This window comes from Artibeus jamaicensis, unplaced genomic scaffold, assembly GCF_021234435.1.
Source record: "Artibeus jamaicensis isolate MK-2021 breed Jamaican fruit bat unplaced genomic scaffold, CSHL_Jam_final contig_332, whole genome shotgun sequence".
Taxonomy (NCBI): domain Eukaryota; kingdom Metazoa; phylum Chordata; class Mammalia; order Chiroptera; family Phyllostomidae; genus Artibeus; species Artibeus jamaicensis.
This window is the reverse complement of record NW_026521788.1, coordinates 21,715,959-21,857,251: the sequence shown is the minus strand read 5'-3', so window position 1 is coordinate 21,857,251 and position 141,293 is coordinate 21,715,959. Positions and strand designations below refer to the sequence as shown.

Below are 141,293 nucleotides of genomic sequence, written 5' to 3'. Positions count from 1 at the left end.
GTATACTTGAAAGAAGTGCGGTTATTTTGAGAATCGTTGTCAAGGTCAGTCAGGTGGGATCAGAGTAGCTTTTGTTCTGGGGCTGATTTTTGCCTCACTACTTGACACCTCATTAGTTACAAGCCGTTCCGCTCCGGTTGGTGAAACCATGGACTTCTCCTGGTTCTGTGTGGACTCCAGAAATTGTTCATCTCACTCCTTTTGAGTGATTCTTTCCCCAGATTTGGATAGTTTCCTTACACCCACGTGTCATCAGTACTCAGGGAATGCCCTCTGCGGATCTTTGGACCTCTCTCTGTGTGCTCCTCTCCTCCTCGGTACTTTGCCCTGCGGGTTCTAGCCACACAGCCTCCTTAAACTCCTACTTTTGTCTCCTCAACTCAGGAAGACTGATGGTTCCTCCTGTCTGTGTTTTGGCCTGGATATGCTCTCTAGGCTTAAGTGAGCTAGGGCAATTTTAGAATTCACTTCATTTGTTTCTCCTCTGTCAGGGACCACTATTCTGTGCATTCCGATAGCAACGTCTAAAACCAGGCATTTGAAAATATATTTTGTCTTGCGTTTTAGTTATTTCATGAGGGAGGGTAAATCTGGTCCCTGTTATTCCATCATGGTCAGAAGCAGCAGTCCCTACCCCAACTTCCATAGTGATCACTTCCTGATGTTACTTTGTAGTTTTATCACCCAAATGTACATCTCTAGAAACCATAGGTTAGTCTTGCCCATTAAAAAGTTATTATACCTCTTTCAAGTCTATTTAATATACAGAGTCCTTTTCCATGCTTTATTTTCATTTCCCTTTATCTGTGGAAGAACTGGACTATTTGACTTGTGGTTTCTCACGCTCTGGGTTTTGCTGGTGAATATTTGTGGTGCAGTTCAACACATTGCTCTTGTGTTTTGTATTTTCTGCAGTTGGGTAGCAGATCCGAGGTCTGGTCAGACTTGGGTTTGGTATCTTGGGCAAGATCACAGTGGTACTGTGCTCTTTCACCAGGAGGCACATAATATCTGGTTGTCTCTCTTTTTTTGATGTTAGCATTAGTGCTTAATGACAAAATGTATCAATTGACTGAGGATTGTAAAATGGTGATACTCTAATTCTTTAATTTCTTTTTCATTTGTTAGATGGAGTACCTTTATAGAGAGACACATTACCTCATTACTATTTGATTACCCATGGTACAGTTTATATGGGAAGGCAGAATAAATGATTCACTTAAGATAATGAATTGGTTTCATATCATTCTCTCAGGATGACCCATTAGTTTTTTTTAAATCAGTTTTAATATTTTAACTCATAGATTGATGGGTTTTAATCAATTGCAATTATTATCCCTTTTGAAGCTCAAATTGTCCCATTTCTGGCTTGGGGGAACTTTTTCAAGTTGGCTCTGAGTCCTTATTAACACCCTAGTAGCTTGTTAATTTCCTCTTTATCTAATGTGATAAGAGGTTCCAGGCTCATTTTGTACAAATCCTGCCTCAAACTGAAAATAGCAACTTCCCCAAAAAGCCCTAATATTTTTTGTGGAAAATGGTATTTCAAGCAATCTGAGTGCTAAGGATGATCATTCCTGTTAGGCTGTCATTGTTTTCAGGATTCTTTATGAACAGAGTTAAGATTTTATATGTGTGTTATATGTTTTATTTTAGAAGATAAAATAGCTCATGAGTTCATATTGATGCTTCCAATTCATAACCAGAGTTGAACAATTCAGTCTCTTCTATATGGCATCTTGTATCTCCTCTCTTCTACACCAAGGATTTTGATTCTTAAGGACACAAGAGATGATGGAATTAGAATAACTCATAATTACTCATTTACTTTATCCCTCCCTCACACAAAACACCCTTGGAATAATAACGATAATGTTACTACTGCTAATGTTATCACTAAAAGCAGTGAAATGCTTTTTTTGCATATCATCTCTCCATTCTACCCGCATTAAAAGGTAATTAATTGTGTCTACCTTGTTTGAGCTTCACAAGAAGCCATTGCATACTATAAATCTCTTTCTTTTAGGCCTCATTTAGTGTAATTTCTATAAATAACTACATGTTCATTACTTATCACCAGTCCTTATGTTAAATATTTCTTTAGTCATTCTGCTTGACTGGATCTCACTCATTGGTATATTTCTTAGGGAGGGCTTATGGGACCAAAATTCTCTATGTGTTTATATGTGGATAAGATTTTCTTGCCCTTTATACTTAAATGTCACTTTTAGTGCTTATAAAATCCTTGGCTCATGTTTTCTCTCTTGAGTGTCTTAAAAATTCTCCATTTGCTTCTGGAGAAATATTGGTGCAGAAATATCTTATAATAATATTGTTCTTTCTTTTATAACTCATCTACTGTTTTAACTTGATGGTCAAAGTCTTTTTCTTTTTTCTTTAAAGTTTAGTGAGTTCATTAGAATGCTTTGTGATATGGGTCATTCTGGGTTGATAATCTTAGGTGCATGGTGTGTTCTTTTAAAATATAGTTTCAAAACTTATTTTATTTCAAAAGTGCACTTTTTAATTACATTTTTTGGCACTTACTCTGTTTTCCTGTTTTAGGGTTCCTCTTTGGAGATCCCTATTACTCATACATTGAAACTTTTTAAACCTATATTCAGTATTAATTACTTTTTTCTTTAGTTTTTGTCACTTCTGAAATTTATTATTTTCTTAATAAACCTTATTTTTCATTTATTATTTTTTAATTCTCACCCGAGGATATGTTTATTAATGAGAGAGAGAGAAACATCAATGTGAGAGAGAAACATCCATCAGTTGCCTCTTATACCTGCCCTGACCTGGGATCGAACCTGCAACCTGGGTATGTGCCCTGACAGGGGATCGGAACTGCAACCTCTGGTGCATGGGATGATGCTCCAACCAAGTGAGCCACCAGGCCAGGGCGGTAAAACCTTATTTTTTTAGCATACTTTGAAGGTCACAGCAAAATTGAGTAGAAGGTACAGAGTGTCCTCACATCCCCTGCCCACTCTCCCCCATCTCCCACCCATACACACAATCCCTCTGGCACTACCAATATTCGGTACTGGAACGGTACCTCTGTTTCAACTGGTGAAACTACCTGGCACGTTGTTTTCCAAAGTCTACAATTTACACTGGGGTTCACACTTGGCATTGTGCGTTCTTGGATCTCGACAAATGTAGAATGACATGTATCCACTGTTTAGTATCATGCAGAATAAAAATATTAATATATTTGGATTGATAGCTACTATATTTATGACTATTTTTGATTTGTTGCCTTTGCTCTTTCTTCCTATTTTTTCTCTTTTTGCCTTTTGTGGCAAATTGAACATTTTATATGATTGCATTTTCTCTCCTTAGCACTCCAATTATATTTAAAAAAATTTTTTTTAATGGTTGCTCTGGACTTTGCAATATACATTCACAGCTAATCCAGGTCCACTTTAAAATAGGGCTATACAGCTTCATGGATAGTGCAAAACCTTATAATAACAAAGTAATTTTAATTTCTCCCTCCCATCCCTTATATCATTGCTGTCATTCATTTTACTTCATTATACATCAGCAAAATTTAAGCAGTTATGTATGATTATATAATTAAGTATATTGTACTATTATTGTTTTGAACAAACTGTTAGCTGGTATGTCAAGAATAAGAAGAATGGAAGTTTTTATTTCAGCTTCACTTACTCGCTCTCTGATTGATGCGTTTGCTTTCTTCCCATATGCAGACTTGAGTTCCAGACGTGTATCATTTCCCTTCTCTCTGAAGAACTTTTACCATTTCTGGCAAGGCAGGTCAACTCTCAACACATTCCCTCTTTTTTTTTGGTCTGAGCAAGTATTTCTCCTTCACTTTTGAAAGGTAATTTTTCAGGGCCCAGAAATCTAGGCTAGCATTTTTTTTTTTCTTTTTAACACTTTAAGTGTTTCACTTCACTCTCCATTTGCCTGCATGGTCTCCGAGAAGTCAGATGTAATTCTTATCTTTGCTCCTGTGTAAGTTAAATCATTTTACCCCTCTGATTTCTTTCCTGGGACTGTTTATTTATGCTCTCATCCTGCTTAGCGTTCTGTGTGCGTCCTGGGTCTGCGGTTGGAGTCTTGGGTAGAAGTAACTGCGGCAAATAGGCCTTGAGTAACGCAGCAGAGGGGTCAGGGGTGTGGGGGCAGGGAAGTGTCCCGAGGTCCATGTCTGTCTCAGTCTCTCGGTGTGCTGGTGAGCCCTTGTCCCTGAGCTGCGGCCTGGACCGTGAACTTCACCAGGGCAGTTCCCGTGCCCACTGCCGCCCTTCCCCCTCTGCCTGTTGGAAGTACGAGGGCATTTTTCTCTGCTACTCATGCTGAGGACCTTATAGGGCTCCTGGAGGTAAAACTCACGAAAGTGTGAGGTTCATCCTGGGATCAGGTCCCTCTGGAGTTAGTAACTCTCAGATGTGTCCACACGGAGCCCCCAGTGACTCATCAATCACAGTCCAGGTTTTCCGGTACATTAGGACTTGGTATGGATCTGTCAGTGTCTTCAATTTCAGTATTTCTACATTCCTTTTAGTCTTTCAGAGTCTCATTTGAAAGGTCTTTCCTCTTTCTGGGCTTTTCTTTATTCTTAATTCTTGGCTCTGTAAGTGCTAACTACTTTGATAGCTCTCCAACACCTTCAGACAAATGAAAAAGTATTTAGTCTCACTTTTATAGCTGTTTTCAGTAGAACAAAACAAGCTAGCCTCTCATTTTTAGAATGGAACCCACTTCACTGGGTTTTAATTTTGCTAAGTATTTAAATCATTTTTCTAGGATTTCTAATTGCTTATTTTAAAAAATGGTCTGACCCATTTCATACTGTCTTGTACCTTTGATATAGTTTCTGCACTTAAAATAGTTCTAAACATTTTAAGATGTTTTTTATTCTTTCAGTGTTCTATTGTCTTTGGTTCTTAGGATATTATTTCTCCTCAATGGAGCCATGTGCCTCATGTGTTCTATCGTTTTTTATTGTGAACTAGTTTTCACCAGGTGCCATTATGGTTGGAGTTCGTATGTGGTTTGTAGAAATTTTCTAACACAGAAGTTTGCATTTGCCTCTGGTAATGCCTGAGGGTTTTCACTATTTCCAGTCAATTTCACTGTTAATTTCGGGTTCGTAGGTAAAGGGGGCTTGGGAATTGCTACTAATAGTAACAGAGTTCCTTTGAGGGTAGGAAAAACTTCTGAATTAGATGGTTGTGATGCTTGCGCAACTTTATGAATAAACTAAAAACCACTGAACGGTACACTTTAAAGTGGTGTGAATTTTATTTTATGTGAGCTATACAGTACCCACTCCCCCCAAAAAAGTCCTAGTTTATATGCAACTCAGATAACATAAATTCAGACTGCACATCTCTCCAAAGGCCCAGGTGGACAACAGATTTCTTTGGTGCATTCCAGGGCCCAGAGGTTGTGTTTTTCAGCTCTTATCTTAAAGACAAAACAATTCAAGGGGTTTTATTTTAGTTCTACCCTTATACAAGCCTTAGACCTTTGTTCTTACCTTTATTGGATGTTAAAATCCCAACCCCAGGCTCTTATGTCTTAAGTTGAGTACCTCTTCCTGTCACCATAATCTTTCTTCCTTCTTACCATTCCAAATTGAATTTTCTTTTTATTTCTGGGTCTGAGCATTGTTTTCTTTTGCTCTAGAGATGTTGCTCTGAGTTAGCTAATTATTTTTAAAAGTTGGTTAATATAGCATACTATTATCCTAGCACATATATTTATTTAACACTTTCTCTTTTTTGCCATTACAAGTTACACTGCAAATAACTTTCCTGCATGCATATTCTCATGGGCCAACCCTTCTCCTTTGCTTGTAAGGTAGAGCCACATACAGGGGCTGTTGTGCCAACTGTATGTGAGTTTGAGTGTTGACAGCTGCTGCCAGACAGCTTTTCAAAAATGTTGTCGAATTCCCCACTGCCACCAGCGTGTGTGAGACAGCACTGGCCAGCTTCTCGGAGGTGGCAGCAGCCTTCTTTCAGCCTGGCATGAGGAGCAGGATTGAAGCGCCTCGCCTTGAGTCAGCTTCCACTGAGTTTGCCTGTGGTAGAGGTGGAGGACAGAGAGAGCCCCCAGTGACCCCTCAAGAGAGGAGTATTGGACACTTACAGTCAGGCAGGTGGTGATGCGGGCACCAGCCCACAGCGTCTGCTGCATTGTAGATGAGAAGCGAGACAAATTCACAGGAGACAAATTCACACAGACTACCAAGGCCTGTGGGGAGAAAGTGATGGCCCGGCCACTCTCTCAAGAAGAGAGTGCCCGACCCTTGCCTTGACAGGCTTTTATTGGGTTCAATTTGCACAGGAATTGCAAAAAATCTCATCGATCGTTGTCAGGCGGAAATGATTAAACAATAGATAACATTCAGAGAACTCAGAGGGCTTATTCTGAGTCAGGGTCAAATAATTAAAGGGCCTTAAAACTTAAAAAAAATCAACTTATTTCATGCTTGGACCCTCATCATTTAAATTGAGGTTATTAGCAAAGCAGGTTTCATAGGATTTTATACATTCTTTCTTAGGCCTGATCCCCCAAGGAACCTGCCCTTTCCAGCACAGGGCCACACCCACCTCCTGCATTGTTTCAGGCTTAAGTCAGGTAGGGGAAGTAAGGTAGCCAAGAGATTAGGAGACTTTTTGCAGACAGAATGAGGACTCAATGAGGGGCAAGGGTCCATCAGACCCTTTCTCCATAGCCCCCCAAGTTCTTCCCTGAGGGCCCCCTCATGACCGTGCTTGTCTTAGGTCATCCCTCCCTTGAGGAATCTTACCCATCATTGGCTAATAGGTCATTCATTGGGGGCCAGGCAGGATGAAATAAACTGGGCAGAGGCAGTGCTCCTGCCAGGGAGATAAGCTTTGCCTCCTTAGTGGCTTATGATCCCAAGGTCTTTTTACTGCCTTAGCTATGGGGAATTACAGCTCCTAAAACCAGGCAGGGTGGTTCCCAACAAGGTGGTTGTTTGAATAATTAATTTTGAAAAGGAGAAAGAGAAGATGAAGTTTGTGAAATAGGTCCTATCAGTTATAAAAGGTATAATTCATCTTTTAAATCATATACTTTTAAGTCACACACCTGCCCCAATGGGCCCATAAAGATCACTCCCAGGGTCCCATTGAGGGGAGTCTGCCATCTGTTCAGTTGTCCTGGAATTGCTGGAGCTTCTATTCCATTTTGTGTGGTCTTCCTCTTTGGGTCCACCTCACAATTTTTGCCCCCAAAGAGATTGACTTTGGCAAGTGGTCCATCTGGTTGAAGCTTAAGGCTTTACCTCTTAAGGATGCTGGCTTTAGTCTTCTTTCCCAACTTTTGATTGTTTTGGGATGTGACCTTTGCATGTGCTCACTTGGCCACTCCTAAATTCCACCTCTGGCTCACCTGTGATGGGTTGGAGCTGAAAAGCAGAGGCCTCTAGTCGCTGAAACTTCTGAGCATTTCTTCTGCTGTCATGGGAGATATGAGTGGGAGTTAAGGAGAAAGGTGAGTTATAAAGATGAGTGTCATTTTGAGAACACTCATATTTAAAGCTAACACTGATGTTTTTGGATACATGTAAGGAAATGGAGAGAACTGACTAATGACCAGTAAAGGAATGAGGCTGTGAGTTTTAAGAGCAGAGGGTTTATTAGGAAAAAGAGTCATATTGGGCAACATTTTGTAGCTTATTTTGATAGTGTTTAAATTAGAGGAGATGCAGTAGATGTAATATGCATAAGTGTTAGCAACACATTGCAGTGTTTGAAAATTTTGGTAGTAAAATTTAAGATGCCTTGGAATTAGAAACAGTCACATGGTTTGCAATCTGTTTCAAAGAGTGTAAATTACAAATGATATTGTTTAGTAATTGGCTGAGAACTTTAATGAGGTTGCAAAGTGAAAATTATTGTTGGAATCTATAATTTTTAAGAAAGAATGTCTTAAGAATTTTAGGAGTTTCTGGGCAGGATATTCGTGGGAGAAGAAATAATCTCAGTTCTGTCCTCACGGAAATCTTGAAGTGCTGGGTGAGCTAACCTTCCAGCAAGGTGGTGGCGGAGGTGGACAGGGCCTTATAGAAATGAGCCTTTTCTCACGCTGTGGCAGTCAGCCTGCCCAAGACCTGCCCCACAGGAGCTAACTCTGTGGTGGTTGGTGGTTTCCTACTCTAAGGTGTTATAAGGACTTAGAAAGATTTTTCTTATAAATTGTGGTTATTTGTATTCCAAAGCCTTACGGTGTATTTGATATAAATTATTACATTAATTTTCTTGAGTAACTTTTGGGATTCTTTGCCTTATTGTACTGATGTTATTTCCAGTGATAACCTCCTCCTCTCTCCACTCAATTTTGTTATTCAGGAAGAAACTACACTCTGTTTTTAATTTCCCCAGATGTGTTACTGTTTGATTGACTTTCTTTGTAATGTAGTTATCTGGTTAACCTGAGCATGTTATAGAAGGAGTTTACAAAGCTTTTTAAGATCTCGTCTTGTTCTGCTTGGGCTGCTACAGCAAAATATCTTGGGCCAGGCCCCTTAAACAGCAGATGTTTATTTCTCACAGTTCTGAAGGTTGGAAATCCAAGGTCAAGGTGATGGCAAATTTGGTTCTTGGTGAGGGCCCTCGCCCTTGCTTATAGTCATCTGCCTTCTTGCTTTCTGCTCGTATGGTACAGAGAGAGATCTGTAGTTTCTCTTCTTCCTACAAGGATGCTCCAGTCAGCAGGGGCCCCACCCTCAGGAACTCACCTAAACCTAATTTCCTCCCAAGGCCTCATCTCCAGTTACCATCCTGCTCAGACATAAAGCCTCAACACACAGATTTTGAGAGGACACAAACATTCGGTCCATAACAGATCTCATGATTCTAAATTTGATTCTAATGGAAAACACTTATTTACACATATTATCTCTATATTCTTATCTATATCTATATTTACATCTGTCTGTAGAATACATAGATATATTACGTAGCTATATATAATGAGATATCGTATACAGAGGATATGAAAAATACGTTGAAGTTGTAAAGAGGGCAATGTGGGGAACCAGGTAAATTCACCAGTGAAGTCATCTGGTTCTGGGTTTTTCCTTTGGGGAAATTTTTAAATTACTAATTTAATCTGTTTATTTGTTATAGTTATATCCAGATTTTCTATTTCTTCTTCAGTCAGTTTTGATGGCTTGTGCCTCAGGGTTTGTCCATTTAATTTAGGTTATTTAATTTGTTGGCATATGATAACTCATACTATTCCTTTATAATTAAAAAAAAACTTTTGTAAGGTTAGTAATAAAGTCTCTCTTTCATTCTGAATTTAGTAATTCGGGTTATCTCTTTTTTTCTATGTCAGTCTGGCTAAATCAACATTTTTCTTTTTTGGAAGAACAAACATTTGTTTGCAATGATGTTTCTCTATTGTTTTTCAGTTCTCTATTTTATGAACTGATGACTGAGTCTCTATTGTTTATTTCCTTGTGCCGTCTTTAGAATTAGTTTGCCTTCCTTTTCTGTTTTCTTTAGGCAAAAAATAAGTTCTTAATTTGAGGCTCTTTCCTTTGTTTTTTTAAGTATAGGCATTTGCAGCTATACATGTTTCTCTAAGCACTGCTTTAGCTGCATCCTATATATTTTGGAAAATTGTATTTTCATTTTTATTCACACAAAGTATTTTCTAATTTCCTTGTGATTTCTTCTTGACGCAGTGGTTATGTAGGAGTATGATGTTTAATTCCCTCATATTTGTTAATTTTCCAAATTGCTTTGTTATTAATTTTTTAATTTAACTTTACTGTAGTCAGAAAACATAGTTTGTATTATATCAATCTTTTAAAATTTACTGATACTCGTTTTGTGGCCTGACATGTAGAATCTATACTTAAGAATGTTCCTTGCGTACTTCAGAAGACCATGCATTCTGCTGTGTCTGGAGGGAATGCTCTGTGGGGGTCTTTTAGCTCTGCTTTGTTCACACTATGTTCAAGTGTCTGTTTTTGTGCCGACCTGCTACTTTGATTTTTTATGCATTATTGAAAGTGGGGTATCGATGTTTCTAACTGTTACTTTGTAATAGTCTGTTTTTCATTTCAATTCTGTGAGTTTTCATTTTATATATTTGGGGATCTACTGTTAGGGGCGTACCTATTTATAATTTTTATATGTTTTTGACGGAGTGATCCTCTTATCATTGTAAAATGCCCTTTTTTCTCTCTAGGAATGATTTTTGTCTTATTTTGTCTGATAGTAACAGTTTATTTTGTCTGATAGTAACATGGCCATTCTAGTTCTCTTTTGATTACTGTTTGGATGGTATAACTTTTTTCCATTCTTTTCTTTTATGCCTGTTTATGTCTTTGAATTAAAAATGTGTCCCTTGTAGATAGCATATATTTAGATTACATTTTTTACCTGTGCTGATGATCTTTGTGTTTTGATTGGCATGTTTAATTTCTTTACATTTAATGAAATTATTAACAAGGTGCTATTTACATCTTCCCTTTTGCACGTATTTCTTTCAATAATTTTTCTGTCCCTTTCACTCTTTCTTCTCTTTCTGAGGCTTCTACTCTGCATGTGTTGACATGCTCGGTGACATGGGACGTGTCCCCGAGGCCTGTTCAGTTCTATTCATTGTTTTTTTTCTTTCTTTTCCTGAGGCTGCCTAATCTCAAGGGACCTTTCTTCACTTTTTCTGACTCTGTCTTCTATATGCTTAAATCTGCTATTGAATCTCCCCACTAAATTTTTAATTTCAGTTGTATTTTTTTAATCCCAGAATATCTATGAGTTGTTTTATAATTTCTATTATTCTTTCATATTTTTAAGATTAAGATAGTTTCATATTTTCATTTAGTTCTTTAGCTGTGTTTTGCTTTAATTCTTTAAACATATCTAACATAGTGACTTTAATGTCTGTGTCTAGTAAGTCCAATGTCTGGGCTTCCACAAGGATGGTTTCTATTGCTCACTTTTATTTTCCTGTGTGGGTTTCTTTTCTTTCCTTCCTTCTTTCTTTTTTTTATCTTTTCATTTTTTATTGAAACAGAACACTTTAATATTATATTACATCTCTAGAAATCAGAGCCTCCCTCCTCCTTGGAATTTGCTGTTGTTGCTCTTTCTTATTGCTATTTTGCTTTTTAAATTAACTTTTATGAACAACTCTGTAAAACCTGCATTCTTTGTCATGTGTGTCCCCTGAAGCTTCTCTCAGTTAGCTTAGACAACAACTGATGATCAGATAGAAATTTCCTCAAATGGCTAGAACTGATGAGTTTTTCATTTTTTGCCAAGTCTCTCTGTGTATGTGTTGGGGCATGTCTTTACCACTCAGCCAGGTAGTTGACAACTCTGCCTTATCCCTAACTTGCTGCACAGGGCCTCAAGGTCAGCCAAAGGTGATATCCTAGGGCCTTATCAGCTTTTTCCTGAGCAGGTGAACAGCTTTATGGGTGTGTGTGGCCTTCTGCATTACCAGGAATAAGTTGAAACTTTTAAAAGTCTCCTATGGATGTCTCATTTCCCAGTTTTACTCTTTAGAACTTTTTGGTTAGACTGTTGTTTGTTTCAACTATTATCCACCACCCAGGCAGCCACTGTGTTAAACAACCTGTGCTGAAGTTTTTTCACAAATGCTCCTGTAGAAGAAGCTGTTTATATTGGGATAGCTCTGAGTCAGGTCCAGTAAAGATATATCTGTGAATCTGGCATTCCAGGGAATGGCCAGACAGGTCAGGTAATGACCATTCTTTGCAAATGTGGGCTCAAATGAATCCCAGTCTGGTTCTGCCTCCCACTCTCTCCAACCCCCTCCCAAATGGTTCCTAGGCTGCTGATTTTCATTGTGATTCTAGGCTGTTCATTTTCAAGGCCACCTCTGAACTGGGGAGGGAGCTATGGAAACAGAACAAGCCAAGTGGCATTCAGTTTTCTTTAATTAATGCTGTAAACTGGTAATTAATTTCTAGAGTTCTGAATAAGTTGATTCTGACTGTTTTTGCCATTGTTCTAATTGCTTTTATAGCAGAGAGGATTTTAGAACTCTTTAGTCCACCATTCTTATTTGATGATACTGTGGATGTCTTTAAATTTTTAGCACACAGCATATCCTGTGTATGTACACAGTTAATCAGTAAGTTTATCTTTCTCCTATTCAGAATAAGGAATAACCTGAGCATGTTTTACTTTCTATTTCTCTAGGTCTCTGCCACTTTCTTTGTTGAGAATAAAAATTCTCAAAATTGGTAATTCTGTTCCTTTGATTGCTATCAATAAAACAACAGCAATTATTTGCATACCCTTCACCCAGATTTACCAAATTTGCACATTTTCCCACATTTATTATTTTATTTTTGTCTTTATTTCTTCCTTTAAAAAAAGCTATTTAAGAACAAGTTGTAGATACCCATACCTTTTACTTTTAAATTCTTCAGTGTGTATTTTTATTGATTATGCTATTACAGTTATAATATTTCCCCCCAATTTTTCCTCCCTTGCCCCCCACCCAACATCCCCAAACTCCTTTCAGCAATCCCCCCCTTTGTTCATGTCCATGGATCATGCATATAAATTCTTTGGCAACTCTGTTTTCTATACTTGCTCTTAACATTCCCCTGCCTATTCTGTAACTACCAATTTGTACTTAATTCCTTCACCTTTTCGCCCATTCACCCAGATCTCCCTCCCCACTGGCCACGATCCCAATGATCTCCATATCTATGATTCTACTTCTGTTCTTGTTTGCTTAGTTTGTTTTTAGATTCAATTTTTGGTAGGTTCAATTTTTGATAGTTCTGCTTGTTTGGTGTTATGCCATTTTAATGTTCATTGTTTTTATTTTCTTTTTCTTAATTAAGTCCCTTTAACATTTCATATAATAATGGTTTGGTGATGATGAACTCCCTTAGCTTTATCTTATCTGGGAAGCACTTTATCTGTCCTTCAATTCTAAATGATGGCTTTGTTGGACAGAGTAACCTAGGTTGTAGGTCCTTGCTTTTCATCATTTTGAATACTTCTTGCCAGTCCCTTGTAGCTTGCAAATTTTCTTCTGAGAAATCAGTTGACAGTATTATGGGAACACCTTTGTAGGTAACTCCCTGCTTTTCTCTTGCTGCTTTTAAGAGTCTCTCTTTATCTTTAACCTTTGGCATTTTAACTATGATGTGTCTTCGAGAGGGCCTCTTTGCAACTATCTTATTTGGGACTCTCTGTGCTTCCTGGACTTGCATGTATATTTTCTTCACCAGATTAGGGAAGTTTATTTTCATTATTTTGTTTAAAATAAGTTTTCAGTGTTTTGCTCTTTCTCTTCTCTTTCTGGCACCCCTGTGATTCAATTGTTAGTACATTTGTAGTTGTTCCAGAGATTCTTACCCTCTCATTGTTTTTTTGGATTCCTTTTTCTTCTTGCTGTTCTGATTGAATTCTTTTTTCTTCCTTGTGTTCCAAATAATTGATTTGATTCTCAGTTTCAGTCACTTTTCTGTTGATTCCTTGTAAATTTTTTCTTCTTTTCACTTGGTATAGTCTTCATTTTTGCCTGGATCTTTTTTATGCTGTTGAAATACCCACTGAGGTCCTTGAACATCCTTACAACCAGTGTTTTGAACTCTGCATCTGATAGATTGCTTATCTCCATTTTGTTTAGTTCTTTTTCTGGAGTTTTATTCTGTCCTTTCATTCAGGCCATATTTCTTTGTCTCTTCATTTTGGCAGCCTCCCTGTGTTTGTTTCTATGTATTAGGTAGAGCTGCTTTGATTTCATGTCTTGGTAGCATGGCCTAATATAGTAAGTGTCCTGTAGGGTCCAGTGGCACAGCCTCCCCTATCTTCCAAGCTGTATCATTGAGGTGCACCCTCCATGTAGGCTGAGTACTCCCTCCTTTTGTGTGTGAGTCTTGTGTACTGTCAGGATGTCAATGGGAGGGATTTACCAAGTCCATATAGCTAGTACTGGCTGTGACCCCTGGCCAGCAGTCACCTTCCTCTATGGCTTGTGGAGGTGGTTGGGTGGTGCTCTGACATGGTCTGTAACTGTCTGCTGGGCTTGAAGTCTCTGAGGTTTCAAGGGTGGTATAGGCCAAGGTCAGCCTCCACACCAAGGGTATGGGTATCTACAACTTGTTCTTAAATAGCTTTTTTTCCCCTAAGATATATTTTATTGATTATGCTATTATAGTTGTCCCATTTCCCCTTTTTTTCAATATATTTTATTGATTATATCATTACAGGTATTCTATTTCTCCCCCTTCATTCCCCTTCACCCTGCACATCCCCTCCTCCACCATTCCCCCCTTTAGTTTATGACCACGTGTCTCAAGTTCTTTAGATTCTATATTTCCCCTACTATTCTTGCCCTCCCCCCATCTATTTTCTATCTACCGTCTATGCTACTTATTTTTTGTACCTTCTCCCCCCTTCTCCTCCTCCCACTCCCCTGTTGCTAACCCTCCATGTGATCTTCATTTCTATGGTTCCACTCCTGATCTAGCTGTCCTCTTAGTTTGCTTTTGTTTTAGGTGTGGTGGTTAATAACTGCGAGTTTGCTGTCTTTTTACTATACATGTTTTTTATCTTTCTTTTCTTAGATAAGTGCCTTTAACATTTCATATAATAAGGGCTTGGTGATGATGAACTCCTTGAATTTGATCTTATCTGAGAAGCACTTTCTCTGCCCTTCCATTCTAAATGAAAGCTTTGCTGGATAGAGCAATCTTCATTGTAGGTCTTTAGATTTCATGACTTGGAATACTTCTTTCCAGCCCCTTCTTGCCTGTAAGGTCTCTTTTGAGAAATCAGCTGACAGTCTGATGGGAACTCCTTTGTAGATGACTGTCCCTTTATCTCTTGCTGCTTCTAGGATTCTCTCCTTCATTTTAATCTTGGCTAATGTAATGATGATGTGCCTTGGTGTGTTTCTTCTTGGATCCAACTTCTTTGGGACTGTCTGAGCTTCCTGGATTTCCTGGAAGTCTATTTCCTTTGCCAGATTGGGGAAGTTCTTCTTCATTATTTGTTCAGATAAGTTTTCCACTCGTGGCTGTTCCTCTTCCCCTTCTGGTACCCCTATAATTCGGATGTTGGAACGTTTAAGGATGTCCTGAAGGTTCCTAAGCCTCTCCTCATTTTTTTGAATTCTTGTTTCTTCATCCTTTTCTGTTTGGTCATTTTTTTTTTCTTCCTTCTGGTGCACTCCCTAGATTTGAGTCCCAGTTTTCTTTCCATCACTATTGGTTTCCTGTGCATTTCCCATCATTTCAGTTAGTTTAGCCTTCATTTGTTCCTCTAATTTGTGACTACAGTCAACCAGTTCTGTGAGCATCCTGATCACCAGTGTTTTGAACTGTGCATCTGAAAGTTTGGCTATTTCTTGGTCACTTAGAGTTATGGGCTCTGGGGCTTTGAGTTCTTGAGCCATGTTTTGATCTGTTCGCACCTGTTATGTATGAGGAGCAAAGCCTTAGGTGTTCACTGGTGGGAGGGCCACCCAGGTTGCTGGGTTGTGACACTGTATGTAGGGGCAGGGTCAGAGAGGGGCAATAGCAGTCCCCTCTGCTGCTTCCTGCTGCTGGGGCCTGTGCAGTCTGTCCCACTGCTCGCTCCTTTGTTGGTTTATCTGCACGCGAATGTGTGACCGCAGTCAGCCTGCCGCCTTGTGCCCTCAGTGGGTCCGAGCGTTGCTAGACCCATACCTGGGATCTGCTCATGGGTACCTGCATGCCTGGGTCGAGGGATCTTTCCTGCCCAACCCTGCTCCGCTCTGGCTCTGCCCTTGTTACCGGACTGGCTGAACGGTTCGTTGTTGTCAGACTTCCATATAGTTCAATTTTCTGTATTTTGGCTGTGTTTTTGTTGCTAAAACTTTTTTTTTTTGTTTTCAAACTTGGTTGTGCGAGAAGGCACAGGGTTTCCACCAATGCCTCTATCTTGGCAGAAGTCCTCAGATAGCTTTCTTTTTTAAAAGGAAGAAATAAAGACTGAAATAATAAATGTGGGAAAATGTGCAAATTTGGTAAATCTGGGTGAAGGGTATGCAAATAATTGCTGTTGTTTTATTGATAGCAATCAAAGGAACAGAATTACCAATTTTGAGAATTTTTACTCTCAACGAAGAATGTGGCAGAGACCTAGAGAAATAGAAAGTAAAACCATGCTCAGGGTATTCCTTATTCTGAATAGGAGAAAGATAAACTTACTGATTAACTGTGTACATACACAGGATATGCTGTGTGCCAAAAATTTAAAGACATCCACAGTATCATCAAATAAGAATGGTGGACTAAAGAGTTCTAAAATCCTCTCTCCTATAAAAGCAATTAGAACAATGACAAAAACAGTCAGAATCAACTTATTCAGAACTCTAGAAATTAATTACCAGTTTACAGCATTAATTAAAGAAAAGTGAATGCCACTTGGCTTGTTCTGTTTCCATAGCTCCCTCCCCAGTTCAGAGGTGTCTGGGGCCCTCTGGGGCAGGCTCTGTAAAGTGACCTGCAGATGGCTGCTGCAGATGCCAGGCCTGGCCCAGTCAGAGAGAGGGGCAGGGGTTGAGCTCAGCTGTTGCTTATTTGAGCGGATATAGAAAGGTGTAAGGCCCGGCCTAGCCCAACCTTCCACAAGGAAAACCTCTGTTACCAAGTTTGGGTGGGCCTGTGAGGTGGATGTGGCAGACTCTTAGGTCATTGTTGAGGTGGGGCTTACCATGTGAGCCGGGTTGATGGGGATTCGGATACGGGGCTGCTGCTGCACTGTGGCTCTGTGTGGGGGAGGGCTCAGGGTGGCGGCCGTTTGCAGTTCTGTCTGGGAGGAAGCTGTCCTCCAGCTCTTGCCCTGATGCCAGACTCTTCAGTTACTGCCCATATGTCACTGGTGCCCTTCAAGGTGCTGCCGTGGTGCTGGAGCCCAGAGGAAGTGAGTCTGAGTAAGTCCATGTGTGGTGCGAGGCCCTTTAAGAGGAGAGGACTGAGAATCCTGCTGTTTCTTCCTCTGACCTAACCCCCACTGGACTTTACAACCAGAAGTTGTGGGGACTTATCTTCCTGGCACTGGAGCCCTGGGCTGGGTGGTCTGGTGTGGGGCTGGGAGCCCTTGCTCCTGAGATAGCCCCCTGTTTTGTATCCGTCACACATGGGTTTGGGACCAGCTGGTTCCACAGCTCTGTGTCTCCGCCCTTCCGTCCCTCCTACCCATCTGGATGAATGTGGTTTCTTTAATTCGTTAGTTGTTGGACTTGCATGCAGCTCAATTTCCTGACAGTTCTGAGTGATACTTGTTCTGTAGCTTAGCTGTAATTTTGCCGTGGTTGTGTGAGGAGGCAAGCTGCGTTCACCTATGCTTCCATCCTGACCAGAATTTCTTCAGCGTGTATTTTTTTAAGGGCAAGAATATTCGTCATATAACCACAATCTTATTACAAAGTCAGGAAATTTAACATTGATACAATACTACTATCTAATGCTCAGACCATTTTCAAGTGTTTCCAATTGCCCTGTAGTGACATTGATGGCATTTTTCTTTCTGGACCAGGATCCATTTTATTCTTATATCTCTTCAATCTTTATTCTTCATTAATCTGAATCAGGTCCTCAGTCTTTCTTTGGCTTGCAGGACATTGATATTTTTGAAGAGTACAGGCCAGTGTTTGGGTTGAATCTCCCTCCACTACATTGTAGTCTTACATCCAATGTTGCTTGCTGGTCAGGATTTGGAGCTGGAGGGACTGAACAGGGTGCATCAGTTCACATAACCCAACCTCACGCTTAAAAAGCCAGGGAGACAAACAATCTACTTTTGGAGTAACCAGTACCCAAACTCTTCAAGGTCTGTTCACACTCAGAATCCCAGGAGATACCACTTAACAGCTCATTTTAAGGAATTTACTGCTCTTTCGAATGGAACAGGAGCTGGGGAAGTGGTCTCTGAGCGATGGTGCTGTCTCAACCAATCTCTTCTCGATTCTCTGAGAGGCTGTACACTGACTTTCTTCGGCCACACTTGTAGCTGTCAACAGCAGCTGTGGGCATATCGAACAGAGAATATCGGTGGGCACGATGTATCTGCGGTTGTCGCTGTAGGCCGTGAGCGTCTCAGAGGAGATTTAGAGTTCAGTGACTTCATTTCATGAAAAAAAAGTAGAAGCCCTGGGAGATGAAGAGCGAATGAAGGCCACAGCCCTCGTTAGTGCCACAGCCACATCTTGAATTGATACTCTGATTTTTTATTTCAACTTATAATGATCCAGCAATCCTAAGGAAATCACTGTTCACAGTGGCAGGAATACAGTGGCCACATTAATTCAATTAATACTGGAAAAGTGGGGAGGGGCATAGTTCATGTCTCTGTGACTAAGATTCTGTGAATTTTTCAGCATTAAAAAGGCCAGGTGGGTGATATGCATTAAGTATTATTGAAGGGGGCTCTACGAGGTCAAAGAAAGAGAGACTGCAATTCATTATTCTAAGAGCATCTTAACTGTCAGCACATTAAATTAAGGGGCCAGTAGTGAAGAGGTCTTTCCCAGTTAACAATCACAAATGTGAAGGGTCAGGGGTCTTTAATTCAGAGGAAAGACTCTAGCCATATAATTGTAGAGATTTATTGCTCATCCAGCGATGAGTGTTATGAGATCCAGGGTCAACATCCTTCACTACATCTGCTTTTGATAAGCTCTGCAGAGTTAGTTATTTATGCTAAGAGTTCTCAGTCCCCAGCACAGCAGGGGTGGGGTGGGGTGGAGAGACAGTGAACTGAGAGAGGGGAAGGGCACAGAGCTCCCAGGGGTCAGAAGGTTAATACTCAGATTCAGGGCTCCGTCAATATCTGCTCAAGGGTTTTCCTGATTATACGTTTACTAGAATAATGTATGAGTTGAAAATGATGATGGGCTTTAATGTCTGTGGGATAGGTCTGGGAATTAAATAAAGCGGAGCATTGCTTTACTGTCATAGAAAATATTCTTGTGTTTTCACGGGAAACTATAGCTCATGTTTTAGCATATCCTTCTGGGCTGTCAGATTCTGGATCTGTTCATTGTCTCTGAGCGGTTTCACAACACTTTGTAAGTTGTAGGTAAGTGGCAGATATGTAAATTCTGTCCTGTGTGATAGTTATTACTGACTCTGTTCTATTTGCAATTCTCTAAACATTCCTTTACTCCACATAAATTTGTGCTTTCTTGACATTTTCCCTGGACTGGTTAAAACATCTGTCTGCTTCCCTCATCATATGAGTTGAATAAAATATTTAAAGTGTGTTCATTTTTATATCTATATGAGAGTCATGGTTTTACCTTTTTCCGATTATTACCTTTTAACACAAAATCCTTCTGTAGCTTGATTGCTTGTGCCCGGGGTGTTTGAGGTTTAGTTCTGCAGATCACCTCTCTGGAGATTTCTCCACGGGAACTTTTAAACATCAGTCATTTAAAACAAAACACAGCTGAAAGCTTTCTTTTTTCTTTTTTTGTTTTTTGATGCTGTTTTTGGCACTGCTGGGTTTATTAAGTCAAAATCACCAGGCTACGCATCTAAAATACTTACCTGTTTAACCAATTTTGCACCAAGGAGCTGATGGAAGTTGCGGGGCGGTGGGAGAGGACGGTGGGAAAGAAAATGTCAGGAAACAGAAAACAGGAACAGTACTTCATATGCTTTGCCCCGGTGCTGGCATTTCAGAGCAGGAAGGGCTGGTGGCCACATTTCATGGCAGACCCAGACCTGAAACCCACCCTTCCTGGTTTGTAAGTCTGCCCTTTTCTTCAGAAAAGGAGGAGAGGTAGAAGCCTTAAATTTTAGAAGCCCCCTGTTGTGAGTATGGGAATGTCCCGTAAAGGAGTCCCTCACACGGGCTTGCATCTTTTCACAATGCCAGGTTAGGGGAGACCTCTTCAATAAGCCAATAGAGTCACATGCAGGTCACACAGAGAGGAGGAGCTTGTGCGATAGAACTAAGCAGAGCCAGCACGGGGCATGAAGTCCCAGTCACTGGTCAGTCTACAGATGGAGAGGCGGGAGTGGGTCTCAGGCCAGAGGGCTGCAGTGGTGGCATGTGTCTGGGGGAGTGCAAGTGTGGCAGGCCTCTGAGCGTGGCCTGTGGTGCAGCCCAGCTCGAGCGCTGGGCTGGCAGAGCTCTGAGTTCTTACAGTGCAGGGCTGGAGGCCCCATCACATCGGTTCTGGATGGATTCGGTATCCCAGTGTCCAGACCTGCGGTTTGGGGCATTCTGGGCCCTCTTAAGGATGTTACCATTGTACTCCATGACCTCAGTCTCTTTTTAAAATTAAAAAAAAAATTTAAATCTTTACACAAGATGTGTTTTTGTTGATTTTAGAGAGGCAGGGGGTGGGGACAGAGAGAAACATCCATCAATTGTCTCCCATTTGTGCCTTGACTGGGGATGGAATCAGCAGCTTAGGTCTGTGCCCTGACCGGGAACTTTTTGGTGTATGGGACGACACTCCAACTGCCTGCGCTACCTGGCAAGGGCCCGTAACCTCAGTCTTGACATAGCACTTGACATACCTGTCATGGCTAACAGTGACTCCATACCCGATCGTCAAAGGTGTCCAGCAAGACTGCTGTGCTCTTGTTCAATACACCCCTACTCAGACCTCCAAACTGTACAATGCAGTGACCGTGTTTTTTTTTTTTTAAACCTCACCTGAGGACATGCTCACTGATCCTAGAAAGAGGGAAAGGTAGGAGAGAAACATCAATCAGTTGCCTCCTGCATGCACCCCAACTGGAGACTCAACCTGCAACCCAGGCATGTGCCCCAACTGGGAATCAAGCCCATGACCTTTTGATTTGCAGGATGATGCTCTAACCAAATGAGCCACAGTGGCCCAGGCACAATGACTGCATTTCTGATGCCTTACAAGATGGAGGCCACAGGTGGGTGAAAGATGAGCACAGCATGTTCCCTTTCACCTGCCCTCCATATGCAACATCTTAAACAGCAGGAAGAGAGGGAGGGGCCACAGCTTGAAAGAAGGGCCTTGGATAAAGGGCCCTCCCTTTATCCCTAGCTGTTTTTCTCTTGAGCTGGAGGAAACATGATGTTGAGTGACCTTGGGTGAATCACAGAAGGTCTCAGTCTTTTCTATACAAGATGGGAGGGGGACAGATGATTTCAACATGGTAGGAAGTAGGCCCAGCCTTTTGGTCTGTTGAAGTGGGGAGCAGTTTGCTATTCATCATGGCTTTCTTTCAGGTGATATAACCCCAGTTTGGTCATCCCCAAAGGATATGCCGGGGCCGCTCAGTGAGATGAAGTCGCGTGCAGGATTGCCTTGCCTCCGCGGGGGAGTCTGCCTGGGGCACCCCTTGTGGTTTCTGCCCTCTTTAGAGGGGTTGTCGATTCCAGGTCACTTGATTGTATTTCTCTGCCTTGATAAAAGTCTTCTTCACAGGATGTTGGCCACCAATGAAGAAATTTTGGTGTCTAACCAAGAACAAATTTGAAGTATGAATATTTTGTTATGAATTCTTGAAACTTATGTCTTCCCTCAATGTTCTTAAAGCTAATAAAATAATTATAATTATTAATCATAAGTCTCATATGTACCAACAGGAAAAGTTAACATCACACCCAGTTTCTTCAAGCAAAATACAATCCCCCTTATATAAAAAGTGCCTATTTTCCAATCAAATGACATAGTGAAAATTAAGATGAATTCCATGCCTTTGAGTACAGTTTTTTTACTTTCAAAGTATTTTGCATCTGTTATTTTTTGGATTTCAAAACAACTGTGACAGCTGTTTTCATTTTTAGATGAAGCTCCAAGAGGTTAAGTGACTTACTCAGCCCCACATCTGCTAGTGAAAAGACAGAGCCAGGGCGAAACCCCACTCTCCCGACCCCTAATCTCTTCCTCTTTCTGTGGCACCATCTTACTTCCATTAGTTAGGAATGAAGCTCCCTTTAATCATGAAACTCTCTTTCCCTTCTGAAAGATATTAAAGCAAAGGTATATAATTTCTTTAAACACACACACACACACACACACACACTCCCCAAACCAAGATGTAGATGATTTGTAATTTATTGCTTAGATCAACTTCCATTTTAGAAAAGACAGAAACAAAATATATAATTCATATGTACATTATTTACATCAGAAAGTATTTACACCATAGATATTAAGTACAAACTAGCGTATAAAACTCTAGGACGATGCGGACAGTAAGGCCCACAGTTTCAGTGCAGTTTTCCAGTTACTTTCCCCTCACAAGTCAAAGTGCGTTACGTGAACTGCTGCCTAACCATTTTGCTAATTGAACCAGTTACTCTTTCATCTTTTTAGCTTGATGGTCTCTCCCAAAGAGCCCTTGTTTAGTGTAATTAGTAATTAATCTTTCCACACCACTCTCTGGGGTTCACCTTTGATCCTTAGGATACTTACTCCCTCACTGTGGTCCAGGCCCGTGGCCCTTGCAGACGGCAGGGCCTTCCACTGAAGGAGCAGTTGTACTCATTTGCTAAAATCCTCTCCACTTGAGAACAGTGAAACTGCGTTTAAAGGAACAGGCTGATTTGTTCAATGCAGAATATTCCTGTTGTGAAGGAGACCCAGCACTGCCTGCCCTATGTGCCAAGACCCAGAATGTGCTGTCACTTAGTGCGCCGGCAGCAGAACTGAGACCGGGACCTGGGCCTTCTGACCCCCAGGCCGGCCCTGGCCCTGGTGCCACACTGGGTAGGATGGAGTTGTTCAGAGTTCCAGGTTGTAGGCCACCTCCATGCGTCGAGTTGGGAGGCAAGGAGTTTCAGACGGACGTCGATATGCGCTACCTGGGGGCTCCGCTCTCTGCTTCAGAAACACTTGCCACTTGAGAAGCCATGTGGCCACAGGTCCTTAGCGAACTCCGACAACCTGGGATGTTTTCCCTGTAGTTCACTTTTAGCTTGGAAGTTATCGAAATGAAATAAGACCCTACTCATCAAGAGAAAAGAGCTGTCTTTGACCTGATATGTTCAGGCATTGGCAAATGGAATCATGGGTAATTCAAAATCAAAGTCGGAAATGGGAAGTACAGAATAATCCAGCAGAGAAACAGGTTTTGTTGAAATAGCACCTGATAATGCGAAGAAAAGCATATAGGCAGCATTTAAAAGAATCAATCTTTTAACATCTTTCTATCAAACAGCTTGCTCACTGCTTAAGCAAAGCACTTTCCTGTTTACGTAAGTTACTAACTTACTTCTAAAATATTAAAGGTGAGTAGAAAAATAAATTGAGTGCACACAAAATATTCACAATTAAGAATGATGATAGAATAATAGTGCTAACGATCACAATAAAAAGAGACAGCACTTAAAACGCCAACGTTCGTCAAAGGCTATTTATACATACAAAGTTAGCAACAGTACAACATATGTAAAATGGGTATGTAAGATTTAAACATTCTTGAAATTATCTGAAGGCTATAAGAAGCAAGAGAAACTTCCATTATCAAACTCATCACGGAAATAAAGTGCTGTGCATTGTATACCAAATGCCCAAAATAACAAGAAAAGAAAGCTTCATTGAAAGTGTAAGGGTAACAAATGCATAAAATCCAGTTGCTTCAATAAACTGACCGGAAAGATCAGCCTGGAATTGCCATGGAAGTTTGCAAAGTGCACTTGGGTAGAAAGGGAGTGCTGGGGATCAGGGAATCAGGTGTCTTGCCCCCCGTATTGTTGTCTTTTTTTTCTGGCAAAATGGCAATATTACTGAATCACTGAAATGTGATACGAAATTCTGTAATCTGTCTTATGAAGGAAGCTCAGAAACTTCTGGAGTCATTGAAATGCCTTGAAGCCTGTCTTTAGATCATCAGTGGAAGAGGCTGCAGGAGTCTGGTGTAACAGGGGTTATTGGGGGGAAAGCCATGGCATGAGGCACAGGAGTTCTGCGTGGAAGGGATCCCTTTGGTCAGTAGTGAGGGACTGAGGTTGAGGGTAGAACCTTAGGAAGCCCGCAACAGCTATCGTGACCTTGGTAGTAGAAGCCCAAGAGGCCCCAGGTCTGCAGGGCTTCTGAAAGGCATCTTCCTCCCAGGCCCCCAGTCTGGGGTGGGCAGGCTGAGAGCTGTGAGCTCTGACGGGCAGAGCCACACCCATTTTGAAGAACTGATGTAAGTGCTTCAGGACTTGGTCAGGCACACTTGCCAGAGTGGCTACCACAGAAAAGCAAGCTTAAGCTGGAGACACCAGACTTCCTCCAGGCCCCCTCTCAAAGTGGGGACATCTCAGTCTATGATTAGGTTAATGTTTGAACAGGGGGACAGAAGGCTGCACCACAACATGGAACTGGTCAGTTCCTCTGAGCTTTTGTGTCAGATAATAGCGTATTTCTTGGCCAGTGGGTGTAGTGGAGTATTGCTCTGTTCCGCCTCTACAATGACATGGCGAAGGTCTGTGTGACACACGTGTTTATACAGTTCACACATGATTATATTCTTAGAGGCAACACTTCCTCCTGCACGAACCTGAGGTAATGCCTTTCAGGAGCACGTGAAACACAGGTGTTGATTTCCTCTTAAACACAGTTCCCATAAACCCTTGTGGCCATATGGCAGCAACAGAACCACTCAGATAATTACATTCTTACAACTGCTCATTGTAGAGCACACACACGAACTCTAAAGGCCGTAGTGGCAGGAACCCTGCAGGCCTTTGCTCGTTCATGGGAAATACCGGGTCTCTTCCATGGGGGCGTCTTGGATGGCCACGGACCTGGCTTGCTTGAATTCTGGCTAAGCTGTAAATTAAACCATTGGTTATTTTTAATTTTTTATCCTCATTTGAGGATATATTTATTGAGAGAGAGAGGATGGGGGAGAGAGAGAGCAGGAGAAACATTGACGTGAGAAATATCAACTGGTTGCCCTGACTGGGGATGGAACCTGCCATCTAGGCATGTGCCCTGCCCAGGAATTGAGCCTGCAACTTTTTGATATATGGAATGACATTCCAACAAACTGAGCCACCCAGCCAGGGCCAAAGAGTTGATTTTTGAGAAAGATTAGCTTCTCTATTTTATGCTACAAATGTCCGGCACTGGGTTTCTCTGAAGGTCTCATCACATGTTAGACATCTCATCCCAGATTCCAACAAGCCATGAACAGAATAAAACCAAGAGGATTTCCAAAGAAAAAGGAAAGAACTGTACAGGGAATTTCAGCTCTTCCTTGTTCACTGTGACTTTCTATCCACATTTGGTGGGGAGGGGGCCTTTATCAGCTCAGGCCTGGGCCAGAACACATCTTTAAATTATATTAAAAAAATAGATACCTGTGTGATTAAAACCTAACCAAACAAACCTCTGATAGGCACAAGGGAAAATGCTCAAGTGCAACAAAAAGGTTATCGAATTCCAGAATCACAAAATATTACACCTAGTCTTACCCTTTCATGTTAAAGATACTCTTGGCACTACAGCCTCTGCCTTCCTCCAAGATGCAGCTTTTCACCGGTCTGTATGAAGAAATTCACTGCGACGTATTGACCTTAAAACTGGGAGGAAACGCTCTAGAGAGACTTGCTTATGACCTTGAAACCGAAACACAAAGCCAACAAAGCATTTCTTCACCAGTAGGTCTGGACAACCATGTCTTATCAGACTTAGAAAAGAAGCTAAAATAAAAGTGTGCAGTTGTCTTCTTATGGGGGACATGATAAGATAAATGGCACATCCTGTTTAAGGATATTTAAATGGAAGTCACCGGGAGTGTTTGGTAGGAAACCTAAGCTATCACATGAGTTGATGAGATTGCAGATCTTTCTCCCCAGGGGACTCATTTGGGGGAGCGAGCTGTAAGCATGCTCAGTTGCCTGAACTGAGAGATGGGGACAAGGACAGAGCAGGGAGCCAAGCGACCTGAGGGTGAGAAGTGAATGAAGAGAGAACTGAAAAATAAATAAAAAACAGAACAAGGGCAGATGCAAGACAAGGAGGTGAGAAATTCCGAGGGCTCACCAGAAGGGAAAGGGGACTGAGCCAGGAAGAGCGAGGGCCAGGAAGACCGTCTGGGCTGCTGGGCTGGGGGTCTTCCCTCCAGGGTCCCAGGTCGCTAAGAAGGTAGACGCTGTTCAAAATCTTCCCATCTATTCAATATAGTGGCAATGAAAAAATGAGGTCCCCTGGAGACCAGTGACAGACCTGTAGCCCAGAAAAGGTCCTGTGTTGAAAAAATGACCTCTTTATGGTAAATGGGGCCAGGGTGAAGGGGGCTCAGAGGGGGTCCGGACAGGACAGCCACGCATGTTGTTGGGGACACCTGGGGGGAGGGGGCGGGGCTTAGCACCAGGTTGCCTTCATGGGAGGCACTTTTGACCCACAGGAGAGCTCAAGGGAAATAACTTTTTAAAAGTCATAGGAAAAATATAACAGTTAGTAAAAAGAAGATATCTTGATAACATTAAAAGAAAAATGATAGAAAAACTTAAACCATGAGCACACTATATGCAGGGAAATGTTTTCTTCCATATAAAAGACCCACTGCCCGCAGTATGAATAAACCTTTTCCTACTACCTAAACTATACAATCAGATAAGTTGTTGACCTTCCGTAGTCAGCTCTGAGAATTAGGTTCTGACTTAAACAAACACATTTAAACCTCAATGATCTGTACCGAGGTTCCTGCGTGAAGCAACGAAATAGAACTTTTTCTGCTGAAACACTAACAACGATTGTTAAACTGAAGATGAAAGACCGACCAAGTGGGGACTCTTGCCCACGCGCCCAAGAAGGCGCAGGCGCAGGCGCAGGCTCAGGCGGGCGCACGAGGAAGGCGGGAGGCTGCTGGGCAGAGGGCAGCCGGGCCAGTGGCAGAAACGGGAAGCTCCTCCTGTTGGAGCCAGGAAGGGAAAAGATCCTCCTTCAACCAGGAGTATGGGTCACAGAATTTTTAAAGCAAGATTTAAAGAATTGCTGATTTTTCTCTTTTAGGGAGGAGAAAAGCTCCCGCGAGTGTTTCTGGCCCTCAGTTTCCCAGGGCGGCCCCTGTGCACCCGCACGCCGCTCCCCCGGGCAGCCGCCGCGCCCACCTCGTTATGCAGCATCCGCAGTGCTGGTCGGCCCGGCCCTCCACGCAGACACAAGAGAGCCTCCTTTGAACCTAATTTTGCCAGAAATTTTAATGAACCACTTTCAAGTTACTCCAGTGAATTGAGGTTTGACTCTGAAAAGCAAGTTTTTTTGTTTTTTCCAAAACAGTGAACACTAACCCTCACTTTGTCTAACCTTTATACAGCTCTGCACTGTGCCAGGCATTTCACAGAGATGTTCTCTGTCACCTGTGGGCCGGCGGACCTGCCCCGGGGCAGGGAAGGGAGGCTCAGGGCGTGGAGGCCCTGCCCCAGGTGGCTCCGCGGGGGAGGGGCAACAGGGGCGCACGGTCAGCACACAGACCTCCTTCCTCCGGGCCAGAGAGCTTTCCCACTGGCTGTGGGCATTGCAGGCACAATTATTTTGGCCAATGTTTGCAATAAAACACTTTGTCTTTGGAATGAGTGGAGTGCAAGAAAAAAATGTCTCTTAGGCGCTTTCACCGTGTTTCTCACGGTGAAGTGAGCCCAGGGACTGGCAGTGTCCTCTCGTATAAGGCAGTTGTGGTGGCTCTGTCTTCCTCGATGGCCGTTGGTTCAGAGCCGGGGGCTGGCTGGCAGGTGGTGAAAACCATCTGACTGTATACAAATGTCCAGGATCCTGTGTATCATCAGAAGTCCTTGAACCCATTTGCTTGTATGTCACGTGGTAGAAGGATGCTGTTTATTTCTCCCATGCCCTGGGGCTGGCAAGGAGAGCTGGGCAGCTGGAGGACTGGGCTGTAGAAGCCCAGTGGTATCCACTGAACCCCATGTCAAGTCTAGATCATTGTCTGGGTCCATTAGCTATGCTTTAGTCACATCCAGTTATGCACATGTGCCCTTCAGCCCAAAGAGAGCTGAGAAGAACTCATACCATTTGTCCGAAGCCTGGATGAGCCATTCCTGCTCAGGTAATGGAGCTACCCCTACTCAGAGGAGCTGCTCCTGCTCAGGTGAAGAGGCTGCTGTTCTTACAACACAGGTGGGAAGAGGCAAGGGGTGGAGTTGTCAGTGAGGGTGGGGCTGTGATTGACAAGCTTTCTGAACCAGACACTATGAATGGGAAAAATAATAACATGTTTTAATGCATTTTCTGTAACCTACAGGACTGAGAAAGATGTTATGGATTTGAAGTCAGAATGTGGGCCCTGGCGATCTAGCCTCTCCTACCTGGAACCGTCCTAGAGATGCATTCCTCCGAGATGTCAGTCTGCTCGAGGCCTGGCTTTCCTCTGCACACCCACTACCCTGTGCTTCTGCCTCCTCTGACCCACCTTCCCTTTCGATACTGGTGCATTTGAGTTCCGATCTTGACTAGGGGTGTTTACCTTTGCCCCCCAGCCACGTTCGCTTGGCCTTGACTTCTCAGGCCTCGGTAACTGGTTGTAGCTCTAAGAAGGTGTTGAGTCACTGTCAGAGAGTGACCTGAGGGCTGGTGGGTGACGGGGGTGTTAGGTAATGGTTAATGTGACCCCCCTCCTGGTTTTTCAGGTTGACTTCTGTTGTCAGGGCGCAATTATTCCTACTGCTCTTCTTCACTTGCAAAGTGTCCTGGACTGAACAAGAGAATACGGTCACCCTGTGGGAGAAGCAGGTAGCAGGGTGGTCAGCCCACGGTGACCACAGGAGAGGGAAGGCCGTGGGCAGCTAATTTCCCAGCACTGTCCCTTTAACCATCTTGCTAAAGAAACAGCTTACTCCAGAACCTCCTGAAAATACATAGGTTGCTACCTGTCTGCATCCCGGTCAGTTCAGCGCTGGCTTGGGCACCTCAGGGCACCAGGCTGAATGCATGAGGCTCTTGGCTCTGAGGACCAGCCCAGGGTCCAACCTCATGCCCCAGGCGTGGGCTTCTTTCCTCTGCAATGTTGGTGTGTCTTCTTCTCACAGACAAATGTCCTCTGCTTTGCCAGCTTGGTACACGCACCAGCTTATGACATGTAAAAAAAGCCCAGGAAGCCAGAGGGCTGTCGGTGGCAGCACCAAAGGGGGCCGAAAGGAAATCTGTTGAGAAGGACTTGGGAAAGGTAGCAGGCCTCTGGCCACAGCCTTTGGGGGAGACTTTCCAAGGTCAGGACGTGACGTGCTGGCAGCCCCTTCTGCAGAGGGTTTGCCCAAAGAAATGCAGCTTCTCCACAAGGAAAAGGCATCCCAGAGACGTGGGAACTGCGGCAACAGCAGAGGGCCCGCTGCGGGCTGCAGAAACCCGGGCAGGCAACTGGAGGACATGGGTGCATGAGCCTTGGTCTTCCGGCTGGGCTCTGGCTCTCAGAAGGGGCAGGAGGCCATGCTGTCCTGTGGTTGCCCTCTGATCGCCCCCTCCAGTCAGGCCCCCTGGAAAGGTTCGGCCAGCGACCCTCTGTCCAGGGTTAGCTCCGTCTTCTCCCTCCTCCAGGACGAGGCACTTTCCCCAGGGCTCTGTGCCGCCTGGTTTCACTTCTTGGCGATTAACCATCGACTCTGACCCTTGAGGAGGTACAAAGAAGGGGATGTTTAGGATGGAGCCCCGCGGGTGCCCCCGGGCCAGGCGATCCCACAGACCCGGCTGACCTGGGCCGAAGCCCAGCGCCCTCCCACTTTGGACCTGTCCTCTCTGCCCCATTTCTTCCAACACAATTCCATTTGCCGTCCTGATTCGAGAAGCGAGTGTGGCCCAGAGTCCTGCTCACTGATGGCTCTATCAGGGAAAGGAGGATGAGGCAAGGCAGGGGACCCCCTGAGGGTGGCGGCCAGCTCCTCCCTCTCCGTTTTGTGATCCCTTCTGGCCAACGGGGTTCTCTCCTCATTCCGGTTTTGCTGGCTGCCAGTGTTCTCACTGAGCACATACTCCGTGCCCTGCTGGGCGTCCCCGTCAGCTCCTGTGCCTTACAGCCCTTCGTAGCCCCTCCCTCCCTTCGCACTGTCTGTGCATAGTATTTGCTCAGCAATGCAGGCTGATAATTCAGCAGGTCATGGGTGTTTATGAGCCTGGACCATTGGGTTGGGGGAGACTTGAGCTGGGTCCATCAAAGCCTAATGAATGAGAAAGCCCTTCTTCTGTAAGGGTCCCCGTCTACCACGGGAGACTGGCTTTCCAACTCTAACGGATGGCGGAGGGAGCAAAGACACAGGGTTCCTGGCTGTTCCAAGGAGGGAACTCATCCAACTGAGGGGCCCAGAAGTCTCCCTGGGCCGTGGTGTCTAAGCAGGCACTTGAAAGGAGGGTGGAATTTTGCAGTAAAAAGGGCATTCCAAGCCAAGGGCCCAGCATGGGCTAAGGTGTGGGGGGTGGACTAAGGAGGCATATTGGGGTCAGCGAATATACATTGGAAGCCTGCCCCCCGGCCCCCGAGACAGCCTGGATGGTACTAAAGCCCGTCCCCAGCTCAGTTCTGCCTCTGCCTATGTCAACAGGCCTTAGCTGTCCTTCAGGGGCAGGGCTCTTCCAGAAACCAGAGGGCCCGTCTGTGTGAAGGACTCTGCCTCAGTGTACACGGCTCCCTTCCCTGCGCCCCCTCCGCCCCCCTCCACCAGAGCGAGGAACCTGCAGCTTCGAGGCAACGCCAGCTGGGGAATTCTCCTTGGGGAAAGGAGCGGCGGTCTCCCTGGTCCCGCCTGCCTTCTCCACTCTCCACCTGCAGGGGTGTCTCCTCTCCTTTCTTGTCCATGCACTGGTGGCCTGTCCTCCTTTTCCTTTCCAAGGGTTTGGAGTCTTACGAGCATGATGTCTGAGGTGGCCTGAAACTGCGTCCAGGTGCCAGGCAGGGGCCAGGCCAGATGTGCGCAGTGTGAGGTGGTGATGGGAGGGTGCAGAGAGGACAAACGGACCGTGGCAGCAGTGTCCCTGACATTTGTGGGGCTTTGGGGACCCTGCTGCAAGCCAGGCAGTTAGACCTGTACTGCTTAGCCCCTGGTGAGTTCAGCGACTAGACACCCATGTGAGAAGCACCTCTGCCGCCACGCCTGCCCTAGGGGAGCTGACCCCGCACCGCCTCCTGGGTGGTCAGGTCCCCTCGGACAGCCGTTATTCAGTTATGACGCACACGCATGCCACAGTTTTGCAATGCCAACTCCGTGCATAACACTGTCACAGCCAATGGCTCCAGGTGGAGGGGCGTGGAAGGCACCAGCACCCCAGTGCTCGCAGGAGCCGACCAGTCAATTCACAGAGAATAGTCACCAACGGGGCGGTAGTGTGCCCCACTGGGCAGGGCTGGGTGCATCACTCTCTCCCTGGGCTGGCAGTTCTCCACAGGAGGGGCTGCCTTTCCCCAGGAGGGACTGAGTGTCTTTAGCCTCCATGAGCCTTCTCTGGCCACCAGCTCCTTGAGCGGCCCTTCGCCAATCCTTTCCTCCAGCCACGCACCCGTGCGTCTCCTCCTGGCATCTGGTCTGGTCTGCTAGCGTGAGTACCGATCCCCAGCTTCTCTACCAGCTTCCTGACCACTGTTCCCCTACTTCTAATCTCCCTGCACCACATTTGATGCCGAGTTGAGTTAAGGTCCAAGTGGAGAGGCCCGGGTGGGGGGACCTGGAGCCAGGAGCCCCAGGTGAGCAGGGTGTGGGGGGGTGTGGCTGGCACCTGTGATGGGAGGGGTCCTAGCCGAGGATGCTCGAGGCACCAGACTACTTGGGGAGACAATGTGCTCGCATAAATGAGGCCAAGCCTCTGTGGACTGCTCTGCATGGGGGAGGGCCGTGTGCACACAGAAGCCAGGCGAACGGTGTCTGTATTTCTCTGAGTGCCGGACAACTTACAGTGCAGTGTGCCCAGGGCCTTCCCTCCCACCCCACGTCTGGGGTTCTCCTGCCTTCTCCTCTGTACTTATTTTCCTTGACTCTGAATTTTCAACTTTTCTTTGCAAACATTTCTCTCTTACTATTTACATTATTGTGGGGGACTTCAGACCCTGGTGGTATCTGCTGAGGTGTAATGAGTGACAGCAGACTGAACACAGGAGCAGAGGCCCCTGTGGGCCCGAAGTTATCCGGGGCATCTGGCTAACACAGGACCCCTGCCCCCGGGACTTTCAGGTCATCAGTGGGTTCCGATGAGTCCAACAAGAGCCTAAAAGGAATGAGGCGGTGGGTCCCGAAGAACCAGGTTATGCTCTGACTGCTCAGGATGTCAGATGTGGGGAGGAAGCGGAACACAGGGTGAGGAGGGTGCCCTTGGAGGTGGCACCAGTCAGCAGAGCCAGGGCAGGAGCAGGGCTCAGGGAGCAGAGGACGCGGGTGGGGCCTCCGTGGCTCCTTCTTTCATACAATAGGTAAGAGATTATGTTTTATGACTGCTCTGGCAGAAAGGTGAATCTAACCCTGCCTGGATTCATGATCATACATTCGTTTTTTCTTCTGATTTAAAAGAAATGAAATTTAAAATGTTTTTCCAGCCCCTGAAGGTACTGTGGGGCTAGGCCTTGCCCGGTGGAGAGGGTGGCCCTAGATGGGGCATTATTTGGAAGGCGCTGCCTCCTGGCACTCACTCTCCCTCGGTAGGAAAAGCAGCTTCTGCCAGCTGGCGGTTTGAGCCGGGGTCCCTCAAGCTTCTGTCATGGGGATCAGGGGGCGGATGAGCTCCATTCAAAGACCATGGAGGTCAGGTGTAGTTCAAGTGCTCCACTTTTCAATGGGAAGTCAAGGCTCAGAGGAGGAAGTCATCTATTTCCAAAATACCTGAGTGGACGTTTAGAGGAAGTGGACTGCTGGCTCAGTCCCCTGGGGTCTGGCAGCGTTAACACGAGAGTTTGTGAGTGAGATCTCACTCTGCAACAGGGCGGGGCCTCGGCCTGTGGAGTCCGCAGACTTAGCAGCCTCCGGCTGTGTGTGGGCCGAGCCTGAGTGCGAGCTTGCCTGGGCACTGCTTGCAAAGAGAGGAGACGTAAAGAATTAAAATGGAAGAAAAATGAGATGGGTGTTTAAACCACTGAAATATGTAATTTGTTATTTTCAAGACTTCTAGAGGCATCAATTTATGTTGTAAAGCGTCTAACAATAAATTTGCATGCTATACCATAGTTACTTCTTTCGTCTTTAAAATAGGTTTCCTGAGACCTCGGCTAAGCAGGGAACCATGAAGAGACAGCAGTAACACTCTGTCTTAAACAATGAAAACAACTTCAGATTGACCCGATCTGGCCCAGATTTGTCACTGTTTTCTGACTGGTCTTTGCTGGGGTGCAGCGGCCAATCAGGCAAACCTTCCAACCGTGCGTTGTAAGTGGGCCTGGCCATGGCCAGCGACTGCTGACGTGGTGGCCGCCACTCAGAGGAAGAATTACCAAAACACACCAAGAAAAAAACGTCTGTAAGTCTGGGGGCTCTCGGGGGCTCTCGGGGGCATCCAGCTGAACCCTAAGTGCTCAAACGACACCATAATGAACTTGAAACATAGCACAGGAGATGTAGCTTAACGGAGTCCCCTCCCGCCTCTGTTGAACTTCACATTTCAAAACATTGCTCTCTACTTCTGAGAAGCCTGCTTCTGGGATGTCCTGCTTTCACGAGAAAGGATGTGATCAATTTAATGATTAATCAAGATCATGCATGGGTATGTTTCACTTTTTTTAATAATGAAAATCCATAAGAGTTTAAAATATTCTTAGACACAGCTGGTTTAGTAAACACCACAGGCCTTCATGTTTCTGAGGATTCACACCGCGAAAGCCAGTACCTTAGTGCTGGTTGGCTCCCTTTGGCACCAGAAGACAATAATTTATTAAGTTTCAATACTTACTGAGTGTGCACAAATATCATGCAAACATATGACCACATCAGAAACAAAAAGTGTATTAGAGTCGCAGACTTATACAAAACATCTTGTAAACAAAAGAGGAGAGGTTGGTATTTTCTGTACAAAATATGCAGGTTTTCACTTTTTTAATAATCTGTAAGATGCATCAGACTTCTGACATTTTCAAAAAGTAAAAACTGTATAAAAATAAATATTCTATGTACAGACACACACACAGGCCAATCCCAAGTTAGAGGCATCACTGCAAAACAAAAACAAACACAAAACAATGTAGAGTTAGTGCCAGTGGGTCTCTGGGTGTTTATTTCCCTCGTGTGAAAGGAGGCAGATCTCCCGGGTTGAATGCGAGTTCAGGGTGGGCAACTGCGGTGGAAGCCCCCGGGGCTGACAGTCTGCACCCTGAGGGTGGGAAGCCACTTTCACCTTCCAGTCATTCCCCTTCCTGGCCACCAGAGGGCACTCTCTGTCTATGCTGCCTTTGGACACCAGGCGGTTGAATTATTGAGCATCGCAGACTGAATTTATGGTGGGAACCAATAGATGCACGAGGCTGTCTAGGTGCTTCTCCAAAACCCTGTAGCTCTAGAGAGTGGCTGTTTCTTCCCCTGCAAAATGCTATCACAGAGTTCCAACAGTTGTGAAACTCTATTCCCTAACCATCAGCATCAATCTTGAAGAAGAAAAGAGGCAAAGGGTGTCACTGGACACACCTCTTACCTGCTTCTGTGGAGCTTTAACTAGGGCTGAGGGAACTCACTGGGGGACGAGACATGGCCAGAGGGGCAGATGCTTGGGGAGGCATCTGCCTTGGGTGCTGCGCTTTCCTTTCTCTGGCGAGGGGCCCTTCAGGTGCCTGGGCCAGTAGCTGCTCCACCAAGGGCCTGGGGTCCTGGTGGTTTCACTACTTCCCCCCAGTCCTCTGAACTGGTGAGGTTCTGGTGTAAAGGAGTGCGTTCAGCCATTGTAGGCATGCCTCTGCTGCCACCGGGGCAAGACTGGCTCAGTGAAGCAGACTCTGGCCAGGCTGGGCCTCCAGCCCTGCCGTGAGGGTGAAACAGCACCTCTAGCCCACGAGGCAGAGGGCTCTGAAAAGTGGGGGCGAGGTGGGGGCGGGCTTCGGTGGCACAGCATGGCAGCTGTCTCCTCTGCTGGGGACCACGCTGGGCTTCTGGGTTAGCAACCCTATGGCCCTGGTCAGGCTGGGGGGCCTTGAGCTGTGGGGGCTGTGGCCGAATGCGGTGGTCATGTGCAAGGGCACAGCCCTTGGGGTCAGAGGGCAAATACCACGGCAAGTGTGAATAAGCGGAAACCCGTGGTTGGAAATTCGGGGCTGCAGGTCTCATGTGCGGATGCAGGATGCTCCGGCAGCGCACACTCAAGGGGAGGGCGGGGTGGTGGGCTGGTCAGTCTCTGCGTGGGGAGATAGAACCCAGGTGGGTCTATAGTTTAAAAATTTTAGATTTCTTATATCTGGATAAATGTCATCACATGGCTTAAATGACCTCAGTGGGACACTATGAGAATAGCTGGTGATGACTAAGTTTAAAACAAGGTCTAGAGCTCCTTGGAGGAAAGGTACTGTGTACGTTAACCACACAAGGCCTACAGCGTCATCTGTGTGGCCACGTGGAAATTCCATACTTCCACTGGGTTTGCCAGTGCCTTAGAAAGCATTTTTCCAGGTTCTGCAAGTGTGTGCCCTGCGTGGGATGTCGAACAGACAGTCTGCCTGGCGGATCGTGCCTGCTTCGACCCATGTCTTGCTGACTCATTTGCAAAGGCCCAGGATGGAAATCGTGCGTGCTTGTCACACTGCGGAGAACAGGGCCCCACTGCACCTGTGCCCGAGGCACAGCACGCCGCTGGGAAGACTGACCTTGTTCCAGCAGCCCTGGACTGGTAAGCCGTCTTCGCCCTGCAGTGAGGGAGGGAAGCACAGGGCTCAGACTCTCCAGCACAACCCACCATGCAGGCAGGACACGGTGACAAGGGCCACGAACACTGTGGCATCTGATCAGGATGCAGCCCACCTCCATAGTCTGTTTCTTTTCTATTATTTCTCCTAGGTCAGGGCCTTGGAAGGATGCAGGAGGCAAGCCCATCAGCTTTCCCATTAGCCTGGGTCACATGAAGTGACAGCGCACGTCCCTGAGCGGCGTCCTAGCCTGAGGGCTCAGCCAGCGGAGGCCCTGTGAGCGCTGTGGAGAGCACTGCCGGTCTCTGCTCGGGCTGCACTGAGTGCTGTGTGCTCCCGACAAGTCACTGCGCACTTGGCCACCTCCGTTCCCTCCTCCGCAAAACCTGGGGAGGGCGTGGCCGTACAAAACCACTGCTAAGGTGCCCCCCAGTTCCCCTGTTCTCTTATTTTTTTTCTCTTCTGTAGCAGTGGAAGGAGGAGATGGAGGCAGTTCCCATCTGATGATCAATAAGAGGGAGCAGGGAGCCCAAAGGGACATGGCCCTGAGGTCCCTTTGGCAACGTGACAGGGGCTTGCTGGGGATCTGGGGAGAAGGTGCGGTGGCAGGATGAGAATAGCTCTGTGCCACTGTCCCCTTTGCTGTTGGCACCCATGGAGCCTGTGCAGCTTCAGGATGTCCTGTGTCCTCTCTGGTGTGCCCTGGGGAAAACCTAGGCGTCTCTGGGAGACAAGGTGGGAGGGGAAGGCTGAATCAGGGCCGAGATGGGGTTCTTGGTCCACCACTACTAGAATCATAGCCCAGATTCTAGAATTCCAGGCTCCAGAGCAGAAGAAGAGATGGACACTGGGTTTCAGGGGACCAGAGCAAGTGGTCAGCCCCAAGGAGGTGAGATGGAAGCCCTCGGGGCCCCAGACCATTTTCTCGCACCCGTGACAGGCACCTAACCCTCTCACCTGGCATCCAGCAGGCGGCCAGCCCCACACAGAGGGCCGAAGAAGTCTGGTTATCTTGTACTAAAAATCATGATCAATAGCACCCCTGCCCCCACACCCACAATCACAAAATGCAGGGGACAGGGAGAACAGCAACGAGAAATACAGGGAAGATAAGTGCACTTCCACAGCAGAATTAATGGGCCAACGACACACCAGTGCGGGATGTTATTGGAGAATACACTAGTTTGCATTAAGGGTCAAGTACACATGACCTTCATTGTCCCCCTGGGTGAGGAACGGTCTGCAGAGGGAGGGGGTGCATTCCAGAGCTTCATGAAGACCTCTTGCCCCCCTCCCCAGCCCGCCATGGCACCCCATTTCCCACGGGCTCTGGAAGGGAGAGGAGCCTCCGCTGGCCACAGTGGCATTCCCGTCGGCACGTGGCTGGTGGCAGGGGTGACAGGGCAGGTGAGGATAATGGTGATGTGTGAGAGAGGAGCAGGGAGGCCAGGGCTGCAGCTGGTAGAATCAAGGGGGAAGCGATGGGGACACCCCGCCCCTGGGAAAGGCACCGGTGTGCGGGACATGCTGGGGGTCAGGGCACGTGCGGGCGGCAGGCGGGGGTTTCGGAGGGGGCACCGGAGGCGTGCCACTCCGAGTGCTTGTGCTCTTCTCCTTTTGTTGTCAGTCTGAAAAAGCCCCTGGAATTTCTTCTAAGGGGCTGTATGGTCATCTTTGGGGTCAAACAAGTGTATTTTTAAAAATAGTGTTTTCTCTTCTGCTCAGAGATAATTCCGGCCTGACCCCAGGGTGGGGATGTGGGGCCTGGAATTCTCATCTGACTGAACTCCAGCCTCCTGGGGAGAGTTAGGACCGGGAGCTTTGAATCCATTGCCTTGGAATGAAGCGGCATCTTCTACTTCCTTTGCAGTAAGTTGAAAGGGTTGCTGTGGAGGTCCCGCATGTCCCATCCTAGACAGGGACTGGGCCAGGTGGGGACAGACCTGCTGCCTGCCCTAGTCTGGGACGTGCTTGGGAGAGGGGTCCTAAGTGTCTCCCACCCTCCCCGCCTCCTCTCTTCTCTTCCTTAAATACATCCTCAGCCTTTCCTGCTCTTCCGGACTTCTCAGCAGTGAGCCAGCTAAAGATGAAAGAAAGGGGAACCCAGGGAGGGTCTTGTAATATCTTTTGGGACTTAAGCAAAAAGGGCAAACCCTTTAGGGTCTAAAATCTCTAGTTCAGGCAGAATTACCAGGGCAGCAACCCCAACCCCAGCCCCAGCCTGATGGAATGGCCAGGATGGCCTCCTTCCCTACCTGGGGTCTAGAACTTCTCTGTGTGCCCTGTGTTTATAAAAGTGCCCATCTGTCCTCTGCCAAATCATGAGATGCTGTAGCAGGAAGGGACGTGGGGCTGACTAGGGCGTCTGGTTAAACGCTGTGCCGGGTGCTCAGCCAGTGCTTTCCGAGCTGACTGCAGTGTGTGAGGGAGGAGAAGTCACGGTCCCTAAGCACCTGTCCAGAGAATCCACTTTCCTAGTTATCTCTGTGGTGGCAGATGGTCTAGAGGCAGTTCTGAAAGGTACAGCCGATGCTGGCCTCAGGTGGGCAGGGATGGCTCACACTAAGGTGATGTGCTTTCCAAGCTGCTGCAGGAGAAAGCCAAGAAAACATCTGGCCAACTTTGCATGCAAGAGGTAAGTGTGGCGGGAGCCCCCGAGGACCCGTCAAGGCAGGTGGCCCTGGGTGTCTACAGAGGGAAGGGGCAGGAAGTGGAGACTGAATGGATGGAGCAGGAGGGGGTGGGGGGTGGCTGGAAAGCGCTCAGGCACAAACCACACACGTGGGGAAGCCCAGACTGGCCGTGCAGGCAAGGAAGGGCAATGCCATACCAGTGGGCATGGGGCATCCAGTCCGTCCAGCCCTGGCTCCCCTGGCTCCCCTTTCTCTCCTTTAAAACCTCGGTGTCCCTGTTCACAAAACCAACCACGATGATTATTCAGGTCCAGGCTGGCCAGCTCCGACTGTGGAGCAGAGCGGCCCAGTCCTAGCCCAGCCAGGATGCAGGACCTTCGAGGTGTCTGGAGGTAGGGCCCCAAGCAGTTGTGTCCCGTTGCCTAAATTCAACCTCTACCCTTTCTTTGGCCTCCAGGGGGAGTTTAGCTTTGAAACATGTACAGTAAGCCCCCTCTCCCTTGACAAATCCCCTCGGAGTAAACACAGATGAATTTCCATGTTAGTGCATTCCATAATGTTCAGGCTGAGTGTTCAAACAATTCTCAGTCTTCAAACAGACTGAGAAGGCACTTGGGAGGCCAGTGGACGTGCCACGAGGCATTCCTCATTGGCTCATTCGGGAAGGTTTCCTGGGGGATGTTTGTTTACTGATTCTGGTCTGCAAGTTTTGGCTGGTGGCTGGTGGGTGTTGGAAAACTGTCTATTAAAAGCCCGCTTTCTGGCCTTGTTTTGCCCACTAGGGGCATGGGGGCCCCCAGGAGATGCTAAGCCGGGCGTCCTGCATCCTGACTGGGCAAGGATGCCAACAGCTCGAACTGCTGGCTGCAGAGGTGGCCTCGAGACGAAGAAGGCAAACGCATGGCTCCCAAATGCTACCCTGGCTTCCAAAGCCATCCTGGAGCCAAGAGCCAAGACCTCCAGAATCCCTTTCCTCAGGGTCTCTCCACTTCCACACATCAATTGTTCTGCTTCAAAGGAAAGGGATTGAACCAGAATGACTTGCAGCTGTGGCTTTAAGGCAAAACCAGCAGCAGGCAGCATTTCAGCGGCCAAGTGCCCAGAGAGGTTGGGTAGCTTCAGTGCAGTCATTCGGTTCTCGTCTTAGTTTGTTTGCCTTCTTTGTTTCCAGCTCACAAACCTCAAGGAAAAAATCAGAACGAGGCAAGTGGTAAATGAAAACATACCAACGGACAGGGGGCATCTAGTCCAGGCGCTCCTTGGTCTCCCTTATCCCCTTTAGGCCCTCTAGAGCCTTTCTTCCCCCTCTCCCCCTGCAAATAATGGTTTAGTCCGAGAAAAAAAAAAACAACATCAAAACTTTAGGATCATTCATGTGTGAAGGTTAGAAACAGAAAAATAGAGAGATTAAAGAGGAGAAAAATAGCTTCTTTCAATTAGGATAGTGTCTCCGCAGCAGGATTTGGGGGCGGTACTCACAGCCGCCCCTCCAGGAACCTGGGGGCTGGGCTGAGGCGGGCGGGGAGGGGCAGGGCGGCGCTCGAGGCCTGGGAGCAGGGAGCAGCAGGGCTCCCAGGTGCAGATGGAAGGCACCGGTGGCCAGTTGTTAATACTGAGCCCACAGTGGGTCTGTGGGAAACGGGGACTCACTTCCTTTTATCTGAGGGTCCATTTTTGAGAGACTTTTGCTTGACAATTTTTGTCCCAATTGGTTTTCCTCTCTTTGATGTTCTTTTAGGTGGCTGGGTGATTTTTGTTTAGAGCCCTAGGTGTGTGTGTGTGTGAACAAAACACACATGAACATGTGCACACACACGGTTGTGCATATATGCACGAGTGCATGGGTACATGCGTGAGTGTGCGTACATACATCTGTGTGCTTGGGTGTGTGTACAACAGCGAGCGTGTCTGAGCATGTGTACATGTATGTCCAGGGTTCACGTGTGGCCCCTGGTTCTCAGCTGCTCCTTCCATTCCATGTGTCTCTGGTCCATCTGGTCTGAAGCCACACACAGCTATTCATACTTGGACAAGGTGGTTCAAGGAATTTGCTTGTTTCTGAAAAGCTTTAGTAAACTTCATCTTTCTGAATGGAATGAACACTATTTTGCATGTGTCAGAGTCACTCTCTGTGTAAAGACAGGCTGTAGGGAATTCTTTGCAATGAATTTGACTTTGGATTTTCACAGGTTGGGATTCCTTATGAAGGGGCCAAGTGTGTCCCAAGGGAGTCTTCCTGGGAGCGCCCATCCTCCGCTGCAGGAGGCCGATGGCCCGCTGCTCCCTCCCGCAGCGTTACTCCAGCATCACGAGACCTTGAAGGAGGGCAGCCTACTGATCAGGGCAAAAGCTTAAAGCCAAAGCAGGTTCTGACTATTATCAGCAGCATGACTTGGGGAGGTTACTTAATCTCTCGGAGCCTCAGTTTCTTCACTTGTAAAATGGGGGAAATAACACTTACCTCAAAACTTTGTTGTGCGGTCTTTGTGTTTATTGAGCGCTTAATGTTGGCACATAGTATGTGCTCAGTAAGGGATAGCTGCCTCATACTAACAACAGCAACACTTATTATTTCTTTTTAGCTAGTATAAAGCTGCAGGCTGCCACCAGAGGTATGTGGCTGTGCCGTGGCTGCTGTGTTACCATGGTGGAAGGGTTTGTTCAAGGGAGGCAAAGGGTAAGGATGTTTTTGATGTTTCCCGGGACCTTTGGAAATTAATCAAATTTCTTGGTGCCTGAGGTCCCTGTAATTGCCAATGCATTGTTCTGAGTTTTCTAAAATGCAAATGCCTACTTAGAAAATGATACGGGTTTAAGAGGAAACACATACATGCCTGTGAGGCCTGGTGCATTGGCTCTGAGATACTCCCGCCAATGAGCATCACGGCACGAACATTCCTCAAACAGCAGGCAAGCAAAACTGCCGGCTGCCTCGCTGTTCGCTGTTCGGAGGGGAAGCCCCACCAGGGCAGCCTTTCTCAGGAATGGGGCCCGTCACTCTCCTTGGGCGAGGCCAGGGTAAAAGTGAGTGCGGCTTCCTGAGCTCAGAAGTGGGAAGAGCTCCCACAGACAGGGGATCCCAAGGTCCCGGATGATCTGCCTGTGGGTGGCAGAGGGTTGGCCCGGTCCTGACTTTCAGGGCCGGTATATGTGGCATCGTATTCTAAGGGCACAGGAAATGGCTTTAAATGGGGTGCCCTTTGAAGATGTTAGAGGGGGGAGTGGCTCTAGCTGCATCCTCCCTGCTCCCGGAGACGCCCTGACCCAGAGGGAATTCTAGCTGGCACAGGGAAAGGGGCAGATAAAGTCAAGCTGCAGAAGTTTCTCTAAATAAAATAAATAAATGCACAAAAATTGGTTTTAGAGGAAAGAAATCGAAGCTGGGAGAGTGAAAGGGACAGGCTGAGGGATATAGCAGTGTTATAACATAGTGAACAACATGGTGGGGGGAATAAATATTGAAGAGGTAAAGGGAGGAAGAGGCTGGCCCAGGCCCGAAGAGATAGTGGGGGAAGGACAGGTAAGAAGGCAAGAAGGCCTGGGGGAGCGAGGCACTCACGTGTGCACACAGGCACACGCATGTGCACATGCTCACACCCGCACACCCATGCGCACACATGCACCCCCCCATGCCTCCCTGTCACTCCTCTGAGAGTGACAGTGGCCTCGTGACACACACTCAGACCTTTCAGTTGGCTGTGGCTTGCGGGCAGTGCCACCTCAACACCAATTTTTCCAGTGCCCGAAGTGCCAAATCCACACTTTGGTTTATCATTTGATAGACTCTTTCATGCTAACAGTGGCTCCTGGGCCAAATTTACAGGGCTGTGAAGGGACAAGAACAGTGTCCTTAGTGACAAGGACAGAACATTCCTTTTGCTGGCTTGTGCGTCCCCTCAGAAGACTGCCTGTTTGGGGCTCTGAGCCTTGCTCCCTGCAGCGAGGACCGTCCTCCTTCCATGAGCAGCAAAGAGGCTACAAGACCGTCCTCTGGTGGGACATGGAGGAGCAGGGTTTAGAGACTGCGTCTCAGGCCACTGTTTGATGTGACACCAGGCCCGTGGAGCCCGTGCCGGGGCCTCTCTGATGGGGTCCCCAGCATGATGTGTGGTGAAAGCTGGGTGCTGCCCCACCCACAGCCACCCCACACCCACACCCAGGGGGGAGGGGGCCCCAGCATCTCCAGCCTCACCACCACAAGCAACAGTGAAACCTTAGACTCTCATCTAAGCCCTCCCGGCCTCTCACCTTGACCGAAGTGTCAATATTCTGAGCTTGTGACTCTTCCTGGACCTTTCTTTGTTGTGGAGGATTGGTTTCCAAGCCCTCACATCTCCCCGCAAAGTCCTACTGGGCCAGTGGTGTAAAGCGGTCTGAAGGAGGAGGTGGGGTGTATGTAGAGGAAGCCCCTCGGGGCATCCTGGCATCCTGGGAGTCAAGTCTCCTGGAAGGCGAGAATAAGCTCTTCCTGGATTCGGCCACCGGCTCTGTGGAGTAAGGCAGTCGGTTCTCGGCCGTACTCAAACGAGGCTGTGCAGCTTGTCTGCTTTCGGGACTTGCCTGAGTGACGTGTTGATCATTTATATGTGAGGTGGGGGAACGTGTGTAAAACCGTAGAAGAGGGGAGTGGAGAAGGAGTATTTCCCATTCATTCCTGGGGCCACACTGGCTCATTCACTGGCCTTAGTTCCTTAAGCTCAGAGCCCCCAGCCGCCCGCATGCCCTCCACCTGTGACAAGGTCGCCTGCCTGCCCCGCCTCCACCTCTAAAGCAACGCGTTCACCACTTGGGCTGGTTCTGCAGCCCTCAAATGGCTCAGTGCCTCAAGCCAACTGAAAACATCTTACAAAAATTAGTTTACAAAGTATTAATTGAATATAATAAAGAGAACTAGAACACTTTAGAAATAAATTAGAAAGGAGGTTAGTATGCCAACAGGAAGGTGGAATGATCAATTTTTTTAGTGGCCTGAATTCTTCGATGCCACAGGAATGAAAGTGGGCTTCCCAGCCTGCCTGAACAGGCCGGCGCGTTTCTGGAGGTGGGTCTGTTTATTCCAGTGGTTTCTAGACTCTGCCTTCCCATGGACAGTCTGCTGCGGGCAGTGCATGGGACAAACTGAGGCTTTTGACCAGCTGCCAGAGAGGAGAACTTAGGGCTATGGACGTGCTCAATAAATGCATCTTACTTAGAAGAGACAAGAACTGGTGCTGGATGTAAGTGTACATATTCCGGCACTTTCTGCTCGTGGTCATGGCCATCAGTGTTCGGAGACCGGCCAGGAGATTTGGGTTCCGCCTGTAACTCGTGCTAATTCAGTGCAGTTTGTCATCATTCTGGGCCTGTTTCTCTGTCGCTTCTTCCACTCTCCTCTGCCTCTGAGACCCCTGAATACACAGCCCTCTAGAAGAGGGGGTGTGCGTGACACCCTCAGAATCACTGTGACGCAGCAGCACCTGGGACCTTCTAGAAAGAAACCATAGGCCATGTCTTGGCCAATGGAATGAAATGGTCCCTGCTGGGACCCAGTACGTCACACGTCACACACATGGCATGCATCATATACCAGGACACAGCTGTGGGTGCTGTGGATATTCAATGGTTGTGTCCCAGCGAAGATGGTAGAAGCCCAGGGGGGAGCACAGTCATTTCAGAGTCCTGCTGACTTTCCCAGAGAACTGGCGGCTGTGGTGGTGCCGGCTGCTTACAATACAGTCTTCTCATTCCCGGACCTGGACTTTATCTTCTCTCCTGCCAGTGGTCTGGGGTGCCTGGCAAAACTGAGTTTTGGAGGCTAGGACTAGGTAACGACAGCTTTAAAAATATCATTTAGGGGCCATGATCAGGGCCCAGAAGAGAGAGCTGGGCACGTGACTCCCAGCTCTCACTGCATGGCAATGCTAATCTGGTGGCCACTGCAGGGTTCAGTCTCCCCTTGTCGGGCAGAAAAATACATGTTTCAATTTCAGAATCAGGCCCCAGGCTCCCTGCATGCCACAGATTAAGCCCCTTGCTATAAAGCCTTTTAATTTGCAATGATTTATCAGGAAAAACTATTTGCCATGTTGGGTCAGGAATCCCCAATTGGTCATTCCACCACATCATGAAGACATTAGTAACCGGAGCCGAAGTGTGTGGGGGTCAGACTCACCCGGTTTCCTTTGTCCCCGGGTGGTCCGTGCAAACCCTGCAGTAAATCAGAGAAATGGAAACACGTTAATGAGAAAACACAGGATGGCTGGACAGCCCTTCCTTCCAGGCTCATAAAGTCCTTCCCCAATGCCTAATTTATCAAAGACAGATTTAATTATCCCCATTTTACAGAATAGGAAAAAAAGGGCTCAAGGAACTTAACCTAGCGACAAATCATGAATTATGGGCAAAGCCAAGAATGTGCTTTGGTGTTTTGCTCTGCGGCCAACATCCTGCCCTGTTCACTCAAGCTGAGGGGTGCTGGGTGCTGAGGCCACAGTCTGGGTAGAGAATTCTCCAGGCAGGGAGGCGTCTGGAGAGCCTCCTCAGCCAGGCTCTTGCTAGATGAACGGCTGCGAGGCTCCTTGGACCCTCGCTGTGAGGAGCACGCTGCTCTGCAGGTCCTCGACCAGGGGAAGGAGCGGAGGCCGAGGCCGGCGGGGACTGCCGACTTAGCCAGAGCAAAGCCGCCCGGGCAGCCAAGCACGGAACCAGTGAACTGATGGACAGCCTTTGAGTGGATGAGGAACGAAGGCCTGGTTCTCTTAGGCAATCGCCTTTTTTTTTTAATGCAGTGGGAAAACCATCCCTTGGGAAAGCCGCCCCTCTCCTTCCTGCATGTTGGTGATTTGGATTTGACTCTGCACGCCCCTCCCTGCCCCTCCTCCCCGCTGCCCCTTGAGGGCAGGGGCCTCCTGTGAGACCCCTCTGCATCGGACACAGAGGCTCACAGTGGACGAGGCTCATGATGAGTTTGCTACATCCCATAAGGTCACCTACACGGCCGAGGACCTGGCTCCCGGCAGGGACAGCTGAGCAGTGCCCAGCAGCTTTCTGGTCATGGAAATGAGAATTCTGGTCCAGCTCTAGATTTTTTTGTAGTAAACTCTGGGTATTAAAAAGAATTTTTTTTTTACTTATTAATTTCAGAAAGAGAGAGAGAGAGAGACAGACATCAGTTTGTTCTTCCACCTATTTATGCACTCATTGGTTGATTCTTGTATGTGCTCTGACTGGGGATTGAACCCACAACCTTGGCACATCAGGACGATGCTCTAACCAGCTGAGCCGCTGGCCTGGGCTGGGTATCCGGTTTTGACGGTGTTTCTGGTGGTGGCTAGGGGTAGATGAGGAGACCCCCTACCCCGTGGAACTTACAGGAAGCCCAGCTGCTCCCGTTGGTCCTGTCACTCCAGGGTCGCCTTTGCTGCCCTGCAACAGGAGAAGGAAGACCATGACCCTTCTGGATGTAGTAACAACCTTCCCTCCACTATTTTCTGTTTTCGACCTGAGTCTCCTCCCCAGTTCCCTCCAGCAGCCCTCCAGGAAGCAAGGGTGGGCGACCGGTATGGACCCCCTGTCCTGGGAGGCGGCTTGGAGGCCCCGCTCCCTCCCCCCAGCACAGCCTACTCCCCAAAGGCCTCTGGGAGGACAGGGACGCGTGCGGGGGCACTGGCTGGCCAGAGGCAGACGCAGGAGAGGAGGCTGAGGAAGCAAACCGGTGTGAGCATGGAGGCCGGGGAAGAAGAAAGGGAGAGAAAGGGCTGTGGTTTCTTCTTTGAAGCTCTAAGTGTCGCCCCTCAGAGCAACCAGCCTGGCTGAGGGACGGCACCCCTCCTGGCCCGCCTGGGAGGGATGGGTGAGGCCGAGCCTGCCGGGGCTGGCGTGGGGACCCTGTGGGTCGAAGGTGGCAGGGCCGAGGACATGAGGCTGAGGCGGGTCGCTCGGGCTCCCGGCTCCTGAACACTCACCCTCTCGCCCTTTGGTCCCGCGGGGCCTGGAACTCCAATTGGTCCTGGAGTACCCTGGGGAGGTGAAAGGAAGCAGAGGTGAGGGTCTGGATGCTGGGGGAGCCCTGGAACCCCACCCAAGCCTGGAGAGCAGCAAGGTCCAGCGGCCAGTTTTCAGGGTTGGCGAGGCCAGGCGCAGTCAGGGTGGTCATCCGACTGAGCTGTGTCCCTCAGCCGTGACTGGCAGTTCGGGTTTGGGGGCCTCGGGGAGGGACAGTCTCCCCTGCCTCAGAGCCAGATTGGAGAAGGAAACCCTTCCGCTTCACCACCAAGCTTGCCAAGGCTGAAAACGGTAGGGAAATGGCTGCTTAGTTTGCTCCCAGAAGCGCTTGGGAGGGAGTTGACACCATCCCAGGGGTGGGGGCCAGCACCCCTTTGCTGTCGCAGCTCCACATGCAGCGGGAGGGTCTTCATGCCACAGAGACCGATGCAGACGCACACACAGAGGCAGGCGTGGGAGGGTCATTCAGCCAACGCCCACCCCGCCCGCCCCCGCTGCGGCCAAGGCCTGCCCTTCAGCCTCTGGCTGGACCAGACCATCTGTCCCCGCTCCCGGGCCCAGTGGCACAGGGTGGGTTGGAGAGCGAATCAGTATGGCCTCCATGTCTGCTGGCCCTGGCCTGGAAGGGAGGCGTGTCCTCAGCCCTCCTCGCTCAGGGCAGGGGGGAGGGGCGGGGGCTGGGGGCGGGGCAGCCAGAGCTGCCTGGCCCTGTTGCTCAGAGACAGAGCAGGGCTGGCTATGGTGTAATTAAACACCTTCCCCAGGTTCCCAGCCACAGTGCAGCTAGACGGAGTCTATATTTCAGAGCTTCCTACTGCTCTGCCTCAGGGCCTGTGTGTCCTGCTCAGACAGCAGGATGCGTGGCCGGGCCTCTGTATGGTCCTCGGTGCCACGAGTGGCCGGGCAGGAGTGGGTGGGGAAGTGCCGATTTACAGTACACGGGAGAAAAATGGCAAAAAGACATTCTCAGTGCTTCCTCTGCAGTGTCGAGGTCAGAAGGGAAAGCTGTGGGCGTGTGTGACAGAAACGCGTCACACGTGAGAGAGGCCAGGTAAGAGCAACGGTTCGGACCAGGACTCCAGAGTCACTGGCTGGCCTCAGGTCCTGCCTTGCAGGCTCCTAACTCTGTGATGTTGCAGACATTTCCTGGCCTTTCTGAGGGTCAGTTTTCCCACCTGTGAAATGGGGGCGATAACACGTGTCTGCCCTTTGAGCCACACTGGATGGCCCATACCTGTTAGTGTGGGCAGGGCGGGATGACTTTTCCCATAAGAATTTTCCTTTAAGGTTATGACATCAGTTTTATGAAAAACTAGATACCCAGGTCCAGGGGGACAGAATACATGAGTCTGCGCTGCTCCCCTCTGTCCTACACGAATGGAGTCCTGGTTTCTCTGACTCCGGCCGCAGACCACCTCCCTGGCCCTGACGCGCAGGTGCGAGGAGATCAGCCGGAGGGACTCCGGAGCAAAGCCGTGACAATGCTCCCCAGACGGCCTCCTCTCCACTGATGAGTCTTTAACTTTAGGTTACAGACTAACCGTGCAGTCGGGGAGGCCCCGGGAGGCTGCTGCTGTGGTGATGTGACACCTCCCTGGGCCCTGAGTGCATGTCCCCTCCCCCAGTGGACCCTGCGAGTTCTCTTCTTCTCTCAAGTGTCCCTCTAGCCAGCTCACTGGAACCTTGGCCTCTGGGCAGGGCGAGTGGCTGCGGCCTCAGAAGCATCCTGCAAGGCAGAGCTGAGCTTCCCTGGCAGGAAGGGGCTGGGCCCACACACAGCTCTGGTTACAGCTGTGTCCAGCCTCCCAGCCCGTGGTGGCCAGTGACACCAAGACCATGGGAAGGGACAGGCTTCGACTGGGGCGCCGCTGCCCCGAGGACTTCATGGGGTGTTCTGGGAGGAGGACTGGGAAGTGGAGAGGAGGGACTTTTTTTTCTGATGTTTCAGTTGTTCGTCAGAAAAAAAAAAAAAGAAAGAGCCCAGGCCTGTGTGGCTTGGTTGGTTGGGCGTTGTCCCACAAACTGAAAGGTCGCCAGTTCGATTCCTTATTGGGGGACATGCCTGGGCTGCGGGTTCGGTCCCCAGTCAGAGCACATATGGCAGGCAACCAGTCGATGTTTTTCTCTCACATCAGTGTTTCTCTCCCTCTCTTTGTCCCCCACTCTCCTCTCTCTAAAAATGGAAAAAATAAAAAATAGTAAAAAAGAAAAGAAAAGAAAGCCCAGGTGGTCTCTAGTCATGAGTAGGTGAGGTGTGTTTTCTGGAATCCAGGAAAACACAGAAAGAGGGGACCGGGTGCCCGTCAGTTAGCTCTGCATGAACCCTCGTGTTGGGACGGACGAGCATGGTGGACGGGAGGGGAAAGGCAGCGGTAACCTGCCCGCGGGACACCGGGCTGGACCCGCACGTGTGCCCCTAGATGCTGGTCTGCCCTGCCACTCCGCTGTCCCCACCCCGTTCCCAGCAGACTGGCGGGCAGACAGGAGGTGGACAGAGGTCACAGGAGGACAACGACACGGCATGACGGGCACACACAGACACTGTTTGTTCGGTGGGGTGCGTCACGGCCCAGACCCCCAGGGCTGGGCGCCCGGCCTGAGCTCAGCGTGCGTTTAGGAGGAGTCTGTGTTGCTGGACAGGGACGCCCACTGCGTACCCAGTGGTCTAGAAATTCGGGTTGCAGGGCCTGGGGTGCGTACCCCGAGCAGGGAAATTTAGAGGAAGGCCAGCCATCTTGGGTCAAGAGGCCAGAATAAGTGCTTCTAAGGCGAGCACGTGGGTGCCTTCCTGCCGTCAGCAGTGGGTGAGGCACGACCCACTGGGAAAGCGAGGCCAGAGTGGGACAGACAGAGGGATCACAGGCCGGGGGTGGGGCGAAGGGTGATGGGGAAGCGACACTCACCGGTGGCCCAGGCCTGCCGTCCAAACCTGAAGCTCCCTGGACAAAGGGGACAGTTTGACCGAAGGAAGGGAAGGGAGGAATGGGAGGGAGAAAAAGGGACCAGGGAGGGAAGAGGTGAGTGAAGCAGCGACTCTGGACAGACATAAACACTGGTCATCAAACAAAACGGGGGAGGCGAGCTTGGGAGGACAGCGGTGGTGTTCACACGGAGACCAACAGAACACGGAGACGCCGGGGCAGTGTGGCCGGCTGCCGAGCGCAGGTGGTTCCCCCTGTGCCCCTCTGTCCTCACGTCCCCTCTCGGACAGCCCTCCCCAAAGGGCAGTGGCATACCAGGCAAAGGGACATAGAAAGGGAATCCGTGGGGGGTGTGTGTCTGGAACCTGAGCTCGTGCATCCTTCCCAGGACCAGTCTCCCTGGGGAGAAACAAGCCTGCTCGGAGGGTGGGGACCTGGTGAGGGCGATCTGTTGAGACTAGGCCACGCCGGAGACCCTGAGAGGCTTGGCACTGGGTTACAGTACCCGGTTTAACACCTGATTGGTGCTCCTACTCCAGCCAGGTGGGAGGAGTTGACCCTTAAGTAATGGCGTTACTGATGCCTGGCATTTCTCTGGACCTTCACCGTTTGCAGGTCTCCACATGAGCCCTAGCCATTCACATTACCCTAGACAAGGGCTCTTTTACAGAAAAGGGCTTTGGGCGCAGGTGACCGGGACAGAGGTCAAGGCCATGTGTGCCCCGGAGTAAAGGGGCTACAAGGCGGGCAGCTGTTGAGATCCACTCCCTATCTGGTGTCACGTGCAGTGGGAGTGGGAGCTCTTCTCCATCCTGGGGCTACAATGCTAACCCTGAGACCCACCTTGGAGAGCCAGGGGAACATTGTCTAATGATTCCAACGTGACAAGCCAGAGAGACGGGAGCAGGACACTCGATCTCAATTAGACCCGAGTTCTTGAAAACTGCTTCCAAATGAGCCTCAAGAATGAGCCTAGGCCTTAGGATTTTAGAGGTGAGGGAATGCCCCCAGGAAAGAGGGGCAGGGAGCTGCCTCCCCCCGGGGAATGGGTGTTGGCTGTAGGAGTCCACGGGGTCTTGCTTCTCAGTTTGAGGACCTCCGTGATTCTGGGGTGGTCTGGACTCATGTAGGCAGCTGTGGTTCTCAGTCCCAGCTGCAGCAGCAGAATTTTCTGGGTGTAATGTAAAGGAATACAAATGCCTGGTCCTCCCTCAGCCCAATTCAACCAGAGTCTGCCACAGTGAGGCTGGGGTAATGGCAAGTAAGAAAAGGTCCAGGTGACTCCAAGGTGCAGCCAGTGCTGAGAACCACTTCTGTAGGGCGAACAGGAAGGAGTCAATGGGGTATGTCTGGAAACACATGCTGCTAGTGTATGGAATAGAGGGATGAGGCCAAAACACAGAACTAAATATCCACAAACTCTGCCCATTCACGTTAACACTGAGTTATCTCGAGAGGCCTGGAGCACAGGACATGAACTGGAAGTTTTCAGGCCCCATGTAGGCCACTGACATACTTTGTATGGTTGGTAGTGTTGTAAGTAATTTTGATTTAATGTAAGAAAATAGGGATATTTCACATAAAATGCCAGATGTCCAGCTTCCTTTGAAAAATTAGAAGATCCAAAAATATCGGACCTTCACTTTCCTAAGGCAACACAGCTGAACTGAAAAGGGGCTGATCTCCTAAGAATGGACGCATGGTCTCTGGGTGCCGCAGTCCCCACCATCCCTGTTGTCTCTGAAGCCCATGTTAATTGCACTTATGAATGTGTTTGCTCTGTCGTTTTCTTAAGCTAGCAAAAGTATTTCTCTGTACCCATATCTCTTTTAAAAGTAGAACAGTTAAAGGTGGACTGGATACTTTGTCGTTCCCCTGGCATTTTCTTTGTTGATATTATTTGTTCAGTCTCTGTGCCGTGTGTATTTTGAATGAGTTCTCCATGTTCAGAGGGTTGTTGGGGCCATGATGGTGGACAAGGAGAGACTCCTGGTTGAGTAAGGAGTGCTTAATCATCCCAGGCACAGCTGAAGACATGGGAAAATGCCTGCTAAACTATCAGTTTTCTGTAGCCTGCCAAGCAAATCAGCTCCTTGAATGTTCCTACTTTTGATGCACTAATGAGGGTGTAGTTATATCTTTCCTCTTGCTTTTTGGTTGCTGTGATTATATTAACCAGACCTTCAAGCTCTGCCAAGCTGGGGTAATTGGGCTTCCCATTGTCCCCCTGCCCTTCCTGGGGTGGGGACTGGCCTGGTGCCTGGGACAGAGGAAGCTCCGGTGGCTGGAAAAAGCCCCTAGCGAGGCTGTGGCCTCAGTGGAGGAGCAGCCTGTGGCCCAGCCTGGCCACCGACGTAATGCGCGGCCTTGAGTGACCCACTTTCTTCTCTGGGCCCATCAGTAAAATTATTAGATGGATCACTGAAACCCCTCCCAGCTCTTGAAAAATAAACTAAAGTGAGCGCCATCCTCACTGGAGTGTGAGGGAGGTAGAGTCCAGTGTGGTAGGGTGTGCTCACCTGCACAAGGTGAGCAGGCCATCAGCCCATTGGAGCTGGGGGCAGAAGGGTTTGCCCAGCCCAGGCCCCACGTCCGGAAGGGTCTTCTGAGCAGCCCTTGACCCTGACCTGCAGCCTCCAGCCCTGGGCAGGCAGAGGTCGGAGATCTCAGGCAACTGGGACCTTGCTGACCTTAGCCAGCGGAGACCAGGGAATCTGACTTTTTATAAGCTTTTCTCCTGTGGCCAGTGCTGAAGAGCAGAGATCAGGGGTGTTTTTGGGGCCGCTCCAGGAAAATAGAGGAGTGATGGAGCAGACTCCACGGTCCCACCACTACCAAGTTCTCCAAGCGTGGCCCTGGTAAGGGCAAACCTTCATTGCCTCTGAATCTGGCACACACAGGGCCTGAGGCTGTTCTCAAGCCATCTCTGACTCTCCAGCTAGGTACTGTTTGGGGTAGGGGATCCTGGCTTACTCAGCTTCACATGTCCCCACACTGAAGCCAGGGCCTGGCCCAGAGGAGGCCTCGGTAAGAGAATCAGAGCCTGTGGTCTTGCCCAGGTGGGAGAGCAACACCACGCCAAGCTCTGGAGTGTCCAGCCCCAGTCAGCGCCGCCTGGCTGGGTTCCTCTCAGCAGGCTCGCTGGGCCGAGATACTTACGGGCAATCCCAGAGGACCTCGGTCTCCTTTTTCTCCCTGGACACCCTTCTCTCCTTTTGCTCCATCTAGGCCTGCTTCTCCCTGAAGGAAATGGAGATGAGGGAGATCACAGGAGGGCATGTCTGAGACAAGTCACTCGTGCATTCCGAGGTCCTGGAGATGGGAGTGGGTGCAGGACAGGGGGGCAGTAGAGGAGGGAGGAGGTGGGGGTGCCTGGCCGGGGGGTGGCAGGCTGGACGCTCCAAGAATCCCTGACTTAGCCTGTCTCTGTCTGGCTAGAGTCCCCTGTATCCCTGTAGAAACCTGGAGGTCCCCCAAAAGAGAAGAGATGGTGGAGAGGACACAAATCCATGTGGCTTTGGCATGGGTGACGCTTTGCATGGCAGGAAAACTTGGACCCTTCAGAGGCTGGCTGGCAGATGCCTGAAATCACCACTGGAGCTCTGAGGCTCCCAAACTAACTGGGCGAAAAACTGCCCAGTGGTCCCTTGAAAAACGTGAGGGCAGGAGACGAGGGCTGTTGTTGTGCCAGCAACTCAGCTCCTCTTCTCTATTTGAAACGCTTTCGGGGGAGAGTGGGAGGCCCCCGGCCAGGTGCAGTGGGCTGGGGTCCCAAGGAGGGTCCCCCACCACGACACTCTTTGTCCCCCCTCAACCTGTACTCCAGGGGGAGTGGAGGGTCTGAGGCAGGTTGCATGGGAAAAGGCTTTTATCGTTTGTCAACAATAGAACCTGTCATTCCATAGGGTCGATTGATGGATGGGAAACTGTTAAATCTGAAGCCTGCCCAGCATCAGTGATGGATGTACGAAGGGTCCCAGGACTCCATTCTGTCCTGATCATGCCCCACCGCCGAGTGTCACATGGTTCCACCCAGGGAAGGGGTCGGCTGGGCTGTGCCCCTTTGAAGCACTTTCCCTTTTTCTCTGCTTTTCTGCCCTCACTGATGAAGTCCTCTTTTCCCCTGCCCCTCACCCGCACCTGTCCATGACCTCTTCTTACCTTTGGTCCAGGAATGCCTTGGGGCCCCTGCATTTGGAATGAAAACAAGATGCCTCAGAATTGCATTTCTGGTTAAGTAAAAAAAAAAACCCCAAAAAACAAAACAAAACCCTTGTTCACAATTTGGACCACAAAAGTGCAGGGGCTTAAGGTGCAGAGCGTGGCCTGGGGCCCTGCCCAGGGGAGGCAGAAGGGAATGCTAACTGGGGTTTGCACTGGGGGCTCCCCGGGGCGCGGTCTGAGCCAGGCTTCCCCAGCCAGGGACAGAGAGAACCTTTCAGTGCCCCCGAGGCCGACCCGGAGTCCCGGAAAGAAAGACTGAGAGGACGCACAGCAGAAGTTGACTAAATGGTTGTACTCAAAGGGCTCAGAGCAGTGTCTGGCACACAGTGACTTAAGTTACAATAAATGTTGGCTACTGTCATTGTCACTGCTACTACGTCCACCTGTGCCTTCGGATGACAGGGTGCCACAGGAACATGACCCCCCCCCAGAGGCAAGGACTAGCATCTGTGGGGTTAGGGTGCTTGGGGGGCCCTCTAGGTGCAATGCCGAGGGGGCTTTTTAAAGGCCTTGTCTTATCACCCATAACCATGGAACCACTGGATGCAGTGGGACTGGTTTTGAATGGGCCACTTTCTATTCTAATCCTGGTCTTCTTGCTGGTTGGTTAGCGGGAAGAAGGAAGGAGAGCAGCAGATGTCTGATGGCAAAGGTCAGGGCTTGGTGACAAAGAGACTCCTGCAGGGCAGTGGGACTAGATCCCAGGGCTGCATGCCAGTCAGCTGTTTCCAAGACACGGGGCAATGTCCGAGCTCCTCAGTGTTGCCGGAATGGTACCTATTTAACATGGGAGGAGGAGGTGACAGTGACCCGGTGCTGAGGCTGAGCCCAGTGACTACCATGGGGAGGGGACATTAGGGACCCGGTCACAGTAGACGGAAGTACAGATGAGCCCTCCAAGCTTACCGGAGGTCCGGGCGGCCCCTCCGGCCCCGGCAGCCCAGGAACCTGGAAGTCGGAGGGAGATGGTTAGCCCACGCCTGTTAGCCTCTAGGTAGGCAGCCCTGCCTCCTGACCCGGCCTGGGGGCCGGCTGGGGACTCCACCGCCGATGACAGAACCGCCCAGCGCACAGTCTCCCAAACCAAGGCTTAGAACCTATCACAAACTAACAGCAACTCATTAACCTTTACAATGTTGCAAAAACAAAACCAACCAACCAACCAACCAACCAGACAAAACTATTGCTGACAAATGCCCTTGAAACATCAATCCTCTCAGACTTAAAACAAAAACCAAAACAGTACAGAAAACCTGTATGCATAGCAACAAAGGCCAGGAGCTGAATGAGAGTCTCCTCTCCAGGAGGGTCCTGAGATCTTCAGTTTGCCCCAGGCCCTACCACTCCCTATTGTCTTTAACCTGGACCTCTGTGTTTGTTTGTTGCATGCCTGGCCATTGGAGACATTTGAATTTGAGACCTTTGGCTTAGAGGAGCAAAGTTGGGTTATCTGAAATGGGGAGAGGCTGAGATATTGCTGAAGAATATTCCTCAAGTGCCCCCAAGTTTGTAACAGAGACTGCTGGACCCCATTTCCCTTGAGGGCAGGTTGAAGCAGAGGAGACTCGGAGGGGACAGTGAAGGCGGAACCGGGGGCAGTCTGCCGCCCTCTGGAGGGGGGTGTGCATCTCGGGCTCTGTCTCTGATGAAGGTGGACACCGATTTGTCCACAGCAGCCGCCCTGGAGGTGGGAAGGAGACCTGCCTGCTCCCCTCGGGAACAGTCACTCCACTTCGGCCTGGGGGCTCTCCTCACCTTCCCAGGGATGGAATCCCTTGGGTGTGACCTGGGTGGGGACCCTGTGCTAGGCTGCCACAGAGCGAGCCCCTGCACTGGGCAGAGGGAGACCCTTAACATCCGCTGACCCTGTGGACTGTTTGGCTTCATAATACACAGTCTCCCTACAGGGAGCTCAGTCTTTAGAAACGCTAAAAAACGACTGCTTGTTTTTCTTGTTATAAATAATTCATGCACCCTGATGGTGGTAGTGGTGATACGGATCTATACATGTGTTAAAGTTCACGCTCCCTCAAAAGTTGACTTCTGCTATATGATAATTAAAACATAAAAAATGTGCAGTAATACAGGCCCATTAAAATATTTTATAAATGAAAAAGAATTGAAAGGAGGAAAAGGCACAAATATCTGAGGACTGCTAATATTTTGCTTTGTTTCCCTCCACTCCTTTGAGGCATAAAAGATATTTGAGTATATGTGCCTCTTAGGATATTATGTAGATAATTTGATTCTCTGCTCTTTTTTATTTACCATGAAACCCATTTCTCCATTTTTTGTATGTTGCTCACAAGCCTCCTTTGAATCTCAATGTGCTATTCATCGAGGGCAAGGAAAGTGAGTTACTGCGAGGCCAGGGTTGGAGCAGTGCTTGGCACAAGGCACATTCTTCCACGTGGGGACTATTGTTACCACCAGGATTACTACCAGAAGTCATTTAATCATTTCCTTCTTGTTAGAAATGCGGGCTGTTTCCAATTGTTACTTGAAATACATCTGGAAGGAACGTTTTTGGGTACGATGCTGTTCCAGGACTCAGAGCATTTCTTTAGGAGGCTATCCCTCTCCAAATCAGTAACATACACGTTGGAGAGTCAGGTCTGTGTCCCTAAATGCAGACAGGACTTGGTGCCACTGAAGCTGACAGGAGCTGGGGGCTTCTCTGGGGACCGAGAAGGCGCGGTGGTCCCTCCCTGAGCTCCCCGGCAGGGTCTGGGTGGCCCAGGCCTTCCCACCACACCCCGCCATCCTCAGGTTTCTTCGACCTCTCGCTTTCCTGGCTCTTTTGAACCTACATGTTCGCTGATTCCCTCCCATTTTACGCGAGCGCGGCTTCTCTCCCGACGACCTCTTCCTGCACTGTTCTCTCCTCTTGCCTTCGCCACCACACCTCTGAGAACAATGCCTCTTTCTCCAGAAAGCCTGCCTCCGGAGCTTCTAGGCGAACTCCTACAGGGTCTTCCAGGCTCTGCTCAGATGACCCGTCTTTGGGGGTGCTCGCGTGAGCCCCCAAGCAGCTGCCACGCTTCTACCACTACGGGGGCTGTGTGCTGCACAGAGACAGCTCTGTTCACTGCCTTATCTCCTGGCTCCAGCCCCAGGAGGGAAACGCCACTGAGGGACTCGGTCCACAGTGAGAGCCTTGGGCAGAACGGGGGCTCCCTGGCCGACCTGCTGTGCCGCTTGGCAAATGCTCTTGTGCCCTCCCTGAATCAGGCAGTTGCGGGTTTCATTCTAGATGTGGAAATTCTGTGCACACTGGAGAGGCTGTGTGTGCCGCGGTCCCTGTCATGACCCCCGTGACACAGAAGGCAGAGCAGGCGCCACCTACCTCTACTCCTGGATCACCCTTTTCCCCAGGCTCTCCTTTCTCTCCCTGTGGGCACAAAACACCACGGCATGGATGCCAGCACGCAGGGGGCCTGGGGCAGACACACCTCAAATCTGTGACCAGCAAGAGGCCAGGCCTGGGTGTTGGCAAGGAACACCTCAGAGGCTATGGGGGTGGTCAGCCAGAGGGACAAAGGTGGGGCAGGTGGCCTGTGATCACTGCCTTTGAGAATCTGAGTTTCCAGCAGGTGGGAGGAGAGGCTGATGCCCTGTATGGGTGCTGCAGGGCGCAGGCCCTACGGTGGACCGACAGGATATGGCATATGGCGAAGTTGATGAAATGTCACCCTTTGATTCTGTGACGAGATTATGCTACAAATTATAACGTACTTATAAAACAGTCTACAAACACATGTTAAAACTGTTAAAAATATGTTACACACACATACACGCAGAGCTCTGTCTTGCTAGCAAACACGGAGACTCCCGTTGGCCTTGGCCTTGGAGAAGCAAGCTGCTACAACGTGAACTGCCTGCTCTGGGGAAGGCTGTGTGGCCTGGAACTGCAGGCAGCCTCTCGGAGCTGAGGGCACAGACCCACCATAGGAAGGCACTGAATTGCGCCACGAGCGGCGAGCTTGGAAGAGGAGCCCAGCTCTGGAGGAGAACGTGGCTGGCCAACACCCTGGCTGCAGCCTGCGGGCCCCTGGGCAGAGGCCCAGCGGAGATGTGCCTGGACTCCTGACCTATAGAAGCTGCGATAGCATCAGTGTGTGTTGTTTTAAGCTGCTAAACTTGCGGTGGTTTCTAAGGCAGCTACAGAAATGAGTAAGGCTCCAGAGAAGGGTGGGAGTGGCAGAGGGGGGGGATGTAGATGGGGGAGCTGGCACAGCACACCCAGGAGCACTCCCTCCAGCTTGGGGCTGCCCTGCCAGGAAGGGGTCATGCCGGAAGGTGGGGAGCTACCTCCTGTCCTAGCTGAGCAAGGCAGCCACAGCCAGTCACAGGTGGGACTACGTGACCTCTGAGGTTCTTTCTCTTCACTCGGAAAAGGAGAATTCTGAGTCTAAGCTCCTAGCACCTTTGAACTATGTTGGCGCCTGAAGTCGGAGGCCACCATGCTGTGTGCTGAGGGAGCTGGGACCCTTGTCCACCCTCAGCGGCCCCCTGAGACGGTGTCTGCTCATGAAGAGGGCACCCCTCGCCAGGTAGGGCAGGCCGGGGGCTAGCGCAGCCTTGGTGTGGTGTAGGCGCGCCTGCCGGGCTGCGGCCTGCCTGCAGGGCCCCCCTGCCCACGGGCCCCTGCCTGCCGCTGGCCTGCACACCCAGCCCTCTCGCCTTACTGTAAATCCTGGGAGCCCGATTGGGCCAGGCAATCCTGTTGCTCCAGGTCTCCCTTGGCCACCTGGTTCTCCTTTCTCCCCAGTTGGGCCATCTAGACCCTAAAGACCGACAAAGATCTCGGTTAGTCAAGCACAAGGTCGTCATGCTGAGCATCTGTGACCGGAAGTGGCGTGCATGCAAGGCTCCCTTCCTCCAGGGGCAGGTGTCTAGGATGGTGACCATTCACAGACAAAGACTGCTGACGTGTGGAGAGGGCTCCTGAGTCAAGGCAGCGGCCTAACTGGGGTGTGCTAAGACCCCCCTTTTTGTACAAGCAAGCTCTTCTGGGTAGAGGGCTTCTGGACACTCTCCCAAGAGGCAGTTTTAGACCTGTGACTTTATTTCCTTCCCAACAGCCTAGTATGGCATCCAGGAAAAGCACTATGACCCCCATTCTTAAGACGAGGGAACTGAGGCTCTGCCAGCCTCAGTGAGTTCCATGAGGGGATGGACAGACACAGAGGATGACAGAACAGGACCCAGGTCTCTTGAGGTGGGACACAGGCCTTTATAAAGTAAGTGGCTTGAGGGGAAACCAGATGGAGCCTCTACCCCAAACCCCTGGCTCCAGGTTGGCAGCCCAGGCTGCAGGGCCAGAGTCATGCCGGGGGTGGTGCATGCAGAAGGGTGAAGTTGGGGCTCCCTGGCCCTGGCACTCACCGGTGGGCCAGCCTGCCCCGTCTCCCCTTTTTCCCCCTTCTCTCCTGGGCTCCCCGGGTGTCCGTCGTCTCCCTTTATTCCTGCAGGCCCTGGCTTTCCTGGAGGGCCTTGGGGACCAGGAGGGCCCACGTCTCCTGGTTTGCCTCGAGGACCCTTTCGAAAAGATCAACAACGCTTATTAGACACACTAGTGGAGAAACAAGAGAGGGAACACGAAAGAATGGGTGGCCTGGAGGCCTTGGTTCTTCCGTGCTCGGCTGGACCAGGCAGAGAGCCTGTCCAACTCCTGGGGGGAGCCGCGGGGGCCTCAGCCGCCAGCCCCAGCCCAGTGTGGGTCTGCCGGCTTCTCCGAGGCCAGCAGTGTGAGGCCCAGCGGGGCTTCTGCAGGGTGGGCCTCCCCTCCCTTCCTCTTTTCTCTTCCCCACAAGGCCCACACTTGGGCTTCTTCCAGAGCCTCTGCCCCATCACCCCCCAGGGCAAGGACCATCTTCCGAGGTTTGTCTGGGAGTGTCTGTTCTTACCTTTTCTCCATCAAGTCCTGGAGGGCCTGGCAGTCCAATCTCCCCCTGCAGCCAGAATAAATAACTAGAGGTTACTCCAGAGCAGAGGAGAATGACAGCTGTCATTCACGCAGCACGCCCCGTGTGCCAGGAGTCCCTGGGAGGCATGCACTTGCACCGAGGACTTGTGATATGAGAAAAGTCACAGGGGTTGGGGTTGGAGAATAAAAGGGATCAAGGGAGGAGTGAGACTGGAGTTGGGCTCAGGGCCACGTAACCTGTTGGCAGGTTGGGGTTGCCACCGGGCTTGTGGCTGGGGCAGGGTCTGGTAGGGCAGGATCGCCACATCAGAAGGGATCTAGGGTTACAGGTGCCCAGGACAGGCAGCCAGGGAAGAGTGGCAGACCGGAGGGCAGGAAGAGTGATGGCAGCTAGATGGGGGTGGTGCCTTATGCATTGAACTAGAAGCCAGAGTGAGGCGAGGGCGCTGGGAAGATGAGCATCACAGGATGCGGGCGGAAGCGGGGGCCCGAGCACGCAGACAGACACATGCGTTCCTGCTGCAGCGTGTGAATTCCCGTTGTTGAGACAAGTGTTACCTTCTGGCCTGGAGTTCCCGGAGCTCCAGGAGGGCCGATTTGTCCAGGAGGACCAGGGGGCCCCTAGGGAAGAAAAGAAAGACTCAAGGAAGAACTTCCTGATCAAGGAGTGGCCTGTCACCAGAGGGGTGTGTGCGGGGACTGGTTTATAGAGATCAGTTGCTGTTGAACATTTCATCAGTGGCGGGAACATTTTCTTTGTAAAGAAAATAACGTGAAGCAGATAAGCACCGAGTGTGTCTGGGTTACAGTGGCTGGTGGGGACCCCGGAGCCACGCCCAACAGCCTCTCCCTCCTCTTTGCTCTCGGGCACCGCTGGGGGCTCCCTGGCTCTAAGAAGACAGACAAATAGGACGTTCCTGGCAGCGACTGAAAACTGGCCCCAGGGAACAACCCAATTGTCCACCAACAGGTGGAGGTCCGACACATCAGTACAGTAGAATGCTGCTCAGCAGCGGAAAAGCAGCAAGGATGGCGCCTGCCACGCCATGGGCCAAACACAGACACACTGCGCTGAGCGGAGAGGCCAGACGCAGACACTAGGTACCGTGTGGTTACATTCATAGGAGACGCTAGCAAAGGCACATCTAATCCACGGCAACAGCAAGCAGGTCCGTGGTGGCTCAGGGCTGGGGGTGGGTGGGGGACCGACTCAGGCCCACGAGGGAACTTTCTCAAGTGACTGGGGTGGTGGATTCATGTTTACAGATACATTTGTCAAAACTCAGCAAACTCTACGTCTAACGGGTGCATTTTATTGCATGTGCATTACACCTCAAGGTTGACTTTAAGAGGAAAAAAAGTGTTTCCAGGAAAGTTTTGCTTCCCAAAGCTATTTTAAATGATGTATTTTAATGTTTCCAAACAAAGCCCATTGATTCCAGAATCATGTGGTTAATGAGCACCAATTTCTGGGATTGGAACATCCTGGGATTGGCGCTCGATTCTGGGTTTGTGTCATCCCTAGGTGTGTGCTGTGGCGTGTGGACACTGAAAATACGAAGTGAAACAAAACGCCAGTAGCTTGAGGACTTGGCGGTCTCCCCTCTCCTCTCCACCGGTGCTAGCGTGTTAATTACAAGTACCCACAGAAAGCTGGCCCTGGTAGGCAGGTGTGCAAAACCCAGGCTTGGAATTCACTGGTTTTCCAGATGTAGGTAATGAAATTGACTTAAATGCGAAGGGTCACTGCTGATTTTTTAGGATTATGCACTTTATCAGCTGAAGGTTGAGAAAAAGGAGAAAAAAAAACTTCCTCCTCTATCCCCCTATTTCCTTGACAGAGCTGTAACGAGAGCGCAGCGTTTGCCCTGTGACAAGTGTGCACCGCTGAATCGGCAGACACACTCTGGCAGACGGCCTTGACCAGAGTGGGCGCGGCTCTGAGACCCCCTGCTCAGACTCAGACCCCCCTGCCCCCACGCTGCCAGGTCAGCCCTAACCCAGAAAGCCCAGCGCCGCCTTCCTGAGGCAAAGTGAGCCCTGCAGTCCTTGCTTTCAGGCTGCCCTCCCCCGGCCCCAGCCTGGTGCCCAGCCAAAGTGAGGAAAGGGAAGACTTACAATCAAGGTCAGCGTCGGGATCTCCTAAAAAACCAACACCGTGCAATCAGGTGAAGAGCCAAGTCAAGAGCCATCTGTCGGGCCCCCACGGCCCAGTTGGAGCGCGGGGGCTGGGCCCTCTAGGGACTGGGCTCTGAGCCTCCCAGCCCCACAGCACCCCCACAGCACCCCCACCACTCCCAGAGGTGCATAATGCCTGGGCAGGGAGCACCCCACATCTCAAGGGGTGCAGCTCCGAGGCTGCCCTACAATGGACTCACACAGGCCCTCACACGGCTTGCGACCTTTCTTTTACTTTGCCAAAGAGGGAGGAAGCAATGTCCCTTATTCTTTCTAGTCGCTGCTTGTAGCCCTCCCTTACTGGTCCCCGTTGTTCAGTGTCTCGAGTTCAAGGTTCTGAGGCACTGCCCTTTAAACCAACAGATGTGGCATAGCAAACTATGGAATCATTCAAAAAAGAATTAAATGGATGATCGTTGGCATTACACAAGAATTGTACACCTCATAAATGGATTTGCACAGTGAGATAGTTTTCTTTAAAGAACTAGTTCTCAACCTGGGTCAGCTGTGCCCCCAGCGGACATCTGGCAATGTCTGGAGACACACTTTGGTTGTCACAACTGGAGGGGGTGCCTCTGGCATCTGGTGGGGGAGACCAGGCACATTGCCGAACATCCAACAACACACAGGACACCTTCCTCCACAGCCCCACAGCAGGATGATCCAGCCCAAATACCAACAGAGCCAAGGCTCAGAAACTGCGTCCGAGGGCGGGTACCATATGAACTTGAAATATGGTAAAACTGATGCAAAAGGGAGCTGAGTCCCAGGAAGACAGATGCTAACATGTGAGCAGGGTGTGTGTCCACTGAGGAAACGAGGCCTGCAAACCTTGGATGGGCCGACAGCTCCAACTACGCTTCTCAGTTACTCAGAGCCAGGGTCACGGGCCAGATGGGCCCAGATGGAAAGCCAGGCCACCCGAATGCCAAGTGAGGGGGCCATTTGCCTGGAGGCTGCACAGTGGGAGGCCAAAGGTAAGAAAACAAGGGAGTGGCCCTCCGGGAAGCCCTGCACAGTGGCCTGGGCTCAGAGGTGTTGCAGCGCTCCCTCCTCTAGGCCTCCATGCAGAGCCCGGAGGCCCCTGAGCACTCAGGCCAGCCTGCACTCACCTGGAGAGCCTCGTTGATGCTGGCATTGCAGTCCACCACCTCTCCTTTCCCTGGTTCCCCCTTGGAGCCCTACAAGACAAATGAGGTCTCAACCCAGGGCCTGGGCCGGCAGGGACCTGCTGCCTGCTGCCTATCAAACGGGACTGTGGCCGACACTGCCTGCGCCTGGCTACACACAGGAGGACACAGAGCAGCTAGAGGGGGTGCCTAACGGGGGACTCCAAACGCTCTCAGAGGGCGCTCAGGAGCTGGGCTCTGAGAGAATGCTGAACTAGGCCGACCTGGAGAAGGCCAAGTCCACTCATGGCTGTGATGCCAGACCTCCTGTCAGGGGCCGGCCAGCTCTTGCCCTCTCTCCCCCTCAACATCCCACAGATGTGCCACTTCACTCTGCAACCCCAGGGAGGTGAGATGTGCTGTGACTCTGGTCGAGAGGCGCACCTACCTGGGGGCCAGCTGGTCCCTGTTCTCCAGGTGCTCCAGGGTCCCCCTATTACATGACAAAATTGGAGTGAAATGGGGCAAAGCTGGGATGAGAGAACCCAGTGTCCCCAGAGGGGCCATGCGCTAGTGGCCACGGAGGGTCCGGAGGCTCAGTAAGCGCAGGCCACGAGGACAAGGAGCCCCCAGTTCACTAGGTGCGGGCTCCACTCCATCAGGGGGCGGCTGCCCATCTGCTCTCTCCCTCACGCTCCCCCCAGTTTTGCATTGAAAGATATTCTTTCTGTCCTGCGTTAGTTGTTAGCGAGTCCACCTATGTCCATCTGGCCACCCCTCCCAGCCCCCTAATCAGCTGCCTCCTTGGGAGCTGTGATTCTCTTCATTTCTGTTCTGCTCAGGTATCGAGGGCTCACAAATTGTTGCCAATTGCCTGGGTCAATATTTGCCATGAAGAGCCCACAGGGTTCTTCTCAGAGCCCTTCTGTTTGAGAAAGACCCGAACTACCGGGCAGAACACAGGAGGGGCTGGGGACCGAGAGGCGTCCGGAGCCCCGGCCTCCCTGAGTGGGTGAACTGAGGGCATTTCTTCCTGTGGGACGCAGGACAGACGGCGGGGAACAGACAGAGCGGTGCTATAAATGCAGTTCAGTTCTGCAATGATGTTAACATTGGTGACAATTTAAAAAGTAAGAAAGTAAAAATAAAGGAGAAAATGAACCCTTTAATGTAACTTAACTCCTGAAGACACTGCTGCTGGCCAGCTCATGACGCATCTAGCCACTGCCGCCTCCAGGCCTCCAGGCCCCGCCTCCCCGCCCCCCCCACAGCACTTTGGTCAGCCTGCACCTGTGAGGCACACGGCAGCGCCCCGGCCCTTCCACCGTGACCAGCTGCGGGGAAGTGGAAGTCCATCTCTCCCAGTGGCTTGAAAGCTAACAGAGCAGGGGATCTGGGTCAGCCTGAAGCCCAAGTCCACTGTCCCTGGGCCAGCCTTCCAGCTGCAGGGACGGCCAGGCTCCTAATCTCTGAGCTGGGGCTTGAACTCTCGAGCTGACCCTCATCCTACAGCTTTCAGGTCTGGGGGCCTCTGTACCTTGTCTCCCTGCTGTCCAGGGGGGCCGGCCCGGCCGTCTGCACCAGCTTCTCCCTGGGAAGGGAGAGGGATGGGATGAAGGTGTGCAGGGCAGCTGGGGTAGTTGCTCAGCGGGGCAAAAGATGGTCTCGGTGTTAATGTTCTGGGAACTAAGGGTCTGGACCTCCATCTCCTATCTGACTCCTACCCAGGCTCGGGTCCAGCCTGGGCCTCCCCTCTCCCTGCAGCCCTGTATCTACTCCCTTCCCTCTCTGAGTTCTGCTCCTCACGCGCCTCTTCTCCCCTAGACAGGCTTTCCTCAGTTCTGTTAGCACACACAAGCCCAGTTCTGTCTTGGCTCCAACCATGGGCCAGCAGCCCATGGAGGGTCGTCTTGGAGCTGAAACCCTTGTGGGGCGCACCTGACCCTGCCTGGGAGAAGAGGGGCGAGTGAAGGCCCTGGGCCTGTGTGTGTGGTGGTGGGGGAGGGGGCTGTGTGTGTGTGTGTGTGTGTGTGTCTGGTGTGGGTCCAGGGGAGGTAAGAGGAGGCCCATCCCAAATCTGTCACTTACTAAACATTTGCTTGGTCTTAGAAAGGGGACGTGATTTGGGGAGCAGTCTTCTAGCGTCCCTTTCTCTTGTCCCAGGGTGCAGGGACAGCAGTGACCAGGTTTCTCCACCCCCAAATCGAGACCCCAAATGCGCCAGGTATGCATGCCCTGTGGGGCCAGCGGGTCGGACTCCAACACCGGGTGTCTGGGAGCCCGGAGGGCAAGGCCACCTTTGGCAAAGCTGGTGCTCCTGCGGGGGGCTCTGCGCCTGCTGTGGTCACGGTGGCCCCGGCATGGGTGCGGCGGAGGGGAAGCCATTTCCCCTTGCCTGTCTGTGGGGTTCCCCGTGGCTTCCTTCACTGTGCTCCTGTGAGCTGTGGGCTAGTCTGTCCTGCTAGACCGTGAGCCGGGCGAGGGCAGTTCTCTGCTGCTCCGTGGCCTGTGCAGGGCCCCCCATAGTGGGCCCTCGAGAAAAAAGGTCAGAGTGTCTGGATGGCCTCCAACCATGAGGGTGATTAACCTTTTCCTTCTAAGTTAAGAAAGAGACCCCCTCATTTTCCTGTGCTGCTGAAATAAAGCAAGCGTCACAGGTAGCGTCTGCTCGGGGAAACCCGTATCTCACCGCTGCAGTTCCCATGGGGAGCAAGGGAAGCGTGGGCAGGCCCATCTGCAGCTGTCCCCCCTGCCGCCCCCGCTGCCCAAAGTCTGCCGGCCCCGGCGGGGCCCAGCACCTCACTGACCCCAGAGCTATTCAGAGCCCAGGCCAGGGGCCTCTCTGGCTGTCCAAAGGCTCTGCAGTCAGTCCCCAACTCGGTTACGTCATTGCCATTTGAATCAACAGGACCATCCATCTGTCCTGCCTGGACATCTTTCCTGGATGGTCAAAACTGTCACTGCTTGGGAGCAGGAGCTCAGACCAAATGACCTTTCCAGAATCCGATGGAAAAACCACACTCTTGGAGCAGAAGCCTCGAGAAGGCAAGGTGCCCAGGACACAGCATCACCCAAGAAGTGGCGGAGGATAAAGGCCTCCTCAGACTGATATCTCCCTTGAGGGAAGACTCACCTTCGGCCCTGGGGGCCCGGGGAGCCCTGGGGGCCCGGGCTGCCCTCCGCCTCCTCCAATGGAGTTGCCAGCATCGCCTTTCTCTCCCTGGAGATGGAAAGCAAAGATTTATCATCACTGGGCCCGCCTAGCTCTGGAGGGACTTGGTTGAAGCCTGTCTGTCTCCCCTCACAGCCCGAAAGCCTAGAGGCAGCCAACCGCCCCTCAGTCTAAACTTGGTGGGGTGGGCATTAGGGATCTGTGGGGTCCAGGACGGCCAGGAACTGGAGGCGTTCAGAAGTCTGACCTGGTAGGGTCCAGCCATGGGTTTTAGGGGAGAATGGGGCTGGCTGCTGAGGGGGGAAAGGCTTAGAGCTGAAACGCCAGACCCATCAGAACCTGGGTCTGGAGCAGTGTTTCTCAAAGTATGTTCCACGGAACACTTTTTTCAGGGGGTTGGCAATATCTGAAATGTGAAGAAAAGGGGGGATCTGGTGGCCAGTGTCAGGAAAGGTGAGATGAAATGAGGCTTCGCACAGGAAGGTCAGGCTAAGGTGTCCTGTGACTGACCGTCCAGGGGGCCTGCCTGAGACGGCTCTCCCCGGACTCACTTGACCTTGGGTCTTTTTTCAAACGGAATAGCTTCTGGAGCTCATGTATAATTGAGCACATTTTCAGAGCTGGTGCAGAGAAATCTGACCAGGTCATAGCTGTTGAATTCTTTGAATTTGGGCAATTTTTGCTGATCAGGGCCTCCCATGTGGTACCTCATACCCTGCTCCTCTGAAACAGAATCAGATTGTGTTCCAGAGGTTTCCCCCCAAAGCTGGGAGGGACACCTTGAATGTGGGGCCCATGTGAACATGCAGAGCTGGGAATGTTGGAGGGGAGGAACATTAAGGCCTTTACACAGAACCCACCATCCAGAGCCCCTCAATACCCACCTTCTGCCCCAGGAGGCCGAGTAGCCCAGGGGAGCCCACAGCCCCCTTCTCACCCTGCAGAGGAAATGGTGCAGGATTAGAAACCCTTTCTCTGGATGTCCGTGCGGTGCAGGAGTCACCCCACCAGCACCAGGCCCCGGCTCTCCTCTCTCCTACCTCCCTGCCCCTCCGAGGGCCGTTTTTGGAAGGACTCCACTTCCTGAAGGACCCCATCTGGGTCCAGCTCCTTCCACAGGCCACGTCACACCTGTGACAGCCCACGTCACTGTTCTCCTGGCCCCACGTGGGCTGGGCCCCCATCACTCACTCAGGGAGAAGAGCCGAGAGCATTCGGGCCCTTTGAGGGTCTCCTTGGGGAGCAGCGAGCAGTTTGGAATGCTGGTAGTTGGGGAAACTCTTCCTTCAGCCCCTTGGCTCTTTTCACGTTCCTAATGTCCAGCCGTTTGGGGCCCCTGGTCCCCAGGGGGAGCCTACTGCCTGCCTCCTCCCTGCCTCCGGAGAAGACAAGAACCATCTAACCAGAACTTCTCTTTGGAGGAATATTTTGAGAGGCTTGCCTCCTGTTATGGTTGAGTTGTGTCCCCCACAAATTTGTATGTTGAAGTCCTAACTCCCAGCCCCTCAGCATGTGACCTGATTAGGAAACAGGGACATTAAAGGAATAATTAGCTATGTCATACTGGAGTAGGGTGGGCCTTTCACCCAGTGTGACCAGTGTCCTCACACACAGGGGAAGGCTGGCCACAGACGTGCGTTTGGGGAGAAGCCTCGTGAGGGCGAAGGCAGAGATGGGGGTGATGCTGCTACCAGCCAGGGAACTGAAGGATGGCGGCAAACCGCGAGAAATGGGGCGACAGGCCCAGAACAGCTTGTCCGTCACAGCCCCCAGAGGGAGCCAACCCTGCTGCACCCCAGACTTCTGGCCTCCCAACTGTGGCACAATAAATGTCTGTAGTTTAAGCCACACAGTTTGTGGTCCTCTGTCGGGCAGCAAAACGAACGCTGCTCCCCAACCAGCGTCTTCCTCCCCCGAAGAACTCCTGCCCGCTGCGTGAGCCCCAGCGCCGCCCTCAGGCAGGTGAAGAGGCTCCGCGACTGTGAGCAACCCCTCGCCGCGCCCCTAGCACAGCTGCTCTGTCTCCTGCGCTGCCTCTTGATGCTCCACCTCCTCTGCCACCAGGACCTCACTGTTCATTCACGGAGCGTCTCACATCAGAAGACCCCCCCACCCCAAAAGCACCCGCCAGGTCAGCATGAGAAGCTCCACTCTCCAAAGCCTGGCGGCTGGTGGTTTACAGCTGTAATGATATACATCGAGGCCCTTGGGTCATAATTTGCTTAGATGTCTCAATGACCTTTCCAGCTGGAACCACACGAGAAGCCACACCAAGTCATTGAGGGTCCTCCCCTTGTTACCTGTCCTTGGGTGGAAGCTGAATGGCAAGATGGCCTGAAGCTGGCCAAGGAAGGGGAGGAGGCTGGGTAAGCGCCCAGGTGGTGGGAGGACAGTAAGTCTTGGGGCCCCAGCGGGCTTTGCTTTGCCTGGGCTGTGCCTTAGTGGGGCCTGCCCTGAAATAGGTCAAGAAAGGGTGCGGCACTGCCCTACCACGGCCCTGGGGGAGTGAGGACAGAGGGAGGAAGGGCCTTCCTCCTGGGTAACCAATGATTTTCAGGGAGGAGGGTTGCTCCGAAGCTTCGCGCCTGTCCCAGCGCCCCCTCCTCCCGGGGACTCGCGCACCCATAGCACACGGCAGGCAGCACGCCAGTCCTGGGGGTGGGGCAGGGAGCGGGGGACCAGTGAGGTCCTGACAGGGGGAGCAGGCTACAATACACGATGTCCTACCCTCTGCCCCCTCTTTCCTGGCAAACCTGGGGACCCCAGCTTCCCTGTTGCTCCTGGGTCTCCCTTTGGGGTAAGAAGAGAAAGCCACTCCTAAGAGGATGGGGAAGGTGAGGGAGGGGTAGAAGGGGCAGTGATCACAGAGCAGTGTGTCTAGAACACTAGTCCCATAAGATGCTCCTCTGGAAAAAAGATGCCCTGGTCAAAAAAGTTGGAAAATTCTTGACAAGATATTACCTTGTAAAGCTTTCCAAACCATTTAGCAAATTAAAGGCTCTGAGAAGGTCTGCGATGAAGAAGCCTGTGTGGTATTTTTAATCCCATATTTCTCAAACGTATTTGACCATGGAAACTTCTTTTCATGCTACATCTTTTAATGCGCTAGATGACAGAGACTGAGCCCTGCAGGCACAGGGACCACAGTTCCTGCCTCTGGACTGGGCGTGCAGGTGACAGGTGGACTGGCGGAGCTGTCCCTCCTGGTCCGGGGGCAGGGAGGCTCTCCCTGTGCACCCTTGACCAGCAGGCTCTTCCCTGGCAGGCCTTCCTCTGCTCGGTCCAGTCCCAGCCCCAGGCCAGCCTCGGGGGACCCTCTCCCCGACCCCAGAATCCCGATGCTCCATGCAGACCCCAGTATTTCCTCTGCCTCCATACCTTGGCTCCTGGGGTCCCTGGTTCACCCTGTGTGGGGAAAAAAGGAGACTCAGGTAAATAACTGAGAGGTAGGGAGAGAGAGCCAGAGCCAGAGAGCGAGCAGGAACGAATGAGCTCAGGGCTGTCCTATGCTTAGACCTCAAGCCCCAGGCCGAAGAGGCACCACCTGGACCCTTCCTTATTCTCCTAGGCGGTGGGTGTGGCTGGTGTGGGTGTCAGTGAGGCACCCCAGGAGGAGGAAGAGGATGCAATGGGCTTTTGCTTTGCACTCTCAAGTGGCCCTGAGGGACGGCCACGCTGAGCCCCTGTGCTCCCTGCTGTCCCCACGCCCCTGCCTGTCAGCCAGTGGGGCAGTTAGGGTGGGGTGCAGGAGGGCACCCCTCTCCTCCCGGAAGCTTTGCAAGCATGCAGCTGCTAAATTTCAGAGTGTGAAGGAAAGCTCTGGCCCCACTGCACGTTGCAGGAGGGTGAGACCAGCAGCTGAGGCTGGGAACCCTTTCCTGCTTCCTTGAGAAGCTTAGGTAAACATCAGTTGTTCAAGCTATGCATGCATCTGGCAAAACGGCTGCTTTCCGAGAAATGTTTCCCAATCCTGCCGGCCCTTGGTCCAGAGCCCCCAGACTCCCAGCCCTGTCCTCCTCTCCCCACCTCCCCCATCCCGCCCCTCTGTGGAGTTACAGCATTCCACTGACCTTCATTCCAGCCACCGCGATGCCAGGAGCCCCCTGGCAGAGAGAGGAAAAGGCATGGAGACTTCTTCAGGCAGGGGAAGCATGGCGGAGGCGGCCAGCCTCCCAGCCTCCCCCTGGGGAGATGCGAAGGCGGACTGCTCACTCCCGCCTGCTGCCCAGCCCCATGGGAAAGGGGGGTGCTGAGCTTGGCACGGGGGGAGCAGCCCTGAGGAGGAGGCTCTGTGCAGCGCAGCCAGATTCCCAGGCTTCCCACCCACCTGTTCGGCACCATGGGCACCATGGTGGACACAGTGGACACCATGGCTGGATGCCCACGGGTGAGCTAGATGGGGGCACCCCTGGGAGGAAGTGGGGGGAGGGACACATTGGGATTGGAGAGGAGGAGTGGGAGATGAGAGGGGAGGGGAGGGAAAGAAGGGTGGGGGAGGGGAAGGGGAAGGGGAGAGGAGTGGGTGGTGATGTCCCACATGCAGCCCACCCAAGGGTGTGTCAGCGGGATTCTCCTCACAGGAGGCTACCTGACCTCCGCCCTCATGGACTGGGGATCAGCTGGCAGTGCACCCCATTTCCACATTGGGCCAAGACCGCCTATCTACTTTGGGAGTGGGGCAGGCTGCCAAGCCCAGTGCTCAGACACTCCCAAGTGAAGGTGATTTGCAGGGGTGCCCACTCCCCACATGGGTCTCAAGACTGCAGCCAGAGGTGGGGTCACTGAGAAAATTTTTATGACCCCCAAAATGCCCAGAAGCAGACTCGGCCATGTCAGAAAGATGCTGGTGAGTGAGGGCTCGTGGGCCAACCAGGAGCAGCCCTGCCTGGAAGTACAGGCTGGTGCAGTGAGGGGGGGGGGTGCCTGGCAGGAAATGTGCACCCTGTGTTCACAGAGGGACATGGAAAGGGGGAGCGTGGGAGAGGTGAGGGCAGGGCGGGGCTGCCTGGGGTGTGACGAGGGGCGGGTACCTTTGCTCCGTGTTTGCCCGGCATCCCTGGCATGCCCCGTTCTCCCTGAAGGAAGGAACAGAATCCGTGAGAAGATGGCTCAGGGCCCCTTGGCCTCGGCCCTTGAGGCATGGCAGGCTAGGATGTCATTGAGAATAGCCGATCTGGAAGCTGGGGACAGTTGTCCTGCTCAGGATGAGCTTCGAGGACCTGCCATCCCTAGCAGCCGCCACGGGCCACTCCTCTCACCTATGCAAACTTGTAGAGGGGTCCAAGTCAGGGAGCAGAGTGTGGGACAGGCCCCCAGACGGAGGCCCACCGGAGGAGCCGAGTGCTCTGGGGCGGGGACAGAGGGAGCTCTTCAAGATCTGCTGCCGGCCATGGGCCCGCGGGGCCTTCAACTTGGTGCTGGGGGCGGGGGGCGGGGGCGGTGGAAGTGGCCCACCCGGCCGCTTACCTACTGCACACCCGCCCTCCCAACCCGCCTAGTACTTCCTGTCCTGTTTTCATCCCAGCAGGCTTGCTCCAGTGGAACCTGCTGGCCCAGCCAGAGAGGCTCCTGCATGTCGCATTCCTCTGAGGATCCGTTTCCTCCCAGGCTCCTCGGGTCTAAGTCTTCCCAAGGGCCCATGCGGCAGAGGGTCTGCCTGCACTGTGGGTGGTGGACTGGAGATGAATCGGGGTGCTGCCTGGAACCCGTCCAGGGGCACCGGGACAGCTGTCGCTTCTCCAAGACGTGATGAAGTGTGCTCCACTGCCTTAGCGGGGCTGGTCTTTTTCATCAACCTCTCTTACCTCCCCATGAACAAGGCAAATCTATGGGAGGGGGCTGAGCTCAGGAAGAAGGACAGGGACTGCACTCCTCCGTCCTTGGAAGGACACACCAGGAGGAGACGAACGGGGGTGGAGAGTAGGTGAATGAAGACGAACCTGCTGTGTTGGGGGAGGCATGAACAGGGAAGAAGGAGAACACTTTCTGTCTCCATGAGCTGAACCCCAAATGCAGTTCTGGCCAGGGCCCAGACTACTGTGCAGCTACAGGTGACAAATGCCAGCCTGCTGCAGCCCCCCGAGTGCGGAGGCCAGCTCTGTGCCGGGCGAGGCAGAACTCTGACAGACCCTGGTCCGGGTCTCAGGCCATGCTGCAATCCCCACAGGCCGACAGGCAGAGGGGGACCTGGTCCCACCCCGTCTCGGTCCTTCCAGCTGTCCTCACCCCTTCTCTGCCCTCTCACAGGCAGTCCTGGTCCACAGCACGCTCACCAAGAATGGGGCTGCTTTGAACTCTCTCCTCTGTCATCGGCCTTCATGCTCCTCAGAACACGCGCTGGATGACGACACTCCCTACTGCCATCCTCGCTTCCTCCCCAGCCTCATCTCCTCACACCCTGACGCCTGTTATGTTCCCCTGAAAACACTACCCATTTTCATGGCTCTCTGCTATTTCCTCAGTACCCTGCTCATTGCTGGGGGCCCTGGTCAGATGCTGTCTCCTCGGCGAAGCCTTTTGCTTTGTCCCAAGCCCAGTGCTGGTTGCTCAGTGCAGCAAGGACCCTGCGCATTTGTAAGCTGTATGCACAAATTCACGTCGCCTGGGCTAGTTCATCTCCATTCTCTTTGGGCCAAGTCTCCTAATTCTGCAAAAGGTTCAGCATCTTTAGCTCCAAACCAGGAACCCTTCCTCATCCTGACCCACAGACAGAGGTGTGGACTCCAGAAGTGACCACAGCAGACAAGCCAGTGCCCAGGTCTGCCCTCGTTGCTAAATTCTGAGAAACTCCTCTATGAGAAAGAGCTGAGGAAGAGCATTTCCTGCATCTGCCACACATCTGGCACTGGGGTAAAGGGCTTTATATCCTTCTATTCAATCTCCAAAAATCCACTCCAATGGGGGAGTGGATATTATTCTAGCTTCACATGCGAATAAACTGTAGAGGTTAGGCATAAATGTCAAGGTCATGCAGAGCAGGGATTGGAACATAGGTCTTTTGTCTGCTAAAGCCCAGGTACCCATTTCTCTAGGCCAAGCCCAGCATGCAATGGGCTGATATTCCACTTGCCCTCATTCCATTCTCTCTGTAAGCTGAAAGGAAGGGAAAACCTTTCTCTGCTGGAGGGCCCTTGAGTGTGTGTCCCATAGGCACGAAGGGGTCAGCCTTCCAGGACAGCTCAATCCAGAGTCCCACCCTCTCTTTCCGTCCCAGACCTGGGTCTTTAACCATACGCACCCGGAGAAAAGAGCTGGGCAGAGCTCTGCCTGCCAGCACAGGTCCACCATGTGGCCAGCAGAGGGCACCACAGGACCTTGCCAAGAGTCTGGAAACTGCAGCCAAGCAGCCCTCAAGCCCTTCCTCAGGAGAACCAGCTGAGGGCCCCAGTCACTATTTCCTCTAAAGAACCAGGATGGCCTACCAACATGTCAACCAGCCCAACTGGGTTGACTCAGCCATGAGGACACCGGACAGAGTCCCCTGTGCTGCAGGAGGGAGGTCAGCTTGGGGGTCCCTATTCAGGGATTTCCCATTTGTCCTGCCCTTCCCTTTTCCGTCTTTCCCTCAGTGACCCTGCCTCCCCTTCCCACCTCCATTCTGGGGAGCTGACAAAAGCTGGCTGGCTGTGTGACTCCAGATAGTCCACTTCTCCTCTCTGGGCCCAGGACCCCCGCCTGCGATGGTGAGATCAGGCTAGACACCTTCTACCCACCCCTGCTCCTCCGTCTTTCTCCATCCATCCCAGCCCTGCCTACGTGAGACCCTTCGGAGGGAGAGAGGCCATGGTTGGAGAGGACAATGGGTCTGTGGCAGCTCCAGAACAAGGCCCCCTGGTGCAGAGTCTAGCTCTGGGTAAAACTGTAGCTCTAGGAGGGGTCTCTGCTTTCTCCTCCTCCTGCCCTCAAGAGACACAGAGCTTCCTGTGCTTCAGCAGGGAGGAGGGTGGGGGCTGCTCATCCTAGTCTCTGGGCTTCTGTCTCCATTCCCCACAGGAGCCATGCAGAGCAGAACCCGGGAGTGAGGGTTTCTGGCTAATTGGGCTTGTCTCCAGCCCACATTGGTTTGTACGTAAAGACACAACCATGCCCTCCAGGGACATCTGGGCCCCTTGGAGCCTCCTAAGGAGGCAGCCATCCTCATTAGCGCCACTGACCTCTGCCCCTTCCCTCCCCCTGGGTCAGGTCTCTTAATTCTGCAAATGACTGAGGCTCCCTTAATCTGCACCTCGGGGCCTCCCTCACTTCCAGCCCTTTGCTGGGCAGGAAGCAGCGGTGCCCTTCGCTGACCCCACCCTGCAGGCTCAATCCACTCTCATCAGTCTCCTTTCTCCAGGGATTGCTCCCTGGGCTTTCCCCAGCCTGACCTCTGAACCAGGGACCGCGCTGGTCCTGGCCAGAAAACCTTGATTCCTGGACAGTGGGTGAGGTGGAAGAGGGGTGAGAGTCACTGCCAAGGACTCCATGGTGGGTGTCTGTAGGGAGCAAGGGGCAGCGTTTCTGGCAGCTAGTGCCAGAAGGAGGCCAGTGGCTGTTCCTGGGGCTTGTCCTCATGGCTCGTCTTTGTGAGAGCTTATCTAGAGGCTCCTTCTGTCCTGTTTCGCTTCTTAGAAGTGTTCCTGTTTAAACGTCTGCATTTAAAATTGTGCTGACTTCAGACGCACTAAATCACTAACGTCTCCATCTTAGGTGGGGGAGGAGGTCTCGTTTTAGCTCCTGTACCGTGGCTGACCCCTGTTCTCCCAGTGGGGCCCCAGAGGCTCCCCCAGAGCCTCTCAGCCACTCACGCTGGGCCATCCTGCAGCTGGGGAAGTGGGTGCCTGAGATTACAAAGCGTTGAGCCCCAGGTGCACAGAGTGTGGGTGGCACAGGCTGCTGTGGAAGGAGGCTTGTGACCTGCCCCCCGTTGGGCTGACCCACCACCTGGAAGCCCGGCTCTTTAACTGCGGTCCCGGTGCTGAGAACCAATGTCTGGGTGCTGGCCCAGAAGGGGTGGGTTCCATTCACTGTGGCTAGGAAAGCTCTGGGTGACACAGGCAGGTAGGGAGGGGCTGCCCTGGATGACCTGAAAGCCTGTCCCAGCCAGGACTTTTACAATGGCCCTGACTCTCCCGCTGGGCCCTGCGCATGCTCAGGCTGCAGCATCAGTAGCTCCTCTATGTGGGTCCTCGCTTCCAGGTGTGAGGACCCATCCTTTACTGAGATGACAGGATGGAAGTGAGCTCATTGGTGCACAAGCTGGCCATGCTCCTGTTGGGTGGGAGTGGCCTCTTAATTGGTGATTTACCGTTTGTGGAACAAGTGGAGCAGGGACTTGGCAGGAAGACATAGTCTGGAAGGAGGTGGGGGCTTCAGGGTCAGCTCCCCAGCCAAGCAAAGGTCAGGCCAGAGAAACATGGGGAGATGAATGGGTCCCCCTAGTGTGGAGCTCCTGCTGCAGCCCACCACTGGGTGGGGGGGACTGGGCCGAAGCAACTCCACACACAGACCCTTTGTTCCCTGCAGGGAGGAGGAAGGCCTGTCTGAGTGTGGGCAGTGGAGGGCTGGGGGTTAGGCCAGCAGGAGGTTCAGGCCTGGACCAGAGTCCCTTCCTGGGCTGGAAAATCCGGGCAAAGAGGGCCAATGTCTTTTCCTCACCTAAAGAGTTCCCAGGACTCCCTTCGGGGAAAAAGGCAGCTCCCTGCTCTCACTCTAGCCAGCTCCAGGCCAGAGAGGCCTGGAACCGTGGAAATGCCAGGTCCTCTGGTAATTGGGGCTGGCAGGAAGCGATCTGGGGAATGACCGGGTCAGGCGCCCCATTGAAGGCCAGGGCTTTGGAAGGGCGGCTGGCTTGTAATCTCAATTTGAGATCGGTTGATTTTGTAGTTGGTTCCAAAAAGAAAAGTCAGCTCTAATTAATCTGTGGGCTTTGGAGTACAGGAGGAATGGGGCCCAGAGAGCAGAGGCTGGGGGCTGGAAATTGACGGAGGGGGAGTCCCGTGGGCCCCAGTGAGACTTCAGGTCTGGAGCCCATGTCTCAGCCCCCTGATCTGCTTCAGTTGAAATGGCCTGGCTGTCCCTGCTGGGACTTCGTGGCTTTGAAAGGGTGCTGTCCCCATATCAGGCCCCTGATCTATGGTTTCCATCTGTGCAAAGCACTCTGCCCGTGAGCCCAAGAGAAGCCGGGGGTTGCTGGGCCCTCTGGGAGCCAGAGGGGTGCAGGGACGTTTTGGGAAGAGCTGCAGCGTTGGGCTGAGACAAGCTGCCTTCTCCTGGCTTCACCGGAAGTCCTGGGACCATGCCGACTCCCCGCAGGGATCATTCAGGTGAAATCGGTGCCAACGAGAAAAACACTGCACTTCCTTGGTTTCTGACTAAAATGCACTAAGTACCTCATGTCCTCTGCCTTAGGTGCTCCAGGCGCTGCCCACAGAGAGCCTTGGAGGCTCAGGGAAAGGCCCAAATCCAGTCACGATCTTTTTCTCACACGGAGGAAAACAGCTCAATACTCACCTCCTTTCCTTCTAGTGGAGGGGGTGCTGCTTACTAGAAATCACGGGGACCCCCAGGGCTCCTGAGACCCAGATAGTAGTCATTTGGAGCAAGGCTTTAGGGTCAGGCAGACTTGACTTCACTTCTTACTGGCTGTGGACCTTTGGGGGTTCACCTCTGTGAACCTCACTTTGCTCATCTGTCCATCAGGGATAAGAACAAAATCTACCTCACAGGGTTGTTATAAAGACCTAGTAAGGCGGTGTATGCAAAGTGCCACATAATCAAACTGGCATGTTGAAGAGGCCCCACAAATTAGCTATAATACTAATTATCATTCTACAGAAGTGTGTCCATCCACGGGGCCCCGGCCCTGACTGGCAGATCAGAATGAACACGCCCTTATGCAGAAGAGCTGAGGAGCGGTGAGGAGGAGGACCAGCATGGCCAGAAAAGGGGGATCCAGAGGGGCTGGCTGGGTGAGCTTCTGCTCCTTACACTTTCACCCCAGTGTCCCAAGCATAGGGCCCATCGGACCTCCTCCCTTGTTTCTGGGGAGCCCTGCAGCCCCCAGGAGGGGTCACTGCAGCTCTAGCTGCCCTAGCATGAAGTTCTCACATCCCGCCTCCTCTGGTCTGAAAACGCACAGCCCTGAGCAGGAAGGGGATGTGGGCTGAGCCACAGTCCTCCATGCAAACCCGGAGGCTTAACACCCAGAGCGCCACATGCATCGAAGGCACCCCCCACCGCTGAGACAGACGGACCAGCTCTGTCCTGCTTAGAGATAAGCTCTCACCAGATTTGTGTTCACATAGTCTGACAATGCTCGTCAATCCTCTTGAAAGAAAGCCAAGGTTGCAATGTTTTAAACACATTTTGCGTCTTGCAACATATTTAAAGTGGATTGGTGCCATAAATTTGGACCAAATAGGTACCACATGGGTACACAACAATGCTCGCAGCATCCAGGCAGCGGGGCTGGCCCTTATGGGGCCTGCGGCCACACTGGGCTTCGATCCTGAGGAGCTGGTGGAGAAGCCTGCCCTGCCCCCGGGGCTGGCCTCTGGGAGGCTGCCAGGTTGGGTCCAGTTGCTGGGGTGGTGGTGGTGGTGGTAGGTGGGTGGAGCTTATCATTAACAAAGTTCACAGCTGAGAAACGTCTTTGCTGAGAGTTAAATCCCAGCCCATGCTGAAAGAAAGGCTCCCTGCACGGGTGTCACATCGCTGGTGCGCAGCTGATGTGGAGGGTCCCTTGGTTACTGCCCAGGTCCTCCTTGAAGTCTGACCCCTGTCCCAGCGCTGTGTTCCCACCTGCCAGCGCTCATTTCTCTCTGGGGTGGGGCGCAAACTCGTCTCAGCTCCTGGAATCAGGCCACCCTTCCTATCGGCGCCTCCTTGCCACGCCTCACTCCAAGCAGAGACAGAGAGGAGAGGAGAGAAACAGAAATGATGGACCAAGGAAGGGTGCTTGCAGGAAGAACCCTTTACATGCCAGAGCACACAGAGGACAGCGGTCTCTGCACAGTGAGCTCAGCCCGGGTGAGAGCCCCTGAGGAGACACGCGCTCTGCACCAGGGCAAGCAGGCTGGCCTCTGGGCTCAGGCCGGTGTGACCTAGCTTCCAATTCCGGAGGATTGTTCACCAGCTGTGCAACCCTGGACAAGGTGTTAACCTCTCTGAGCTCATCTGGACAGTGAAGATAATGAGCTGGGCCATGGTGAGGACTGAGAGAGGCGGGGAGTGAACGACCTTTGGCTAAAACAGAGATGTAAAGTGTCGCTGCACTTGTCCTCGGGCGCCAGTCTCTTCATCTCAGAGTTCTGATGGGAAGCAGACTTCTGCCTGGGTGTGGTGATCACTGGAGCCCAGGCTCGCCCACGGCCCCGGCGGCACATGGAGCCTCCTGAGGGTTGCCTGACCTGAAGGAATGACCCCAGGCCAGTAGGGGCCAGCCCTCTGCTGCTGGCCATCAGTGCTCAGTGCACACCCTCTGGGCTTGGTTGGATGAGGAGGCTGTGGCTGAGGTGACGACAGATAAGCGTCCCAGCAGAGTGAGAGCCGGCACAGAGGGGAGGGCACTGAGGCCACACGGTGGCTCCAGGAGCCCCTCTTGACAAGACTCAAGGACACGCTGGGAGAAGTGGAGGCAGTGGGAGCCTTCCAGAAACCCTGAGAGGCGGCGAGAGAGACCACTGGGCCGCTGCACATCCCACGAGAGGCTGCTGATCCCACGAGAGGCTGCTGTGGAAGGACAGGGTTGGGGGTCCGGCCAGGAAAGGAAAGGGGGGCGAGCAATAGCCGAGCACAAAGATGAAGGGCCTTCTCAGTTCCCCATGAGACCCGGAGGTGGTGACACTGTGACAAGATCGGCTATGGGTAAAGGAGGAGCTGGACAAGACTCAAGGAGACCAAGACTCCTTCCAAAGCCAGGGCTGCTCTTCCCTAAGGGGTGTGGAGCCAACTCTGTCTGCAGGAAGCTGGAGCTTCCCTGAGCTGGAAGGGATTTTAACCCAGTCGTCCATCATCAGATACAGAAGCTTCTCAACGCGTGCCAGACCCCCAGTTATCCAGCCTCTGCCGGAACACTTCCGGTAACAGGGAGCTCCCGCCCTCCAAAGGTAACCATCAGCGCTTGCTCTGCCCCTTGCCATGCAGAAGAAGCACACTGGCCCTTCCTGCTGGAGCCTTCTCTGGCAGCCAGCCCGGGGTCTTTTCTCCCCAGAGTGGGCTTCCCGGGGGGTGGGAGCTGCCCCTCTGTCAGCAAGACCACACTGGTTTTCTCCGCAAATTCAACACAGTCAGGGTTGAATGATTCGCCCCAAGTCTGAGCCCAGGATTGCCACACTCATGGGACCAGGCCCCTGTCATCATGACACTCCGGCCCCACACTGAGCCCTCTGAGGACACCAGAGCCCAAGCTCTTTCCGGATAGACCAGACCCCCGGGTGGCAGAACGCAGGCACTGCCGTGGTGTGGATGCTAGGATCACCACGATCCCAGGGAAACCTTGGCTGGCCCTGCAGTTTTTTCACACCTTGAAAGAGCTGGCGTGGCTGCTAATGGGAAAACCGACCCTGCTCCGCTCCAGAAGGCAGTAAATTTTGTGAGTCTGTGTGAGTGGATGGAGGCAGCCGCGGGGGCTATAATTTCCACTTCCTGACACAATACAAACTTCTCAGTTTATGCAGAACTAATTACAGAATTCTCAGGTCTCACCATTTCACCCACCAAACACCCATAAAACAATGGGGTCACGGCAGCGGCCGGATTAGCGCACTCGGAGTAACGTGCTTCTCAGGAGCGATTCTTCCCCTTCCAACCCCCCCCCCCCACTCCGCGTCCTTCTTTCCTTCCTGCCTCCTGCCCTTCTCCTGGAAGCAAGGCTCTAGGGGCTTCCCCGCCTGTAGGAGGTGGTACCCTGGGAAGGGCCCAGGCCTGGACATGCATTCCTGCCCTGTCACTTATGAGCCAAGGGACTGTGGGCATGCCTCAGTTTCCTCATTTGTAAGCAGAAGAATAGCACCAGCCTGTTAAGACGGTCCTAGGATCAGAAATAATGCAGGCCACTTTGAAGGACAGCCTGGCAACATTCATCGAGTGGTGACTTTTACTAAGATCATTCTGACGTCATTGTAGTTACTGTCACGACCACCCCCGGGGCCGAGGTAATGCATTGTTTCCCTGTCGAAAACCCCATTTCCCTTGACATCGCTGATGGAAGGACCACTGTGGTGATTTAAAATGGCCACAAATGCTTTGCCACTTGTTCCACAAAAACAAGCGGAAGCTGACCCTCCTCCCCATTCCACACGACTTGGCCACGTGACTTGCTTTGACCAATGAGGCATCAGAAAATGTGATGCAAGTGCACCGAGACTTGCCCATTTTGGACGCCGCCCTGGGCCCACCATGCTGTAGGGAGCCTGTCTAGTCCACTGGGGGCCTGGAGGCCGAGGGGAGGAGAGCAGGCACCCCGCCCGCAGCCGGCGCCAATCACCAGACATGAGGATGCAGCTGCCCTGGCCCCTCTGACCTTTCCATCCATCACCTAATGTGACTTCGAGAGTGAGACCAGGGGAGACCCATGGTACTACCGGATGTCCAATCCACAGAACCACGTGAAACAAGCTGTCATTTCAAGTCAGTAAATTTGGGATGGTTTGTTACACAGCAATAGATAACTGATACACCTACCCATTCACCAGATCTGAGCTCATAGGCTCTCGCCTCCCAGAAGATTTCCCAAATTCCTGCCAGCCCGGAATTAACCTCTCCAACCCCGTATTCACACGGCACTTTGTGATGGTAGCAGCGAGCGCAGCCTGCCTTCACCAGGGTTATTTGTGTAGGAATTCCGTCTCTCTGGTCTGGGAGCTGCCAGAGAGAAGGGCTGGGACCCTACCCCTGTTTTCCCAACCACGCTCAGTCCAGAGTTCTGCCTGGAGGATCTGAGGCACCGTGCTACAGATACAGCCGCAGAGGTCTGGCTGGACTGCTGATTTGCTCAAGGCCCTGCCCCCCCTCAGCCTCCTGCTCCCCCAAGTGGAGACATGACCCCTGCCCATCCCCCTTCACAAGCATTATGAGGCTCATGCTGGGTGAGTGTGGGTGCAAAACACTGTGTACACCATGGTGAGACATCCACTTGGGTTACCGCAGGGGGCGAGGTCTTTCCCTCCCCGCTTCTTACCTTCCGGCCGTGGTGGCCCTGGATGCCGGGGTCTCCCTGTGGGAACAAAGAGAGGACGCTGAGAGGGGTTTCCCGAATGCCGAGCCCCAGCTCCGGCTGTTCCCTTCACGTTCCCATCCTTCTCCCTCCCCACCTCTAAATCCTCCGGACCGCCACCCCCCACCGCCCCTGGCACCAGGACAGAGGCCGTTCTGCTGCTCAGAACAAGCCCCTGCTTTGTGGAGACAGAGCGGTGGTGGGAAGGGTTGACTCGCCTGGAGGCCTGAACTTCCGTTTCGGTTCTACCACTGACTTTCTGGAGAGCACTTTACCCCACGACCCTCAGCGTCCACATTTGTAAAATGGGTGGGCTTTGCAACTTATCCTCAGAGCCCGAGGGTCCCTCAGCTTCAAAAGGAGAGTTGGTTTGACATCAAGAGCTGCCAGATAGGGTTTCAGAAGAGACCAGATGACCCCGAAGGTCCCTTCTAGTTCTAACCCCCTCATGAAACACCCTTTTACTGGGAGGTTGTAACAGCACCCTGAGTGTCGACCTTCCGTTTCAAACTAGACGGTAAGATCCCCGCTTGGAGATGGGACCGCACCTTCCACCAGCCAGAGGACTTGGATGGCTGAGCACACAAAGGTTTGATCCTTGTGAGACGCACTCAGGGCCCAGGAAGGTGGCAGCTGGGGAATGAGCCAAGCACGGCCCACCTCTCGGCAGCGGAGCCCCCACTCGGCTCCTCCACTGTGCCCTGCAGTGCTGCCTGCCCCGCCCCTGCAGGGAACTCTCCCATCCGCTCAGTGCGTCTCCCAGACCGGCCCTCACCTTTGGTCCAGGAGGCCCAGGAAAGCCCTGCGGAAGCAAGAGAAAGGTGAGCGGAGGTGAATTCCACGGGTGAACAGTTGAGGTGAGCCATGCTCACAGTGGAGGCTGGGGCAGAGCGGGGCTTGGAGAGCTGTGCTGGGTTTGGATGTGAACAGACTAGAGAATCCCGGGAGGGTATCTGGAACCTGCCGAGGGCACACGGGGACAGCATGTCCCTCTCTGGAGCCATGTGGGTACCGTGGGCATCGCCCCTGTGCTTGCCCACTGGAAAATAGGTCAGTGGCATCATGTGAAATTGAGAGTGTGGTTTGGTCCAGATCCCCACCCGCCCACCTCCTAATTGAGACCCCTCCCTGGAAAGCAGACCTTGCCCAGAAGTGTTATGATTTTGCCTTTGGCCTTGCCAGTCCGAGGGGGAGCCCTCTGCCTCCTTTCCTAGGGCACTGAGACCACGGCAGCCAGCAGCGGGAGGTGGCGTGGGTCCAGGGCCTGCGGGGCCCGAGGGAGAGACCAGAAGAGGCTGTCCTGGCCGTGGCGGGGGGGGGGGGGCTGGGGGGCTGGGGGGGTGGGTCTGGTTGGCAGACACAGGCTGCGGAAAACTGTGCTGCCTCAGTCTGGTCTGTTTCAGTGGGTTTAAAAACACACTTTCTGGTTTTTTTTCTTTATAAAAAACCTAACAAAGAAAACCATCTGGCTTGGGCTCAGCGAGTGGGAGCCCACTGTGTTTGGGGAAGGGCAGTCAGCAAAGAGGCGGATGTTGAGCACTTTTTTGGTTGTCTCAGCTTGGTTTAGTTCAAATCCCTAAATTTCAGTTCCTTTCAGATTTTCCGTGTTTCCATCTAGCAACCTATGAAAGTGAGACTAACCTCCCTTCCTGGGGTCCTGGGGAGAAATATTAACATCCGTGGTGGGGGGTCAAGCTGGGCAGGGCAGCCGAGACCCCCAGCAAGCTAGGTTTTCACACCGGTGTGCCACCTTCCGGCCCAGCTGGGTGTTAGCAGCCCGGCTGCCGCCCAGCCTGGAGGGACCCCGTGCTGAGCCTCAGCATGGGCAGCTGGGGCAGCTCAAGGGCCCAGAGGTGGAGCCCAGGGACCTGGGATGCGACTGTACTGGCTGAGGGCTATTTGGGAGGGGCAGGATAGCCCAGCAATTTCGCCTGTGGGGCTCTGTCCCAGGGGCACAGTCGGAGAGGTGCAGGCTTTTTGTCCAAGGACACAGATGGCAGGAGGGAACTCGTTCACTACTTTCTAACAGGCCCGGCAGCTGCGAGACCCAGCTGTTGGAGACTCCCACGTGGGAAAGGGCGTGCCCCAGGGTGAAAAAGGAACTGGAGACAAACTGGTATACAGACTTCGGAGCCCGGAAAGGTTTCGGTGCTGCTATATTTAAAGAGAAAACTGAAAGGACTCTCCAAAACATGAATGATGGTGAATGATGGATATGGGAGAATCGGAAATTTAAAACTCCGTCTATATATCAGATTTTTCATAATGAATGTATGATGTTTCAGTCATGAGAAAGAAAACAAGGTTGTTTGTTTTTTAGCCACGTGGGGAAAACATCACTAAACGATTTTCGTCCTTCACCTCTCTCTCCCAACGTCACCAAGGGTGACATCGGTCTCCGGTCCGGGGAGGGAACCCATGTTCTCCAGGGCAGCCCAGGGGCCTGCTGTGCTGCGCTCCTGCCCTGGCGCTTCCTCGAACAGAACCAGGCTGAGAAAGAGTTGGGTCTCAGTCAGGGCTCGGAAGTGGGTGACTTGGTGGCCCCAGCTGCGTACGGTCTTGCCTGGAGGTGGGGTGCCTGCTGGCCTCCCTGGGCCCCTGCCAATTCTCCAGCTCAGTGCAGGGCCCCCCTCCCAGCTGACCGGGCATCCACCTGGTGGCCTAGGAACATGAAACCTATACGCACCAGAAAAGGCGTGTTTGTTGGGGTGCCAGCTGCGGGGACAACCCCCTGCTACCTTTGTCAGAACTCACTGCCCCCAACTCAGGTTCTCTTAAGCCCAGGGGTCAGGGGCAGCCATCAAAGGTGGCCCTGCAAACTCTCTTCCCTCTTGCTGAGGTTGTGGCCAGCCTGTTAGTGATTTCCCTGAGACAGTAATGACTGGACCTGAGGACACGGCCCCCGGGAGGTGTATTTTCAGAACCAGAGGGCAGCTCCTCGCATGGGCCACCCATGTTCAATGGCTTTGCCAAGGTGCTTTTACCATTCAGCTGGGACACTGGTTCCTGTTGGTTATACACAGTTTGGATGCTTTCAGAGAATTCTTAGGACAAGTCTTAGAAGAGGTGGCAGGGGAGAGAGGAAGGGGGTACTTACACGTGGTCCCATGGGCCCTGGTAGTCCTGGATGCCCCAGAGGTCCACTCGGTCCAGGGGGGCCCGGTGGCCCTGGTGGGCCTTGGATGCCGGCCTGGCCCTGTTCACCCTGAGGATCATGGACACAGCATTAGAGAGACCCCAGGGCTGCAGAGCGGCTCCCGCCCCAGGGCCATGCACCAGGTGAGGGCCCTGCGTGGGCTCTGGCAGGGAGGCGGTGGTGGCGTGATGGTGATGACGCTGCAGTGGTGACTACATGCAGGGACTGGTGGCAGCAAGGTGAAGGCCAAGACACTAGGGCCCTCGAGAGGAGGTTCTTCGAGGGAGGACTTGCTGCCGGAGCAGCTGGTCCCGGGTGAGAGCCCCGCGGTGGGTGGCAGGGGCAGAGGTGTGAGTGAGGCGACCCCCAGCTCAGAAGGTCTGTTCCTGGCCCACGTGGTGAGAGACCAGGGCCTGCCTCCGCTCCCTCCCTGCGGCGAGTCACGCCCTCCCTCTACGCCCTGGCCTCTCAGCCACCGAATGAGAACAACAGTTCCTCCTTTCCTAACACACCTCTTTACCGTTTTTTGGTGATCTGGCCCAAAGGATCAAATCAGATCCTTAGGTCAGAGGTTACAGAATTTTGTTTGGCTCTCTAAACAATTCAGCAAGAGACTTTAAGTAAACAATTTGCACTGGTGGCTCCTGATGAAAAACTGGGGGCCCTGGCAGCTAGACCCACATTCTTGGGGGCAATCATGGACTGGGCTGAGGAGTGGTGCCCCCTTCAGGTGGGGCATGCATTCCCCAGATGCATCAGGATGGATGGAGGGCTTGGGAAACAGGGTCAGCATCCTGTTCCCACAGGAGCGGGAGAGAGCCTGGTTCATGTGACCCTGATCTTGGGCTGGGGGCCAGTCAGAGTTGTCCTAGATCAATGCCATTATATTAGTTTCAAAGTGAGCTTCCCTGGGATGTTCTGGGCTCAGTTCTTGTGACAAGGGGTCCATCTCTACAGACAGACTGACACAGAACAGCCTGGCTGGTATGAGAGCTCCAGGCTGGGATGCGGGGGACATGGGCAGCCTGAGGTCCAGGCCAGCCCGCCCTGCTCAGAGCAATCTCGGCAGGCCTCTGTGACTCCTGCTTCCCTGTGTAAAAGAGGGAGCTGAGGCTGCTTCCTGCACACTCAGCAGAGGGAAACGATGGTTACAGACAGGAGTGCACGGCCTCAGGACGAGGACAGTAAGAGCTTAGCAGCACCTGTGTGAACCATCTCTTGGCTGGGACCTCTGAGGGCAGACGGAGCCCTGCAGCGCTCCTCTGGGCCCCGGGCTCGGTCCTGCCGTACCCTCTGAGGGGCTGCTGAGGGCCAGGAGTGTTCACGGTACAGGAGGCAGGTATAGAAGTGGGTCCCAAGTCCCATTTACAGAAAAGAAAACACTCAGGGAAGGTGAGTTCCCTGACTGAGGTCACATGGAGAATTTGTCAGTGGGGAGCCAGGACCCCAACTTGGACCCCCAGACTATTCCTATTAATTCTACCCAAGCCCCCGGCAAAAACTGTTCACAGTCCAACTTGCTGCACTTTGGAAGTAACCTCCAACGCCACCTGCTAAGCCCATCATGTCACTTATAAAGTTTCCTGTTTCAACATCTTACAGAGCCTGTAAAATCAATATTGGTTTATTGATAGGAAATGGGTAAGCTGTTTCATGTTCCATGATGGCCAACAGCACAAAAACCTCATTCTGCTTTTGCTGCAGGCAGAACGGGGGCCCCTCACTTCCATCTCTGCTTTGGAAACCAGGTCAGGGCAGCACAGAAAGTTCTGGCTCCTCCACCCCCTCAATTTCTTCATCTGTAAGGTGGGGAAGATGATGGTGGCACCGCCACTGCCAGCCACCGGGGGTTACGTGGGATAACCCACGCAGAATTCTCACAACAGTGCCTGGGGCCAGGGGGGGCTCAGAAACAGCAGCGAATGCAGCTGAGAGAAGGGCTCGGCTCTCCTGGCCTGGGGCCTGGCGTGGGTAGGAGTGGGTGATGTGGGTGCGCTTGGTGCCTCTCTGAGCTGCTGGCGGGCCTGATGGACACCCGTGCTCGGGGCACGTGCTCAGAGCGCATAGAGGCTCTCGAGGATTTGGCTGGTGTAATGGGACACGCAGGCTCAGGTGACACGCATATCACATGTCCCTCTGTATTTTTAGCTGTTAATTGGAGTGACTTTTTTGAGCCTTATACAACCAGGTGCCTGACATGCAGGCTTCGGGACTCCTGAGTCAGGCCAGATGGTGGCTGCAGGCCACGCTTTCAGGTTTTCAGAGAGCATCCGAGAGCCCTGTCACTTCCAGCATCCCCGGGGCCTTGGGGGCACTCCTGCACCGTGAAAGGGAGGCCAGGGGCATGCGTGGCAGCCATGAGCTGCCTGGCTTCGGGTCCGTGCCTCAGCCTGACCTCTGGGTCTGAGGTCTCCCATTCATTTGGACTGGTCCTATCCCAGCCTCCGTGGGCTGGAACTAGGAAACAGTGGCTCACAGTGATTACTCCTGTCACCTGTGGGCTACATTCCCTCTGCAAACTTCCTCACTTCTCAAACTCAGGTTACAAGTGATCCGATCTAAGCAACCGGCATGATTCAATATAAAGGGTATAGGGCCAACTGGGAGAGTCCTGGGGCGGGGGCTGGCGTGTCTGAAGGCCAGGCTGCAGGTGCCCATTCGGCCTCTTGCCGTTTGTGCAAGCTCGGGCTCAAACTCACTTCTCTCTGAGCCTCAGTTTAACGATGGCACTTGAACCATCCAGGGGCCGTTCTAAGTGATTTGTGTGCACAGTGACCCCAGGCAGTAGGAACTGTTATATCCTTATTTCACAAAAGGGAAAGCTGAGGTACAAAGAGGTTAAGTGACTTGCCCCAAATCACACAGCTAGTAAGAGGCAGAGAACCTGGTGCCCTGCGATTTACTGTGCCCTATAGTAAATGCCCTACATTTACTGTGTAATCCTGGGCAACTTAATGTCTTTGAGCCTTGACTTCCCCATCTGTGAAGTAAGGACGACATGCCCAATTCCTGAAACTGTTGAGAGAATCGAATGGGATCAGGCCTGCAAAATGTGTGACACAGTGGGTTACACTGTGACATGTATAAGCCAGTGATGGCTGTTGTTGGTGGCTCTTAGGAGTAATGATGGGTGCTGGAAGCTGGGGATTGCCTGGGCCTGGGTGTTGTGTATAATTCCAGGTCTATGGCGCTCATGGGTACCATTTCTGTCTAATTTAATTTAACCAAAGTAGAGTGAGGGTATGTCTTCGTCGACAGCCCCAGCTGCCCTGTTAGGGCGCAGAAACTTGCTGGACCCTGGGGACACCACATGAGGTCTGGGCAAAGGGAAGGGTCTACCTGGAAGGTCCGCCTTTTTATGACTGGGGGTGGAGCCAGTCGCACTGAATTGAGGAGAGGCAGCAGCTGAGGAGAAAGATGAGTTGGAAGGCCAGAGGGCAAAGGCCAAAGGTCGCAGGTGTTCAGGAGGATGCCCGAAGTCGCCAGGAAGGCAGGGTGGCCAAGAGGGAATGGAAGAGAGATAGAGAGAAGAGAGATTAGTGAGCATGAGGCCTGGATGGGGCACTCTCACGGCTTGTGGGGTGCAGCGCTGAGCTTGCCCTTGGATGGTGCACCGTCCCCGGAAGGAGTGGCTTTTGGGGTATCGGACAGCAGCAGCCCCCAGCTGGGAGAGTGGTCGTCTTCGGCTGGGCCTGCCCTTTGTGGCATGCTGGGCTGAAAAGGCCTCCTGACACGAAGCCCAACATTGCACTGTGGGCCCCACCCACCCCTGGTAGTGGACAAGGGCTGCTGGGCTAAGGCAGACGACCCAGAGGCTCTGGCTAGGTGGGGAGCCACAGGACGAGTTAAATTGGTACTGGAAGCCAGGCTGGTGTGTGGCAACCTATGGGTTCTTTTTTTGGTTGAACGAGAAAGGCCGATGTCAGCAAATCTGGGAGGTGGTCAGGGGCTGTGCCAAGCTGGGCTCCCGGGGGCCGAGCAGACTGAGGGTGTGGCCAGTATGGGCATGAGATAAGTGCTGCTGAGGTCTCACCCTGGGGCTGCAGGGCTCGGAAAATAGAGGCTGGGCAAGGATGTCTCTGGCATGTTCAACCACTTGTTTGGGAGAGGCAACTTGCAATCATATTATTGAATGTGATTTTCATTTCTGGAAATTCTTGCCGTTTTCAATCTCTATACCCATGAAGCATGGCTCTAGGAAGTGGTTAGAACCCATGTCAAAACAAAGACGGCATATAATCAGCCTCATGTTTTTGAAAGCATTTTAACTCACGGGAGGCCCCTGCGATGAGTGTTAAGGACCAGGGGCCACCTGGGCTGAGAATGTGCCCAGCTGGGGACATGGGAGCCCAATCGTGGCCTTTCTAGGCCACTGCTGCCTTCGCGTGCAGCTGCTGCTCGGAGAGTCCCCCCCCCCAACTAGGGGTGTGAGGATGTGCAATGTTGGGCCCTGTGTCCAGGGAGCCTCTCCGCAGAGCAGCAGCTCGAGGCCTTCCACGCCAGGGCCTACAAACCTTCAGGGTAATGATCTGGTTGGAGTGCAGGGCTGACAGCGCGCTGCCACGTAGGTACTCCTGGTGCGGGAGGGGGAGTGGAGGTGGTCAGACAGGGCGATGGGGAGAGTAGGCACCAGGGCCACAGGCACCAGCTCCCCTGCCCACCCCAGGGGACTCCACCCCCACCCCTTCCTCCCTCCCTGGAGGTGCTGCAGGCTGCAGCCGACGCAGGGACCAGCCTGGCTCTCTTGGCATCTTGTGAACCTAGAGGCATGTCACACCGCCATGCCTGCAAACCCTCCAGAAAGCCAATAGATCACTTGCGCTAGAAGTCCCCTGCTTCCTTATTCACTTCCAAATAAACACCAAGTGCCTGCTGCCTTGCCCTGCCCACCAGATGGGTCCCCAAACCCACTCTCACCCCTGCCTGACCCACACTGCCACGGTCACAATGCTGTGTTTTGCTGCACCCTGTGACAAAAGTGCTTCTGGGGCCTTCTTGCCCCTCCCTCTCCCTCTTCTTATGTCGGGCTTAGGGGCAGAGAGCCCTCTCCTCCCCTCATGCTCCTCCGTTCGCTCAGGACTGACGGCACTGCCAGAGCGTCTGCAGTTGTGCTGTCTTCTGCGCTGGGGGAGGCTGGCTTTCTTTCGGGCAACATAACAATCCTGTGAGCCCATCGTTTCAAATAAACACAGCTGACCTTCTATTATTGCATCAGGATCAGGCTGGCCGGAACACCAGGGCCCCTACGTCCCTGGAGCACATGTCACTGACAGGCTGGCTCTGTCTGCATTGCTGCTGGCCTGTGCCCCCTGCCCGGGACCAGCCCAGCCTTGGACTCAATGCCAATCCAGCTACTCATGTGCAAGGCCCCCTGAGGCCTCTCCCTGACCCAGGAACCCAGGGATCAGAATCTGATTGGCAGGATCCTGCAGTAAGGCCCTCCTGGCGGCCTTCCAGAGGCTGGTGGACTTGGCCTGGCTCATCTCCACTCCTTCATCCCCCTGCCCGACCCGGGTGGGCGCCAGTGGGCCACACCATGGGTGTGTTTCTGGGCACAGTGAGGTCCATGAAAGAGGGAGGGGCATCTTTAGATGCCCAGGTCTGAGAGTGGCAAGGCCGATCCACAAAATGAGGGGCATTTTCCAGGTCCCTGCTTGCTGCGCCTCTCACTGGAGGAAGCAGTGCGCACCGCAGCCCTCCCTGTCTCAAGAACGGGTATGCTGTTGGGGCACCGTCTGCGGACTCTTCACAGGGTGCCAGCAGGCTGCAGGCTTGCACCGAGGGGGTGGAGCCAGGGAAAGAAAGTGGCTGGGAGGGCATCTCAGCCCTGTCTGAAAAGTGTCCTCTGTCCTTCAAGGAACAAAGCAGAGCCTTCACCCTTCACTTGGTACTATCCGCCCCCCAGTTATCCCCTACCATCGAGGTTGGGTCATCTGAAATAATGACTAACCCAAAAGTCCCTCTGAATCAGCTAGGGAAGGCAGCCAAACGTGCACACACCGTCACACACACACAACCACACATGCACACTAGGTAGGGATTCTGACATACACTCCCACAAGCCACCCGGCCTTGCAGAGAAGGCGATGTGCAGAGAAGTAGCTGGTGCTCCGAGTCGCATGTGCACACCTGCTGGGAGACTCGCAACCCGGACAGCGCAGGGCAGAGACACGGGCACAAATGGCGGGTGAACACGAGTGCCGGAGACTGGCTCTGCACAAACGCACAGACTGACCCCAAGGCACGCTCCCCGGCCCAGCACACACACCGCCGCCCCACAGCCCCTGGCCTGGCTGCTGAGTGCAGAGGGGGCTGTGTGCTCCCGCTCCCGAGCTCTGTAGGTGCTAGGAGCTCCAGGGAGATGAGGCTGAGCTGGATGGGGGCTGCGCCCCAGGACGGATCAGTTTTAGAGGTTCACTTACCCGGTGTGGGTACTCTCCACACTGACCCTGGACAAGAAAGGGAAAGAAGGGGTGTTAGTCAGCTGTTGGTGGGCTGTCCATCAGGGGCATCCTCAGACTTGGGGATATACCATGCACATTTGTCACCCCACCAGCCCCCCTCTGATCCTGGACCAGAGGCAGGATCACTAATTTCCTTCCCCACCCCAGGCTGGCAGCAGGGAAGAACCTCCTAAAGTCTTCCTGGATGTGGTGCCATGGAGCCTGGGCAGGGCTCCGTGCTGTGCCTGCTGCCATGACCGCACGGCCAGGAGCCACGCTCCACACCTGGCACAGAAAGACTGAGGCTCCGCCCAGCATTCCTGAGAGGTGCTCCTGATGGCAGTGGCAGACGGCGGGGCAGGCCTGGGCACGAGGCCCCCAGAGACGCCCTCGCTGAGCTGGGGGTGCCGGGTCCCTGCATCATCTACCTGGGGCAAGCCCAGCCAGAATTTCCATTAGAGATTCAGAGAAACAGAGAATGGGGGCCAAGAAGGGGGCCCCTAGTGGTTTATACAGTGACACCTCAAAATCCTACAGGCTCATAGAGTGGGGTCAGGAAAGACTGGGGGTAGCAGGGGAGAGGGGCTGAAAAAGAGGCTGAGGAGGGCCAGACTTCAGGGCGTTCGCCCATCCCTGACCCGTCTACCCCAAGAACAGCACGGGGGCCAGAGCAGCCTCCCCTTCCTCTCTCACCCCGGTACCTCGGAGGACTCCGTGGCTCTGCCGATAAGAACCAAAGTTTGAAAATTACCACTCTGGACCCCTCTCCACCTGTTGTTCTAAAAAAATGTGCTCTACCTGAGATGAAAGTTCTAGAAAACCGCTATCTGGCCTACCTTTTCTCCTTTTTCTCCTTGAGGTCCCTATGAAGAGATGGAAATGAGAGTGTTAGAAACTAAAGCTAAAAACACAGCGGCCCCAAACCTCCCTGCTGCGGAACGTTGGGGTGAGGCACCAACCGGCTGTCCTCGGGGACCCGTCAGGCCCTGTGGGGAGGAAATGCACACAGGTCAGTGGGTGTACAGAGGCAGGCCGATCAGAGGCGGGGCCTAGGTAGGGGTTGGGCTGAACGGCCGGAGTTGCGAAGGCTGGGCTCCGCCACCCACACCTGGTCTTCCCGTGCCTGAGATGTTCCAGAGGTGGGGTCTGTACACGTCTCAGCTTCTTCACGTCAGCGGGCATTACTAGCTGTACCCTGTCCCCACGTGCATGGCCGTGATGAAGAATGGATGCCATCCTTGGTTCATTCCTCTACCCACCATCATGTTATGTGCCCCGGCCAGGGAAGGGCTGCATTTATATGTCAGGTGGGGCTCCGCCTCTGTGGGTGGCCTGCCTCATTCATACCCATCTATCTCCTCGTGGCTTTGGAGACGTCTTTGGTGAAAGAGAGGAAGCAGGAAGTTAACGACTTAAGTCATGTCTTGGGCCCCTTGGAGGAACATAAGAGATCTTGGGATTTCCTTCCAGGATGTCTTGTCAAATTTACAGGGCTGAGAAAGGAGCCCAAGTTCAGGGCGGACTCATGTTCTCTGAGGAGGACACAGCGTCCAGCTGGCTCTCAGGAGCCTGGGCTGAGGCCCCGTCAGGGAGGCCTCCTGGCTGGTGTGGAGTGAAGTGGGGGAGGACAAGCACTTCCTGTTTTGAGGACCCACTTTGGGGCTGGCGTTCAGTACGTGCTGAGCTCACACCTGCCCTGGCCGGTGAGAAAGGTGCTCACGTCAGCTCCATCTTGCAGACAAGGTGAGGTAGACAAGACTCAGCAAGGGGTGGCAATGGGACGTGAGCCCAAGTTTGTCTGACCGTAGGGTCCAGCTGTTTCCACTCTGCCATGTTCTCTGAACTGGGCTGGACATTGGGAGATAGGGCTTGGGCTTCTAGACTTGGCTAGAACCACAGGCAGTGCCCTAGCTGCTGGGGCCTGAGGTCCCCTCCAGCCACCCTCCTGAGGGCCTGTGAGGACCCACCCACTGGACCCGTCTCTTTGGGGCTTGGAGAACTCAGGATCTGCAGGACAATCCTTCTGAGTTGGACATGAGCCTTCTCTTGACCAAGAGTGCCAACAGAAAAAACCACCCAACTGGGAGAGTCCCAGGAGATTCATGAGAGGAGACAAGTGACCTTTGGGACAATCCATGTGGCACCCCAGTCCATACGGCTGACCAAGTGTTTAGTATCAAATTCAGCAGAATATGATGCATCTGGTGCAAGATTGCAGGTGAACAGGCCACACTCTCTCAGGCAGAAAGAGGAGCTCGATGAGGGCGGGTGGGCCAGGGGCCAAGAATCAACAAGAGCCCAGATTGCACAGACCTGCAGGAGTGAGTCCGTGCATCCGAGTGGTGGCGGGTGGGATGATTCTGGTCCCCAGAAGTATTACACAATTTTATTCCACTTAATTGCCAACATTTGAGAGCAAGGAGAGCACAACAAAAACCTGGATTTCAAGTCCCTTTTCAGTATTTCAAGGCCCAATAACACATGGCAACAATTAGCACTAGGTGAAAAGCAGTTGCCCCTTTATTAAGGCAGGTCATGGGTGATGTGCTGGCTAAGGAGCTTGTCCTGCTTCTGCTGTGCCAGGCACGGTTCTAAGCACTTGGTATGAATTAACTCTTCCCACCCTTGGGGCAGCCCTGTAATTGGTGGGCTAAGTTGTGGGTGGAGAGTTCCCACTCTCCTTTACAGCACTTGTGGGACCCCGATCCTGTCTACATCTTACATCAAGTTCTCGGGGCTCCCGTGAGGTGGGTGGGACAGAGATAACCCCCTTTTGACAGGTGAGGACATGGGTTTAGCACATGAGGGTGAGCCCCAGCCCCCTATGTTGGATGCCTAGCAGAGGGAAAACCATCTGGGGAGAGAAGAGAGTAGGAGACAGACAGATGATAAGCAGGCCAAGATAATTACACCAGACAGTGTTGAATTAATAGCTCGGGGCCCCCGTGCCAAGCCAAACAGGAGTCTAATAGCTGTAGCCTGTCGGGTTTTGATGGATGACCATGAGGCGGATAGCGGATCTATCACACTGAGTGGACTCAGGAGACATGGGACGGCCCCACCCTTCCCTTGAATTAGCTCTGACCCCTAACAGATGGGAGGAGACTCCTGGGTGGTTGAATGGGGTGGGGCAGAAGGGCTACAGGAAGAAGAGCCCCATAGAGGAAGGGTCCTTTCTTTCGAGACAAAAGGCCCTGGCAGCAGAAAGGAAGTGTGGTGAGGGGGAAGATCTCAGCCCGAGGCTCCCAATCCCGGCTCTGTTACCTAGGAGCTGTGTATGTAGCCTTGGGCAATATGCTCGCTCAAACACCCTATGCCTCACTCTCACCTTTTGTGTGGTGGGAATAACAAGTCATTATGGGGATTACAGAACAGTGCAACTGATAACCATCATCACTACCTGTGAAGTACCAAGACTAAACGTGGTAGCACCAAGCCTCCGGGAAGGGAATGCCCCAAACTCCTGGCATCCAAACCCCTTATGCCTCTACCACAATGATAATACGGAAGTTTATTCCTGCCTTGGTCTACATTACTTCAAGCACGGGCACAGCATATTTAGGAACAGGATAGGGGCAACGAAAAATACATTTGCAATCTGTTTGTTGGGATGGAGAGGAAAGCTGGCTGGGGACCTGGATTCCAACACTAGCTCTTCCACCCACTGCCTCCAGGGCCTCACTGCCTTTCTTCTGGTTCTGTGGGTATTTGAAGGACTTTCCTGCCTCGGGGCCTTTGCACTAGCTGTTCTTCCATGTCCCTCCCATCCCATTTTCTCTTAGTTAAATCCTCATCCCTCAGACCCTAGTTCAAGTTTCATTCTCAGGAACGCGTCTCTGACCCTCTGAGCCTGGGTGAGGTGCTGTTATACCGAGGTTTCTCAGGGCAACAAGCACTGCCCTTTCATAGCACTAATTACGAAGGCGATTTGCTAATTATATGCATAATCATTTAAATGTATGTCTCCCCCACTACACTGGGCGTTATTCCTGTGCAGATCCCTAGCACCTGGCACAGTGCCAGCATACTGTAGCTACCCCACAAAAATGTGTTAAAGGCAGGAAGGAGGCAGGGGGACTGGGAAGGAGAGAGGGAATTCAGGAGAGAGCAAGGCAATAAAATGTGGAGGACAGGAATTCGAGAATAGTTTGGATCCTGTTCTGGATGCCCCCTGGCTAGGTGACTTTAGGCAAATCATTCAGTCTCTCTGAGCTTTAATCTCCACGGCTATCAAAGGGGATACCAATGGGACCCGGAGCACGGGGCCATGCTGAGTGTGAGCTCATCTATGCACAGCACTTAGCTCCATGCCCAGCAGACAGAAGGCCTTCGTAAGTGTTGGCTGAGTCTGCATCAAGTGGCCAGGCTGAGGTGCCGAGGGAGCTGAGTCACCAAGGGTCCCCTGGCAAGCCGTTATTTGCCTCCCAAGCAGGACTCTGGCCCCCCTTGCCTGGGCAGTGTCTCAGTTGTCTCAGCATCTCACCTAGCACTTTGAGCCCGGCTGGACAGGGAGACAGGAGCCTGCCACGTTCCCGTCACACCTGGCACAAACCGGGCCTGCCCGCAGAAAGTGGCTGCTCACAATGCAGATGTGACCCACCTGGGAGGCAGGACCACATCCCAGCCAGGGCTGGCCTACCTGCTCTTAGTGGCCCCTGAGTCCCTCTGAGAATGGCCCCTCCCCCGAAGTGGCGAGCCCCTGACAAAGGCAGACCTTTTCCTTCTGGAAGAAGTGGCCTGGGGAGACTGCAGAGAGAGGACATTCCTTTAAAAGGCTCTGCAGAGGCAGAAGGGGCTGGAGGAAGACGGAGGCTGGTCTGCTTCTCCAAGGCTGCGTTGTGCCCGGTGAGACAGCGTCACCTGGAGTCCTGGGACAGCCCAGAGGAGGGTGAGCATGAGGAACCCAGGCCAAGGACAAGAGTGCTGGATGGGCTCCCTACGCCCCCAGTGTGAGTGCTAGCCGTGAGTGCATCCCTGAGGGAGCACTAGCCTCTGACTCCGTGTGACACTGGCCAAGCGTGAATTCTCTCTGGATCCCCCAGCCGCGTTTTTCACGTGGAGAAGCCCCCCTGCCCCCCTCTCCTCCCTTCATCCGTGTGAGGACCTAGGGGCACGCACTGCACACAGCTGGGGAGTGCTTGTGGGGCGGCTACTCCCGCTGCCCCTGCTGGGCCCATTTGCCGGGCAGTGCTTGGCTGTGGCCCAAGTGGTTCAAGCTGACCCCCCACCCCTCGAGGGAAGACAGGAAAGCTGGGGTCTTACCATCTCCCCTTTTGGTCCAGGGTAGCCCTGGAAGGAAAACAGCGTGAGTGCCAGGCATACTGGGTGCCAGCTGGGGGTCTCCTGTCCAGCCACATGTGGCCCCTCCCTCCCCCACCAGGTCCTGGGAGAGGAGTGGACGTGATCACCACAGCCGACTCGCTGTGCTTACTCTGGCTTGCAGAGAGGGGCGACCAGGTAGTGGTTGGACCCCTCATCTGAGAGGATGCCAGCTGTTCAGGGGAGAAGAGAGCGGGTGGGACTGGACCCGGCACTCACCGCCTTCCATCGAGGGGGGCAGCTCTGAGCGCACTGGAAGGTTGAGCTCTCCCCCAGCTCATTCCCTCCCAAGAGTGGGGAGGGGTCTCCTTTCCCCCAGGAATATTCATGTCTGGGGCCAAGTGGGAAGAATTGAAATGAACAAAGAGAGAAGTTCGGGGTGGGGAAGCAGGCTCAGTACAGACGGGGACATGTGTGTGGGGGGTCTCAACCAGGACGGGAGGCCCCAGGAGGACGGGAGGCGCAGGAGCAACAGCAGGGGAGAGTGCCCAGGCTCCTTTAGAACTGGCTGTGAGTCCTCCCTACCCGGCTGCCTTCCAGGAGCGCCCCAGCATCGCGCCCAATTCTAGCGTGGCTCTTGCTGCAGACATTGAAGGCCCATCTTGGGGGCGGCGGGTGTGTGCCCTGCAGAGGCCCACTGGGGTCAGGGCAACCCAGGCTAACGGCCCCTCCTCCCTTCCCACTGGCAACAACTTTCTGCCCCCAACATGGTCATTCTACCTAAAGCTTCTTCCAAGGACATGGGGTCTTGCAAAAGGACTGAGACACCCCAAGTTAGTGACCTGCACCAAGTGAGAGGGTGGAGTCCCAGCCCAAGAGGGTGTACTCACCGGTTTTCCGTCTAGCCCAATGGGACCCTGAAAGCAGAAAGAAGAGAGATATAAAGGCTGAGCCTCCCAGGTCTCCTGCTGCAGAGGCAGCCTGGGGCCGTGAGTCTCCAACAGCTGGGGCTCAAGTGTCTGCTGGTTGTATGACCATGATAAGCCAGTTTCCCATCCTAAAATGGGGGTGAGAATCATAGACCTTCCTCAAAGGGTCCTTGTGAGGAGTGAGGGAGATATCATCTACGAGATGTCCCAAACCGAGGAGGACCTGATGGGTGGGGGCTGTCACAGGCCTCGGCCTCACCCTGGGTGGAGAGTGGACAGTGTGTTCCTAGAAATCAGGGCTGGCCAGCACCGAGGCCTGTGGAAAAAACCCAGCTGCCCCTCTGCCCTCCCTCCTAGAACCTGTCTTGGGCTCCCGGGACACCCAGACAGCCACCTCCCGCCACCGCCCAGCCTCCTCCAGGCAGAGCTCCCCCGAAGGCCAGGTCTGAGGCTGCTTCCCTGCGGTGAGTCATCTGTTCCGCATTCCAGGGTCCTACCAAATTTTACCAGCCTGTGACTTCACTCACCTGTTCCTGTCCTGCTGTCCCTTTATTTCCACACTGATTTCTCCGAGCACTGAGCACCTCTCCTTCCCATGAAAGGTTCTTGGGAGAGGGTCCTTACTGACCAGGGTTTGGAAGGGCAAGAGCAGCCTCAGGACTGGCCCTGCATGAAGTTTAACCCCTCCAGCCCAGGAGTCAAGACAGCTCTCCCACTTACCGGAAATCCAGGAAAACCTCGGGTGCCTGGCTGACCCTGAAAAGAACACAGAGAGTGAGGAAGGTGTGGAGGGGCTGAAACCACCCCTCAGTGCCCTGGTCCACCTTTGTTCCCAAAGGGGCCTGGTCCCTTCCCACTCCTCTGTGACCATCCAGGACTCTCCCCAGCGTCGTGCACTGGCCGTGAGGGAGGATGAAGATGGGAGTGGAGCACAGCACATCTCCTCCCCGGACTGGCAGTGGGGGAGGGGAAAGGAGCTGGCCGCCATCCTTCGGGCCTTGCTGGGAAGTAGCCCCTCAGAGCTCCTTGCTTCTTTCACTCCAAACCTTGGCATGTAAACAGGTGACGGACAGCAAGGACGTTGGGGACGCAGCCTGCAGCGCACTGAACTTCTGAACTGTGGTTTTTATTCAAGCAGCCATCACTCACGGCGACTTATCTAGGGACAGTTTGGGTATCAATGGCTATCCAAATTTGACCCTTGAGATGTGTGCTTTTGGGTCAGAATGAAGTTGCTCACTTTCCTCTTGGCAGGCCTCTCTGAGTTGGGCAATTTTTGGATCCTCCCCATCTTTGTGAGACACAGATCTATTCACGCCCATTTTCCTGGGTGGGCAAAGGGCCACATATAAGGTGTTCAGGTGGTGGACTATAAGCAGGTTCACTGGCTTGTGGTCGATATTTAGGGCAAAAGAGACGCGCTTGGGTTGGAAGCAGCATGAAGCTGTGCAGACCCAGGACTTGGGAGGGCCGAGGAGGTCGAGGAGAACGGAGCGCTAGGAAGCGTGAGTCCTGTCGCTCGCCTTCTCCAGAACCAGTACTGGCTCTCTTTCGTTCTTTCACTCACACGACATTCAGGGTCATCCTCAACCGCGTCCCGATCTGTCGTTTTCGGTCCTTTCCTGCCTCATCTTCCCACACACTCTTTGCCCGGGCGCACTGGCTCAGGCGCCTTTCCCCAGACATGCCACATCTGTCCCATATTCAGCTCTCAGCTTGGAGTCCCCTCCTGGCTGGAGATGGCCCAGTCTCTTCCCAAACTTGGGCTTTGCAATCTGGCTGCCTCTGCCAACAATGGTTCTGTGACTCTGAGCAGGTTACCTAACCTCTCTCTGCCTTAACTGCCTCAACTGGAGGATGGGAATAACCATATAACCTCCTAGGGTCACTGAATTACATTCCGTTGTGCTCGCAAAGCCCTTTGAAATGGTAGCTGCCATCACCAGATGTTTGTTGGGTTGGACAGGACCTAAAAGCACCAAAATAAAGCAAGATTGCTTTTGAGCCCGATATCTCTTAGGACCCAAGGAGGCTTGTCCTTGCCAAGTAATAGTTTCCGAATGAGGCCCTAACCAGAGGAAGATTTCTCTGGATCCATCTGCTGTGAACCTCAAACATCTCCAGGCTGCTTTGGTTCTTCTTAAAGCTGTGGACACAAGTGCTCAGGGGACATGGATGGCTGAGATGTGGACCCTGCCATCAGGGTGGGTGCACTGGCCAGGCGGGGAGTATGCTGCAGGCTCAGGATGGGCTTGTGGCAGGCATCCAAAAGGGCCAGAGGGAAGAGATGCCGCTCATATATCAGAAGGGCCCCTGGCTTCTCTCCTGTCAAGGATAAGTGATGCTAAGAATAGCACCAAGGAGAAAACCCGGAAACGGTGCAATGTAACCTCTGCAACCTGCCACTGTAAACTTTCGACTTCTCCGAACGCTGAGATGCCTGAAGGAAAGGTCAGGAGGAGAGGATTCCAAGAAGCGTCTTCAAGTCCCACTTGGGCTAATGTTTACATGGCAGAGATAATCGCATGGTTTGCTAATTACAGAGCTGGCCCTGGTAGCAGGAGGTATCTCTCCAACCCAAAGCCAAATGCAGGGCTAACCGAGGCTTTTTCGGGGATCTTGGGAAGAATGTTGTCATTGACCAAATGGAAACTCGGACTCTACTTCCTGGAGAGTTTGGGCCTGGGTAAGGCCCTTGGAGAGGCTTGGAACTGGGTTTTAATTTACAACAAATTCCATGCTGAGGTCGGACCTCCTTCCCCATGTTTATTGCCAGTCTTATTTATTTGTGAACAGCCTGTTTGTATTCTTTAGCAATATTTTCTACTCAGTTGTTTGTCTTTTTCCTATTGATTTGAGTAAAGCTCTTTGTCGAGCACAGTAAGTCTTGGATACTCATGCATGTTGCAGACATTCTGTCCAGCTGGCTGCCTTGTTTGTGATATATTTTGTGCCACATGGAAGTCTTACATTTATGTTGACCGACTTATCAATCTTTCCCTGTGGCTTCTGGGTTTTAAGGGCCTTCCCAAGTTAAAAAATATAAAATGTTTGCTCATGCTTTGTTCTTGTATTTTAGGGTTTTACATTTCACATCTAAGTATTTTACTTATTTGAAATTTATTCTGATATAACTGAGGTAGATATTCATCCATCTATTTTTCTCTTTTTATTGTGAAATCGAGCCTTTATCACAGACCAATTTCCAAGATGCATTTGGCTTTATTTCTGGCCTCCCCATTCTGTTTTATGTGCTGTTATAAATAATTGCTCTGTTTTTATGACACATAATGACAAATAGAAAAACTGGTCCCCTCTTCACCATTCCCCTTATACTATTTTTCAGAAATTTTTTGACATCCTCACAAACATTTCTTCCAAGTGCACTTGAATTAAGATCATATTAAAATTATGGATAATAGATTTGTAGATTAATGTTATATCCTTCTAAAGCAGAACAAGGGAAATTAGCTCTACATTGCTCTCTGAAGTCTCTTCCCTTAACTCAAAGCTAGGGCGGGGAGGGAGCCTCTCGGACCCCTGCTATTGGAAGTGAACCCTGCATCTGTCTACGCTTCCCTGCCTTCTTCTTATCTACAACTGGTGCAGGATAATGCAACATGGACAGACAGAATGTTCTGGTTGGAGCCAGCCTGCTGGAAACCTCCCCTTCCCTTCTGTCTGGCTGCAGAGAGAGGCTCGGTCATGTACCTTTCCAGAGCCTGCCTCATTTCACCCCCCTCTCTCCAAGTCAGTGCTAGCTTTCATGTAAGACTGTGCCGTTAAGTGTTTAATCACTGGCTGGGGTAGGGGTGAGTGGGAAGGAGAGTCCTGCTTTGTACAGCATTTGCCAATTTCTGTGGTGTAAATACTCCCACCGTGGCTGATTTCAAGCTACAATTGTGATTTCATTAAACACAAAGTTGGGAGGGGTGTGAGGGACTGGCTCCTGAGAGCCAGGGCAACCAGCTCAGTACACACCCTCTGAGCTCTGGCAGCAAACGGAGGGCTACGCTCCTTGGATGTTACCAGGACATCTCAAAAATTCACCGTGTTCAGACTGAACTCATCTCCCCCAGAAAAAGTCTGCTCTTCCCTCTGGGGAAGGCACCCCTACCCACTCTGTTACCATGTCGGAAATATGGAATCGTCTTGGGTTCCTCCCTCGACCCCCATTTTTATTATCACTACTTTCCTTCAATTCCACCTTCACAATGGCTCCCCAGCCCCGCAGTCCCACCAGCCCCAGTGGCTGTGCTCCAGGCCACGTCTTGATTATTGCAGGAGCCTTCCAGCCAGGCCCCTGCCTGCAGCCTCTTCTGCACATTCTCTATGCTGGAGCAGGGCAATCAGGAGACCTTTTTAAACTGCCAATCTGATCTCGTCCCTCCCCTGCTGAGCACAACCCAACGGCTCTCCACTGCCCTCAGGGGAAAATCCGGACTCCTGAACATTGTGTCCGGGTCCTTCATGATCAGATCCTTGCTGCCTCGCCAGTCTCACCCCTGCTGGGCTCTGTAAAGAACTTCCCCATTTCTCCAGGAGTTTATAGGAAGCCTTCCTGCCTTGGAGAATCAGTGCTCCCCCGAGTCTGGTACCTGGGTAACCTCTGCTCATCCTGGATCACAATTTAGTTATGCCTTCCTCCCAGAAGCCTTCCGTGCCTGCCTCCGCCCCAGGTCCGGGGCCTCCTTCTGTCCCCACAGCCCCCTCACTGCCCCAGGCCGAGCACTGACTGCTGCCATTGTAATCACTGTGGCATTGCTGGTCTATTTGCCAAGAGGCAAGCGGGTTGCAGTCAGGTGTCCCTCGTCTCCCAGTACCTAGCGTGCAGAAGGTGCCTAACACATGTTAATGAAATAAGTAAACCAAGAAACACTCAACACGTGTATTGACCTGACAGGGGTGTCTCCTTGTGAACGAGGGCTGCAAGCTCAGAGAGCTCCCCCTGGTTCCTGAAGAGAAGCTGGGAGGCACTGATTCTCTGAGAGAGGCAATCAGTTGGAGATGTTGACCCAGGGTCCACACCTCAGGGAGGGATTGAGCTCCCTCCGAGATGGGGGGCATTTCCTAGCCTGGAAGGTGGCCTCTCCAGTGCCTGTTGGGCCAGCCAGCCTCTCGAGGCCCCAGCCTCCCCCTCGGTTTAATGGGACAACCGCTTCAGCGTCTTGCCTCATTACAGTGTGAACCATCCTTCCCAGAAGTGCCTGGATGGTTCTCCTTTTGGCCAGACCACGTATGAAACTCTGAGAGAGAAGGCAGGTGGCCCCTAAGAGCAGCAAGGCTGGTCCTTGTCTGCATGTGTGTGGGGCCCTTCCGGGCTGAGCGGAAAGCCACGTGGTCCCATCATCCCCTGCCAGAGGGCTTGCCCACTTGACCTCTACCTCTTAAAAACAAATGACCCCTTTGTCTCCCCCTGCCCTGTTCTCACCAACTCCAAGTAACTTCTGGGAATGAGCCGATGGGGTTGCCCTGGTGTCTGGTGAGGATTCAGCAGGGATGGCCCCTGTCATCTGGGTGATGGTCACCCACACAGGCCAAAAGCAGAGGGCGCCAGGCTTGGTCAAGCTTCCTTGTGTCTCACCTCGCACCACACAGCTCCAATAAGGAGAACCTTTTTTTCTCCTTAAGGTAAAAATCTGTTTAAAAAGAGAGCTTAAAAGACGGCAGGCAGCGCCGGGAAGGAGTGCTGCCTGGGGAATACAGCTATGGGGCCCAACCGAGCCCCAGCACTGACCGGCGAGGCAGCCACAGGCGGCTACGAGACTGTTTCCATCTCTGTGAAATGGACTGGCGGGCCTGCCTCCCAGCTTTGTTGGGAGGGATGAAGGAGGCTGGCGCGTGGGGAAGCTCCAGGAGGGGGCTAGGTGCCCAGGAGACCGAAGTCATCGCTGTTACCTGAACAGAAGGTACTTTCACCTTTGGCGTCAAACCCAGTGTGGGAGTTGTGTTCCTGCTTAGGCTTGTGACGTGGGGCCGGAAGCCAGGGGAGCTGAGGCAGACCACTGCCCCGAGCATGTTCTCCAGAAGTTGTAGGAAAGAGGTCTTTTCTACAACTTTTAGGCAGCCTGTTGACAAGATGCTGCTGAAAGAGCTGCTCAGAGAATGTTAGAGCAACAACTCGGTCGACTCAGTGGGATGTCTGTGGTCAGACCAGGAGGCAGACAGATGGTGGCCATCCCTGTCCTCCTAATAGGCCCACCGCAGACACTGTCCTTGCCGTTATAACCTGGAGGTCTGTCCTTCTCTGTAACCTTCCCATATCCCAGTCGCCCCCTGACCGGACACCACCTTTGTCAGAGACAGCTGGGCTCAAGGCATCTATGCCATGGCTCCCCCAATACACAGAGAAGCTTCCAGCCCGTGCAGGCTGTGGCCACGTGAGCCTAGAGCCACAGGGGACCCACCCCCGCTCTCTGCGCGCTGCTACAGCAGCAGGGCTCCGAGTGCAGACTCCGAGCCATGCATCCCGCCTGAGAGATCAAATCCCAGCGTGACCACATTCCAGTGTTTGACCTTGGGCCGGTTACTGAACTTCTCTGTGCTCGCTTTTCTCCTCTATAAAATAGAGATGGAAATAGTAGCTGCCTGCGGGACTCCTGTGAAGATTGAGTTACTACGTGGAATGGTCTTAGGAGACTGCCTGCCCCAAAGCAAGTGCCCGAGTGTCAGCCCTTAGCATTATCCTTGTGGTCTGGGCTAGAGGACGCCTTGCCGAGAAGGTGTGTCTACATGGCCCAGGACCCTCCAAGCCCTGACTCCAGCCCAGACCCTGACCTGCCTGCAAGCCTTTGGCTCCCCGTCTGACCTTCCCCAGGCTTCAAGCAGGGAGATTGGCTCCACCTCTCAGCTCTCATCATAGACCCTCCCTGGCTAGCTCATCACGACTCCCTCCTCAGACTTAGCAATCTGCTCTCTGATCCCTCTCCTTAGAGCGCGGGCAGTCTAAGACTGTGGCTTCCTATTGGCTCTCTCCACTAAAGGAGAAGAATAGCAGGCAGAGCTTCATCCATCCACTGGGCTAACCTCAGCCTCCCAGAAGTTGTTACTTGAAGGGAAGGTACAGCTCCTCTCACTCTCTTGCTGTAAATAGCAGCTCAGGAAAAGCACATAGCAAAACACTGCGATGGTGGCCCGTTGCTGTCTGGAAGCCCTGAATGCCAGGGGCCTTGGGTTCTGATCCTGCCCTAACCCTATGTGTGGGAGCCTGGCCAAATCCTTTCCCCTCTCTGGACCTCAGTTTCCCCTTCTCAGAGGGCTATGCTAGACCATTGCTGAGGCCCTTTCCATGCTGACATATGGTGATTTTTTTGAAGCCCCATGGTTCAGGCACTCTTTGAGAAAAACAGCCAGCCCTCCTTCCCATAGTCACAGTATCTTCCCCATCATCACCCACGCCACCCATCCGGTCCCTAAGAAGCATATCTGAATGGAATCATCTCTGATTTTCCCAAGACCCGCAGCCATGGGGAGGAGGAACCAAGACATAGTTCCTCCCAGGCCGAGCACAAAAGGAGCTTTTGAGGGTGAGTGGTAGATCTGGCGTCTGCCAGGACTGGGAGTGGGTGTCAGACCAGGGAGTCTGGACCTCATGGGTATTTGCTCCATGGGCTTCCAGAAACACGGCTCGTCCCCTGGAAAGCGGGAGCACCCCCTCCAGACGGGAGTGGGCACTTGCTTCCCTCTGCCTGTAGACAGCAGGGCCACCTGGCAGCTGCTACAGCTTCGTGGCCAGAGGGGCGGCCTTTGCACACCCTCCCAACAGGCTGTAATTTGGGTATATTTAGTCAGGCCACTCTCGTTAACATCAACACAGCACTGAGGCCCGGCCTGGCCACCACATCACATGTGGCGTCCGCCACACCCAGAGGCAACGCTTCTAAGCCCTTTTCAGTAACTCGCCCATCCCGCCCACCCCCAAGAAAAGCAAAAACCACTTACAGGGGGGCCACGGGGACCGATGATCGACATCCCAGCATCTCCTGGGGCCCCCTAGAGAAGAGAGAGAGAGAAGAGAGGGATCGGGAGCGAGGGGCAGGGGCAGGAGGGGAGAGGGGTGGGAAAAGAAGAGTCAAAGGAGGGGCTGGCAGGTGGGGAAGGAGAGGCATGCGAAGGTGGGGTGCCAGCCGGAGGTGGAGCGCAGAGGGGCCAGGGGATACGCAGGGGGAGGGAAGATCAGGGGACGGGAGACGCACGAGGGATGAATGAGACATCCAGAAAAGATGAGAAGGGCAGAGGGAAGCAGGAGGAATAAAGCAAGAAGAGGTATAGCAAAAGCGGAAGATGTGGAGACCAGGGAAAGAGGGTGGTGGGGCCTCAGACCAGGAAGCAGGAAGAAGAGGATTCAGTGCGGTGATGGGGAAGAGGGTGGCACAGGGTGGGGGAGGCAGGGAGGAAGGGGGGACACAGCTCAGCCATGGCTGCTCGGGCCCCAGAGGCCTCTCCCCACAGCCCTGCACGGGACACTCTGCAAACTGCCTCAGCCCCAGCCCAGTTTCAGTCTCCTAGGTCTTCTTCTCCACTCCTACCCCCAACTACCCATGTGGCTGCACTCCCTGCAACTGGTGAGTGGCGAGCAGCCTGCCCCAGGGATGGAGTTGTTGAAAATAGAGGGTAGGGATGAGACACACACACACGTGCTGTGTAGGCCCAGCAGCCCTGAGCCTGAAGGCTGGAGCTGCCAGGAACTTCCTCGTCCTGGTTTCAGAGTAACACTGAGGGGTTACGTTTGGGCAGAATTTGGTGGGGAGGGGCAACAGAAGGAGGGTGAAGGGTGCATGGAACAGAGATGGAGGTGAGAGGCGATGCTCTGATAGAAGGACCCAGCCTGTGCCCTGCTGGGAGGACGGCAGGGTGCTGCGTCCCACACAAAACAGCAACCGGTACACTCCTTGCCTCTGGGAAGGGTGACTTTCTAAGGCTCAGAATCAGAAATTTGATTGGTGGCAACAGGCAGCCTCAGCAGGCAGGGGAGACCCACTCGGCCAGCGAGGTTGCAGTTTTAGCCCAGGAACCCAAGACCCTGGCTGATGGTGTGGAAGCTATTAGAAAACGGCCGTGAGAGGCCGAGAGCACAGCAGGCCTGGCTGGCAGCTCTGCTTAGCCTGCACGCCAGCAGGAGGGCTGAGCTGGGGGCCTCAGAAAGGCCCCCAGGAGTCCACGGGGGTGGAAGCCAAGGCTGGGGCAGAAGGGCAAAGGGGAAAGTGTGGACTCACCTTCTCACCTGGTTGGCCCTTTATTCCCTGGGGCAGCCACAAGCAACACGGGGTGCAGGGAAGTGAGAGAGGGAGAGAAAAAAGAAAGGATGAGAGAGAAGCACACACACAAGAATCTGTGTTGACGGCACAACAACCAAACAAAAGAAATCACCGTGAAATAAGAAGCAAAACAAAACACAGATGCTGACACATGACAGGTCCTGCATCCAGCAAGCACAGGGTGTGGGTGGCGACTGCCTCACCCCTCGGTCTGGCCCCAGCCAGCCACTCCAGATAACGGAGAGAACAGCGGCAGGGGCCTTATGAGGCCTTCTCCAAGTGCGTGTGTGTCTCTGTGTGCACGTGTGTGAGAGAGAGAGAGAGGAAGAGAGAGACAGAGAGGGGGAACCCACCCAGGTCAGAAAATTGGCCTGAAAGCCATGGTGCCAGCGAGGGACCACCCAAGGTGGAGGTGGTCATGGGGACACTTTGCCAAGGACTGCATTATGAGGTGGGATCTAGTTGGTACAAAGGTCCAGCTGAGGACCGAGCACAAAGCTTGCCAAGCTAGACACCCCAGGAGTCCTTAGGGCTGGCCAGGAGGGAGAGGGGTTGGAGGAACATGGAGGGACAGATGGTAGGACACACACATCTGGGAGGATGATGGAGGATGGATCTGGGATGCAGAGGAAAATGGGTAATTGCCCAGGGTCCCTGTAACCCTAGTGACCAGTGGACAAACAGCCCCCACCAACCCTAATCCACAGAAGCCAGTGGTGCCACCCCCGGTGAACCACAGGCACAACTCAGGCATCTCACGCCCACTGGCCACCCCAGTTCTTATCGGGTGGCTTACAGCAGGCCCACTGCTGGGCAGCCAAACGGGTCCATTGCCACATTTAAAATAACACAAGCAGCATGACACCCCCAGCTTGAAAACAGCTTTGTGTGGAAGGGAATGGGAGACCCCCTGTGGCTTGCCCTCCTGGCCCACCGCTGTGGGCCTGAGCTAGGCTCGGATGGATACTTGCTGGGCGAGAAACAGTCCACAGGGCCCAAGAAGGAGGGCAGGAGGGGCAGCAGTGGGGGCAGGCCCGGACGGGCTGCTTTGTACTTTTCAACCTGCCTTGCAGCCTGGTAGCTGCACTCAGAGTCTAGTTTCCTGAAGCTTACCTGTTAGGGGCAGAGGGTTTGGAGTCTGACGGTCAGCTTGGGTACAAAACCCAACTCCACCCAAACCTGGGCTGACCGAGTTTCAACATGCCCGTCAATACGGGGGGCATCGTGGAGGGCTACAGTGGAGAACATGCGGGGCTCAGGCCCACCCACGGCCTGCCTCCGAGGAAGGCTGGCTGGACGTTGTTTCCCTGCTCTGCACAGAGAGGGACCCAGTGACAGTTTGGGGACTCTGTGTTTGGAGTCGGAGAACTGAAGGACAGGGTCAGGGTCAGGCAGGTCCACAGCGCCGTGACCTGGGAAGTAGTGGGACAGCCTCATGTGGAGCAGTGCAGGGTTTCTGGCCTCTGTGTATTGACAGAGAGCGCTTGGGTGGGCCCTGGGGAGCCTCAAGCTCTGTGACATGGGGCACTTGTTCTGAGCCCCTGAAATGTCCCAGGTCCTGGACCTAGGCAGTGTGGCTTCACCTGAAGGAACAGACCCTCTATAGAGCCATGAGGCCAATGTTGGGGAGGGAAAGCAGCTTCGTCAGGGTCAAGGGCACAGGTCTGGAGTCAGGCTGCCTGGACTCAAGTCCTATATCAGCCACTCCCGGGCCATGTGACCGTGGGAAAGACACTTAACATGTGAGCTTCCATTTTCTCATCCGAAGGATGGGGTGGGAACCGTGCCCACCTCCTGCAGTTTTTGTGAGGCCAAATGAGCTGATGTGTGTAAGGCTCTGAGCACAAGGCCAGCACGCAGTTAGCACTCTTGAGTGTTAGCTATGGTCCGGATGCCTTTTCTCTGACACCAGGCTCACACGTGCAAGCAAACTCACACATGGATGCTGTACCCGGGCCTAAAGCCAAGCAGCCCAGGAGGTGAAGTTATGAGGAAAAGCATGTGAGTGACATGAAAGGATGGCATGGGGTCGCCGGGGGCACCTGGGAGCCAGGGCAGAGGTCGAGGCCGAGGGCAGGTGGGGAGTTAGGGGTCAGACAGGGCGGTGGTGGTGGGGCTGGCATGCGGCCATCACTGCCTTAGGCTGCCAGCCTGTGTCTCTCCTGCCCTTTCCAGCCCCTCAGAGCCCGGGAGCCACCAGGACAGTCCCTAGCACTCGGGCCTCCAGGCCCAGGGTCGGCCTTCCCATCCCTGAGTTATCCTCGCCCTGCCCAACAGTCCTGTTCCCCTCTCACCATCTTAATTTTTCAGCAGGAGATGTTCAGTGTTTGACCTCCCAGCATCCTGGTGAGGACCTGAGAGCACTACCTGGGGCAAACCCCGCCTTCCCCATCTTCTGGTTTCTGTCTCGGGACGGTGCCCCCAGAAGCTGGCTCCGCCAGTTTCTGCAGGGCGTTGGAGGCTGCTGTTCTCACCACCTTTTGCTGCTCTTGCTGTGGTGTCGGGGGGTGGGGGGGGCCTGGGGGCGAGTGGGGCGGCTGTGGGGGCAGCTATCACTCTGATGGTGAGCAGCCAGCCTCGGGGATGGAGTGGGTGCGAGTCCTCTCAGTGTCAAGAGGAATTCAGGCCTCGCCCTGCCCTCCCAGTAGGTGACTGGCAAAGAGCTTTATTCATGCTTTTTCTTGGATTTTTCCTTTGCCATGGCAGCTCTCTGGAGGGTAAAGCCATATGGCAAGATCTGAAGGGTTGAAATAAAACATCTCTTCCCCTGGCCTGTGCCTCTCTGAAGCTGACTTCAGCGAGGGAAGAGGGAGGGCCAAGTCCCCCTTTTCCCCCCTTTCCCTGGTGGGGGTGGGCAACACCTTGCCATGGTTTGGAGGACAAGTTAGCATGGAGAAGCAAGCAATGGCCACCCAAGCAGGGAAAAATGCGCCAACTCACCACACGTCCAGGCATCCCAATGGCACCTTTGTCCCCCTAATGAAGGAGGCAGAGACAATTAGATGTGGCTGGAGCGGGGCCAGCATGGGAAGGGTCCCGTGGGCTGGCTGTGCACCCAAGACCTGTCTTGCACAGGCAGTTGGGCCGATGCCCAGGCATCGTGTGAGTGAACTTGCCCGTTCAGCCTCACAGACTGCCTGGCAGGCAGCCACCCTTATTGCCATCTGTACTTGGGCACGGTGCTGCGGTAAGAACACTAATATGGGAGTGTGGCCCCCGGCCGGGGCCTCAGTTTCCCTATGGGTTCTGTAATGGGTCCCAGGCTCTTCCTCCCTCAGACTTCTGTTGTTGCGATCCATTCCAGCCACAGCAGAATGTACCCCATCCTTGTCACCTTGCTCAACTCCAAGGCACAGAGCGGGGTGAGGGGCAGCTCCCGTGCGACAGGTGAATCGCTTCCCTAAGTCTGTCTTCGCTGGAGCCGGGGAGCAGTACCCACGCTCCCTGGCTGAGGAGGCCACAGACAGAGCCCGTCCATACCGCCTTCCTCACGCCACCCCCAGTGCCAGCAGGAAGGACCGTGAGCCATGTGGATGCGGCCGCATCACGAGTTTCAGCTGCTCAGAGGGAAAGCTTTGTTTTGTAGCCAGGGGTTACATCTTCTCACTCTGGAAATCCGCTTATTAAGTTTTGTTCCTCCCCTCTTGGTAGAAAATATTTTTTTGCAATTATACATGTGCAGACATCATAAATTCTGGGGTGGGCCTGGTTTGCTGGGAGCCTGGAGGGCTGGAAAGCAGTGGGGGCTGAAAATGAGATGGTGTTTGTCCTGCTGGGCAGGTGAGAGCTGGGCGAGCGGATTCCCCTGAAGGCTGTGGGCATTTCTGGGGTAATTCTGTGCCTGCTGACCCCACTGAGGCACAATGTATTGAGGGACAATGAGCATCCCAAGATGTATGTGGATGCACCAGCAAGTAGTAACTGGCTCTGAAATTAGGCTCTTGTGACGTGCACTTTGTCAAGGCCAAGGGTATCTTCAGTAAAACGTTCTTGACTGTGTGGCAGGGTAGCAGCATTGGTTATAAGCCTGGGTATTTCCTTAACCTTCCTGAGCATCTGCACCTCTGTTGTGGGGCTGCGGGGAGGCTGCCGTGAGGCGTGGTCTCTGGAGCGCTTATTCCCAGTGCCTGCCTCCTGGGGAGTGTTGTCCAAACAGCATCTACGGGTAGCAAGCCCAGCGGGCAAGTGAATTCTGTAAGCGTGTTTGTACAAAATACTTGGTATTTTGCAACAAGGGCCGGCATCAGCAACTCCTTCTCGGGTCCCTCCCAGGTCCCCTCATGCTGAAGTGTGTGCGCAGGGACCGTGGCCTGTGGATCAGTTGCCCTTGCTGCTGTGGGACACCAGGCCCACTGAACGTCGGGTGTGACATCCCCACGGCCCACTCGCTCCTGGGCTTTTGAATGATATTGCAGGATGGGTGTTTGGGTTTCTTCTCGTTTCATTTGAAAAACTAATGTTCTTTGCAGTCCTGGCCATAAAATGCTCAGGTTTGGGACGGGCGTGGAACGGCCAGAAACTGGAAAGTATGTGCAGCAGCCCCTGCTCTGTGACTTGCCCCCAGATGCTTTTTAAAGGTGGATGTCTTCAGAAAAGTAGAAAGTCTGCCCACGTTCCCCCCAGTCATCTGATTTTTTCCCTCCTTGGGTTTCATGGGACCCACTCACCCTTCCTCCTCTGCTTTAGGGCTTGGACTTACTGGGAGCAATTTCCATTTTCAAGGCTAAATATTCTCCCACATGCATTTCATTAAGAAAGTCACTGCTGGACGTGAATTCTAGAAGCTGTTGGATTAGTCACGAGGTTATAGTATAATGCATGTCAAAAGGGGTATCTGGGGTAAGAGGGAAGTGTAAAGGGTGTGTGATTCACAGGACATGGTCTCCGGCGCAGGGAGAGAAGACCCTCTGGTGCCAGTCCTGGATGGCACGCCACGCCACACCTCGGCCCTCTGGCAGGCTGCGGCGTTCCTGCCCGAGTCCCTCCCCACCCACCGGCCCACAGCATCCAGCACTCAATGCATATTTGCCCCAGGCTCTGCCTCACAGAGCAACCAATGTCTTCAAAGACTTTAAAGATGGTTCTCTGACTTGGAGCGTGGCCCACAGGACACAGCAGTACGGAATGGGGTGTGGTAACATGGGCTTCCAAGAGGTTTACAACGGAAGCTTGGACGATTGGAAGAGGTATTTTTACCTCTCTGGGTCTCGGTTTCCTCATCCATAAAATAGACATGATGATGACCCATTTCACTGAGTCATTGAACAAATCAAATGTATGAAGAGTGATTGGCATAGTGCCTGGCACGGATTGAGGTCTCAACGAGAGATGGCTATCACTATTATTTCCACTTTTATTCCAAAGCCCTCGTGGTCACTTGGCATGGCCTCTCTAGCTTTCAGAAATGGTAACTGGGGGGCAAACAAAAGTTTTTGAGTTTGTTCTCACCGGAGGGCAGAGGGGAAAGCAGAGGCAGCGGTCTTAATCTGGGTTAGTGCGCAGGAGGACACCCCTTCCAGGCCTCCATTACAGAGCCATCTGTCTGAGGTCAGGTCCAGTGTTGAAGGGGCCTGCCCTTCAGCTGTGGGTTAGAGAGGCTGGACAGAAGCCTCTCGCCCAGGTACATCTGGAGGAACGCAGCCACCCAAACTCGCCAGTCCTTGGACTGAGAATGAGCATGTGAGAGAGATTTGGAAGGAGGAAGAAATAAAATGTACTTACCGGGAGGCCAGGTCTTCCCATAGGACCCTGAAGGGAAGAGGGAGAGGGACGTTTACAGAGGTGCGAGCACTGTGATCCCCGATGGTGCCACACCACCCGGCCAGCGGTGTGACCTGTGTGTGCTGCTCCGTTATTTTACGAACGCAGAGAAGGGAGGGCCTTGATCATGTTCAAGGGTCACATTCAATCGGTGCTGACAGCTGGACATCATGTATTTCCATATATTGTTCCAGAGAAAAAGATGTCCCCACTCCCTTAGTCATCTGTTCCAACCTCACAGTTTCCATGATTAAGAAATGCTCTCTAAAATCTAGCACAGGCATGGCCAACACATGTCAGCACGAGTGTGGGCCCCAATGGACTACCTAAAGAACTATGTTAAAAAGCCTCCGAATTGATTAGCAATGTCTGCCATGGGCGAGAGGAGTTGGGCAGTGGTGGCCATAGGTTTCGTACCATTTAAGTGATTCTTGCTGCTACTTAAAGCCACCCTCCATGGCTGTGTTTTCTGGGTACCAGCAGTCCTTGTGCTCACAGGGGCCTGGCTCTTCCAACTGGAGGACAGAGTCACCCCAAGAGAGGCTCCCAAGATACAACCAGAGGGCAGCAGACAGGCATTGCAACAAGCTGCCATCTCCCTATCCCTCACCTCGGGCCAACGGCATTCGTTCTTTGCAGAAGCAGAGAGAACAGGGCTAGGGGGTGATTCCCAACATGGTCAGTTTCCCATTTTCTCCTCCTCCTGCCTTGTGGTTTCTGCCACAGTTAAAAGGTTCGGGACTCTTCTGTGTCAGACCGAGGATGTGGGAGAGCTACTTGGGCCCCTCCCCGTCACTTGCTGACTCTGGTGGCGGCCAGGTGGGCAGGGATTGTAAGGAGAGGCTTAGATGCAACCCCTCTCATCTGCGCCTGCACTGCAGAGCCCACAGGAGCGGCAGCGCCCTCTCTGGCCGGGAACAGTCCCAAGGCAAGGCCAGTAGAAGCTCTCAGGATGCCCCAGGGACCCAGAGCTGAGCTGCTGGCGTGGCCCGGCAGCCTGGCTGTGGGGAGACGTGTGGCGGGGAGGTGAGGACTCTTTTTGGCTTTGTCAAAAAAGAAGGAAAAACCAGCCCGTTTGCAGCAGGTGGTCTGTTGAAGTTTCCTACGGTGGAGTTTATTTTGGAAGATTGATGACAGGAATTGAGATCTGACATCCAAGACGTGCCGTGATAAATCACCCTCCTTTTTTTCAAGGAGTTTCCTCCCTCCCTGTAACTCAGCAGGCAGGGAGCGGGGCAGCACCGGCGGCCCAGCCAGCTCAACGCGCCGGTCAGGACCCACGGGGAAGAGCAAATAGCGTCTTATTGCAGACTGAGTGGACTGCTCTTGCAGATACGGGGCAAGCAGGGAAAAGCTATGGGACTTCCTTCTCAGGGCGGGGATGAAACCCGGCTGCTTTCAGCAACCTTGAGAAAGATCTGATGCCGAGGGCTGGGCCCTTTCAACTTCAGTCTGCAGCTGCCCCTGCGACCTCTGGGTCTTTTGTTGGGATATCAAATGCTGTCCTCAAGAAGAGACGCTCCTGTTCTCTGGATCTATTACTTCTGGGGCCAGTCTCCCTGAACGCTTCTCAGGTTCTCTAGTGATGACTGGGCTCTCCGCCCCGCCCCGGGCCTTAGGGCGAGGCCAGTGGAAGGAGCCTGGAGTGCTGCCTATAGTTTGTGTGGTCTCCTAATCGAACAAGCTGACACCGTTGTCTTAATGACAACAGTAACAACAAGAACAATCACCACCACCATCACCTGCCCGAAGTGACTTGGCTAGAATGGAGCTGCCCACACAGCCATGTGGGCATCTCGTCCTCAGGACTAGTCCACACCTACAGCTGCTCACTGACCCGTTTGCTGAATGGGCAGGAGGTTTTCCAAGGACCAAACCTGAGTCCAGATGGTCTCTTTCTTCTTTTTAATACCTGGTGCTCCTTTGACTCCAGTTCTTTGGGGGACAAAGGAGCAGGACTAACAATGGAGCATGCCAGCCTTTCAGATTGAAACTGGGACCTGCTTTGGGGGCAGCCATCGTCTGGCCCTGGAGGGGTGCAGAGGGGCATGGAAAGAAAAATGGCAGTCTGTGTCCCCGTGCTGACGATCCGGAGGGACCCTGCAGGCTCTGGAGGGCGCAGGGGCTCCTCGGGAAGACAGCGGGCAGTCCCCCCCTCCCAGGCCCAGTTACCAGCAGGGAGCAAGGCCTTTCAGACGTGTGAGACCAGGCTGCAGCTGGAGTTACTTACAGGAGGTCCTGGAAAAGAGAGAAAATGCCAGGGTCAGTGTCGCTGGTGAAAGTATGGGGAGGGCTGCCTCAGAAGCAGCGTCCAAGAATTCTTCGGCGGAGGGGTTTCCATCTGGTCTTCAAAGTTTGTATTTTCCTGGCCCACTTTCACCAATATAATCTCTTCTCCCTTTATTTCATCTCCAAATTTTCGTTGTTGGATGAGGAGTCCAGAGGTCTGGGCCCCAGGTGCAGCCCTGCTGGGACCCTGACTTCCCGAACAACCCCTTCCAAGCCTCAGCTTCCCGCCCCACAAAATGGGCTCCTCGGGATGTGCCCGAGCTCGGGGACGTAGCTGCTTGGTGGGACGAGGGGCGGCGGGCACCAAGGCCCATTCATGGCAAAAGGTCAAAAGCATAAGGGAACCTAAAGCAATTACAATTATGAGCTCACTTGTGCTCCTCTCCACGCTCCCACGAAATGCAACGGAAAACCAGCGGGAAGCAGCAGGGGCGGAAGGAGGCTTCTCATTCGGTTCCCTGCCTGATGTCTATCGGCCTGTCCTAGTTTCTGTTACGATGTGAGTCAGACGCTGCTTTTCTGCCCTCCCGGCTCTGCTGCCCCCTACCTTTCTCTCACCACCCACCTCTGTGCTCTGGCCCCACCCACCCGCCACACCTCTGTCCTTTCCCTTCCCTTCCCCTCCCCTTCCCTTCTCCTTTCTCCTAGTTGTGCCCACTCGCCTCCCTCCCTCCCACAGGCCTCAGCAATAGCCCTATCTCATTACTGACAGTGGCCAAGAATTACAAATTCAAATCCTCCGCAAAAGGGGGCAGGAGGATGGGTGGGAAGGGAAGGTAGAGAAAAGCATCCATGGAAAGATAGTGAACTTGAAGGCATTTCTGCAGAACATGAGTCATGAACCCCCGGGGCCTGTGGGGTTCCCAGCTGGGCCTGGTGAGTCTGCCCAACCCCTGGCGACCTGGCTGCGCTAACACAGCTGCTACTTCAGTTGCTTCTTTTATGCTTGGCCAATAAAGACTCCTTATGTTTCCCCTCGCTCCTCAGGTTCCCAAAGCCGGCTTCCTTCTCTCCACCTTTATGTGCTGGCTTCTCTGTCCTGGTCCCTACCCAGGAGGAAACAGCCTCCTTGATGCTGGCCTCTGTCAAGCCATTATGTTAAGGGGGCACAAAAAAAGCCAAGAGGTGCGATGGCTGGGCGAGGGGGCCCCAGCAGCCCCGCAGGCCAGCTCGCAGTCTTACAGAATAGCGGCCAGGGTGAGGTGGAGGGGAGCACCTGGGACCTATTAGGCTGAGGGGCAGGGGAATGTCACCCAGAATCTGAAAATATTCCCCCCCCCCAGTACAGCTTGTTAGAGGGGCCAGCCCTGCTGGGAAGCCTGCGCCTCCTGGCAGGAGGAAATGTCCTTATGAGAAGCAGGCTGGTGACGAAGTTCAGCCCACGGCAATTCTGGGATGGTTTAGCCACATGGAGGGCAGATGCCCCGCACCCTCGGGCCCTGATGGCCCTGGCTCTCGGCGCTGCAGGCTCTGGGGGAGTCCCTGGTGATGCGGCGCAGCTCTGGGGACAGCCCCGCCTGCCGTGAGCACTCTCGGCTGCACGGATGTTACCAGATGTAGGGGGGCAAACGATGGGGGGTGGGTGGTTGGCTGTCTCCGCCGGGTCCCAGGAGAGCCACTTGCTCAGTCCACCCCTGAGTGACATCCACTCTCCTGGAGATTTCAAGGGTTTTTACATTACCACCACCATCATCGCTGTACGCAACTCTATGGTCCTTATTACGTGCCAGGCATGATTCTAAGTGCTTTCCTTTAGGGAAAAGGTTTTATTGTCCAGACCTTTCAGATGAAGAAACTGAGGCACAGAAATGCTGAGTTGTTCCTTCAAGGGCCTTCACTGAGCTACCTCTCTCCATGCCTCTCAGTCAAAAAATACCTCGCCCCAAATTGCGCGCAGAGCCGTTCCCTCTCCACACCTCCCCATGGACCCTCTCTCTAGCCAGCCCTCTCTTGTCCCTTTTCCAGCTCCTTTTTCTGAAGCAAGTGGATTTGGCTCTGTCGAGCTCTTCCGGACTCGAATTCCCCCACCGTCCTTACAGCAAAGCGTGCTTCAGCAAAAAGAACGCACCCATTTGTCAGTTAATCCTGTACTTTAGGAAGGGGAAGAGAGACAGGGAGTTATGAAGACTTGCTATCACAAACATCCCCCTGCCCCCATCAGTGATGATCCTGAAAGGTCCCCTAGGAAATCTTTAGCCCCCGTGGGAAAATCCAGCTGCTGCCCTGCCCCCACCAGCTTTCATCAGACGCCTAGAGTTCAGAGCAGACGCCTCGCCCAACGCTGAGTCCAGCGCCCTGAACCATGGGATGGCTTTGTGAAACCCAGCAGAGCCTAGATGTCACTGGTTGGTCTCCCATGTGAGCCACTTGCTCAGTAACATGGCTGTTGACTGACCTGTGTCTCTAGCCAGTCACCAAAGGATGGAATTGTCCCAAGCATTGCCAAGTCCCCATTGTACAGATGGGAAAACAGAGGTGCAGAAAGGGAGTGACCTGGATGGGAGCATCCAGGTCTCCTGACTCCTCAGCCATGGGTCTTCCTAACAAACTGTACTATCTCTTGTGCCTGTGTAGGTGACCCTGCAGAGGTACAGCCCGCACTGCCACGTCCCAAGGGAGGAGGACCCCACCCTGTGCCTGCTGCCTCAGGGACAATCAAGAAATCTGTCCCAGTCCCTGGGGGGAGCAGAGCAGCCTGCGGCAGGTCCCCAGGGAAAGGCGCAAAAGTGCTGCCTGAGATCCTCCTCTGTCACCCACTGCCTTGGTGAGGACACTGATGTCCATCCCGGTTGGCTGACCTCCTCCCGGTAAGCAGCAACGTCCCTTCTAAATGGACATGTAGGAATGGATTCCTAGGGAGAATCCTGGGGTAGCGTTCTGGGTCATGACTTTCTTCAATCGTTTTTTGTATATTCATTCATTCATTCAACAAACATTTAATGATCACTTACTGTGTCAGTTTGTGGGCTGGGCTATGACTACATAGAGATGAATAAGGCACAGCCATTGTCCTTTGAGGAAGGAAAACTTCATTTTGTTAGTACCTAATACCTTCCAGGCCTGCTGCTAAACTCTGGTGATGCACAGATGAATAACTCATCTCCTCCCGTTGAGAAGGCAACGGTTTCCTATATTAGAAAGCTGGAGAAAATCCGGCCAAGAGAACTAAAACTAATGGAAGGATTTAAGGGAAAAGGTTTTCTGCAGAAGGATTCATTCATTCAATTAACAACATTTACTGAGCACCCATTATGTGGCAGGTGCAGTGCTAAGTACACTCACTAGAACAGAATATTTAATCCTTACGACAACCAGGTGAGGCTGGCATTATCATCTTCATATCACAGATGAGGAACCTGAGGCTTAGAGGGTTAGCAACCTGCCTAAGGTGGTGCCCCTGTTTTAAGTGGCAATATCTGGGGTTTTTCTTTTCTCCTTTTCTTCCCTTCTCTTTTCTTTGTTATTTCCCTTCCCTTCCCTTCCCCTTCTCCTTCTTCTTCTTTCCTTTCCGGTTTATTGTAATTTCCACATAGCAGAGCCTGCATTGGAACCAGGTCTCTCTTACTCAGAAACCTGTGCTCTCCAGCTAGAGGTCATGGAGTTCATCAGAGGTGGGATGACCCTCCAGGTAAGCTTTCAGTCTCTTCCCAAAGGCTCGGCCCCACCCAGACCCTGGATCCAGTCCTGGTCCTGGATAGGAAAGTAAAGAGTGACAGAGTATGCCAAAGTTCAACGTCATATGAGCTGTGATCTCACCCTGCTTGACCGCTGTACTCCCAGCAGCTGGGGTCCCAGCCCTGACCCGCGCCTCCTGGCACTTGCTGCCAGGCTGCCTGCAGCTGACCACGTCCCGCTTGGCTCTGCCACGTGCCGACCCGCCCATTCTGCCAGGACAAATGCTCTGCATCCAGGCTCTCCTTTGAGCTGGGTGACTAACAGTGCCTGTCACACTCTATCTGCTGGAGCAGGTGTTCTCGACCGGAGGTGCTTTTACCCCCCAGGGGATAGCTGGCAATATCTGGAGGCATTGCTGACTGTTACAACTGACAGGCCGCTTCTGGTCTCTAGGGGGCAGAGGCCAGGCCTGCTGCTAAACATCCTACCATGCTTGGCAACTTCCTACAACAGCATTGTCTGGCCCCAGATGTCAATCCTGCTGAGGATGAGAAGCCCTGCCCTGGACTAATGGCACACGTCCTGCCTCCGGGCTCGCCTCATGCCTACGGTCCTGCCCGTGACCCTGGGTTGAGGCCCCAGCCCTCACTCAACCCTGGGGTTTGCCAACTTTTAGGATCCCATTCTTCTATGGGTTGGCCTTTTCTACCTCCACACAAGACCTTGTTAGGACACATAATAATTCATTTATTGAGCATTTATTCTGTGCTTGACACTACGCAAAGTACTTTATGTACCCTATTTCATTCAGTCTGCTCAACAACCCAGTGAAGTAGCTGCTATTATTATTATTATTATTATTATTATTATTCCCAATGCACAGATGAAAAGGCTGAGGCCCAGGGAGTTTAAGCATGTGTTCACGGCCGCACAGCTCACGCATGGTGCTAGAACCCAGATCTGCCTGACACCACCAAAGCGTGGATACAGCCTGACACAGCCCTCCCAGGACCACAGTGTCCTGAAGCTTAAAGAAGGCACATATTGGACAAAGAAAGGAGGAGCCCCTGCCTTAAGGAGGCTGAAGGAGGGACGTTTGAAGGAGGCTTCGAAACCATCGGGAGAAATTCACCAGCGACAAGGCACGATGCCAGTTAAGGAAAAACTGAACGAGCCGGAAGGCTCACTCTGCTCTTTGAGGCTACCGTCAAAGAGAACAAGCCCTTCTCTCTTACAGCCCTGTGGCGGGAATACTGAGTGTATAGAAAGGACCGAGGACGATTTCCGGGGCAGACCATCTGGATCTGGTGCCCTGGGAGCATGTCTGACAAATCATGCTTTTGACTGACAGGGCAGTTCCTCACATCACAGTTCACTGAGCGTCAGAACAACCCCACTCCCGTTATACAGATGAGGACAGAAGGGACAGGGCTGGCCTGTGGTTTATCACCGACGAGTGATCCTGAATCTTAATCGAGTGCTCTTCCTCCCAGAGCTTTGAAGGGAGGCAGGAGGCTTTACCTCGTTTAGAAGAAATACACAGCTATTCAGAGGTGGTACGCCAGAGCCATCTCGTCCTACTATCTGTGTTCAGTGACTTCACTTTGGTAGCTGGAATCAGCCACAGTGGGAGTATTCATGCCACAGAAACTGGCCAAAGCTACAAAGCAGCCCTGCCCCCACTCCAAGAGCCAATTTTTAACCATTTCCCAGCACACTAAAGCTCAGACCTGTCCCGTGATAATATCTCTCAGCCATAAGATATCCCCAGAACTTGGGCTCGTGGACAGTAACAGGTCCTGAGAGGGACGAACAGCAGTTAAAATCACACACACCATACTCTGCTGCTGCACTCATGGCAGACATTAATAATCAATCATAACTGGTCTACCTCCAATGAACCTTGACAGGGCTTCACAACTCTTTTAAATACAGCCACTATCAATCAGCAGGAACTGGCACATAAGATGGAACCTATTAGTCATCTAAGAACTAGAACTATCTTGGCGGTAAGACACAGGGAGTCAAGTAGGCAAAGCAGGAGGGTCCTTGGTCTGAGTTAACAAGCCGGGCTTGCCTCTAGCCTTGGAGGGCAGTAGAGATGGAGGTGGAGAGGCTGGGAACTCAGGACCTCCCAGACACGCCTTGGACCAGGGGTGGAGACTATCGTTGATTGCAGCGCTCTCCTGTCTCCCATCCACTATTAAGACTGGTGCAGGGACTGGGAAGTGTGCACACGGAAGGGGCAGAAGCCAGCAAGATCCCCTCCAGTTCAGTTCAATCCCTGGCCCAGAGAGGTCCCCGTATGACCTGCCTACTGCTGCCGCATCTGGAGCCAGCAGAGAGCAACTCCAGTGGCCACCGTCCTGCAGATACCATGGAGCTGCTTTCCAGGCTGATGGGGGCCTGCTCTGGGGGGTTCCTGGACCACTCTGCCCTTGGCAAGCTCCTCCCTTCAGTCTGAGGGTTGTGCCCTTCATGCCCTTGCTCTCCATCTTATTTGGCGATTGCTTGAGGACAGTTGGGAGTGGTGGGATGGGGAGAGATGCCTTGCCTTCACTTCTGGACATGGAGGGTAGGGTGTGCCTAGGTAGCAGACTGTCTTGGTTGCCTCTCCAGCACCCCTTTTCCTTCCTCCTTCCCAACAGAACCCTGATCTTACTGTGATCCCTACCCAATCTCCACACAGCCCCATGTCTCCAGGGAAGGAGATCGCAGGCGTGGGTAGGACTGGGTGAGAGGAAGCGCCTGGGGCTCGGAACCCTTGTGAACCCTCTGGTGTGGTTGGTTAGAGGTGAAAAGGAACACCCATGGCCACAGACACGGAAGTAAAGGAGATCCCATTCCAATGACTCCAGTTCCCAGTAACCCGGATTCCCACATACCCTGTAATGGTGGAAGTGGACCTGAGGCACCGGGAAGTGGCTGTGAGGGCTACTGGACTGGAGGGCCAGAGACCACAGGCAGGAGGAGGAGGATGGGTCTGGGGACCTGGCCGTGCCCGCACCTGGCTCCAGGGGCCCTGCCCAGGGGACCGAGGGCAATGCTCAGCCCCTGACAGGATGGACCTCAGACTAAAGAGGCCACAGGCCGCACTGTGTCCCCTCCCCAACACCACGACGGCTGGAGGATAGGAGAGAAGGGAAGGCTGTCCTGAACCGACCGAGCAGTCACCCTAAAGGGCCAAGGATTAAACAGGAAGTGGCTGAGTTACAGCAGAGGCAGGGGCTTGAAAGCAAAGCTGAGCGCCTGTTAGGAGGGTGAGGAAAATTGCTCCTCTGTACATGAGCGGTGTCCCTGTCACGTTCATTTCACAATATTTATTATCACAAACATCTGCTCAATGCCAGCCACGTGTGGGCTGTGCTGGAGGCCGTCAAAGTCAGACACCGTCCTGCTCTTGGGGGCTTCTTTCTGAAATCAGGAGACGCCTCCCCACCCCTCCACATGTCACTCCCCGAGTGACCTGGCACTCTGTCCACAGGCTTGAGCTTCTGGCCAACTTCTCCCTTGAGCACATCTCCCCTGCTGGTCACCCTGCCTATTGCCTCCCCCAGACCTCCACACCGAGGCCAGGGACCCCCGGGGTCAGGCTCTGGCTCCAGGTTACAGGGCCGAGTATTAAACAGGAAGTGGCCGAGTTGCTCCGGGTTATTTTTCTCACCCTTCAGGAATCCACGTTAGAGCCACGGGGTTGCTGCGGGTCTGAGTGATGCCGTGTTTCTCCCTCCTGGCCTCCAGCCACCTGTGCCCCACTCCCTAGGGACTCCGGCCTGGGGCGCTGTGTGGCTGGATGGGCCCATCCCAATGACATCCAGCCTCCTCAAGGCTCTTACTTGACCTTTCCTCGTTTGATCCACAAAACCCCCCGAAGGGTGGGAGCAGGTGTCAGCAGCCCCATTTTACGGTGGGGGAAGGAGATACAGGCAGGGGTAGTGGTATCCAGAATCTTCCAGGGAATGCCCAGCCAACTCCAGGCTCCTCCTCCCGCTCCGCCCTTTGACTGGCTCCCTGCTATAGGACCTGGTCCCAGGGACAGTGACCGCCCTGCAGGTGGTCTTAGCAAGACCTTGGACTGCCACCCCCAGCACTCAAGCCCCGAGTGCTTTCTTCCCCCAGGTGTCCCATGGGTCCCCGCAGGAGGATGAGCCTGAGGCACCACACCTCTGACCCTGGACCTTCTTCCTGACACCGGATCTTGCCACCATATCTGGTGTTCCCGTGGAAGACCCTACTTGGGGCAGCCCAAACGTCACAGCTCTGGGGGCAAGGCCCAGCCAGGCAGCTGCTGGGAACGGAGGAGAAGCTGGGGTCGTGGGCCTGGTCAGACCCTCCCAGCAGTGCACTACCTCTCAGAGGCCCGGCCGCGGCCACAGGCTTCACAGGTAGATCTTGTCTTTACAACCAGGCCTGTACCTCCCAAAGACAAGCTTTTAATTTTAAAATCAGAGTTTTGGACAGCCTTTTATGTGGCTGGCATGACGGGTCTTTTGTCTCACTGTCACCAACGCTAATATTTATTGAGCACTCGCCAACCACCAAGAGCCCAGCATGTTACACATCAACTCCTTTACTCTTTTTTTAAAATTCTTACCCAAGGGTATATTTGCTGATTTGAGAGAGAGAGAAAGGAAACATCAACGTGAGAAAGAAATATCGACAGTTTGCCTCCTGTGACCGGGGATCCAACTCGAAGCCTGTTGGTGCACGGGATGACGCTCCAACCAGCTGAGCCGCCCAGCCAGGGCTCAACTCATTTACCCTTCACAGTAGTCCTAAAAGGTAGCACTACTATTATTCACACCTAAGAGTCGAGAAAACTGAGGCAGAGAGGTCAAGTTCCTGGCCTATGGTTGTACAGCTAGAACCCAGGCATTCCCTTGGCCCTAAAACTATGCATTATCTCACTAAATAGCCACAACAACCCTGACAGGCAGGTTTGATGCTATTATTGTCCCATTTTACAGATGGGGCTCTTGAGGCACAGAGAAGTGAAGTAATTTGTCTCAGGTTGCACAGGTGGTAGGTGGCCGAGCTGCCATTTGCAATCAGATGCACTCTACAGATTTTCGTTTCTTCCCCTTACATTGATTGCCTCGGCTGTGATGGCAAAAAGAGTCAACAAAACTTAGGTGGCAGGGGGAGAGAGTTAGTTAAACTGCTGAGAAAGAAAATCTGCGGTGAGTCCTGTTTAGTTCCTTTAAGGACCGCAAGGCCTTATTCATGGGCTCACATCAGACTACTCCTGTTTCGTTCTTTCTTTATAAAAAATGTTTTATGAATTTATTTTTAGAGAGGGGAAGGGAGGGAGAGAGGGAAGCATCAATGTGTGGTTGCCTCTCACGCTCCCCCTACTGGGGGCCTGGCTGGCAACCCAGGCATGTGCTCTAGACTCGGAATCAAACCAGTGACTGGTTCACAGACCCACATTCAGCTACGGAGCCACACCAGCCAGGGCCTATCTCTTCCTTAAAGAGGGTTCCCTGAGTGCTCCCAAAGAGGGCTAATTGCTAATGCCATCCAGACGCTGCCTGCCTAAGGAAGAACTGTGACTCGCCACATGTAAACATGGTCTTGTTGTTCCTCCTCCCTATACTTAGAAGTAACAGGATAAAAACCTGACTTGACAACTTGGGCCTTTTGCTGATCAAATTGGGATCCTGCCCAAAACCGTAGGTAAGAGCATGGGCTTTGGAGCCAAACAGCCACAGTCCAATCCTGACTTTGCTACTTCCTAGCTGTGTGACCTTGGGCAAGTTGTTCAGCCTCTCTGAGTTCCAATGTCCTTTTCTGTAAAATGAGGGCAATGCTATATCTACCTGGATTCTGAGGAATAAACGAGAGAATACAGGTAAAGGGTTTAATGCTGTAGCTGGCTTCAGTAAGCACTGAATAAATGATCGCTAGGACAACTCTAACGGTTATGAAGTTGGAAATGATGTCCTACCCCGAAGGGTACACTACCTTCCTCTGTGTTCTAACAGGAGAATGGTGAACACATTGGAAGCTCTTTCCATGTGCCAAGCACCATTCTTAATGTTTTACAGATATGACCAAATTCAATCCATGCGAGCCTTATAAAATGGGCTCTTCTGTGACCCTCCTCTTACAGGTGAGGAAAGTGAGACACACGGAGCTGGTGTCTCCTGCGTGGGGTCACAGGCTGGTGAGGGACAGGCTGGCTCCAGGGCCCAGGCCGTTCACTTCTCTCCTGTGCTGCATCCAGATGGGTCCCTGAAAGCCTGGGTTCCATGGAAAACACACAGCCAGGGGTCAGAGGAGCTGAGATAAGCAGAGTGGGATGGATGGGCTGTGTGGCTTCTGAACAAAACAGTGCAAATGGAAGTCACGAGTTTTGAGCTGCAGGAACAAATTACGTATTTTCTTGCTTCCTTGGGCCCCTGACATTTCCAGGAGGGGCCAGAGTCAGGAGTCCTGAGGAGGAAATCTCGGGTAGGTCTTGCTGGTGGAGATTACAGGCCCAGTTCTGCAGATTCAGGCCAAGGGCAAGCATTGTTCTTTGGCCTCCAGTTTCCTGGAACAGCCGCCAGCACAGGAGAGAGGGGCAGGGCTGCTCGCACAGATGGGAAAGTGGGTCTGGGGGATGTGGAGAGCTTCTCTGTCAAGTTGCCGCCTGCGTGGTCCAGGTGGAAATAGATCAGGACCTCTACTCTGTTCTGATAAGGATCCTGAGTCTCACCTGAACTTGTCACCTTTGACTCTTCAAGAAGCAGTGAGATTCTCCCATATGTCCTGGACTCGTCTCCTATGGAGAGTTACTTCCTGCCCCATCCCCGCCCCTCTCTGGGTCCTTCCCAGGAAGTCAGAGGTTGAGCAATGATACTTCCTTGTGACATCCAAAAGGCACAAATAGTTCTCTGGCAAAAGTCTCAGCCTGTACTCTGCCACTCCATACCACCTTTGCCAGGCACTTGGCTCGGATTTATCACATCCCTATGGTACCTTGCTGAATTCTCGCCCATGCCCTCCAAATGTTCAGTTGGTTATCATTCTCACTCCTACGTGCAGATGGCAATTCCATGTTTTTTGACCTGTCTTTTCCGTTAGTCTGTAAGATTTCTATGGTGTGTGGTCATTTTATTCTTTAGTCACTACTCCAAGAAGAGTGAAAGGAAGTTAGATGCTATAAATTCCAGTGCTTTCAAGGAGCCAGGCAAGTAACATAAACAAATGAAGCAGGCCAGGAATGGTGTAACAGGGAGTGGTAGAGACTGTGGCAAAGTGCTAAGGGCTTGTTTGTGTTGCTACAGTGGAGTTATCCACCCAGCAGCTCTAACCAAGTATTGCTGGGTGGGGATAAAGATTCACCATTGCCAGACCTTGAAAATATTCAAGAAAAGACCCAATTGGATATTTTATGTAAAATCTTCTGATTTTTGAATGTTGATGCTAATTTAAGAAAATTTGAAAAACAAGCCAAACAAAGCTTCATTTGGTCCTCCAGCCGCTAATTCACAATGTCTGGGGACCTTCCAGGCCCCATCCATTTGAATTCCATAGCCCAGAGCTGTCTGCCAGCCCAGAACGTGTGCTTGGAAAACCCTCACTGAGCACACAAGTGAGTATAGCGGAGGGTCCGCCGGCCATCACCCAAATCAGGGATCTGTGAAGAAACAACAGCATAACAGTGTTTGTAACTGAACCTGTGTTTGAGAGTTAGCTTCCATTAAGTGTGGAATTGTTTGGTTATGGCATCTTTTTTTAAATGTTTTTAAAATTAATTTTTAGAAAGAGAGAGACAAAGGTGGGGGGAGAGAGAGAGAGAGATAGGAAGAGGGAGAAACACTGACTTGTTGTTCCACTTACTTATGCATTCATTGGTTGATTCTTGTATGTCCCCGGAAGCCCGGAGGTAGAGATGTACCCTGAATAAGGCTCATGCCTTAGAATGACAAGTGAGCTGGGAAAATGAACTTTACTTGAGCCTGGCGGTGAGGAGGGTTGTGCTGAGCAGTGATGGGGATTAATTAATAATTTGTGAGATACTTCATTATCCCTGGGTATATCTGTTTTTCTTAAGTATTAACATATACACAATTAAAACTATATACCATAATTAGTAACAAAGTGCTAATTCTTGATCATAACATAGCATAATCAAGTGAAACTTTTGCTTATCTCTGTGTCTCAATCAATCATGTTGCAAGCAACTGTGTCAATTGCCTACAAGGCCAAGGCTAAGGTGTGCATATGTAACTGTGGGCCAGGGAGCCGTAAGGAAATATACGGCTTCATGGACAGCAGCCGAACAACTCCTCAAGGGCCTTCTTCCTCGCCACCTGCCTGAACGGCACCACCAAACCTCACTGTGGCCAGGATGACAGCTGCCCTGTGCAGGCAGCAGACTGGGCACTTTTTATTTACTATTTCTAATCTTCATAATACACATTATTTTCAACTATTCTAATTTACAGATGAAAATTCCAAGGCTCAGTGAGGTTAAATGCATCGTCCAAGGTCAAATAGCTGGTAAATGATGGAGCTGGGATTCTCACCTGGGTCCACCAGCCTGCCAAGTCCACCCTCTTTCCACACCAGCACGCTGCCTGGAGAGGTGGGTGCATCCACACTCCCTTACAAAGAGCAAAGCTGCACAGTACCTGAGAGTCTCCAGGGAAGCACTGGCAGGGTTGAGATGAACGCCCAGATGTCTGAGCCCTACTTTTAGAACCAGACTGCCCTGGGAAGGCAAATACCCAAGACACAGACCTCTACTCCTCTCTCCAGGGCCCCTGGCAGACATAACTAATCTATTTCAGTGCTGCTTCTTGTACGTTCGGCAGGCACAACAAATCAATCAGAGCTGGCACCTCTGAGGAAACATATTTGTCATCCATGGCCAGGGTCTTAGCTCAACTGCAAGTGAAAGAACTTTCAAACTGAGCATGTGGAAATTCTAACCAGAGTCTGGTGGCAAGCAGAGAGTGAGATGAAAACCACTGTCTTTTGACCTGAGAGGGCCTGAGGCATGTGACAGGAGAAGGAACGGAAGGACCAGGGAAAGATGCAGTTAGGCTCTGTAGTTTAAACACCAGCCCGGAGAGGCGGGGGTGGGGCCCGACTCGCATGACTGGCGTGTGACCTCATGTGTACGTGTTGGGGCTGTGGGGTCCTGGGGTGAACGAGGAGCCAAGGAACTGGATACATCTGAGCTGAGAACAGTGAAAACACTCTGGATCTCATATTTGGCTTTGCTTTCTAAAAAGAGTTTGTTTTTCTGACATTTATTTATTGTTAAAACAGCTCTTTAAGAACATTAAAGGACATTTTGTGAAAGAAAATCATCATCCCTCGCCCCCCAGCCTCCTGCTCTCACACAACTGTTTCCACTTCTCTCCTTCCCTCTGATCCCGGGCCTCAGGCGTCACGCGTACCTGCGTCTGCAGAGCTGACATTAGTGTGCATTTGTGCAGGCTTCCAAATGACGTTTTTTAAATGGCTGTACAATGGACCGTGATTTACCTATTTGTTGATGACTAGATCTGGAAGGGTTGTGATGTTATGTTTTACGCTACAATGAATCTCTCTCTGCATTTAGCACTTTTCTTTTGATAAACTATTTTCTCAGGCGAAAGAAGTGGACTATTGCGTCACCCAGAAACTTTTGAAGATAGTTATGACTTTTTGCACTTGTTTTTGACCTTACATGAATAAACTCTTGAGCGTTTTCAGAGCACTGTACTTGAGCTTGGAGGTTAAGAAGTTTGCTCCAGATCATTCAGGCAGAAGAGGCTTCTGTGGAAATAGCACTTGTGTTTCAGGCTGCTTGTCCAAAGCTCCTTCACACCTACGAGCCCGAGTTTCAGGGCTGAGGGACTGGGGACTGCGCACTGGGAGGGGGTGGGTGCAGAGCCCACAGGAAATGGGGCAGCAGCAGCAAGAGGAGAGTAAAGCATCTGCTAGCTACACCTCCCCGTGGGACGTCCCTTCCAGACAGGAGGCCTTGCTTGGCTTTTTAATTAAGAGAAGATGCTGTTTAGAGGGGCGGGGCCCCCTGGGGAGACTAGACTGTGTTATCAGGTGCTGATTCGCCCGATGGAGCTCACAGCAGAGAAGCCTCTCTGCACCGCACCTCTGCACAAGGCCCCTCCTCCCCACCCACCTCCAGCTGGACAGGCCCAGGCAGGGCGGGGGTATGGGGGGTGTGAGAGCTCTCCACAGAGGAAAAGGCTGGGTGGTCTCCAAAACTCTGGTGCCTTTCTGCTTGAAGCACCAGGAAAGCACAATAAACAGAGGCCTAGCAGCCCCAACCCCAGCCCCAGCCCCGGCCCAGGCCCGGGCCCAGTCCAGCCCCAGTCTTGGCTGTGGAGAGTCTATCTTGGCCTAGAATAATCACTTCACTGCCCAGGAGAAAGGTTTGTCAGTTAGCTCAGTCAGGCCCACTTCTCTCCCTCCCTTCACCCACTGGGGTCTCCCGGGATCGGGTGGGTGTGACCGCAGGCCACACTCTGTGTCATCACGGCCCTGCCCCCAGCCCACCTTCCCAGCTTGGGCTTCCACGGAGCAGCAAGGCCAGGGCTCACACCTGGGGCTGGGGGCCTCCCTGGGCCCACACCAGCTCAGCCTCTGTGCTGGCTCAGGCCACAAAGCCAAGTCCTAGATAGTCAGTGGTGGAGCCTTTGCTTTCTGCACCTGGCACTGTCCTAAGTTGGTGCTGGGGCTACAGAGGTAAAAAAGACAGAGTGCGTGCTGACCTCCGAGCCTCAGTGCCCGTACCTGTGACGGGAGGAGAGAACAGTGCCCGCCTATGTGAAGTGCTTCAACTGGTGCCTGACCGTAGTGGGTGCTGTGTCCATATTAGCTTTTGCATTGCTATTTCTAGTCGCAAGCAGTAGACAATAAACAGAAATAAATGAGAAAAATTCGGGCATTGATAACTGCTACGAAGAGGTTCAAATGTAAAGTAAAAATGGAAAGAAGGAAGCTGAGATTTAGGAAAATGCGAAAATGCTTTAGCTTGTGTGGCAGAGGAAGGCGGGTTTTGAGGGGATGATGTTGGAGTCAGAACTTAGAGAATGAGAAAGAGCAGTGCGACAGGACCCCAGGGACCATTGTTCTCCACAAGAAACAGCAATGCAAAGGCCCTGAGGTAGGAACAAGCTTGGGTGTCTGGGAAGCAGAAAGAAAGGCCTACGTGCCTGGAGCTGTGACATCTGCCACGGTGGCCACTAGCTACTCAGCCATATAGATTTAAATAAGAAATTCAGTTAAATAAGAAATTCAGTTCCTCAGCCTCACTATCTACCTTTCAATCCACTAAACCACATATGGTCAGTGGCTTCTGTATTGTATGTATGGCACAGGTATAAAATATTTTCATAACTGGAGAAAGTTCTCTTAAGCAGCTGTGCCCTAAAGCTTTGGGAGAAAAGAAGGGGCTGACATGAGATTAGGTAGGAAAGGCAGGCAGGGGCAGACCTCAAAGGCTCTTGAAGGTCAGAACTGGGAGCTTGGCATCTGTCCCAAGTGCACCAGGAAATCTTTGGGGTGTCCAGACTTGGCAAAATCATTTGGCTGAGAGGTGGAAGAGAAACTCCTTTGTCCCGCCCTCTGAGCCGAAGGAGAACAGATATATTCCCTGAGTCTGACAAACCTACAGTTCTGAAGAGTACACGGGAAGGCTTCAGAAACTTCCCAGGCCCTGGAATTTCCCTGAGGGACGCGTGGTTCCCCTGAGTGAATGCAGAGGTGGACCTTCTGATCTTGAGGCCATCGGCCCCATCCTGGTCCCTGTAGAAAGACCCAGGTGCCGTGCCCGCCAGATTCCTCTTTCAAGGGATGAAGTACGTGATCCCCCAGGTGCTGCAATTGCCGCCAACACACAGCCCTCACTCTCAGTTCTGGTGAGGAATTGCTGTGAAGACAACCACCCTGTCCCAGGGCCCCTTTGGTGGTCTGGCCCCCAGCCTGAATGGGGACAGGCCCGCAGGGCCACTTCAGCACAGAGCTACCTGTAGGGTGTGGCCGAGGCTTTCTTTGATACCGCAGCGCCGCTCAATTCCTCCCTTTGCCCAAACCTGCTTCCTGCCCTTCCCATATTTCAAAGTCATCTTTGCAGGGCCTCCAGTCTGCCTCTGCCCCTCAGCGGTGCAGAGCAGCCTGTCCTTTCGGCCATGGGCAGGAGATGGCCAAGGAGTCAGGGATCGAGTAGTCGCCATGATGACAGCACTAAGGCAAGCGCTGCCCTTGACCATAGGCAGCTTCCTCTGAGTGGGGGTGTGGCCATCAGGAGGTCCCCAGAGGGCCCTCCCATGGACACGCCCCACAGGGTAAGAAATCATATTAACTGAGGGTGTCCCCTCTGACACACAGTTTATACAGGTGGTCCTGGTCCCCTCACCAGGCCTTTGAAAGCAGGATTATAAATTATAATTCTCATTCCACTGGAAGCAAAGCCCAAGCCCTGAGGAAATTCAACTTCTCAGAGCTCCCAGAGGCTGAAACTGAGATTTAAACCTAGATCTCGTTGATTCTAGAGCACACTCCTCTCGCCTGTACTGTGCTGTGCGGCCCAAACATGCAGCGTTCCGAGCCCAGGGGTTTTAGGAGTTACTGCACGAGTCAGTCTAAGGAATGTGGACATTTGGATCTCATCTTGCCCTTGCTGGAGTCAGGAACCAAAGCGACACTTTCCTCCCCCACCTCACTCCCTCACACAGTGAGGCCTTTACGCTGTAGCTGCGGCCATCCATCCACATGTCTGTCATAGCCATTCCTCTTCCCTGCTCTACAAATACTGCTTTGATGTGCGAACAGCCCCTAAGGAGACGGGGTGCAGGGCTAACAAGTTATTCAGTGGAGTCCAGAATAGTCAACCCAGCTACTGCCCTGACCTATGACTCACTTGGGAGCTGGCTGGGGGACCACTGTGTCCCCCAGGCACTGGAATGGGACAATTCAGGGGATCTGAAACCCCCCAGGCGGCCCACAGTGGGTAAGGCCTGGAAAGAGGCAAGAAACATTGTGACTTCAGCAGATGGGACCAAACACCCATAAAAGAGTCATTGGGGATGACAATGGTGACCTGTCCTGGGGACAGGTTGAAGCAGCCTGGGAAGATGTTAGGACATACCATCCTTGTTGCCAGCCCCCAAGTGCTACATGAGACTACAGAGTGGGCTTCTGAAGAAACGGGCCCACCAGGGTCAGAAAGTCTCGTAGAATTAGGGCTGGGGGAGGGCTTGGGGTCAAGATCAAAAAGAGATGCGAGAAAAAGAGAGAGAAAACACCTCTCCTCTTATTAAAAATAAAGTAAGAATAGAAACTCGCCTTCATGAGGGGACAATCCTGCAGCCCTCCCCAGTGAGCCGGCGCAGGGCCGCGGAGCCGGGTGCTGGCCGCGGACCTCTGTGCAGGGTGGAGGGAGATGAGGAGTGAGGGGCTGCTGCCCGAGGGCACCAGGAGCAGCGTTTGGCCAGGGCAGCAGGCCCCCGCTGCCCCCCTGGAGGAAGCGGGGAAGGGGTTTGAGGAGAGGGCAGTGAGACCAGCAAGTGCAGATGAGCCCAGAAGTGACTTTCCATCGGTTTGGGATCAAAAGCCTGTTCTTTGTGAGCACTGTGCTTTAAGAATCTTTTAACAGTTTAAGATATCTTTAAAAATTATTTTGATAGTTTCCTTTGTTCTTGGTAAAATTGTTATGGCAATCCCAGTCCATCTGATCTGGAGGGAAATAAGGAGGTAAATGATTTGAATAGCTTAGGCAGAGAAGGGGGTCAAGCTACCTTCAGTAATGAGGGACAGTGGTGACAGCAGAAAATCCCTTGGGGCCGGAGTCACAGAGCACGTGCCAGTTGGGCGCGGCAGCCCTTGGCTGTACAAATGGCCGCACAGCCTGTGACAGGTACGGAGAAGGTGAGCTGTCCGAGATGGGTGGTCAGGGCGACGGTAGCCTTGCTTGTCCAAAAGCCCCATCCTGGTGCCAGTGTTTCTTTTCTGCAAGAGGTTTCATCCTATTTGCATAAAGGGGAGGGGATCCCTTTCTGGTCCAATGAAATGTCCTGTCGATCTGTCTCCAGAAAGACACAAGAGAAGTCTGGAGCAGGGAAGACTCTCGAATCAGATGCCATCCAAGAGAGACAGAAAAATCTGTCTACTCGCACAGGGCTGTTTTCTTTTTCCCTGAGTGGGGTTTGTTTATACGCCCAGCCTTCCTGAAAACACTGAATCAGAGGTTTTCTCAAAAGTACCACTGTGCATGAACTTTGGAGCCACACAGACATGGGTTCAAATCCCAGCGACTCTCAGGAGCTACGGCGCCCCCAGCAAGTGTGTTTTAATTTCTCTGAGCCTCAGCCTCCTTCTTTATATAATGGAATTAATTAGATCAGCTTGCAACGTTGCCATGAAGCAGGAAATACTGATGTATGGGTCTTTCTTAGACTGAAAAAGCACTCAGTAAATGGCCATTTTGCTTCTTGTTACTAAACCTGGTACCATGTGGGTTTAAGACATTGGCTACAGGGTGATTGAATTCATTTCAGGCCACAGTTTGCTCACTTTGTCAGCAACCTCAGCTGTCTGATTCTGTGACACTGATGTGGCCAGCTGATCGATCTTATTGGCAATCTCTTCCTTTGTCCTGCCCCCTCCCCCAGAGAGTCCTGGCTGGTCCCATTGGCTTCCCCACCTCCGTGATTTAGAAAACTTGAGCAAATGACCTTAGAATCCACTGGGTCCAGACTAGGACCCCAGAGAGTGGGAAGGGGCAGGAGAGTGGAAGGAGCCTGGTGCAGGAAGGTGCTTCCTGCCCCTCCCAAGCGGAGGTGCTCTCACTCCTTCAGGGCGGGATCTGGCACTCTTCAGGGAGAGGGCTCCCTCACTTCCCCCCACTAGCCCACTGAGCACCTTGATGGGAAGAACCTATGGAACTGTAAGTTTCTTGGCTGATTTTGTGGGGCCTGCCTGATTGCTTTTTGGGGTCACAAATGGGGAGGGTAAAGAGAGAGAGATTAAGAGCCCTGCCCCCACTTCAGCGGGAGGTCCTGTCCCTCCCTCCCGGAGCTCCTAATCCTTCTGCCTGCAAATGCTGCTTGTCCTCAAGGCTGAGATGCAGCAGAGCCGGAGGTTTATACACAGACCCGTTATTTATTGGGAGGCTTAGGGCCAGGATGAGCCTGGGCCACATTCTCTTCTGTCCTGGCTCTTCTCACCTGGGTGTGAGCAGGGAGGGAGGAAGAAAGGGGAGACAGAGATGGGGGGATGGGATGGAGGAAGGGGCACTCCTGTGTTGAGGCCACTCTGTGCCTGGTCCTGTATAAGGGGTTTCCGGGGCAACCTCACCGACTAGATTGTAATAGGTCACTTGTATCTAATGTGCGTACATGTGTGAGCCGTGCAGACATGCGCAGCCTTAGCCTCTCATCTGTCAACTGGGAGTAAGAACGTCTACTTCCTGGGGTTCTAGAGGAGCCGAAGGGAAGCCCCCAGTACGGTGCCTGGCACACTGTAAAGCATTCAGTAGACGGTGGCTGTCATGGGGGGCGCAGGAGGGAAAAAATTAAAAAAGGCGGGGAATGGAAAAGATGGTAAAATAGGAGAGGAGTTAGGAAGAGTGAGCAAGAGAACTCATCTACTTGCCTCCAGCTGGGGTTTGACCACTTTAGTTTTCTAGCAGCACCCTGCGGGGTGGGGGTGGGGGGGTGGCCCCTAGGGGGACCTGGGCTCCCACTAGGGAAGTTCCAGCTAAGAAAGAGAGAGAGAAAGCAGAGGGTTCCAAGCAGCAGAGCAGAGCTACAGCTGGTGCCGGTCCCTAAAGGCCTGCATGCTGGCTCTCACCAGCAGCCACTGCATGGAGGACGGGCCTCCAGGGGGTGGGGATTTGGACCCTCCTGTGGCTCCTCGCAGAGAATCAGAAAAGCGCCCTGTGTCTTTAAGGAGGCGCCTGTTGGGAGCCCAGGAGGGAGGAAGGTTAAGATGATTAGCTGGTGCTAACAAATTTAGGATGTGGAAGAAGTCTTTTCTTGGCTGTCCATCAAAGGAAGGATTGAATGTCCCTGAGCTTGGAAAGAGCAGAAGGAGGGGAGGAAAGGGCTGGGGGAGGGGAGCAGGAGGGTGTTATGTGCTTACCAGCTGAGCTTTCTCCCTGGACAGGCCTGCCCTGGGCACTGGGGGTGTGCGGGAGTCAGGCAGGCTTGCAGGGCCTGTGGCTGTCTGTCCTGACTCTGGCCTCCAAATCAGCCTGTCCATCTGTCGTCGCCCCTCCCCCACCCCCTCAACCCCAGCTCAGGTTATGTCCAAGCAGCTGGGCTGAAAAGTGATCCTGGAGGAAGAAGGCCCTTCCTGTTGATTAGGAACCAGGACACTCTTCCCCAGTCCCCTCCAGCCCCACCAGATCCCCACCTCATCCAGGCTCCCATGTCCTGGGGCTACCTCCTGCCCCTTGTCACCAAGGGCTGAGCCACTCTTCATCTAGGTTTCCCGTGTAACCAAGGGAAACATCCACAGCCTTTCAGAGAGATCACAAACCACTCGCAAAAGCCTTCATAAAAGGTTATTTCCGGCACGGGCTGGGAGGAGGGGGGCATGGGAACTGCGCCACGTCCAGGAATGGTTCATTCAGAACTGCCTGGGCACTGGCTCTGTGCCAGGCCCTGTGCTGGGCACTGCGTTCAGTGGACAGCAAGACACTGCTCCTGTCCCTGCCCCGGGACCAGCCCTCAGAAATGCGCCGTCCAGTGGCGGAAAGAGAAAAGAACAAAATGATGTGCTCCGACCTATAGCAGTGGCTTTCAGAATTCAATGGACAAAGGAAGAGTTGGAAAGCTTATCTAAATGCAGATTTCAAGGTCACATCCTTGGAGATTCTAATGCTGTGGGTCTGGTGAGAGGGCTAGGGGTCTGCACCTTTAAGCAGAGAGGATGATGCTATGCTGGTGGAAGTCAGAGCTGGTTTGGAGGAAGGCTGAAATGTAAGGAGCAGGGGTGCCAAGAAAGGGTACAGGGATGGGTGCAGGAGGCAGAGGGTTTCCGGTGGAGGTGACTTGGAGCTGATTCCTGCTGGGGAGAGGGGCAGCAGACAGAAGGAGAGGAAGGGGTGAAGTGGGCTAGTGGTTGGGGAATGCCTTTGTTGGCGTGGCTGGAACACAGCAGAAGACCAGAGTGAGCAAGAAGTGAGATCTTAGGGAAGAACCAGGGGAGGCGTTGAGTGGGTCCGCAGCTTTAAGAGACATGGTTGCACAGTGAAGGATGGGTGGAGGGGACCAGGCTGGAGGAGAGGGCAGTCGTGAAGAGGTTGTGGTAAGAGAGGGAGGGCTGATGGTGGGAGTAAGACAGTGGCGGGAGGTGGGGAGAAGGGGACAGCCATGGGGTACGCCAAGGAGGCGGAGCCTGCAGGACATGCTGCCTGGTGGACTAAGCAGTGAGGGAGGGAAGCCCCGAGGACTGTCAGGCTTCCGGTCGTGGTAGAGGGTGGTGAGGGCTGCCCCGCCCTGAGGCTGGGATGCAAGAGAAAGGAGCTGGTTGGAGAGGAAAGTGGGGCATTTACTTCTGGACCCAGTCACTCGGAGCCCTTGTTATGGGCCATCCTGTCACAGAAATGGGTACTGGGAGACTGAACTGGAAGATCCTTGAAGCACAGGTAAGAGAAATAAGCTAAAGATGAGATTTGGGAGTTCGCAGGACCCAAGTCTGTGGTTTTCAGATTTTTGACTGACCTGGTGTTAGAAATCACAATCAGAAACACAGAAACAAAAAGCTTCATGAAACGTACTTCCCTTACTATGTGCAACGAATGCACTTGATATTTTCTGCTTCATTTTCCTTTACTTGATTTAATTTAATTTTAAAAAAGTGCTGGCCACAGCTCACTAAATTGATTTCACTGATACATTGTGACCTGCAATTTGAAAAACACAGATCTCCATGGAAATGCAAGTCACTGAGCTGAACGAGATTCCCGTCTGTGACTTCTCCGCCCTCCGAGTGCCTGTACATCACCAGGCACAAGAGTCACAGGAAGCTGGAGAGAGCCATGGTCTGCCCCAGCCTGGCACCTTCCAGGAGAGGACCTCCAGAGAAGTCCTAAGCCTCCCGTGAACGAACCAGAGCTGCTCCTCAGAGAGGACCTTGGGCATCATCTAACCAAGTGTCCCATTTTGCAAATATGGAAAACGTAGGACAGGTAATCATATAACTAATTAGGCATCGGGCCTTAACACAACAGTGTTCTTGTAGGCCTCTCTGGTAAACTGTGCATCGCTCTTGATCTCTATGAATCCACCTCCCTTGGAGTTCCCAGAATGGAGCCCAGGCCCTTCAGAGCCACGCCACTACAGACAGTGCATCAGCTCACAAGCTGAGGCTCGACTCCATTGACCTCCCCAGCACGGCTGTCACTGACAGCCTGGGCACCCCTCCTTCCAGTTTGTGACCATGCAGCAGATGTACTCTGTGGTTTCAAACATCCTTTAAGGTAGGTAAGGCTTGGTTGGCCGTGACCACCATGACCATCAGTTGAAAGCTCTGGCATTTTGTGCAGCGTGAGACCCAGGGCCCCCTGATCTGTCTGAACCCCAGAGGCCACCTCTCCTGCTGTGACAGGGGGCAGTACGAGGAGATGACCAGCAGCCACAATTTCTTTGCAGGAGGCCTTGGGTCCCAGGCTCTGCAGCTGGAGAACATAAACAGTTTACTCTCCCTGCATTGCAGCAGCCCGAGCAAAGGGGGAGATTTAACCTTGCCGGGTCCTGGCTCCAGCTCATGTGTGTGCAGACCCTGGGACCGTGAGGGCCGCTGCTCCGGTGTGTGCGCTGCTGCCCAGCTGCTGCTGGGCTGCTGTCTGAAACCCTCAGGCAGGAGTGCCCAGCGGCTTTTTGGGAGCTGGGCTCTTTTCTCCCCACGGGAGTAAACCCCGAGGGAGGCAGACACCGGCCCCCTGGTAGCACACGGGGGGCGGTATCTGGACTCCCACAGCCTGTCTTGACTGCAGGAGACAGGTGTAAAGAAGACTGCGGCCCCATGGAAAGCCAGCATCCAGAGTGGGGATAATGTTAGTGCCCGAATAAGCATGGGCAGATGAGCCTTTGAGGCAGGGAGTGGGGGGGGAGGGATGCGGTGACCTGACAGGAGGCTACAGAGTAAGGACAGACATCATGTGGTGACTGAGCGTGAGGGCTGGTTCTGGGCCCTGCTACCGACAGAACTTTTCATGACACCAATCTGATCAGGTCACAGCTCTGCTCAATACCTTCCGTGGCTCCCCACTGCTTTCAAGATAAAGGACAAAACTTTCACATGGTCTGCAAAGCCCCATGTGCTCCAGCTCCTGCTGAGCTTCTGAACCCAGTCCACACCACTCTCTCCCCCAGGCCCCTTCTCTGGCCACACCGCTCTGCCTTTTGTTCCTCGTTCTCATCACACGCCCTCCCAACTCAGGGTCCTTGCACATGCTGCTCCCTCTGCCTGAAATGCTCTCCCTGCCTCAACTTTGCCTGGTCAGCTCCCACTCCTCAAGGATCACTCCGCAGGGGAGCCTTCCTGGACCGCCCTGACCCCCGTGATTTTTTCTGGTTTTTCATGGGACTCTGTATCTATTTCCCTTTGGTCCCCACTGCAATTTTGCATTTGCTGGAGAGGTGGATGGCAGCCCCCTCCCTCCCTAAACTGTAAGTTCTGTAAGAGCGAGGGCTGTGATCTGCCCACCCTTGAGTCCCCAGCACCTAGAGAAGGCCTGGCTGAGAGTGGGTGTTTGATGGTACAAGCTGAATGCAGGCTTACATGAATGAATAAAAGGATGCTGTTGTAATTTTGTGCAAGGCAATTCTGTCCCCTGGGACTGGCACCTTAAATGATGACTCGTAGAGCATCTGCTCCATGCCAAGGGCTGGGGAGAGGGCACAGAGCTGACGAGAGGGGAGACAGGCACGTAGGGAGGCCACGGTAACACGGCAGGATGAGACTGTGCTGCGGGGACAGGCTGGCTCCAAGGAAGCTTTCAGCAGAGGCATTTGGCGAGGGTGCGGCCGGGCTGGGGAGGACTTTCCTGAGACTGCAACTGAAGTCCAACCTGAAGGGTAAGTGAGAGCTAATGGCAAAGACGGAGGAAGGGTGTCCTGGTAGAGGGTGGAGCCGGGGTGACGTGCAGCGGGGAGGAAGCCCCGGGAAGGCTGTTCCGTAGCGAGGCCTCAGTGCAGGAGCAGTGGGAAGAGATGGGCCGGGTGGACCCAGTTGGACTTTACTGGGAAGGCACTGGTGCCACTGAGGGGTTTCAGGTGGTGGGGCGACAGAAGACCGTTCTCCTGGGTAAAAGGAGAGTCTGGGGCCCCTCCAGCCCAGGCGCCTGGGGGAATGAAGCCCTCGGGGCAGAGCCGCATGGGTGGGTTAGGAAGGTTCCAGGCTTTGTTGGCAGCTGAAGCCTCAAGGGACTGGTTTCCTCCCTGACGTCAACTTAAAGGTCACACAGATCCCAGGTTTGCTTTCAGGAGCCACTCGGGGCTCCGCGTGTTATGCTCGTACTCAGACCCCTTTGGGACCCAGTGACATTCCCAGGCTGGACCGCCCCGCGGGGTAACCGGTCCCCTGAGCCCCAGAGATGCCGTAAGAAGCAGGACTGCCTTTAATTTGTCCTAAACTTACCTCGCTCAAGTTTCAAAGGTGAAGGGGCATCATCCTAGAATTTTGGGAGTGAGTGGGGAAGGAAGTACGCCAGGCGCTGCCGCAGTGGGAAGGGGAACTCAGGACATCTCTGACTCCGGGCCGCCGAATCACATCGGCTCCCGAGCTGTCGTCTCACCACCACCTCACCAGCAGGCTGTCCCTTCCTCCCCCAAACCCAGGTCCCTCCCTGTGCCCGCCTAGGACAGGCCAGAGCTGAACGAGAAGTGAAACTAGGCCACTAACTGACTTCTCACTCCAGCAAACAGAGGCCGCAGATGGCAGAGTGTGTAAATTACAGGCCCCCTGAGTAACCAGGCTCCTTCGATGCCACTGGCTGTCCCTCCAGCCTCCCCTTCCAGCCCTGGCTCCATGCCGCCAGGAAACCTGCCCCACCAGCACCTGGGGCTGAAGTCACTCTCCAGCTCCAGCCCTTTCAGAGCCCAGACCAGGTCAGGGCTCCGGTTAAAAAGCTCTAAGTCCTAGCTGGCTTCTCGCCATCTCTAGCCCCCACAAGCAGTTGATCAGCAAGGCCTGCCAGCTTCACTTCCAAAACGCGGCCCCAGTCTGTCAGCATGGCCTCTCGCCTGGGCGCTCACCACCGGCTCTTTTCATCCTGCCCCTCTGGCCCCCACCCACCCTCAACCCGGCCATCCATTCTCAACCAGCAGCAGGAGGAAAGTAAAATGTAATGCGAGCCCCTGGCTTTCCTTCTTAAAGCCCTCCAGCGGCTCCTGGTTCACAGACGGCAACATTTACAAACCCCACGGGCCAGCGTCACTTGAGGTACTGCAGAGCTGGCCCCGAGACTGCCCCCTCGCTCCCTTTTCCTCAGTCCCTCAAGCCACTCAGCCCTTCTTTCTCTGCTGCTGACACACCAAGCTCATGCCCACCTCGGGGCCTTGCACCCTCTTGCTGACTGGAGTGCTCATTCTCCATCCTCTGTTTTAATTATTACTTTTTAACTTTTTTTACCCTACCCAAGGACAATTTTTTTCATTGCTCTTAGAGAGAGAAAGAGAGAGAAAGGTCGATGTGAGAGAGAGACGTCGATCAGTTGGATTCTCATACACACCTCGACCAGGTAGCCAACCCACAACCTAGGTCTGTGCCCCAATTGGGGACTGAACCCTCAAACTTTTGTGATATAGGACGAAGCTCCAACCAACTGAGCCACCCGGCTTGGGCTTAATTACTTAATTAATTTATTTAATAGACAATTTATAGTGCTTTGTTTTATGCCAGGCTTAACTTTTCAAGTTCTAAATAATTTCTTAACTCTTTGCAAGTTTGGCTTCCTCTTGCCAGTTCAAATGCTTCCTTGTCATGGAGGCCTTCCGTCCCCACCATCAATGACAGGGGCACCGCTGCTCCCCACCAGGCCCTACAGCAAATATGCCTTGACTCATTTGTGACGTAGCCCTCCACTAGGCTGGTCGCTCCGGGAGGGCAAGGCCTGTCCGTCGGGCTGGCTCAGATTCCTAGAGCCTAGCACAGTGCCTGCCCTCGAGAATGAATGAGACAGTGAGATGAGTCCTATGGACACTGCTCAGAGGCCCAGTCAGGGGATGGGCTTTTAGAGAAGGCGGGGTCAGGTCTCGTCCATACATATGAAACAAAAAATGGCATGTTTGTAGCAAACGGCAATCTACTCGATAGCTTTCGAAGGAACTTCAGACTTATGACCTCACTGGCCTCTCCCAGCCACTCAGGGAGGCTGTCGTAGCCCCATCTGACAGACACGGAGCTGAGGTCCAGAAAGTCAGGGCCACACAGAGCGCACCAGAGCCGGGGCTCACGTCACCTTCCAGTGCAGTTCTGAAGCCTTTACAAAGGTCCGGCAGAGCACCCGTGCTCTGTAAAACAGCATCACTTCACTGATAGGTTCTTAGGACTGTGATGAAACGATGTATTACAAAACCAGCTGAGGCCCAGAGAGGTTAAGCCACTTATCCATTGTAACACAGCGAGATGCCGAAATTCAGCCATCAGACAATCCTGCCACTTGTTGGTAGAGACGCTTCCAGACGTGGCTGGGTGACCCTGAAAAATACCCTTGTCTCTGTGTCTTAGACTGTCTGTAAAGTTCAGGTTCCCGCTGGACCCCGTCTGGCTCCAACGTCAGTAGGGGGGGGAAGAGAGCAGAGGTGTGGCTGCTGCTCCCTCCTGTGGCCCCTTGGAACGTGGGGAAGGGGCTGCCTGGATACTTGGGAGCAAGGGCGGGCCCCATGCTGCCCAAGGCGCCACAGATAGAGTGTCACCAGCCTGGGGGTACCCAATCCACCAGGGCACTGGCCTCCTGTGCTGGCTGGGTGACCAAGACCAGGGTTGCATGGGACTAAAGATAGGCAGGGCCATCCTGGAGTTTCCCAAGGCCAAGAAAGTGACTCCTAACCACGCGGGAGTTGAAGGTGGGCACATGCTCTGAGGTCAGGTACCCTACTGCAGAGCTGCCAAAGTGAACATCAGAAATGCATCTCCAGCCTGAGCTTCCTTTGGACAAAAAAATCTGGTCCCTTCTCTGTATGTCTATTTCTTTGTCTTTCTCCTTTTCTTTTTTTAGCAGAATCTTTGAGACTGTTGAGTTACAGAAACCGGATCCTACTTTGTAGGTGTCCATTCCACAAGTGGGGGCATGGATTTCTAACTCTCAGGGGAAGCCCCACCCTCCACAGAAGTGAGGAGAGGGAGAAACTCAGGGTGGTGGGGGCGTGCAGAAAAGATCAGGTCTGACTTCATCCCTGGAGGCGGCTGTGTGGTGGGTGGTGGCTTCAGGTACCAATCAGTTTGAGGGATGCGGCGGTATCTCTAGTTCTGTTAGGGAGGGTGGGCTGTCTCAAGAACAGACGAATCTAGAACCAGTCACCCGGCCTGACCTGAGCTCTTGGCCTCAGGAGGTGTCAGGGCCGAGGCACTGGCTGACAG

The 141,293-nt window shown here is 52.6% G+C and overlaps 1 protein-coding gene across 1 annotated transcript; it reads right to left on the bottom strand.

Annotated features, from left to right (window-relative positions):
- Positions 1-29,488: 29,488 nt before the first annotated feature.
- LOC119038155 (collagen alpha-1(XIII) chain) lies at positions 29,489-111,836 on the bottom strand. The gene is made up of 37 exons (XM_053664040.1): positions 111,816-111,836; positions 109,035-109,070; positions 106,053-106,079; positions 104,779-104,829; positions 97,558-97,593; positions 96,799-96,825; positions 95,912-95,938; positions 91,609-91,635; positions 91,486-91,512; positions 90,629-90,655; positions 87,546-87,611; positions 84,168-84,275; positions 81,846-81,872; positions 81,035-81,070; positions 70,908-70,952; positions 69,948-69,980; positions 69,256-69,282; positions 66,762-66,815; positions 65,839-65,925; positions 64,243-64,296; positions 63,154-63,198; positions 62,709-62,777; positions 61,537-61,560; positions 59,977-60,039; positions 59,399-59,443; positions 58,878-59,030; positions 58,178-58,276; positions 56,836-56,880; positions 54,396-54,437; positions 53,427-53,453; positions 52,425-52,505; positions 46,305-46,358; positions 45,712-45,765; positions 44,513-44,548; positions 39,588-39,674; positions 35,690-35,728; positions 29,489-29,546 (listed from the first exon to the last, which is right to left on the bottom strand). The coding sequence occupies exons 1-37, from the start codon at positions 111,834-111,836 to the stop codon at positions 29,514-29,516; spliced, it is 1,839 nt and encodes a 612-aa protein (XP_053520015.1). The 3' UTR covers positions 29,489-29,513.
- Positions 111,837-141,293: the final 29,457 nt, after the last annotated feature.

Bases quoted from the DNA above. Each gene is read 5' to 3' on its own strand.
- LOC119038155 (XM_053664040.1), bottom strand. From the start codon at position 111,836: ATGGGAAGACCTGGCCTCCCG. The intron at 63,199-64,242 runs GTACAGAGGCCC...GTCATGTAATAG, and splicing joins CTGGACAGCAGGGAGACAAG to GGGGACCCTGGAGCACCTGG. The intron at 35,729-39,587 runs GTATGTTTTCAT...CCCTCACTGCAG, and splicing joins TAGATGCCCCCTGTCCGTTG to GGCGAAGACGGCTTACCAGT.